Source organism: Heterocephalus glaber, unplaced genomic scaffold (genome assembly GCF_053883595.1).
Source record: "Heterocephalus glaber isolate CG9 unplaced genomic scaffold, H.glaber_assembly_v1.0 deba00001452, whole genome shotgun sequence".
Lineage (NCBI taxonomy): Eukaryota > Metazoa > Chordata > Mammalia > Rodentia > Bathyergidae > Heterocephalus > Heterocephalus glaber.
Window position 1 is genome coordinate 11088278 of NW_028258302.1, and position 144179 is coordinate 11232456.

General features: G+C 41.6%; 3 protein-coding genes and 1 non-coding gene across 15 annotated transcripts; 1 reads left to right on the forward strand and 3 right to left on the reverse strand.

The window, feature by feature from the left end:
• Positions 1–3808: 3808 nt before the first annotated feature.
• On the reverse strand, positions 3809–61068 carry Kpna6 (karyopherin subunit alpha 6). Of its 3 annotated transcripts, none has more exons than XM_087215381.1 (14): positions 60917–61068; positions 26226–26359; positions 24918–25010; positions 24327–24426; positions 22798–22892; positions 19919–20050; positions 18104–18192; positions 17188–17287; positions 16631–16794; positions 16370–16448; positions 12736–12861; positions 12124–12251; positions 9553–9731; positions 3809–8823 (listed from the first exon to the last, which is right to left on the reverse strand). In XM_087215381.1, exons 1-14 carry the CDS (start codon positions 60918–60920, stop codon positions 8636–8638), a joined length of 1611 nt encoding a protein of 536 aa, XP_087071507.1. In that variant the 5' UTR covers positions 60921–61068; the 3' UTR covers positions 3809–8635. The 3 variants fall into 3 exon arrangements, with proteins under 3 accessions (XP_087071507.1, XP_087071508.1, XP_087071509.1); XM_087215382.1 differs by lacking the exon at positions 60917–61068 and adding an exon at positions 48535–48641; XM_087215383.1 differs by lacking the exon at positions 60917–61068 and adding an exon at positions 34058–34133.
• A 3210-nt stretch (positions 61069–64278) lies between these two features.
• Tmem39b (transmembrane protein 39B) lies at positions 64279–87334 on the reverse strand. Of its 9 annotated transcripts, none has more exons than XM_087215377.1 (10): positions 87186–87251; positions 84989–85115; positions 84157–84376; positions 83676–83758; positions 83473–83556; positions 82994–83148; positions 71223–71559; positions 70212–70399; positions 66729–66849; positions 64279–64711 (listed from the first exon to the last, which is right to left on the reverse strand). In XM_087215377.1, exons 4-10 carry the CDS (start codon positions 83679–83681, stop codon positions 64469–64471), a joined length of 1134 nt encoding a protein of 377 aa, XP_087071503.1. In that variant the 5' UTR covers positions 83682–83758; positions 84157–84376; positions 84989–85115; positions 87186–87251; the 3' UTR covers positions 64279–64468. The 9 variants fall into 9 exon arrangements, with proteins under 9 accessions (XP_087071503.1, XP_087071504.1, XP_004850891.1 ...); XM_087215378.1 differs by having other exon boundaries at positions 87021–87210; XM_004850834.3 differs by lacking the exon at positions 83676–83758 and having other exon boundaries at positions 87186–87334.
• An 8008-nt stretch (positions 87335–95342) lies between these two features.
• On the reverse strand, positions 95343–143485 carry Khdrbs1 (KH RNA binding domain containing, signal transduction associated 1). 2 transcript variants are annotated; one of them, XM_004850831.4, is made up of 11 exons: positions 142743–143485; positions 133066–133190; positions 131554–131670; positions 129682–129828; positions 126132–126265; positions 118099–118300; positions 117383–117450; positions 116372–116430; positions 110823–113045; positions 110256–110315; positions 95343–96021 (listed from the first exon to the last, which is right to left on the reverse strand). In XM_004850831.4, exons 1-9 carry the CDS (start codon positions 143122–143124, stop codon positions 112948–112950), a joined length of 1332 nt encoding a protein of 443 aa, XP_004850888.1. In that variant the 5' UTR covers positions 143125–143485; the 3' UTR covers positions 95343–96021; positions 110256–110315; positions 110823–112947. The 2 variants fall into 2 exon arrangements, with proteins under 2 accessions (XP_004850888.1, XP_087071511.1); XM_087215385.1 differs by having other exon boundaries at positions 112853–113045; positions 142743–143390.
• On the forward strand, positions 118851–119144 carry LOC147827213 (signal recognition particle RNA). Its single transcript, XR_015452852.1, has one exon.
• Positions 143486–144179: the final 694 nt, after the last annotated feature.

A 144179-nucleotide genomic window follows, 5' to 3' on the forward strand; every position in this document is an offset into this window, starting at 1 on the left:
TGCTATGAACATCTAGAAACTGAAGAAGAAATAGCCCTAGGTTGGGAATCAGGGGAGGTGTATATTCAAGTCTTAATTGAATCACTAAATTGCTGTGTGATTGGGTATTCTTTTTTCACTCCCTTATTCCACTGGACGTTTTATAATAATTACTTGAGCACTTATTGTGTGTTTTCCTGGTATCTAGTAGATTTATCCCAGTTACTTGACATGCATACTATTTGTACATAAATGGTTCCTGCTTTAGGGAAGAGGGCATTAAGGGAAAGATTAGATAACTTGTGCAAAGTCACATCGACACTGAGTAGTCAAAAGCAGGTAGTAAAATCAGGACATCTGACAGCACACATCCTACTTGCTAACCTGCCTTTTACCCAGAAAAAATATTTACTCTGGTAGTTAACTGGTAGTTAACACAGTAATAACTATCATGGTCTTTGCTTAAGGCAGAGACTGTGAAAATACATTATTAATGTCAGACCCCAGAGCAGGCAAAAGAGAAAAACTTTCCAGGCAATGCAGTTGCAAGGCACAAAGGATAACAGGAAGCTAAGGCCTGGGTTTGAGATAAGCAGCCTGCCCCACACAGCAACATCTGCAGGTCCAGATACCCCTGGAGACCACCAGACTTCCTCAGGGCCAGAACAGATCACTTCCTACACTCCAGGACAAAATTTTCTACCCTCTTGACAAGTGCCCCCTCCCCTACCTAAACTCTCCTATAACAACTGTGCACACCCTCCTCTCAGTGCCAATTGTCATTTCGCCCTTGCCCCCAGACGGCAATAAACTCTTTGCCAGTTGCTTGAACTTTGCCAGCCTCAGTCGTCTCAATCATGCCTCAGTCTGACCTTAAAACTGTTGTTGCTGTCATTATTTTTGCCTTCTTCATCACCAGCTGGCAGTCAGTTCCTCAGGATTTCTTGGAGGAGGAGCTTGGCCTGAGGCAGATTCATGAAACATTATTTGACCCACTTTACAAAAGATCCAATTACACCTGAGCTAAAGTTGAAAAAAGGCCCAAATTTTTACAAGATCACAATTCTTCATCCTTGTTGCCTATAGATAATGCTAAAATAAACCCCAAAGATAGCACACCTAGAATTTGAACTTAGTTTTGGCTTTTGCCTGTTCCCAGCCTCTCCATTCCCTTTGCCTTTTTTGTTCCAAATATACTTTCACTGTTTCCAAGATTTCTCAGGTTTTTGTGGATGTTGTTTTTTTCCAAAATGCCTTTGTGGCACAAGACAAAATCTCAAAGCTGACTTCAGAGTGTTATGGGAGTTCAGCATCAGTCTGGGTTGTGGGATGGTCTGTATTGTGTCAGTCTTGCCTCCTTAGGTATCAAAAGCCTTCCCAGGACTCTGCTATCTGTCCTAGCTCCTTAGATCTGTAAAGTATCATAGCACTAGCAACAAGATGCTAAGATTACTGTCTGCTTACAAGTCAGCAACTCTGCAAGAATACTTGCTCTAGTCTTAGAGCCTCAGCATCAAGTTGGGGGTAGCGTATAAACTGTTGTGCTAATTGGGCATTGTTTAGGGCTAAAATGTTATGTCTTTACCCCAAAGACTCAGTTAAAAAGACTTCAGTGCAGTGTTTAGTCTTCAATATCTAGGCAGCACCAAGATTTACACTTACCAGGTAATCTTGAGAAGCAATGTGGCATAATAGTATGATGAAATTTGAGGCTCAGAAAGGTTTGGAATGTAGTTCTCTTCAAATCAAGTCTCTGATTACAACCAGAAATGCATATTGAAAAGCTCTCAAAAAGGCAACATATAAATTAGGCCTTGATGGATTTCCATAGGAAGAGGACATTTTAGATAAAGAATCTAATAAGAAAAAGCTATGCATGGAGTGGAGGGTGTGGCAGGAAGGGTCAACAGCAGCCTAGAGGGGCCAGCAAGCAATATGAAAGTTTGACAGAAGCATAGGCACTTTGGGAGGTTAAGCAGGAGGATCACCAGTTGGAGCTCAGCCTGGGGCAATTTAGAAACTTAGTGAAATGGTGTCCAAAGGGGGGAGGAGGCTGGGGATGTAGCTAAGTATGAAGATTGAAGATCCTGAATTCAATTCCTAGCACTTAAATTTCTTTTGCAATAATACAATATATAGCACTATACTAGCACCTGCTAGATGGAGAGAAACAGTGGCCATGGGAGGTGTTCCTTACAGAACACAGGTAGAACAGCTCTTACAGGCTGCTGCTGAGCAGAATTCAGGCCCAATACTGCCAGGTAGTACTTTTTTTTTGGTACCGGGGATCGAAGAACTCGGGAAGTTGGGCTTGTGTGGCAGGCGCTGGAACCACTGAGCTAAATCTCGGGCCCCAGATAGTACTTTTGAAGATTTATTTTTTGATTTTTAAAAATGGGCTAAAAACAACAATCAAAGATATTTGGGCTAGGAGTATAGCAGATAACAGTAGTAGAGCACTTGCCTAGCAAGAGCCCTGGGTTTAATCCCCAGCAGTTACCAAAACAAACATTTCAACACAAGCCAGGCAGGGTGGCACATGCCTGTAATTCCAATACTTGGAGGCTGAGGCAGGAGGACTGCTTCGAGTTCAAGGCCAGCCTGGGATACATAGTGAATTCAAGGCCACCCTGAACTACATAGTGAAACCCTGTCTCAAAACAAAACTCCAGGGCCAGGGATTTAGCTCAGTGGTTCTGTCGCCTGCCTTGCAAGTGCAAGGACCCGAGTTCGATCCCCAGTACCAAAACCCAAAAACAAAACAAAACAAAAAAAACTCCAACACACCATCTAGTAACCAAAACTTTCCTGTGGACTCCACCAGTTTTTCTGTTGGTTGACTGTAATCTCTGCTGTAAACTGAAGGGGAAGAATTTGTGAACAATTTGACTTCAGCAGCCTCAAAGCGCTGTGGAGTGACACTGAATCTGGAGTGGTCAAATCCTTTAGAGAAACTCTAAAAAGTGCAAACTAAACTATTATGACAGAACACAGATCAGTATGTAGTTGCTGTGAGTGGGGCAGGAAGGAGGGGATCCCCAAGAGGGTACGGAGAGACTTAGGGAGGTGATGGGAGATATATGCGCTCATAGATGCATATGTTTCAACCTGTCAAATTGTACACTTTGTACAATTTATTGTACTTTGTACAATTTATTGTACTGTCAACTGAATTTCAATAAAGCCAATTTAAAAACCCTTTACAGCAAGAACAATTGGTGTCTTTTTATCTTGTAGTAATGGGGGATTGAACCCAAGGGTTTTACACTGAGCTACATCTCTAGCCCCTTGTTTTTGGTATTGGGGATCAAAGTTAGGACCTTGCACTTTCGAGGCAGGTGGCAGCACTGCTAAGCTAAATCCCAGCTCTCTCCAGCCGTTTTTTGGTACCTGGGATGGAACTCGGGACATTGCGCTTGTGAGGCAGGCGGCAGAACCACTGAGCTAAATCCCTGGCCCCAACTCCAGCCCTGTTTTGAGTCAGGTTCTTGCTAAGATGCCCAGAGTGAGTTGAAACTTGTGGCCCTCCTGCCTCAGCCTCCTGAGGCACTACTGACACATACCACTATACCCTGGTTGGTAAAATTCTCATCTTCACTTTTCAAGTTTTGTTTTGTTTTAATAGGGCCTCATTATGTACTTCAGGCTACTCTTGAGCTCACTGTGTAGCCCAGTCTGGCCTCAATCTTGTGGCAATCTTCCTCCCTCTGTCTCCAAGTGCTGGGATTACAGGGATGTGCAATCTATACCCTGCTAAGATTAAATGCCCTCTCCTTTTTGCTTCTAAAAAAAAATCTAGTCTGGGAGCACTCCAAACCAAAGAAGGCAATTTAGAACTTTGTAACAGGTTTTTATTTTTGCTTTTTATCTATTACAGTGTTTGAAACCTAAAGAAATACATTTTCTCTTCAAATTTGGATGTGTATATAAATATTGTCTGGACTCAGCACACTCAATGCCATATTTTCTTGGCCTATGTCTGCTCTGAAATCATCAAGTTTTGTCTACCCAGGGGCCCTGAGATCATGAAAAATGGCCAGAGTTTACAGTTCTTAGAAAAATAAAAGCAAAAGAATTTGGAAAGAAAAACTAGTGAAGAGGATTTGATTCACCTCCCTAGGATCTTCAGGAGAAAGCCAAGCTATTTTTGGAGGACATCTTGTCTATTGGGTGCCTAGGACCCCATAACCCCTTCCCTTGTTTAACAGGCCAGTAAAAGGCAATTCCTACAAAAGTTGGCTAAAAAAGCCAATATCCAACTCCAGGGTCCAAGTGTCACATAATGTGGACTTCTTTTAAAGGACAGGTCAGAGGTTCTCAGCCAGTCTCAGCTCTGACTTCCTTCACAGCCCTCTGGATGTAGTAGTTTTCTTCCCTAATCCAGGGCCTGAAATCAGACTTACCCAGGAGAGCAGGACTAATGTATAGTAGAAGATTTAGGCTAATATGGGTATTAGGAGTTAGGCTGGCCCTCCAGAAGTAGGCCTAAGCTCTTGAAGACAAATCAAACACATCTTTCTCCTAGGCTGTTGTGGGCCCCAAATTAACACTGCTATTTCTCTCAAAGACAGCTTTGGTCCCGCAGAGTCCAGGCCTCAAGCAAAATGCCCTCTTCGAGGAAAATTCATAGTTGGCCTTGACAATTTCTTGCTAAGATCTTATATTCTATGAGGCTAGAGGGCAGTGGTTTGACTGAATAATTTTTGAAGGCTTTGGCCCAAAAGCAGCTGGTCCCCACCACATGGATCCACTGGATGGGGTTGGTCTAAAATGTGCAAGCCTAAATGGCTAGGGAAAACCCATTCTGACCAGTCTGTCAGTCTCACCTCCACTACCTTCTAGGGGAGTACTTCCTGTAAGATGCTGCTACTAGTCATAAGCATTTCCTAGGGTTCAGTGCATTAAGCCTTGTATTCTTCCCCAGCCTACCAGAAAGGCCCCTAGCCAGCCTGTCCTCCCTACTGGGTCACTGGAATGCTTGCAAGGACCTGGAGGAGCTAGCTCTCTGCCTTTAACTGAGAATCCAGAATCTGAGCCTATAACATAAATCTACTGAGGAACACATAAGACACTGGATACCAAACTGAGTAAAGGGGAGGAGAGGAAGCCTGAACAAGAGACGGGGCCTTTCAAAGGGAACCTGTGGGATGAGGAGTTAGTATTGCTTGGTTTTCCTCTGCCTCCCAGGCAGGCACGCTAAGAATATAGACATGCATTTCATTTTGTTAGAGTTTTCCTTTTGAACTCCTTTGGGTTGAGAAAGACTGTATCCAGGAGTCTTCTTTTTTTCCGCAATTAACCACAACAGCAGCTATGATCTGTGTGCTTTAGCTTAAGAAAAAGAGAGAGAAAGAGAGAGAAGTTCCTGGGAGAAAAATGGCTTACCAGGGCAAAGAGGGTTGAACAAGTAGACCTACGGGTTCTAGGTAAAGGGGATCACTGGGGTTATCAACAGCTGTTCCTCAGTGGGTCATCTGTATCCACAGACCCAACTAACCAGGTTGGCAAAGTGAGCGTGGAACCCATGTGGTTCTACCAGAAAATTACAGCCAACATCAAGGCCAGGTGGTCACTGGGGATTGCCTGAAACTGAAAGCAGGCTTCAAAGACTAGACACCCTGTAAGTATTAGAGAAGATCTGGGGGAAGAATGCCTAGAGGGGCTGGTAAAAGAGAACAGCTGGCAGTACTTGAAGATGTGAGCAAAGAAAAAGCCCCCTGTCCTCTTAATCCACACCTAGATATCCCCACCCCCATCAGAGATCTTAAAATGGATATATGACCCTGTTCCACCATACAAGGGTTCAAAAAACATAGCTTATCAAGTTATTTTGTATGGCAGGCAGGGGGGTCCTTTCATGCTGGCAATAACCATCCAGAAACCTGCCAAAAAGGCTTTGAGCTTACTTAGGCCAGGGTCTTTCATAGATTGGCTCTTCACAAAGTGGCCAAAGAGAAGAAGATACAAGAAAAGGTTACTGCCTCTGTAGGCTGGAAGAACTTTACCTGTGGACTGAAAGGGGATTTGAGGAAGATAAAGAGGAAAGAGTCTGGGGCAGACACAAGGGAAAGCTTGTAGAAATTATTTTTCTCTTAAATCTCATATTGTGCCCCCAGTAGAATTTGAAGTCTTTAGAGAAAACTGGGCTTAAGCAGCAGCTAGATGACCAAAAATGAGTCATCCATCTGGTACAGGATCCAGATCTGAAGCCAAAATAGATTTTGGAGGAGGAGTTGGAAAAGGAGGACATTTGTCTCTTACACTAAGAATATGGCTCCAGTGTTAGGGAGTTAACTGTTGCTTGAGATGTACAAAGTATATTCTACTAAACTGCTCTGCCCTTTGGACAAGGACAATGGTGGTGAGGGAGAAGGTGGGAAGTAACTTTTCTTTCAACTGTAGGAGAATTTTTAATTTTTTTTTAAAGCAACACAAGGTCTTGTTGTGTAGTTCAGGCTGGCCTTGAACTTGTGGCGATCTTCCTGCCTCAGCCTCCTGAGTGCTGGAACTATAGGCGTGCATCACCACACCCAACAAGGAGAATAGTTTTCTAATGGAGATAGCAGGTTCAGTGAAAAGGATCCTGTCCTTTGCCTTCGTAGGAAATTAGGGGTTCACAGTCATCATTCCTAAGTGCTTGAGTGGCATCTGACAGTAGTGTGATTCTTATTAACTTTTAGCCCTAAGCCATCTTCCTCAGAAAATGTCTCTGGAGGGGGACTTCAACACTAGAAGGAGGGGGCAAATTTAAGACAAAAGGCCAACAAAAAGAGCTTGAAGTTTGGATCTGTAAGTAAAGGGGTACAGGTTTCACTTGAGCCAAGAGGGAATACTTAAGAATGGGAGCAAGAGTGATATTGTTTCTTGGGAAGAAAAGCCATAGCTTAAGAGTGGGACACCTCTGACTAATTACTGTGGGGATGCAGGGGCAGGGCACCTTTGGCCAACTCTATTTCCCTTTACTATCATGGGTAATCCACTTAGAAGCATAGGTGAGACACTGGGCATTGCACTAGCTTTAGTCAGGAGAAAAGGCATCCGGATTATAATTGTCATAAGGAAGGGAAAACCCAAAACAGGGCCAAGGATCCCAAATAGGGAAGATACCAACAGCTCTCACAAGAGCTGCTAGGTTTCTTTGTAATAGAAGAGGCAGGTGTGTGTGATAACGTATGTGGATAACAGCCTTTGAAACTGAATTTGGGAATGCAGACTACTTTCTGGGTTTCCTGATATAAGGAGGATGCTGAGTAGGAAGGACTAGAGAGGCAGATTTCACCAGGCTCTGAGGCCATCCTTACCGGCTCCATTTATAGGAACAACAGACCCTGCCGGCTGATCTGCTTAAAGGATGCAGAGCTGAGGGTTGGGCCCAGGTCATGGCCTAGAATCCAAGCAGAGATAAAGAGCCAAGCTCAGGCCTTCTAAGTGGGGAAGGTTCCGTGTATCTTTTTAGTCTTCCTCACAGTATTCTACTCACAAAAATTACAGACAGTTCCTCCTCTTAAGATCAATTAAGATTACCCTACTTAATATATAGAATATAAAAAAATACAGAACGTTTTGACATTCTCTCCTTTGGAAGTAAAATATACACAATCCAACTATGGAAGAGGAAGAAGAAAAGCCAAAGGCAGGGATCCCTGACTATCCCAACACTGGGGAGTCTCACTTCAACTTCCTCTACAACTTATGGGTCATCAGAGCAAGGACTTTCTCCTCAGAAGGAGGGACCACAGCCCCGTCTTGAGCTTAGGAGAAAATACAGCTACCTCAGAGGTTCATTAACTCTGAGGGAAATTTTCAAGTAAAAAATGAAGTTGGGTTGCACCATTTGGAAGGTGGGTAGGAAACATGGGGTCAGTAGCTACACATGAGAAGCCCTATCTGAAAGCCTGTGCTCCTCCCCTGCCCTCTTACTGGGTGTGCTTGGCCCAGGAGAGTGAGGGTGTGTTCCAAATTAAAGAGGTCTGGGGAAAAGGTGAGAGAGAGTAAGGGGCCTTTGTCTCATAGTGGCCTCCCCATCACCCCTAGTCCCAGACAGTGCTGGCAGCTGGGATTCCTAAAACCAGGAACTCACAGCTCTTGGGAAGAGCAACATTAATTTACAAGAAAAATGTGCAAAAGAAAAAATTAAATAACTCAATCAAAGCATACAAGATTAATATTCCATCAAAGCAAGAACACTTTGTTTTGGATTTCTCCTCTCCCCTCCCACCTCTGGAATATTCCATCTGCTCATGTACCCAAAATAAGAGTTACATTGATCAGGGCAGAGGACTGGGAAGGATGAAAGAAGATAAAAGAAAAGAAGTCACCATTAAAGAAAAACAAAACAAAACAAAACAAAACAAAGAAAGGTGCAAAATGATTACCTCAGTCCTCCTTTGTCTACCCCCGGGCTCCTGGGTTAAAGACATGTGTGCAGCCAAAATAGAGTGTAAGGAAGAAAACCCCAAAACCCAAAGGTGAGCCTCAGATGGTTCTGTCTGTCCAGAGGGCACTCCCTCCAGGGAAGGGGGTGGAGCAGGTCCTGAGCACAGTCTGCAGGGCAGCAGGTGATGGTGGGGGCTGGCTTTCTGCCCACCAGAAGGCTGCTCTACCAGTGGCTGGTGGTGCTTCCCATCCCCTCCCCTCCCCTCCCCGGAGGCAGACATTATAGCTGGAAGCCCTCCATGGGGGCCTCAGGCTGCTGGAAGATGAACTGCTGTTGCGTTTCATCTACTTGAGGAGCCAGGGTGTTATCATCATCTTCTACACCAAAGTAGTGCTCAATGAGGTCAAAGGCCTTCTGGTAGATCTCCTGGTTCTCATGGCTCTGGAGAAACTCGATTTTATCCAAACCTAGGAGGTAGAATGAAGTGTGTGTGAGTACTTTTCTGTGGGTCTATGAAACATTTATGTACTTTTCCTACCCTAAGATAGGTTTGTGTTTACAAGCATAAGTAGTAAGATCAGATCACTCTTTGACGTGAAAGAGAAGAGTCATGATGTCTTCCCCAAAATACAAAATCCCCAAAGAAAAAGACCAAAATGTCAGTTAGAAATGAGAAGATCTACTCCTGATTCTGTTTTAAACTTCATCTGAGAAAATCATCATTCACCTCTTGGAGATGGGTGATGAGTCAATCCATCTCTCTTCTGGGAACTTGCTAGAAACTCTGCTAGAAATGTGCCTTCTAGCTCCTGGTACTATTATCAGTTTGGGGTTTTGTGTTTGCTTTTGCATCATCCTTACTAGGTACAGCCTATTAGAAAGAGAACTGACCTACTGGTCCTAAGAGGGAGAACTGGTGGTATAAAACTGGATTTGAAAGATGACCCAAATCATCCAAATCATATATATATGTGCCTGTTATTCTTATGGGGTGGAAGAACTTGGCTAGTGTAGGAGTTCTTTACTGGTTTTGGAGACAGATTTATGTCTCATGGAAGCTATGGATGTTCTTTAGCACACATACGCACAACCTAACACAAACATATATGTGCTGTTCTGGAGGCAGACAGCTGCCAGATTCTAACCTATAATCTCTCCACTAAAGGCAGAGGTGAGGTCATGGAGAAAGAACATACCATAGGCTTCCTCAATGAGGCCACAGTAGGGATTGACCCCTGAGCCACTGCGCTTGCCCTCTTGCTCTCCAAGCCGCAGGATGTTCTCTAGTCCATTGAGGGCCACTTGTACAATCTTTGAATCCATTACAGTCAGCAAGTCGCACAGGGGTTTGATGCAGCCCAGTGACACCAGGTACCTGGGGGACAGAGACAAGGCAAATTCGAACTTAATGCAGAGCAAGTTAAGTGGTGGGCAGATATTTTGGTTAGGGGTCTTCCTCATATGCCACCACTTTCAGCAATCTACTTTTACCGAGTCTTTTGAGACAGAGTCACACTATTCAGGGTTGGCCTTGAACTTACTATGTAGCCCAGGCTGAGCCCAAACTTGCAGTGATCCTCCTGCCTCATTCCTTGAGCTCTGGAGTGACAGGTGTGTGCTACCAGGCCAGGGTTTACTGGGTCTTGATAACCACCCATTCTTTCCCTCAATCTCTCCACCCTTCCTTTGCTATCTAGTTTATTTCACATGTTTCTAGTTTATTTCACCACAGACTCTTTCTTCTAGCCCCTGAAGTTGCACTGGCTACATTACCACTCTGAACACTTTCCTGTTTAAAATTTTTCACAGGTTCCCTATTTCACTAAGTCTAAGCTCTAAGGGATGATAATACAATGGGTCAAGTTACTACCGGCCTGATTTATGAACAACTTGGGTTACGACCAGAATTTTAATTTTAACTTATGACCAAAATCTTGAGTTACAACCCAAATGCCAGCTGCTTGTGCTCCCAGATGGTCTCAGACACAGATCTAACTCTTAAAGAGTTCTGAAAGAAACATTACAGTACCCTTTCCTGTGTGAGGTTGAGAAATCCTGGGCCAATGTCTTTCTAAGGACACTGAAATTTGCCTATATACAGGAAAGAGACTTTGAAGGATATGCAGAGGAGCCTGAGGCTTCAATTGACCAATTTCAGTTCAAACCAGTCCTCGGGGATGAACAATTCATAGATCAAGGATTCATTGCATGGATTCTCTACAACTCCAGCTCCCAGGTCTTTTTCTACCTCTGCCTTCTACTCCCTTCTAAGGATATTACATTCCAATCTGTAAAGGTCTGAAGATTTCTTCTGACCTGCCCAGCTCTGTCTTTCTTTGCAGTATTAGGGATTGAATCCAAGGACTCATCCTTACTAGTTAAGTGTTCCATCACCGAGGTACATCCCCAATCTTTTTTTTTTTTTAATTTTGAGACAGGGTCTAAGTTGCTCAAGCTGGGATCAAACTTGGAATTAACCTACTTCAATCTTCTGAGTAGCTGAGATTATAGAAATTTATAACTTCCCCAGCAGGTCTCCAGATTTCTTATTATTGTACCTTTACTTATACTTTGCTCTGTCTAAAAGGTTTTTTTACAGGGCCGGGTATTTAGCTCAGTGGTTCTGCTGCCTGCCCTTGCAAGCACAAGTTCCCGAGTTCAATCGCTGGTACCAAAAAAAAAAAAAAAAAAAGGTTTTTTACAATCTTATATTTATTCTTTAATGCTTAACTCAATGGCTATCCATTTTGTTTTTAGGTTTTATATCTACTGAGTATACTTCCCTGAGTAGGCCACAGGAGAGGGCAAGACATCCAAATCCCAATACTCCAATTAAGATTCAGAAAACGGAAATTAAAATTTAAAAAAGTATCATGTGCACACAGACACAAACACAATAACTTTCTTTTTTTTTTTGGTAACGGGGATCAAACTCGGGTCCTTGGCTTGCGAGGCAGGTGGCGGAAGCACTGAGCTAAATCCCTGGCCCCATAATAACTTTCTATTTGCTTCTCTTAAGACTCATCTTCTGGGCCAGGGATTTGCCTGCCTGCAAGCGTGAGGTCCTGAGTTTAATTCTCAGTACCAAAAAAGAAAACAAAAACAAGACTCATCTTCAAAAATTATTTCTCAGGGCCAGGGATTTAGCTCAGTGGTTTTGCCACCTGCCCTACAAGTGCAAGGACCTGAGTTCGATCCCCGGTACCAAAAAAAAAAAACAAAAAATTATTTCTCAGCTGGGCATGGTGGTGCATGCCTATAGTTTCAGCTCTTGGGAGGCTAAGGCAGGAGAATCACTGCAAGTCTGAGGCCAGCCTAGGCTACATAGTGAGTTCAAGATCAGTCTGGACAACTTAGTAAGACCCTGTCTCAAAAAATAAACAAAAAACCCAAAACCCAAAACACTGATAAACAAATAAAACCTCAAAGAAGCTGCTTTGATGGATCCAGAGCATGGGTCTTCATTTGTTTGAATAACTGAGAATTACATAGATTTCAGTTCTTTGGGGGCTAGGAAGAAGAACAGGTAGAGGAGGGATGGATACCAGTGCCACAGGTTTTTATTCTTTGGCAGAGAAGAGAGGTATCACACATTATGGTCTTTAGGAATCTATTCCAGATTCTCCTATCACTGTAACAGCTTACCAATTAAGTCCTATTGCAGCTGGACCAGGGGGCAGACCTATCCAAGTAAAAGCAGTTTATGTAAACCACAAAGAAAGGAGAGCACACATATCATTCCAGTCAACAGGAAAGGAATGTGATACCTGATCTGCTCAGGGGTTCCTCCTGATGTGGCATTGGTGATGGCCCAGGCTGCTTCTTTCCTTGTACGAAACTCTGCTTTCTGAAGGATTTCAATCAACACAGGGAAAATATTTGCATCTATGACAGCCTGAGATAGGATTGAGGAGAGGGGAAGGAGAATCAATCATTTCAAGAAGTGAAAGCAAATTCAACTAAAAAATCAGCTAATATTTAGACATCTTCCCCGACCTGGGAGTTCTCCTTTGTTCTTCCTGTATAGGTTAACAGGCTATAGAGGAATGCAGCTTCCACTGAACAGAATCTCTGAACAATAGCACATATATATATATTTATTTTTTGGTGATGGTGTTGGGGATTGAAGCCAGGACCTTGTGCATGTTAGGTGAGCACTCTACCACTGAGCTACACCCCAGCCCTCTGGCCCCAATTTCTTTTTTTTTTCTTTCTGGTAACAGTGATCAAACTCAGGACCTTGTGCTTGCCAGGCAGGCACTGAGCCACTGAGCTAAATCCCCAGCCCTTGGTCCCAATTTCTAAAAGGAAACTAATTCTTTCTGTGGAAGCAAATATCCAACAACCCCTCATGTTCTGATGCCTCCTTGCTGTTCTACCTGTATTTGAGCCCTGTTTCCAGCAGTGATGTTTGAAATGGTCCAGCAAGCTTCCTTTCGAATTGATTCCTTCGAGCTGCTCAACAAGTGGAGGAGGCAAGGGAGGGCTGAACAGTTAAGAATGACCTACAACAACAAAAGCACAGGAAACAAAAGAAAAATTAGATATTGGAACTTAATCAAAATAAAATGTTTGTGTATCAAGCTACCATAAATAGTGAAAAAGTAAAAGAGACAGGAAGTAAAACAGAAAGACAGGAAGTATGTGCAAAACACTGGGAAAGACAGGAAGTATTTGCAAAAATCTAGGATTTGGGATGTAGCTCACTGGTAGAGTGCTTGCCTAGCACACTTGAGGCCCTGGGTTCAATCCTTCATATTGACAAAAAAGAAAAAAAAAATCTAATAAGGGATTAATATCTAGACTATATAAAGAAATCCTACAACTAAACAATAAACACGCTCCTAAAAAACCCATATAAAAAATGAGCATGTGCTTGCTTTGGCAGCACATATACTAAAAATGAGTGAAAGGGTTGGAATTTAGCTCAGTAGAGTACTTGTGCAGCATGTGTGAGGTCCTGGGGTCAATTCCCAGTACCACACAAAAAAAGAAAAAAGGACCCAAGTTCGATCCTCGGTTCCAAAAGAAAAAAAAGACAGTTAATAAACATATAAAAAGATGCTTAATATCACTAATCATTAGGGAAATAAAAATATACAACGTGATATCACTTCATACCCATTAAGATGGCTGTTATTGTTATTATTTAGTAATTCCACTTCTGGTTATATACCCAGAGGAAGTAAAAGTACGGACTTAAAGAAATAACTGTATAACAATGTTAGTAGTAGCATTACTTAAAATAATTAAAAGGCAGAAACAACCCAAATGTCCGCAGGCAATGAATGAATGAATTTAAAAATTTAGTCTATATCGACATGAATTTTTCAGCCTTGAAAAGGAAGGATATTCTGATACATGCTACTGTACCTCCCCCAAAATAATACCTAACTGGAAAATAAGCTCTAGCATGATTTTTTCAGGATGCTCATAACATAAGCCCTATCTCCAAAATAAGCCCCAGTTAAGATAGTCATACAACGCATTTAGTACATCTGTTGCAACAACAATGGACGTACTGGATTATAATTTTAATATATAATTACACATGAATAAGTAATATTATTGACATTAACATTTAAAATAAATGATAACATATATTAAGTATTTGTAAATAGTCAAGCAGATGCCTCTGGATAAGAGGTAAACATCTATGTAAAAAGGTAAATTGGAGACTTATTGCCAAATGACCAATTGAAGCACAGACACAATGCATGAATAATGTGTGCACTTGATAACAGATGTGGTTGTGTCTAATATGAATCTTCATAATTCAATACATCATGTACTGTAACAAAGGTACTTAATGCACTTGTGTGAAATAAACGTTTTCTGAATTTTGATGCCTGCAATTTTTTTGTCACTTGTGTGCAGACCATCATTCTTTTTTTTGGTACTGGGAATCAACCTCGGGGCCTTGCACTTGCCAGGGAGGTGCTGTGCTACTGGGCTACATTCCTGGCCATGGACCATCATTCTTTTTTATCTCTTTAAAAAAAATTTTTTAGTGCCGGGGATCAAACTCGGGACCTTGCGCTTGTGAAGCAGGCGGCAGAACCACTGAGCTAAATCCCCGGGCCCTATCATTCTTAACTCATCATTTTTGTTGTGTTAGTCTTCAACTAACACTTGATTTAATGGAAACTTTGTGAAGCCTAGCCTGCAAAGAGATCGTGACTTGGGTGAAGAATTCATGGCATAAAATCACTGGCAGCTATGTTGTCAATGCACTATGAGCAGACTTCATGGACAAGAAGTGCTCACTTAAGGACAGCTCTATTGCTGGGCATGAGAGATTGGGGACAATGGTTCTATAGGAAATGGAGTTGGAAGAAATTCAGGCCAGAATTCGCAGTTTAGAGAGTTATGATGATGTTCCAGAAGATGACATGACTGTATTCGAATAAATGTAATTTTTATACATGAATAAATGTAAATTGTTATATGTGAAAAAATAAGACATCCTCTGAAAATAAGCCCTATTACATCTTTTGGAGCAAAAATTAATTTAAGAGCTGGTCTTATTTTGGGGGAAATATGGTAGAACATGAACTTTTGAAGGTATTATGCTCAGTGAAGTAAATCAGATGCAAAAGGACAAATACTGTATGACTCCACTTATATGAGGTGGCCACAATACTCAAACTCAGAAAATACAAGGGTGATCACTAGGGCTTGGGGCAAAAGGGAATAAGGGGTTTTCTTAATGGGTATAGTTTCAGTCTGAGATAATGAAGTCCTGTAGATGGATGGTGGTGATGGCTGAATACTTATATCATTGAATTTTACACTTTGAAATGGTTAAAAATGGTAAATTTTATGTTATTTACTTATTTATTTTGAGACAGGGCCTCACCATGGAGTTCAGGCTGATCTTGAACTCATTATATAGTCCAGCCTGGCTTCAAACTTGTGGCAATCCTCCTACCTCAGCTTCCTGAGTGCTGGGATTATAGATGTGTGCCACCACGTCCAGCAAACTTATGTTACATTTTAATGTACATGTGTGCATACATATGCACATACTCACATAAAATGTTCTAGAAAATGAGGGTGTGGATTTTAGTGAGAGACTGCTTACTTGTAAGAAATTTGTGAAGAATCCCATAGAATTATGCCAACTATTCAAGATCTGAAGATTACTCAGATCTTTATAGCTTTTATTTTTTTATTTTATTTTTTGGTACTGGGGATCAAACTCGGGTCCTTGCGCTTGCAGGGCAGGCGGCGGAACCACTGAGCTAAATCCCCGGCCCAAGCAAATGATTTGGTAACTTTTTTTTATTGGTACCGGGGATCAAACTCAAGTCCTTCTGCTTGTGAGGCAGGCGGTAGAACCACTGAGCTAAATCCCTGGCCCAACTTTTTTTTGGTACCAGGGATCGAACTCGGGACCTTGTGCTTGCGAGGCGGGCGCCTAAACCACTGAGCTAAATCCCCAGCCCCTCTATAGCTTTTAAACAGAAGAACCCTATTTACTTCACTGGACAGAGATTTTTATTTTTAGTCTTAATTTTGAAATTGGCTCTCACTATGTTTCCCAGGCTGATTTCAAACTTCTAGGCTCAAGAGAGCCTCAGTCTCAGTCTCCACAGTTTATGCCACTGTGTCTGTCTGGGAGGACATGAGATCAGCATGAAGCAATGTCCATGGGATCCTAAAGGTCTAGGTTACTAGTCTAGGATATAGTGTGGGGTTCCATAGCTTTCAGTATTTCAAAAGAATCATGACTCAGATTTAACAACTACCTTATGATGTCTCAGTAACTCCAGTTATTCTACTTAGTTTTCTTTCATAAGCACCAACTGGATGATGATTTGTTTCCAGTTTGTAGCAAGAACCAAGTTGCCCATGATCATACAGAGAGGTAAAGCTGGAATTTTTTATGAAAGCCCATGCTTTCTGCTAGACTATTGCACTTCCTATCAGGCAGGGTTTTTGTCCATTGGCAGCCTTCTACAATGCTCTCCCATAGCTGGTCTGAATTAAGATACTTCACCCCTTCCTTACCTGTGTCTGGATGTCATCCCCAGTGACAATGTTACCCACAGCTCTCAGAGCAGGAGAAGCCACTTTGTAATCGTTGTGCCTACAGAGGAGGAAGATCTGATCAATGGAAGGGCAGTATACCAACCATGTTAAGCCCTGTTGAACAGTGAGGCTGACAAGATTCTCACGGCTCCAAACCTTGGGAAAGTCAGCAAACTGCTGGCTGCAGCTCTTTGGCAAGAGCATGGAGAAGCTTAGGGAACATTTATCCTCTGTACTCACATGAGAAGTTCTACCAATCTCCGGCAGACTCCAGAGTCTATAACTGCCTGGATCTTCTCGTTGGGGCCATCAGACAGGTAAGAGAGGGCCCAGCAAGCATCTGCCAGCAAGTCTGAATCACTGCTGAAGAGTAGGCGAGATAATACAGGCAAACAAGGAGAGACCTGTTGGAAGCAGAGTGAGAAGGACTCATAGTGGGACATGGGTACATCAACTCTACCACTAAGCCTAACACTGCTACTACCTCTCCAAAAAATAATTCTTGATCCTGGGGATCTCTACTACATTAAATCTTCAAATGTTCACTTTATCAATGGATATACAAGATCATCTTCGGGCCGGGGCTTTAGCTCAGTGGTTCCACCTCCTGCCTCAAAAGCACAAGGTCCTGAGTTCGATCCCTGGCACCAAAAAAAAAAAAAAAATCATCTTCTCATTGACAACTGCCTCTCTTTCAGGTTCGTATGACTTGAGGCTCTAAGGAGAATCCAACTTAAAAATTCTATATGATGGATGGAATCTGCTATCAAGCAGGGGCTGGGTGGGAGCTTTCTTACCTTTGCAAACTCTGGGGGTGGGTTCTTCCCTCGGCAAAGGTTTGACAGGGCCCAAACTGCATTCCGTGTCATTGTCAGTCTTGTGGACTTGGTAAGGAGTCTGAAGGAAAAAAGCAAAGCCAGATCCTGTGCACTGATGCCCTAGCATAGGGCTGTTGCCACCAAATTCCAGGAAACAAATTCAGTAAGACCCATAAGACTCTAGAAGCCCGTTTTTCCTACCCATACACCTAAATCAATACAGCAGTTTGGCTGACCTCTGCACACGAGATTAGGACCAACTGTGGCTAGTTAACACCATAGCTAATAGAGACAAAACAGAAGGCTAGCTCTCGAGTAAGCATGCAAAGCTTCCAAGTACAAGTTGGGGACACGGAGTAGTGTTCTCTTTAGAAATAAAAGCTGAAGTCTAGTGAGAGGGTGTTAGCCATGCAATATGGAATAATTTTCATCTCTTTTGCTTTAGATTTAGCTTATTCTAAGGTTATGGGGTAGGGGAAGGATGGGAGGAGTCTAGATGACCTCTCATGAGGTCTTTGATTCATGATTTACAATAGAATGTAGCTATGGATAATCTCATAGCATATCAATGCTTTTTAAAGAGAAGGCTGGATTTTTTTCAGACTTGTCCTGCTTTTCTCCTTAGCTCAGTAAGACAGATATGACCAACATGAAGTTCCATAGTACTATGGGGTAAGGAATAAGATCCTCCTTGACACAGACCAGGGGAACAATATTCTTACTCTCAAAAGCTATCTTTTACTTTGGTGATTGGAATGCATTTCTGCAGTTTTTATATTTACCTTTTTTTTTTTTTTAACCTATCATCTTAACAAATCAAGTAAGCTGCCCCCAAATGACTTATCATATGGCCATCCTATAGATGCCCCAGGTGCCAGTGATTGTAATTACTCACGTTAACAAAGGATTAAGGATGGAACAGTTCAAGACGTAATCTCGGCAAACGGAACTGTCTCCAGCTATGTTTCCCAGAGCCCAGACTGCCTGAAAAGGGGACGATGAAACTGTCATCCTTAAGGCCTGGTAGCTTCTGTGACTATTCTGTAGTCCAGTACTACAGAGTACCCACCAGGCTGAGAGCAATGTCAAGACCCAAAACACACACTAAACAAGCTCAGGTAACATCCCTGTGGAAATTCTTATAAGAGCACTTGCTCTATAAGAACTTTCCCCTGAGAGATCCTGGTTCAGTGGGGAAGACAGGCTGCCTGCCATTTGTATTACAGCCAGAGAAATCAAATCAGATCTTGCCATCCCTCCCCTCCCCCAGGAAAGGAGAAAGCAATCACCAAGTTACATTCTTGTAACCATTTTGGACCAATTCTATACATAGAAATGGAGGAATGATCCCACTACCACTCTGCGTTTCTGTAAAACCAGCAATAATTCAATGGGGTAAAGAGAAATTATAACTTCATCTCTATGATCTGTGAGTACTGAAAAATGAGTATTGTGCTGTCTTTTCCCTTTTTTAAAAACTTTTTGAGACAGGCTTTTGCTATGTAATTCAGGCTGGGCTTAAACTCACGGCGATCCTCCTGCCTCAGCCTTCCCCATGCTGGAATTAGAGGCATATGCCACCACGCTCAGCAGTGTTTCTTTTCTAACACCACTTCTCATACTAAATGTATGGAATTCAATCTACCCACACTAACAACTAATTCTGACACAAACTGCACATCCAATAATTCAATTCAATTTTTTTTTTTCCGGTACCAGGGATTGAACTCAGGACCTGGAGCTTTCGAGGGAGGTGCACCGCCACTGAGCTCAATCCCCAGCCCCTCAATTTTGATACTAAAGCACAGATGCCACAGGTCAGTCTCACAGACTGTCCCTACTTGGTACACTAATACCAAGTCCCAACAACCACTGTAAATCTAACCAGATGTAAATTTGGAGATTCCTACAATTCTCTCAGATTTGATAACTGGAATGACCCAGAAAACTCAAGAAAACACTCAATGCATGTTTACCCAGTTTATTATAAAGGCTACAACTCAGGAACAGCCAAATAGAAAAGAGACACAGGGGAAGGTATAGACTATGGAGGGATGGTAGTGTACAAATTCCACACCTTCCTCTACCTTCCCAGCAAATAGATGTGCTCACGAACCCAAAAGTTCTATTTTTTATTTTTAGTACTGGGGATTGAACTTGGGTCCTTGTGCTTGTGCAGCAGGCGGTGAAATCACTGAGCTAAATCCCCGGTCCCCAAAAGTTCTATTTAAAAAAAAATTTTTTTTTTTTGGTACTGGAGATTGAACTCGGGTCCTTGCGCTTGCAAGGCAGGTGGCAGAACCACTGAGCTAAATCCCTGGCCCTTAAAAATAATTTTTATAACCCTTCTCCTACTGGCTGAGAATTCCTACCCTCTAATGCTGTATTTGGTCTTTCTGATGACCAAACCCTTCTGAAAACTACTGAGAGGATCTCTTTGGGTCATCTCATTACACAGACTCAAGGAGCTCTATAAATAATAAACGACAGTCTTACCACTCAGAAGACTCCAAGGGCTTTCAGAGCACCATGCCAAGAAACTGGGACAGAGACCAAATATATATATATTTTTTGGTACTGGGGATTGAACTCGGGGTCCATGTGCTTACAAGGCAGGCGGCGGAACCACTGAGCTAAATCCCTGGCCCCCAAATATATTTTTTGTTATACCATTGGTACCATCAAGAATTAAGCCAAATCTGAGCATTACCTGTTCCTGTACATCCTCAAAGTCTGAGTTAAGCAGCTCTATAAAAATTGGGACAGCTCCTGCTTCAATAACAATTCTTGTCTGTTGAGAGGTTCCAGAGGCAATGTTTGTTAGAGCCCACGCAGCTTCAAACTGAAAGTGAGATTAAATCATGATTGAGAGGGCATCCAGTCTAAGCAGCCACATCTATTAGTGGCTCAAGCAATAAACCTGCCAGATGTGGTGGCACATGCCAGTGACCTAGCACTCAAGCGGCTAAGGCAAGAGGATTGAAAGTTCAAGGCCAGCCTAGACTACGCAGTCAGACCCTGTCTCCAAAACACAAAACAAACCAGAATAAAAAGCAAAATAGTAAACTTTCTGTCCATAAATAAAAACAAAACCAGCTAGGCATGGTGATGTATGCCTACAACCTCAGTTACTTGGGAGGCTGAGGCAGGAGGACCACAAGTTTGAGGCCAGTTAGGAAAATTTAATGAGTCTGCCTGCAAAAAAAAAGTATGGGGAAAGGCCAGGGATGTAGCTCCATGGTAAGGGTCCTTGCCTGGATATACAAGTCCCTGGGTTCAATCCCTAATACTGAAATCAGTTAATCAAAAGAAACATAAGTCTTTCCCCTCCCTGTAGAAAATGGTGAGAAGAGTAGTGATGTGACACAATGGGAAGATGGAATTAGACTTCAACACTCCAGGTGTAGTCCCACACTATCAAAGAAAGCATGGGACACTTTTTTATTTCCTAGCTTCACTTTCTTCATTTCTAAAGCAAGTAAAGAATGAAATGGGCCTCTTAAAGTCCCTGTCAGCTGAGTTTCTAGCAAGTTCAAATAGATTTACTTTAACATCCATCTCCGAGAAGAGAGACTGAGAGAAGCTAACAATTTCCCTCAGTAAAAACAGATAGTAAGAAGTGGAACAGACTCTATAATGAAATGGTCAGCCTGTTATATTCTGGTATCTTTCCTTCGACATTACAAAAAATTTTTTTGTAGTGCTGGGGATTGAACTATAGCCTGTGGATGCTAGCCAAGTGCTCTACCACTGAGCTACACACACAAAAAAGTTTAGACAGATAACATTGAACGATATCATGTACAATATATATACACAGCATGGAACAGTTAAAACTACCTAATTAACAAAAGCAATACTTCAGTTATTGCTGAGATTTTTTTTTTTATTAAGTTTATTGGTACATTTTAGGTATACAATACAGTGACATTCATCATTGGGATCTTGTACCTTTACATGATGTATCTTGGTTCTTATTTTTCCCCTATTCCCCTGCCCTCCCTTCAACCCCTCCACGCTTCCCTATTTATAAAGATTTTGTTTCCATGTTTTCCTTTTCTCATATTTTTTATTTTCCCTTCTTTCCTTTCCCCTACCCCTCCCACTTCCCCTACTCCTTTAGACCTTTTCTTCCTATTTCACATTATCAATTATACATTTTGATACTTATTTACACTTTTAGTTTTTCACACCAGAGAAACTATTCGGTATTTACACGTGTGTTCTATTTATTTCACTTAAGAGTATGACCTCAGTGCGCATCCATTTATCCAAAAATGTCTCTAGTTTCTGGCTCTTTATGGCTGAGTAGTACTCCATTTTATTAAAAAACACATCTTCTTTATCCAGTCTCCAGTTGATGGGTAACTGGCTATTTCCAAGTTTTAGCTATTACAAACTGTGCTGCTATAAACATGGGTATGCATATATCACTGTGGTATGATTCTTTTGGGAAGATACCCAGCAGGGAGGATAGCTGGGTCAAATAGCACCTCTAATCCTAGTTGTTTGAGGTATCTCCATATTGATTTCCACAGTGGTTGCACCAGCCTGCATTGCCACCAATAATGGAGAAGGGTTCCTTTCTCCCCACAATTCCGCTAGCATTTGTTATTGATTTTCTGATAGCAGCCATTCTTTCTGGGGTGAGGTGGAATCTCATTGTTTTCATCTGTATCTCTCGACTGACCAGTGATGTTGAACATTTTTTCATATATTTGCTGGTTTTACTTCTTTGTCTAAGAAATATCTGTTCATTTCAGATGCCTTTTTGAATTGTGTCTTTATATTTGAAGGGGTCTGATTTTTTGAGTTCTTTATTCTAGATAATACATTTTTCTTTCCTTCTTTTTTGGTACTGGGGATTGAACTCAGAACCTTGTGCTTGTAAGGCAGGCAGCAGAACCCCTGAGCTAAATCCCTGGCCCTATTCTAGATAGTAGACCTTTGTCTGAGGAACAGCTGGTAAAAATTTTTTCCCACACTGTAGGTTGTTTCTTAACTCTGATGGTGGTTTTTCTTGCAGTGCAGTAGCTTTTTAATAAGATGAGATCCCCATTGTTGATTCTTTGTGCTAGTTCCCATGGTACTGAGGATTTGTTCATAAAGTCTTTTCCTATGCCAATGTCTTCGAGAGTTCTAAATTATCTTCCAGCAAGTTTAGTGTTTCTGTCTTAATTTAGATCTTTAATCCACTTGGATTTTAGTTTAGTGCATGGTTAAAGATAGGGGTCTAGTTTTAATCTTTGGCAAGCTGAAATCCAGTTTTTCAGATAGGCCCATCTCTTTAATGAACATGGATGTCAAAATCTTCAACAAGATATGGCCACCAACTGTCTGCAGCCCGCAAGAATTCACAGGTGCTGGGAAGTAGGCCAAGTCCGCAGAGTGCATGGGGACGCCATGATGCACGAGGCATCTGGGTTAAGGAAGAGATTTTGGCTCTCTCTTTTTTTTTCTTGGTACTGGGGATCGAACTCATAAGCTCAAGGTCCCGAGTTCGATCCCTGGTACCAAAAACAAACAAACAAACAAAAATTTCTTGGACGAAGTACTTCCATTTGGTCACTACATACTCTTGGGGTTTACCTGTAAAGTACAATTCTCATTCCTCTTCAGAAATTCCACAAACCGATCAACTACTCCTGGAGTGTTGATAACTTCATCTATTGGAGGACTAGGCTCTGAAAGAGGAAGATAAAACAGATAAAAAATCAGGAGGCTTTGGTTGATTTATTTTACAGAGGTGAGTTCACAATCTTTCCTATTTTGCTTTTGCTCATTTTTTTTTTTTTTTGAGACAGGGTCACACCATGTGCTTCCGTCTGGCCTTGAATTCACTACATGGTCCAGGCTGGCCTTGAACTTGCAGCAATCCTCCTGCCTCAGCCTCCTGAGTGCTGAGATTACAGGTGTGTGCCACCATTCCTGGCCTCCCTGGATACTTCTGATCACCCTTAAAAACATTCCCAAATGAGAGGAGGTGGCTTGATGGGGGGGAATGGGATAAAATAAAATTTATTTAAAAAAAAATTCCTCAGTGGTTTTAGCAATGTCTGCTCACCTTTGAATTGCATAATATGGTTGACATGCTAAAGTATAAAGGCAATCCTAATTTAGCATGATCACCTGTGGCTTACTTAATGTATGGACAGAATAGTAAGGAAGAGGAAAATGCAAGAGGTAAGTAGCCCTAATTTATACATTTCCCTTCTAAGAAAGACCAGTAGTGTTCTGTTCTACTGGATTTTTTTTTTTTTTTTGTACTGGGCACCGAACTCGGGACCTTGTGCTTGTGAATCAGGCAGCGAAACCACTGAGCTAAATCCCCAGGCCCCTAATGGATTTTTTTTTGAGACAGGGTCTTGCTATGTAGTCCAGGCTGGCCTTGAACTAGTGACAATCCTGATTCAGCCTCCTGAGAGCTGGGATTACAAGCATTTGCCACAACATCCAGCTTTTTTGGTTTTTTTGAGACAAAGTCTCACTCTGTAGTTCAGGTTGGCCTTGAAATTCACTATGTAGCCCAGGCTGGCCTCCAACTTCAGGTAATGCTCCTGCCTCAGACTTCTGAGTGCTAGGATCCCAAGTGCGCACCACCATTCCCCAGCAAAAAGATCAGTAGTTTTTTCTTGGGAGCAGTGTTTAACCACTGAAGCAAGAGGTATTTTTCCTATCATATACCAAATTTCTCTTTTTCATTCTTTCTTTCTTTTTTAGACAGGGTCTTGCTATGTAGTTCCAGCTGGCCCTGAACTCACTATGTAGTCCAGGCTGGCTTTGGACTTGCAACAATCCTCCTGTCTCAGCTGCCCCAGAGCTGGGATTACAGGTGTTTGTCACCATGCCCAACTTCCAATTTCTATAATTACTATCTGCCACACAGTTCAAGGTACTGAAGATACAGTACTGAACAAAATCCAAGTCTCTGCCCTCGTTAAGTTTACAACCAAGTGGGGAGACACATTCTATTGTTAGAAGGTAATAAGTACAGTTTGGCCTTCTATATTCAGGATTCTGCATCTGTGCACTCAACGCAGAGAGAAGGCGATAAGGTCAGAGATGAGAAACAAGACACTAAATCACATGGAGCCTCTCTGAGAGGGACCAAACTTTACCTTTGGAGAGCAGTTTCCGAAATTTCTGTGTGGTTGCTAACTGCAAGTCAGAATCATCAGAAAAGAGCATCTCCACCATCTCTCTTGTGATCACACTCTCCTAGAATATAAGACAGGTTTAGAACTTTGCAAACCAACATTATAGCCAGATGTGAGCACATTATCTTGCTTTCTAAGACTTTAGGGTAAGAGGAGGGGATAAGAAACAGGCTCAGAATGGGCTGGGGATTTAGCTCACTGGTTCGGGCGCCTGCCTTGCAAGTGCAAGGTCCCGAGTTTGATCCCTAGTACAAAAAAAACCCCCAACAAAACCCCCCCAAAAAACAGGCTCAGAAGGATTTACCATACTTGTTTCAAGTTCAGACATTCAACAGTGATTCCTAATCTCTGACACAACTGCTGCTTCCCTTAAATGCTTCCTCAAGTATTTCTATCAAGAGAGGATCTTTAAGCTGACCATTTACAAAAGGACCCATGGAAGAAAGAACTTAGTATTATTGGCAAAGGTACTAGATGACACAAACTATCCAATTTATGTTCTGTAGAAGCAGGTATGCTCCAGCCTGCCTCAGGCACATGCAAGGGCCTTACCCCAGTAGTAGAGCTCACATAAGAGTCCATGAGGAGACTATCAAACATGGCAGCTTCTTCATTAATGAGTTCCACATTTCTTCTCTTAAAAAGCTGAAAGTAAAGTGAAGAGACAATCATAGGACTACTCACTGAACCAAAGAAAATAAAGAACCCAGTGCTAATTATGGCCTAACCGACAAGGATAAGTGAGGCAGTGGTGGTTGAACCTATGGCATGCGTGCCGTGGTGGGCTGTTTTTATCACTGAAAGCTCTAAAAGTTTCACCATCACTGTGCTAGGATAATTGAGAAAAGAAGGCTAAGCTTCATAACACTGACATGGAAAGTCATTCAATGGTTTTACTATGTTATCCAATTTTTCTAATCTTTTTTTTTTTTGGTACCGGGGATCGAACTCAGGTCCTTGAGCTTGCACAGCAGGTGGTGAAACCAATGAGCTAAATCCCTGGCCCTAATTTTTCTAATCTTTTAAGAGAACATTTTTATAAGGAAAAAACTTTAAAAAAACGTCTTTGCCCTTTGTATAAAAAATTAGGGGTAGCTGGGGATTTAGTTCAGTGGTTCCAGCGCCTACCTTGAAAACGCAAGGTCCCAAGTTCAATCCCCAGGACCAAAAAAAAAAAAAAAAAAAAAAATTAGGGGTAAGAAGGCTCTGAAATACTGATGGTAAGGGCCAGGGATTTAGTTCAATGGCACGGTGTCTGTCTCACAAGTGCAAGGTCCTGAGTTCGATCCCTGATACCAAAAAAAAAAAAGACTGATGGTATATCAAGAGGACAGGCAAAACTAGAATGGGTGATTGAGTCTAGGCATGAGCAGTGTCAATCTGGGAAAGGGCAAGTGGTGGGAGTGCAGGTGGTGTCACACTAGTATAGTCTCAGTCCTAGGAACACCTGCAAAGCACAGATTCCGGGGCGGGGCGGGAAGCAGCCCAGAATAGTGAATAAGCCTCCTAAGGGACCAGGTCTGGAGCTGGACCTTGAAAGCCAGATCTAATACTGACTGCAATATGATGAAAGGAAAGACAAAAAGAGCTAGAACTACTGTATAAATTTTTTTGTATAATGTTATATTAAAGATAAAAATGATGTCTGAGTTGGTCTAATTTATGGAAAGGGGAGAAAGCACTAGCTCTCCCTTTCTTAAAGCTTCCAACATTTCTTTACAAAAGGAAACTAGATAATTGGCCCACAAAGTAGCTAAGCTAAATTTTCCTAAGTGGAAGGTCAGTGAGCAAGGTGAAGGCCAACAATGGAGGCTGGATTGTTGCCCCTAATGTACGTTTTGAGAATACTCATCAACTCACTTGTTGCTCCCGTTTCTGCTTTCGGAGCTGAATGCCCTCTTCCTCTCTTCTTCGCCTCATTTCTTCAGGGTTTAAGGCATTGTTCTTATAGCTCTTCATTCGATAATTATCTTTCCCTGGGCTCGCCATGGTCTCTAGAAGGCAAGATAAAAATAAACTGTCAAAGACTCTCCAGAAGGCAGCACTTTCTTTTCACTGTGCTTCTATTCCTACCCATACCCTATCCTGCCCCTATACTAGGCAGACCACAGGTTCTCTAGGAGGCCTAGTAATCCCATAACTGCACCTGATGTTTCCTGTTGTAACTTCATACCAATACACATGAATTGGTGAGTTGTTAATAATGAAGCTTTTAAAAAATGAAAAAAAAAAATAAAGCTGTTGAACACTATCTAATTCTCTTCTGGAACTCTTTTTTTTTTCTTTTGGTACCGGGGATCTCTTCTGGAACCCTTGATATTTAGTTTTTCTGCTTAAATGCATAATGAATGATTATATCTGAAGATTTTATAATAGAAAATCATTCCTGGAGTCCTAGGATAAGCCAAATTTAGGATGAATTCTATATTTTTGTATATTGCTGGATACATCTCTTAATATTATGATTAGAATAGCTGGGGATTTAGCTCAGTGGTTCCACCGCCTGCCTCGAAAGCACAAGGACCAGAGTTCGATCCCCCATACCAAAAAAAAAGGTACATAAAAAAAATACTATGATTAGAACTTCTGCATTCTTGTTCAATAAGTAGAATAGGAAAAGTAAAGGATTTTCTCATATTATCTTTCTTTGATTAGGAAAAGTTTTCCTTTTTTCCCCCTCGTTTTCTGGAAGCACAAGTAAAATCATGTACTTATTAAAAATGTGATTGGGCCGGGGGTTTAGCTCAGCGGCATAGCACCTGCCTGGCAAACCTGAGGTCCTGAGTCGATCCTCAGTACCAAAAAAGAAAAAAGTGATAGCCAGGTGTGGTGGTATACACCTGTAATCCCAGCACTTGGTAGGCTGAGGCAGGCAGATTGCCATGAGTTTGAGGCCAGCCTGCACTACATAGTGATTCAAGTTCAGCTTGAACTACATAATGAGACCCTGTCTCAAAAAAGAAAAAAAAAAAAGGTTAAAATGTGAAGCTCATGGTAGTACAGACCTGTAATCTCAAGCACTTTTGGAGGCTGAGGCCAGTAGATTGCAAGTTCAAGCCCAGCCTGGGCAACTTAGCAACTCAGTAAGATACTGTCTCAAAAAGACTGGGGATGTAGCTCAGTTTAATCCTCAGTATGGGGGTGTGGTGGTGGTAGAATTCATCTGTTAAACCATTTAGGACTGGTATTTTCTTTCTTTGCTTTTTCTATTTGGTGGAGGGGGGCATGGGGGAGCAGGGGCATGGGGACTTGGGATTGAACCCAGGTTAATTAGTACAACCCAGCCTATTTTATTTTTAAATTTTGAGATAAGTTCGCATTAAATTGCCCATGTTGGCCTCAAAATTGTGAACCTTGTGTCTCAGCCTCCCAAGGATTACAGGCATATGTCACCATGTCTGGCAGGGCAGGTATTTCCTTTATGGGAATATTCTTTACTACTGATTCAATATATATAATGGTTATAAAGCTAGCCAGTCTTCCTACTTGAGTATTAGTAAATTATGTTATCCTAGGAATTTGTCTCTTGTTTTCAAATGTATTGGCATAAATTGTTCATATTCTTTTTCCAGACAGCATCTCACTACGCTGCCCAGACTGGCCCTGAACCCCTGGACTCAAGTGATCCTCTGGCCTCAGACTCTCCAGCCTATAGTTCTCAGTAGCTGGAACTACAGGTGAGTATCACTGCACTTGGACTGTCCATGTTCTTCTTCTTTTTGGCGGTACTGTGGATTGAACCCAGGATCTTGGCACTGAGCTACATCCTCAGGCCTTTTAATTTTGAGATAAGTCTCACTGAGTTGCCCAGGCTGGACTTGAACTTGCAATCGTTTGGCCTCAGCCTCCCAGAGTACTGGGATTAAAGATATGTTCCACCACATCTAGCTTTGTTCATGTTGTTTAAAAAATCAGTTTAGTTGCCTGTGTTTATGTTCATTTTTCATTCCTAGTTTTTAATTTGTGTCCTATTTTGTTAAGAATTTTCAGAAATTTGTCAATTATTATTTTAATATTTTCCTAACTTTTGGCTTTGTTAGTACTCTCTACTGTATGATTTCTATGTACTTTGTACTAGTCTCTAACTAAAATCATGTATGTAATGCATTAATGCTTATATTGTACTTCTGTAATACCTAAGGCTTTATAAGTTTCCTTCAAATTAAAATCACTATAATTCAATTCTGAATATCTAATTTTTATATATTTTATTTATTTTGGGCTTTTTTTTGAGACAGTGTCTCACTATGTAGTTCAGACTAGCTTTATATGTACCATGGACTAGGTAGCCCATGCTGGCCTTGAAATTGTGGTGATACCCTTCCTCAGCCTCCTCAGTGGTAGGATCACAGGCATTTGCCATCGTGCTTGGCTTAATTTTCATATATTTTAAAGAAATCAGGAGTAGTTTAAAAAATTAGTAATGTCTAAGGACTTTGTTATTTATTTCTAATAAAATACACCATAGTCAAGAGTCCTAGATGTGTGGTGGCACATGCCTGTAATCCCAGCATTTGGGAGGCGGAGGCAGGAGGACTACTGTGAGTTCAAGATTAGCCTGAGCTCCATAGTGAGTTCAAGACCAGCCTGGGCTCCATAGCAAGACCCTATCTCAAAGAAAAAAAAAAGAGTCCTGTACATGTTTGTTTGTGTTCTGCCCCCCTCCTGTTGGTTTTCTGACATAGGGTCTTCCTATATAGTCCAAGACAGCCTTGAGTATGCTATGAAGCCAAGACTGGCCTGGACCTCCTTCCCTTCCTGCCTCAATCTCTGGAGTGCTATGATTACAAGTAACTGCCATTATGCCCAACCCTGGATAGTCTTTTCAATTTTTTTAGAGTTGCTTGCTTGCTTTATTTATTTATTACTTATTTGGTACCAGGGATCAAACTTGGGACCTTGAGCTTCTGAGGCAGGTGGCGTAACCACTGAGCTAAATCCTTAGCCCTAGAGTTGCTTTTTTTGTTTAATTATTGGTTCAATGTGTGCCTGAGGAGAATCTGTATTATAATGCACAGAGTGCTGAATATCATAGGTTCATTAAATCAAGTTGTTCATGCCACTGTTCAATTCTTCTGCTTTACTTTTTCTTAATTTATCAACACTGAATATATCAACTTCACCTTTAAGTTTTATTTTGATATATTTAGTTTTTTTTGAGACAGTCTCACTATGTAGCCGACACTGGCCTTGAACTCACAGTGATCCTTCTGCTTCAGCCTCTGGAGTGCTGGGATTACAGGCATTGGCCACCACGGCTAGATATTTTATTTTTAACACTTTCATTAGGGGTATACACATTTAGAACTGTAGTATCTTGCCAGTAAATCGAACAGTTCATTAATATAAAGTGTGTTTGGGCCGAGGATTTAGCTCAGTGGTTTTGCTGCCTGCTGCGCAAGCGCAAGGACCCGAGTTCGATCCCCAGTACCGAAAAAAACCCCAAACAAATATAAAGTGTGTTAGCCAGTTATGGTAGCACAGCCTGGGGTACATAGTGAGCTCAAGGCTCGCCTGAAACGCATAGCAATGCCCTGTTTTATTTTTTAAAGTGAGTCAAGTTATTCTTTGTTTTTTTGGTACCAGGGATTGAACTCTGGACCACCGGAACCACTGAGCTAAATCCCCGGCCCTTTATTCTTTAACAATGCTTTGTCTCATTTTGTTGGATATTAACATAGCTATCACTTATGTTTCTAGCCATGATGGAATAACGGATCAAATTTACTCTGCTATTGTAAACTGTCTCAGACACTGGACAAAAACTAAAGCAGACCTGTGATCCCAGGAGAAACAACTGAAGTGAGGCCTACTTATCTCATTGGCTTTCTGCCTGCAGGCACACTCTAGCACACGGAATGGGGTACTGAGGCACATTCTAGTGCAGGCAATGTGGTGCTACAAGAAGCATAGAAATCTTACAGGTATGGGCTGGGGATTTAGCTCAGTGGTTCCACCTCCTGCCTCGCAAGCGCAAGGACCCGAGGTTTGATCTGCGGTACCAAAAAAAAAAAAAAGAAATCTTACAGGTTGAAGACAGAGAGCAGAGAGTTCAAGGAGATTAAGGCAGCTATAAATTGTGAGGAAGAATTCGAGAGAGGGAGATACACAGAAAAAGAGCAGCTCAAGGCCCTGGGTTGAGCACTACCAACAATAAAAAAGCCGTAACTTAGCAGTGGGACTGAACTAAGAAAAGGTTACTAACAAAGCTTTAAAACAAGCCTTAAACTGGTAAAACTGACCAAAGGAGCAGCACATAACTTCCTATAAACTGTGCCCCCCCACCAGTATTTGAGATTGAACACAAGGCTTTCCCACTGAGCTACATCCCCAGCATTTTTATTTTTTATTTTGAGACAAGATTTCACTAAGTTGACCAGGCTAAGGCTGAACTTGCTGCAATCCTGCCCCAGTCTCCCAGAGTGCAAGGATTACAGGCATGCACCAACATACCTTGCTAAGAGTGAGTTCTTACAAAAGCCTGAGCCTGACCACTGAACTACTCTCTGGTTTCCCATCTAGCCATGTGATCTTTCCCTTTCACACGTGTTCCACCTCTGTAATACCATCTGAGGTGAGGTCCTCACCAGAGCTGAGCAGATGCAGGGACCATGCCCTTGAACTTTCCAAACTGTGAGCTAAATAAACATACTTTATTTATAAAGTTATCTCACCTCAAGTGTTTCACTGTAGTAGTGAAAAACTGACTAATACACCAATGAAAATACTTTCAAAAATGAAAGAAACAGCTGGGGATTTAGCTTAGTGGTTCCACTGCCTGCCTCGAAAGCACAAGGTCCCTATTCGATCCCCAGTACAAAAAAATAAAGAAAAATAAAGAATTTTAAAAAACTTCATATGATGGCATATGCCTCTAATTCCAGCAGTCTGGGAGGCTGAAACAGGAGGATGGCAAATTCAAGCCCAGCCTGGGCAACTTTAGCAACTTAGTGAGACCCTATCTCAAAAGAAAAAAAAAAGAAAAAGAAAAAGGGCTGAGGATATACTTTAGTGGATAGGCCCTGGATTCAATCTTCAGTACCACAAGGGGGTGGGGGTGGGGGACATAAATCACAAAGCAAACAAAGAACTTACAGAATGAGAGAACATATTTCTAATTTCTATACCTGACAATGGGTTAATATCCAGAATATATTAAAGAACTTTTACAGCTGAACAACAAAAAGACAACCCAATTTAAAAACAAAGAATTTGAATAAATATTTCTCAAAAAAGATATACAAATGGCCATCAACCTCATTAGACATTCGGGAAATGTAAATCAAAACCATAAGATATCACTTTACACCTCCTAGGAGGGAATAAGAGCAATAAAACAAAAGCAAGCGCTGGTGAGGATGTGGAGGAATTGGTATCTAGTGCATTGGTAGTAAGAATATAAAATGGTACAGGCTCAGTCTGGTGTGATGGTACACACCTGTAATCCCAGCACTCAGGAGGCCAAGCAAGGAGGATTGTTGAGTACAAGAGCAGCCTTGGGAAATATGGCAAGTTCAAGGCCAGTCTATTACATAGTGAGACACTGTCTTAAAAAACAAAACAAAACCAGAAAAGAAAAGAAAAGAAAAGAAAAAAAGGTGCTGCTGTGGAAAATAATATGGCAGTTCCTAAAAAAAACTAAACAAAAAAATGAAAGCAGAGACTCAAAAAAAGATACTTACTTGGGGCCGGGGATTTAGCTCAGTGGTTTTGCTGCCTGCTGCGCAAGCGCAAGGACCGGAGGTTCGATCCCCAGTACCAAAAAAAAAAAAAAAAAAAAAAAAGATACTTACTTGTATCCAATGTTCAATGCAGCTTTATTCACAACAGCCAGATGAATAAACAAAGCCAGAAACACCAGATGAATAAACAAAATGTGCTATATGTATATCATGTACTATTACTCAGCCATAACGTCTGACATGTGATACAACATGGATGAAACCTGAACATAGTATACCAAGTGAAATAAGCAAGAAAAAAGGGGGTAAATTATATAATTTCACTTATATGAGGTAGTTAGAGTAGTCAAAGTCATCGAGACAGATAATAGATTAGTGGTTACTAGGTCCTGGGAGTAGAGGAAAATGAGAAGTTATTACAGTGGTACGTTGGTTCACAAACATAATTCTTTCCATGATTCTGGTCGCAAACTGAATTGGACAAGAACCAAATCAAATTTCCCTAGAAGGTCCTTTATTTATTTATAAAGTTATCTCACCTCAATTATTTCATTGTAGTAGTGAAAAACTAATACACCAATGAAAACCTAACTAATCAACCTAACCAATGAACTTGATTTGGTTCTAATTTTTGTTTGGGGGTATGTGGAAATGGTGGTTATATAACACTGTAAATGTAATCAATGCCATTAAATCATACACTTAAAAATGGTAGGGCTGGGGATTTAGCTCAGTGGTTTCACCGCCTGCTGCCCAAGTGCAAGGACCCGAGTTCGATCCCCGGTACCAAAAAAAAAAAAAAGTTAAAATGGGGCTGGGGATGTAGCTCAGTGATGCCGCACCTGCTTGGCAAGCACAAGGTCCTGAGTTCAATCCCCCGTACCAAATAACAACAAAAGGTTAAAATGGCAAATTTAGTTACATATATATATATATATATATATATATATATATATATATATATTTTTTTTTTTTTTTTTTTTTTTTAGTTACATATATTTTAACCTAACCTTTTTTTTGGCAGTGCTTGGGATGGAGCCTAGGATCTTGTACATGTTAGGCAAGTGCCCTGCCAATGAGCCATACCCCCACCCTCCCAAAAATGTATTTTTTTGGCACTAGGGATTGAACTCAGGACCTCGGGCTTGCCAGGCAGGCACTGTGCCACTTAGCTACATCCCTGGCCCCCAAAAAATGTATTTTAAAAATTGTGTGTACTTCCCCTGACTGAATCTGACATAGAATCCCAATATTTAAAAAGTGAAGCTGATTATGTTAAAGTGATAGAAAGGCCTGAAGCTTTATCATCCTGTTTTTCCCTCATAGGCATTTCCCACTGTCTCAACTGTAATCTGAAAGTGACTAACAGTATTGTAAAAGAGATGAAAATTTAAATTTTGTAGACACACAGAAGAGGACCATTAAATCTATTAGTGCTCCTTTCCTGAAGGGACAAGAGTAACTGATGAGAGAGTTTAAAAGAAGTCTTCCAAACATAAGATTTGAGGTGGTTCTTCAAGCAGGAGTTCACCTTGGAGAGTGGGAATGGAATAAAGTAGTCCATAAATAGGGGGAGTAGTCTATGAGGGAATCTGAATGAAAGAGAAGTGAAACTGGAGGCTGAGAAAAGAGCTGATTCTAGAGCTACAGACACTGAGAAAATGAGACTTCAGAGAAGGTACCCTTGGTCATTCCATGAAGTAGTAGGGAACCTATAGTAGTAGTAAGGTCTTAGAAGTGCAAGTTCAAGTGTTTACATCCACTTGGCAAAGCCAGTAAGAAGAAGAAGAAGGAAAAAGGAAGAAGAAAGAAGAAGAGAATGAAAAAAGAAGGAGGACAAAGAGGAGAAAGAAAAGGAGGAAGAGAAGGAGAACCACCACTAACACCACGATCGATCTAAGAAACTGTAGTGGCCTCCCTATGGGTTCTCTGCTTACACCAGTGCCTGAAAACTACAGGTAGAGGGCAGACTCCTAAAGGCAGGTCTCTGGAATGTTGTTCTCTTATTACCTGACATACTGTTTTTCATTACTTTGAGCCTGGGCTCTCCCAGCAGCTGTAGTAGTGAAGCTGGAAGGGAAATTAGACTTTGGCTCTTGAGTAACCATGGTGATAAGAAACTATCACAAACATTTGCTTATGACTTCACTGGAGAAGTAGGCAGGGAAATTAGACTGGAAGGATGAACATCTGCAGAAACATATCTGCAATCAGTAACCAAAAGATTGGGTTGCTACTTAAGGATCCTCCAGCAGGTTAGAGGGCTTTTTCCATCATGCATACCCTTGCCTGATGGAACTGGATCAGGAAAATTTGTAATACAATAAATCTTTTGTAGAGTCTGTTTCAGGACAGCTGTTGAATATTCTTAATTACACCTTCTATTTCTGAGGAATAAATGTCTAATGTTGCCATGTCTAGAATTCAGCCCTCTCTTCATTTTCTAAGGTTTTAGAACCAGGGGACTAGCAATAATAATACAAAAGTGGTACAGGCCCTGTAATGGCTGTTGTCCCTCAAAATTTATATGATGAAGGGCTGGGGAATTAGCTTAGTGGTTCTGCAGCCTGCCTTGCAAGCGCAAGGACCTGAGTTCAATCCCCAGTACCAAAAAAAAAAAAATTATATGATGAAGTCCTAATCCCTAGTACCTCAGAATATGACTGTATTTGGAGACAAAAAGAGGTAATTAAAACCTTAAAAAGGTAATTAAGGATAAAAGAGGTTATTGCTATTCCAAAAATAATGTCCTTTTAAGAAGAAAGGGAGGGCCGGGATGTGCCTCAGTGGCACCACGCCTGCCTGGCAAGCATAAGGTCCTGAGTTTGATTCCTAGTACTGGAAAAAAATTTAAAAAAAAAAAGAAGAAGAAGAAGAAGAAGGGGCCAGGGATTTAGCTCAGTGGTTCCGTCACCTGCCTCCCAAGTGCAAGGTCTGGAGTTCAATCCCTGGTACCAAACAAAAAGAAGAAAGGGAGACAAGTGTGGTGGCGCACACCTGTAATCCCAGAACTCAGGAGGCTAAGGCAAGAGGATCACCATGAGTTCGAGGCCAGCCTAGGTAGATGGTGTGTTCAAAGCCAGCATGAACTACACAGTGAGACCCTTGTCTCCAAACAAAACAACAACAAAAAAACAAGTAGTAGAGAGAACACCATGTGAACATAAAGATAACTATCTAGAAGCTAAAGACAGAGGCCTTAGAAGATGCCAACCCTGCTGATACCTTGATTTCGGACTTCTAAGCTCTAGAATTGTGAAAAAATAAGTTTCACTTATTTAAGTCTATGGGTCTTTGTTATGGTAGTCCTAGCAAACTAATATATCTCCTAATAAATAGATGAAACAACTGAGACTCAGGTCACATGCTAGTGAGTAGCAAGACTGCAGTGGTGCTCCATTAAAATATTGGTACATTTAAAATGTTGAGATTTTTGTTTCTGGTTTCTTACTTTTTTCCCCCAATGCTGGGGATTAAACCCAGGGCCTTGTGCATGCAAGGCAAGCACTCTACCATTAAGCCATACTCTCTCAGCCCAAAAGTTTTTTGCATTACTGGGGGATCAAGCCCAGGGGTGCCCTACCACTGAGTTACATTACTAGCCTTTTTTTATTTTGAGAAAGGGTCTTGCTAAGTTGCCTAGGCTGGCCCTGAATTTGCCATCCTCTTGCCTCACTCTCCCAAGTAGCTGGAATTATGGACATGTGCCACCATGCTTGGCCCAACATTTCTCTTTTTTTTTTTACGAGGGTAGGTGTAACTGGGGTTGATCCCATGGCCTTTGTACTGAACCACATTATCAGCTTTTTAAAATTAAAAAAAAATTATTATTATTATTATTTTATTTTGGAACCAGGGATCGAACTCAGGACCTTGAGCTTGCAAGGCAGGTGTGGTGCCACTGAGCTAAATCCCCAGCCCCCATATTTTAAAAAAAAAATTTTATTTTGAGACAGGGTCTTGCTAATTTGCTAAATTGCCCAGGCTGGTCTCTAACTTCCAATCATCCTTTCTCAGCTTTCTAGAGTGCTTGCTGGGAATTACAGGTGTGCACCACCATGCCTAGCTCACTCATACTCAATTTTTTACAACACTGTACCAGCCAAACTGAACAAGGCTTAGGGTGAAATCAGCTATTCTAAGTCCCTAGTTTGAGGACAATCATTAAAATATTTTCACACATAGGATCTAAGTCTTGTAACAATCAATGAAAATGATAAATCAGTTAGTAGCAATACCCACATCCTAACAGCAAGAAAACAGATTCAGAGGTGCTGTGGCCTGAACAAAATCATTCAAATCTTAAAACTGTGACGCTAGGACTAGGATCCAGGTTGTCTAATTCCACAGTCCTCTTTTCACTCAACCTCTAATTCTCTAATACCTAGTTTGCATCCCCCAAATAGAAGTACAGTATAATTCTATTCAGTCTGTCTTCTGCCTATCTAGCCCTAATTACTAACTGATTTTAACTTGAGAACTACTGGATTTTCTAACAGTGATAAGAACAGCATCAACTGAAAATTTGTTATTAAAGAGGCACTTTGAATCAAAGAGGACTTTGCATTTGCGCCCTCTTGCTTAAGAGGGTCCCACTTCAACCCACTGCATCTGATTTTCGGGAACCTATCTTCACACCGAGAGTCTTTCTTTCCTTTTTTTGTTACCGGGGATCAAATTCGGGACCTTGTGCTTGCGAGGAAGGCAGCAGAACCACTGAGCTAAATCCCCGGCCTCGCAAGTCTTTCTCTTACAGTGAGTTCTCTCCCTGGGCCACATATCCAACAAACCACAAAAATGAAGTTCATGTGTGGACCAATGCCTACATCATTAGAATTAATTAAATCAAAATTCTCCCACAGTATAAAGACAGATCAAGGTCAGGATCTGAAGGGTGGGAAGGAAAATAATATATAATACTTAAGAAATAGAGAGATTAGCCAGGTATGTGGTGGACACGTGCAATCCCAGCACTCAGGAGACTGAGGCAGCAGGATAGTGAATTCAAGGCCAGCCTGGACTCCATAGTTAGACCCTGTCTCAAAAGAAAAAAAAGAGAGAGTAACAAATTTAAACGTTTCAGCTAGATGTGGTGGCACATTCCTGTAATCCTAGCTACTCAAGATGCTGAGGTAGGAGAATCCCGAGTTCTAGACCAGCCTGGGCAACCTAGCACAACCCCGTCTCATAATTAAAAGGGCTGGGGATGTGGTTCAGTTTGAAGACCCTCAGGTTCAATCACCAATATGGAGAAGCGGCAACTAAGCATTTCAAAAATTCTTCCAAAACTTAGCTGACTCAAGTTTCTTTAATCAAAGATACCATAAGAAGACAAAACTGGTTAAATTGTGCTCATCTTTTCACTCATTTACTTAGTAGGAGAGAATCACTACAAATAAATACAAGGTTGATGGGAAAATTTTTATATTGCTGATTTACAATTTTGTTAGCTAAAAACAGCCAGGTAGAAACAGTTCCAGAAATCTCATCAATTCTAATTCATACTCAGAATAATCCAGATCTCTTTTTTTTTTTTTTTTTTTAGGCAGGATCTTACTTTGTAATGGACTGGCCTTGAGCACACTATGTAGCCCAGGCTGGTCTTGAACTCCCAGTGATCCTCCTGCCTCACCCTCCAGAGTGCTGGGATTACAGGTGTGCAGCACCATGTCTGGCTGACTAAACGAGACCTTGTGAGAACTGGTTTTCATTCATTCCCCACAGCTACTTTCTGGGTTTTTTTTTTTTGGTACTGGGGATCGAACTCGGGTCCTCGTGCTTGCAAGGCAGACAGTGAAACCACTGAGCTACATCACCGGCCCAACAGCTACTTTCCTATTTGTCAGTTCTCATGAATAGTGAAACAATATTTTTGCTTTGGGGGGGGGAGGGGTACTGGGGATTGGACTGAGTCTTCTCATTGAGCTATATCCCTAGTTCTTTTTTTTTTGGTACCGGGGATCCAACTCAGGTCCTTGTGCTTGCGCAGCAGGCGATGAAACCACTGAGCTAAATCCCCAGCCCTCCCCAGTTCTTTTTATATTTTATTTTGAGACAAAGTCTTGCTAAGTTGCTAAATTTCTCAGGCTGGACTGAACTTGCAATCTTCTTGCCTCAGCCTCCCATAGATCAGGGATTACAGGTGTGTGCCACCATGCCTGGCTTCTGTTCTCTCTTTATTATGAACTATCGTATTGAAACACTGAAAGTGTGATTTAGTACAATTAACATCTATTAATTCTTTGCTAAAATTCAACAATTTTAAGTAATAAAAAATGTTATTTTATCATATTTATAAAGCTGTCCCTCAGTATCCATAGGGAATTGGCTCTAGGACCTCTATAGATACCAAAATCCATACACACTTAAATCTCTTATGTAAAATGGTATAATATTTACATGTGAACTACATGCAGGTGGGCATGGTGGCACATACTTGTAGTCCTAGCACTCGGAAGGCTTAGGTAGGAGGTTCAAGGGCAGCCTGGGCTACATGGGTTCAAAGCCATCTTGAACTACGTAATGTGACCTGTCTCAAAACAAACAAACAAACAAACAACCTCTACCCCACACACAAAATCTACTTGCATCCTTCCCTCCTATATATTTTAATGCATCCTTAGATTACATGCAATACCTAATAAAATGTAAATACTGCTTGTTACACTTCATTGTTAGGGACAAGTCAGTACAGACAAAATTTTCGTTCCAAATATTTTCAATCTTGAGGGACAAATCTTGGGATAGTTTTATCTCCAAAATATATCCTAAATATATTTATGTCTTTTAATTCTGGACCCCTACATCCTATCCATGTCACTGGCATTTCTTTGCCTGACTACTAGAACAACTTCCCTCTTCTGCATCTTCCCCAAATCCATCACCACTCAATAAAGCTGGAGCAAACCACTCTCTCATTCAGAATAAAATCTTCTCCAAAACACAAAGCTTGAGCTATGCCTTCAGTTCATTTTGTCTCATGTACATATGAGTGTGAATGTGTGTGTATTTTTTTCCTTGTAGTACTGGGGATTGAACCCAGAACCTCAAACATACTAGGCAAGTGCTCTACTAGCAGTGACCTATATCCCCAGCTCCTGTTAAAAAAATGTTTTTAAAATTTTGAGACAGAGTCTAATTTGCCTAGGTGAGCCTTGAACTTGCAATCCTCTTGCCTCAGTCTCCCCTATAGTTGAGATTACAGGTGCACACTATCACTCTTAGCTTGTCTCATACATCCTTTTTCTTCCTCCCAGTACTGGGGATCGAACCCAGGGCTTTCCACTGACCTACACCATCCCCAGACGTTTTTTGTTTTAATTTTGAGACAGGGTCTTATTAAGTGGTTAAGTTGTGCAGTTTGGATTCAAACTTGTAATTCTCCTGTCCCAGCCTCCAAGAGTACTGCAATTACAATTATGAGACGTCATACCCAGATTCATGCAACTTATAAACCTCATGCATTGCAGTTTCCTATCATAATGATGTCAATATTTGGAAGCTATCAAGCTGTCTCCTGCTATAGTCTTTGCACTTTGTGTCTTCTTTTTGGCTACAATGCTCTTGTCTAGCTCTTTAAAATTACTAGGTCCGGGCTGGGGATTTAGCTCAGTGGTTCTGCCGCCTGCCTCGAAAGCGCAAGGTCTCAAGTTCAATCCCCGATATAAAACAAAAACAAACAAAACAATAAAATTACTAGGTCCTAGGTCCTTTCCTCATTTCAGTAACCCAAAGTTGCCCTATTTTAATTAAAACTTGTTTTCCTTCATTATACTGATTACAATCTCTATTTTCCATAGGGCAAGTTCCATAAAGCTAGCTTTTTGGGGAGGGGGAGACAAGGTCTCACTAGCTAGTTCAGGCTGGCCTTGAACTCACTATGTAGCCCATGGCCTCGAACTCATGGAGATACTCCTGCCTCAGCCTGCTGAGTGCTGGAATTGTAGGTATGTACCACCACGCCCAGCTAAGGCTAGCATTCTTTTGTTGTTTTTTTGGTACCAGGGATCGAACTTGGGACTTCGTGTTTGCGAGGCAGGCAGCGGAACCACTGAGCTAAATCCCGGCCCCAAGGCTAGCATTCTTAATGTCACAGTTACTCAAACATTTCCTGAATCACCGTTCAAATATTTATTACTCACCAAGCACTTAAAATGTACCACAGGAAAGGTCTAGCTATAACATTTACTTAATAAAGAAGTGTATTACAAGGCCTGGAGTGGTGGTGCATGCCTGTAATCTTAGCACTGGAAAGGCTAAGGCAGGAAGATCTCAGATTCAAAGCCAGGCTGGGCTACATAGTGAGTTTGAGGCCAACCTGAACTACATAGTGAGATGCTGTCTCAAAAAACAAAAGGGCTGGGGATTTAGCTCAGTGGTTCCACAGCCTGCCTCGAAAGAGCAAGGTCCCAATTTCGATCCATGGTACCAAAAAAAAAAAAAACCCACCAAAAACCCCCAACTTACATAAACTCCAAATTCCTATTGTCACAACCTCCTGCCTACTGGCTACTACCTCACTTTCTCACTTTCTTCTTGAACTACTTTTTTCCCTCCCCTCTTTCTTAGTCCAAGTTTAATGCCATAACTATTCAGCTAGTCTTGGAGTCAGCCATGACTTTCCCTTCCCCGAAGACAATAGAATAGGTCAGTCAATTAATTCTGAATCTACCCTTTAGGTTTTGATTCTAGAGCCAGCGAGGCTAGGCATAATAGAATATGCCATTCTTCACTCCAAATACAATGAATAGGGAATGAATAAAAGTCTACAGATAGTTTCATTGATTATTCTATAAAACTTGGAACTGTATCAAACAGAATCTATAGACTGAATCAGAACAGATTCAGATTACAAGTCTGGTCTCTGATAGGATCACTCTATTTCTCTGACATATACCTATCTGTGAACATTATTAGCATTAAGAAACATAATTTGGTCAGGCTGGGGATTTAGCTCAGTGGTTTCACCGCCTGCTGCACAGGCACAAGAACCTAAGTTCAATCCCCAGTATCAAAAAAGAAAAAGAAACATAATTTGGTCAGCCCTCTATATCCTAGGGTTTCCCTATTTCAAGATCCAAGATGGCAGAATAGAGATGCCCTGTACTTGCTACACTTCAAGAAGAGTAACTGAGGGCCGGAGATTTAGCTCAGTGGTGCTGCGCTTGCTTCGAAAGCTCAAGGTCCTGAGTTCAAACCATGGTATGAGAGAGAGAGAGAGAAGGAAAGAAAGAACAACTGAGGAAGAAAAATGGGATTCAGCAAGGGAGTGGTGAGAACCCTAAAGTGCACGGTGACTAGAGAGAGAGCAGCACAGAAAGAGGAACAAAGTCACTGCAACTACAGGTCAAGCTCCCCAGCTGGGGTGAGTGGGTGGGCAACATGTGGGAGAACAGAAAGGTGATGGTACAGCAGGGAAGTCCCACAGCAACCATCATCATCGGGGCAGTCCATCAGTTCTAACAAGAGAACTCCATATCCTCACAGGCTTCAAATCCAGTTGGTAGCTGCCTGGAATCAGAATGATTACTTTGCTCCAGAACAGCAACTAGCACTGTCCACCATCTCTTGAGCCCAACCTGGTACAGTATACCATCTTGAGAATGGAATCACTGTAGAGTCTATCTTGCCCAAAACTAGCTTCACAGATGCCACTCAGATAAACACCCTACCCACCCCAACACTGGTGCTTTCCTTGCAGGGGCTGAGGACAAGCCCCTCTGAAACTTGGGACTTCAGAATCTCAAAAGCCACAGCCAGAACCATAGGAACAGATGTGCTCAACTTGCAGGGCCTGAAGACAGACTCTTTAAAGCCTGAGGCTCTGGGATTGCTGATGCCATGTGCAGAAGCCCTAGTTCCATCAGTGCTCTCTGGAAGGGCCTCGATGACATGCACTCCTATGGCATATAGTCCTCCGTGGCACATACTCTAGGTTTTGTGGCTACTGCTGCTGCCATTACCACCTTCCTTACTGGGGTCTGTGGAAGTCCGTGTCCACTGCACTTTCATGGACACCTACAGCCTAGACCACTAAGGCATTCCTAGACACTGTTGATGTTGATTACACCTGAAGAAATCATATGGGAGGCTATGCTCGTGTGATTAATCAGAATCAATGTCAAAATACCTACCCAAATGATACCCTATATCCAATGTAAATAAAGTCTTATCTCTGAAAGTGACTGCATAGAACAGGAAGAGTGACTGCTGCACTAGATGTGTAGACATCAACATAGAGACACAAGAAGCATGAAAAAGCAAGAAACCAAGAAACTCCAATGGAATGATTCTCCAGAAACAGAACCTAATATAAAACTCCATGAAACATCTGAAAAGGAATTCAAAATAATGATTTTAAGGAAATTCAGGAGATGCAAGAGAATACAGATAGACAATTCAAAAAAATGAGAAAACAAATTCATAATCTCAATGAGAAATTTAACAAAAAGATAGTAAATTGTAGAATACAATCAATGAAATAAAAAAACACATTTGAGGGCCAGGGATGTAGCTCAGTGGTGCTGCACCTGCCTGGCAATCAAAAGGTCCTGAGTTTGATTCCCAGTACCAGAAAACAAAACAAAACAAAACACACATTTGAGAACTTTAACAACAAACGCGACCAAGGATTTCTAAACTTGAAAACAAGTCTTTTGAAATAACTTTGTTGGACAAAAACAGTAACAACAACAACAACAACAACAACTCCAACTCCAAAAACAAAAAGAATGAAAAAGCCTATTAGACTTATGGGCTAACATGGAGTATGCAGGTTGTAACAAGGCACTGTAAACCTATTTAATAAAGTAATAGCTGAAAAGTTCCCAAGTCTTGAAACAGACACGGACATTCTTATATCTTGTGTGACCAAAATAGAATAAAACTAGAAATCAACAATAGAAAATATACAAATACATGGAAATATAGAATAAATGCTCCTGATCCAATAGGTACTTGAAGAAATTTATTATTATTATTATTATTTTTTGGTACTGGAGATCAAACTGAGGACCTTGTGCTTGCAAGGCAGGTGCTGGAACCACTGAGGTAAATCCCTGGTCCACTTGAAGAAATTTAAAGGGAAAAAATTTCTTAGAATAGGCAGGCAGCATTGTGGCACAGGCCTATAATCTCAGCTTCTCAGGAGGCTGAGGTAGAACCACAAGTTTGAGGTCAGCTTGGGCAACTTGGCAAGATGTTGTCATACAATAAAATAAAAGTCTTGAAACAAATGAAAATGAAAATGCAACATATTGGAACCCACAGGACAAAGCAATAAATGCATAAATCAAAAAGTAGAAGGTGTGGTAGTACACACATGTAAGCCCAGGACTGGGGAAGCTGAGACAGGAAAATCACTGTGAGTTCGAGGGCAACTTGGGCTACATAGAGAGTTCAAGGCCAGCCTGAACTGCATAGTGAGACAATTAAAAGAAATAACAAAGATCAGAGCAAAAGTAAATGAAATATAGACCCCCCCCAAAAGACTGAGGAAATAGAATTTTGTTTTTTGAAAAAAATAAGGAAAATAGACATACCTTTAGCTAGACTAAGAGAAAAGAGAGAAAATTCAAAATAAGAGATGAAAAAGAGACATTACAATTGATATAACAGAATACAAAAAATCATTAAGGACTAGTATGAATGACCATATGCCACCAACCTGGAAAACCTAGAAGTGATAAATTTCTAGACACATATAACCTGCCAAAACCAACTGATGAGGAGAAAGAAAATCTGAACAGATGAATAATAAGAAACAAGATTGAATCAGAAAAAAAAAATCTTTCAATATTGAAAAGTCCAGGACTTTTCACTGCTGAATTTTAGCAGACCTTTAAAGAACTAGCACCAATTCCTCTCAAACTACACTTCTGAAGAATTGAAAAGGAAAAAAACCTTTCCAATTCCTTTTACAAGGTTAACACTACCCTGACATCAAAACCAAATAAGAAAAAAAAAAAACCAAATAAGGACACATTAAAAAAAAACTACAGGGCTGGGGATTTAGCTCAGTGGTTTCGCCACCGGATGCGCAAGTGCAAGGACCCGAATTCTTTGATCTCCGGCACCAAAAAAAAAAAAAAGGAAAACTACAGACCAGTATTCCTGATGAACACAGAAGTAAAAATTCTCCAAATACCAGCAAATCAAATTCAACAGCACATGAAAAGTATACACCATGATCAAGTGGAACTTAACCCAGGGAACCAAGGATGGTTCAACACATGCAAACCAATGTAATATATCACATCAACAGAATAAACAACAAAAGCTTTATGATTGTCTTAATAGAAGGAGAAAAGGCATTTGATAAGCTTCAACATACCTTCGTGATAAATTAGGTATAGAAGGGATATAGTTTAACAAAATAAGGCTATATATGACAAACCCATGCCCAAAATTATGTTGAATGAGGAAAAACTGAAGTGTTTCCTCTAACATATGAAATAAGTACACAGGTCCACTTTCACCAGTTTTATTCAACATAATGCTGGAAGTTTAGTAAGAGCAATACTGTTAGAACTGATAAATGAGTTCCACAAATTTGCAGGACATAGAAAACAGTAGCTCCCTGCTTTCCAAGTACTGGGAATTGAACTCAGGGCCTCCACGCCAAGGAGCTACATCTCTAGGACTTTTTTATTTTCAGACAGGGTTTTGCAAAATTGCTAAATTGCTTAGGCTGGGCTCAAACTTGTGATCCTCCTGTCTCACCTCCCAGAGTGCTGGGATTGCAGGTGTACGTCACAATGCTCACCTAACAGTAGTGTTTTTATATACCCATAATGAACTTGCTGATGAAAAAATCAAGATGGTAATCTCATTCACAATAATCACACACACACAAGAGTCTAGGAATAAATTTAACCAAGGAAGTGAAAGACTTCTACAATGATAATTAAAAATACTAGCCAGCCATGGTGGTGCATGCCACACCACACCTGTAATCCCAACATTTGGGAGGTTGAAGTAGAAGAATCATCATGAGTTTGAGGCCAGCCTGGGCTACATATTGAGTTCAAGCCCAGCCTAAACTATGTAGTGAGACCTTGTCTCAAAAAACCAAAAACCAAAAAAAAAAAAGAAAGAAAGAAAGAAAATAAATTAAAAACACGGAAGAAAGCTATTGAAGATGGCGCGCACACACACACACACACACAAAGTAGGAAAAGAGCATGGTGTGGTAGCTGAGGCAAGAGTTCAAGGCTAGCTTGGACTACACAGCGAAAAACCTGTCTGAAAAAACAAAACAAAACAAAAAAAAGTAAGGAGAAAAAAACAAACAACTGTGATATTCTTCACAGAAATTTTTTTTAAAAAAGTTCTAAAACTCAAATGGAATCACAAAAGATCCAAAATAGCCAAAGCAACCATGAGCAAAAAGAACAAAGCTAGAGGCAAGACAGCAACTGATTTTTCCCCCCAAGCACTAGGGACTAAACCCAGTCTGGGTATGATGTTGCTGGGAAGCATCTGACTTGAAAACATACTATATGCTGGTTGTAGTGATAGATATCTGTAATCTCAGGCAGGAGGATCACCTGGAGTTCGGGGCCAGCTTGGGCTATATAATGAGTTGAAGGCCAGCCTGAGCTCCATACTGAGACCCTGTCTCCAACAAAACAAAACAAAAACTAACCAAACAAAAAAACATACCACAACCAGGGATGGTGGCAAATGCTCATAATCTCAGCACTCCAGAGGATGAGGCAGGAGTGCAAATCCAAGGCCAGCCTGGACTACATAGTGAAACCTTGTCTCAAAAAACTCCCAAAACTTGGGCCAGGGATTTAGCCCAGCGGCACAGCGCCTGCCTCGCAAGTGCAAGGTCTCACAAGTGCAAGGTCTTGAGTTTGATACTGGCACCAAAAACAAACAAACAAACCTCCTCAAACCAGACATGTTTGCACACATCTGTAACTCCAGCACTTTGGGAGGCTCAGGAAGGAGGAAAGCATGCTTGAACACAGCCTGGGCATTGCAGCAATTTAGTGAGACCCTGTCTCAAAACAAGACAAAACCCAAAAAATGTGAATGAGGATGCAGCTCAGTAGTACAGCCCCTAGGCTAGATCCCTAGTACTGCAAAGAGAAAACAAAATAAAACAAAAAACCTACCTCTATAATCCAAGCATTTAAGGAGAATGAAATAGGAGATCACAAATTCAAGTCCATATTGTGTAACTTACCCTTGCCTCAAGGTTAAAAAATACACAAAAGAGCTGGGGATTTAGCTCAGTGGCGCTGCGCCTACCTTGCAAGCACAAGGTCCTGAGTTCGATCCCTGGTCTAAAAAAATTTAATAATAAATAAATAAATAAAATTTAAAAAAGAGATGTGGATGTACCTCAGTGTGGAGGCACTGGTTCCGTTCCAAGTATAGCACAAAGGAAAAGAAGGAAGGAAAGAAAGAGGAAGGGAGGGAGGGAGGGAGGGGGAGGGGGAGAGAGAGAGAGAGAGAAACAGCTGGTCATGGTGGTGCACGCCTGTATGTAATTCCAGCACTCTGAGAGGCTGAGGCAAGAGGAGTACAAGTTTGAGCCCAGCCTGGGCAATTTAACAACCTAGCAAGACTATGTCTCAAAAATAAAAAGTAAAAAAAACGGCTGGGGGGCCGGGGATTTAGCTCAGTGGTTTCATCACCTGCTGTGCAAGTGCAAGGACCCAAGTTCCTTCCCAGATACAAAAAAACAACAACAACAAAAAACGGCTGGGAAAATAGCTCAATGTGAAAGCCCTGGGTTAAATCCTTACTACTGTGGGTGTGTGCACATGCATATATACACACACACAAAATTGAATGCAATATAAATTGGGCATGGTGGTGCACACCTGTAATCCCAGCATTTGGGAAGCTGAGGAAAGAGAAATGCCATGACTTTGAGGCCAACCTTGGCTACATAGTGAGTTCAAGGCCAGCCTGAACTACACGGTGAGACCCTGTCTCAATAATAATAATAATAATAATAATAATAATAATGATGATGCTAGTAACAAATGCTGATCAGAATACAGAAAAGGGAAACTTGCTATATGATTATTATGGTTTGTGTCTAGATGTCCCCCCAAAGCCTCATGTGGTCATAGGCTGTTTTGGAGGTGGCTGAATCCAGTGTGTGATTGATTCATGGTGAGGCTAGCTACGACGGGACAGGGATTAAGGGTGTGAGGGCTACCCACCCTAAGTAGTCTGAATAAGATAAAAGGGGCAGAAAGATGCTGCTAAGGTCCCTTGTTGCCTTTGCTATCTTGTGCATGCCATGTTGTCTCTCTTCTGCAATGCCTATCTTCTATCCACCATGCCTTGGAGCCAGCTGATTATGGAATAAAACCTCTACAAACTGTAAGTCAAATAAACTATTCCCCCTTTAACTTTAGGTGTTGGGTATTTTGTCTCAGCAACAAGAGAAAAATAACTAAGACAATGATCCAGCAATTCCAATACTGGGTATACATCCAAAGGAAATTAAGTCATTATGTCAAAGAGATCTCCACACTTCATTTATAGACAGCAAGGTGTCCACCAACTGATGAATGGATAAAGAAAATGAGATATAGCCAGGATTTGATTTAGCTCAGTGGCACTGCGACTGCCTCGAAAGCACAAGGTCCTGAGTTTGATCCACGGTACCAAAAAAAAAGAAAAAAGAAAAAAAAAAGTGAGATTATATAGGTAATAGAATATTATTCGGCCATTAAAAAAGACTGAAATTAAAAAAAAAAAGACTGAAATCCCATCAATTGTGGAAAGTGGATATTAGAGGAATATCTTAAGTAAAATAAGCCATGCACAGAAAGGTGAATACTGTATGTTCTCACTCATTTGTAGAAGCTTTAAAAAAAACAAAAAACAAAAAACTGACCTCATAAAAGAGAATGTAACAGCAATCACTAGAGACTGCAAAGGTAGGGTATGGGGGGATTAGACATCAGGTACCAAAATGCAAATAGAAAAGAGGAATTCTTTCTGGTGTTCTATAGTATAGTAGAGTAATTACAGTCTACAACAATTTATGCTATAGTTTAATATCAATAGAAAAGTATGAAGCTTTGTTTCTGACACACAGGATAAACTGGAGAAAAGTTGTTGAAAAAAACAGAAATGACAGGGCCAGGGATTTAGCTCAGTGGTTCTGGCTCCTGTCTCACAAGCACAAGGTCCCAGAGTTTGATCCCTGGTACCAAAAAAAACCCCAAAAAACAAAAAACCAACCAGAAATGCTAACTACCCTGATTTCATCATTACACATTACATACATATACTGAATTACATATTTATCTTTCTATACCCCAGAAATAAGTACATTATATACCAATTTAAAAGATTAAAATATAAAAGAAAAAGAAAGTATTAAGAAATATGAAGGGCCAGGGATTTAGCTCAGTGGTTTCGCCGCCTGCTGTGCAAGTGCAAGGACCCGAGTTTGATCCCCAGTACCAAAAAAAAAAAAAAGAAAAGAAATATGAAGATATATGACTTACCATATTTTCCCCAAAATAAGACCTAGCCAGAAAATAAGTCCTACCATTTTTCAGGATGCTGTGGGGTAAGCCTTACCCCAGAAATAAGCCCCAGTTAAGATCATCAGCCAGATGGATACATTTAGCATGTCTGTTGCAACACACAATGGACATAATGAATTATAAAATATTAATATACAATTAAATATAAACATTAACATCAATACTTAAAATAAGTGATAATATATAGTTAATATTTATAAATACCCAAGTGGGTACCTTTGGACAAGAAGTAAACACCTATGTAAACAGATGTACTCCAGACTTATTGCCAAATGACCAATCAAACTACAGACACAACGCATGAATAACGTGCGCACTTGATAATGAACAGATGTGGTTGGGTCTAATATGGATCCCCGTATTTCAATACATTGTGTTGTAACAAATGTACTTAATAATGTACTGGTGTGAAATAAATGTTTTCTGAATTTTGATGCCTGCAATTTTTCATTGCTTTTGTGTGGGCCATCATTTTTAACTGTCATCATTTTTGTTGCCACTTCTGTCTCATAGGTCTTCAATTAACCTTTGATTTAATGGAAACTGAAGTCTAGCCCACAAAAAGATTGTGACTTGGGTGAAGAATTCATGGGGTAAAATCACTGACAGCTGTGCTGGCTTCAGCAGCACATATACTAAAATTACTGACAGCTATGTTGCCAATGCACTGTGAGCAGGCTACATGGACAAGAAGTGCTCACTTAAGGACAGCACTATTGCTGGACATGAGAGATTGGGGACAATGGTTCAACAGGAAATGAAGTTGTAAGAAATTCAGGCTCAAATTTGGGGTTTGGAGAGCTATGATGATGAATGGGGATGATAACATGACTGTATTTGAATAAATGTAGATTTTTCTGCAGGAATAAATGTAGATTGTTGTTCATGAAAAAAAATAAAACATTCTCTGAAAAGAAGTCCTATTGCATCTTTTGGAGCAAAAATTAATATAAGACCTGGTCTTATTTTCAGGGAAATGTGGTATTTCCCTACCATATAATAGGCCTTGCCTGGGTTTTATCTGAACACACAAACCAAAAAGTGGAGAGACACTGTTATAATAATGGATTACAGATATATAACAACATATCTCAGCTTTTTTTTTTTTGGTACTGGGGATTGAACTTGGGTCCTTGCGCTTTGCGGGGCAGGTGATAAAACCACTGAGTTAAATCCCCGGCCATATTTCAGCTTTTAAAGCCAAAAACTGGATGGGCGTAGTGGTGCATACCTGTAATCCCAGCACTCCAGACGCTGAGGCAGGAGGATTGCCCCAAGTTGGAGGCCAGCTGGGGTTACATAATGAGTTCAAGGCCAGCCTGAACTACATAGCAAGACCCTGTCTCAAAAAAAAAAAAAAAAGTGCTGAGGTATTTAGCTCAGTGGTGCCACAGCCTGCCTCACAAGTGCAAGGTCTGGAGTTGGATCCCCAGCACAAAAATAAATAAATTTTAAAAAAGGGCACCCTAGGGAACATAGTGAGTTCAAGGCCAGCCTGAATTACAGAACAAGACCCTGTCTGAAAAAACAAACAAAATTTTTTAAAAAGCAGGCCTGGAAGCTGAAACAGGAGGACTACCACAAGTTCAAGGGCAACCTGAACTACACAGCAATACTCTGTCACAGAATATTAAAAAAAAAAAAAAAAAAAAGGAAAGGGAAAAAAAATCCCCCAGAAACTGGAGAATAACAATCCTTGACAAATCCATTTCACTTATGCCTGTTCTTACATCCAAACACCTAGAGTGGGTGGCTTTATTTCCTAATTATTTTTGGACTCTGTCTCTTTCTCTTCATTCCTGCCACCAGTGTCTAATTCAGGTCTTCATAATTTTCTCGCCCGGACATTACAAGAGCCTCATAATTTGCTTCTTCTATCCTTATACCCACTTCTTAAAACAGTTTGCCTCTCTTCTCTCATCCCCCTCCCCCAGTACCAGGGAGTAAACCCAAGGCTTTCACACTGAACATCCTCAGCCTTTTAAAATTTTTTCAGCCTTTTTTATTTTGAGGCAGGATCTGGTTAAACTGTCCAGGTTGGGTTGCAGGTTTGGCTATTATAATAGCACTGCTATGTACATTTTTGTACAAATCTTTCTTTCTTTTTTTTTTTTTTTTTGTACAAATCTTTTTAGGCACCTACATTTTCACTTTCCCTGAGTAAACACCTAGGAGTGGAATTATTGGTAGGTAGTTGTGTAGTTTCCTAGTTCTTTTGTTTTTGTTTTTTTCTTCCAGTACTGGGGACTGAACCCAGGGCCTTCACACTGAGGTACATCCCCATCCCTTCTTTTATTTTAAGATAAGGTCTCACTAAGTTGCTAAATTTCCCAGGTTGGGTTCAAACTTGTGATCCTCCTGCTTCAGCCTCCCAAGTCCTGGCATCACAGGCGGGGGCCACCATGCCTGGCCACCTTTTCAGTTTTGTTTTGTTTTTTGGCTTGTCTTCTTGGCAGCATTCAACCCTGACAACCTTCTTGAAATACTCTCTGTCCCTTGGTTTTTGAGATATTACTGGTATCACTCTGTTTTCTTCCTCCAATTTAGCATTCTGTTTCCCTCCTTTCTACACATTATAGCTGATGCATCTTGAGGTTCTGCCTTTATTTTATTTATTTATTTATTTTTGCCTTTATTTTTATTTTTTGGTTTTGGGGATTGATCCCAGGGCCTCACACATGGCAAGCACATGGTCTAACCCTGAACTACATCTCCAAGCCCATTCTCTCTCTTTAGCCGGTCCCTCTAGACACACATTTTTCCTAAGTGCTATCATTGACTATGGTTTTAATTACCATATTGAGATAAATAAATATAGAGATGCTCAAATCTCTATTTCCACTTCCAGGCCTCAGTCTCCCCCCCCCCTTTTTATTATCAGTGCCTATTAATTTTATAAAACATTGGATTTCAAAGCATATATTTTGATATATCCACCTCTCATTACTCACCCTTATTCCCTCCTCCCTCTCCCTCTTATTCCCTTCCAGGCCTCACTCTTGAGTTCCAGACTTCTATATTCAACTGCTTTTTGGACACATTCCCTTGGAGTTTTGAGACATACCAAAATATCCAAATTTAAACTCATCTCAGTTAACAGCATCACTATCCATTCTGCTGCTCAAAGCAAGGAGGCCCATGGGTTATGCCAGATTCCTGACCCTACTCAGCTTCAACCACCAGATGACATTAATAATCAAGTCCTTTTGATTCACATTCTTCTTATTCTGTACTATTTACCACCTCAGTTGCGGCCAACATCATGTCTTGCTAGGACTACACACTATTTAAAGAGAATTTCCTACTTGGAGCTGGGAATGGTGATACATACTTGTAACCCCAGCACTCAGGAGGTCGAGGTAGGAGGATTAAGAGTTCAAGGGCCGCCTGGGCAGCATAGTGAGTTTAAGGCCTGCCTGGACTACATAGCAGGGGAAAAAATGTCATGTGACTTGTGAGATTAAAGCCCTTCAATGGTATTTCACTATCTTCAGGATAAAGCCCAAACATGAATTCATACATTACTAATCTAACAGGTCCATCAATCTTGCTTCTGAACTACTCTTTCTCTTTCCCTCCCCTACTAAGAACTGGGTCTCAATTTAAAGACTTTCCCTGATTCCTCTAGGCTGGGTTGGATCCCCTTACCATATGCATGTATAGCACTCTGGACTGCCCCTTTTGAGAAAGGGAGACACATACAAGCCTTACTAATGTTTGATATACTTATTACCCTATTACTACTGTTGGCCAGATGGCAAAGTTTTCTTGAAGACTGGAAGTTATTTCAAGCAGATGATGATACTAGTTCATTTATATTTAACATACTACAGCATTCTATAGACTATGTAACTAATTAAGTGGGTTTACAAATTATCAAGGTTTAATTTAACATTCACAAAATGAATGAGTACTTACAGTCCTATGAAGAAAATGACTGAAAAAATGTTAGTAATTCAAGCACAAGTGGAACAAGAAAATCACAGTGCTGATACCTCTGAATTTTAAGCTCCTCAAGAACAAGAACTCAGTACTTGACATAATAAAAGAACGTACTGACCAGCTAAGAACTGTATCAACCAAAATTTAGATTATCTACATTATTGGGCCGGAGATTTAGCTCAGTGGTGCTGCTGCCTGCCTCACAAGCTCAAGGTCCCAAGTTTGATCCCCAGTACCACCCCCAAAAGATTATCTACATTATTTAATAAATGAATTTAGAATTTCTGTGAATCTTTCTCCAAATGTGTATGACTTAATACCTACTAAATCTCTAAAGCTCTTATCATCTAGACATTTAATAATGTTTGTCTTTATCCCATAAAAATGTTATTTCAAATACACAGAAATCTGTATAATATAGACTAAGAAGTATTCATAGCTGGGTGTGGTAGCACATGTCTGAAATTCCAGCACTCTGAGGCTGAGGCAGGAAGAGCTACAGTTCAAGGCCAGCCTAGGTAACATAGTGAGACCCTGTCTCAAAATAAAATACAAAGGGGTGAGCATGGCAGTGGAGGCTGAAGCAGGAGGATCACCTGAGTTTGAGGCTAGCCTAGACTATAGTGAGTTCAAGACTAACCTGGACCCTGTCTCAAAAACCCAAATCAACAGTGGTTCCGGTGCCTGCCTTGAAAGCGCAAGATCCTGAGTTCAATCTCCGGTACCAAGGAAAAAAAAAAAAAAAAACCAAATCCAAACAAAACAAAGGGTTGAGGATGTAGCTCAGTGATGGAGTGCTTGTTGAGAATGAACAAGGCTCTGGTTCAATCCCCCTTATGTTCAATCCCCAGTAGAGCAAGCAAAGGAAAAAAAGTTCAACTTGTAACACAAAGCTCAGTTAATATCCACATTTTGTTAAAATCCAGAGACTCTCTTCCCTTCAAGTCCAGGTCCTTGCACGTGCTAGGCAAATACTCTACCACTGAGCTACAAACCCAGCCTAAACTCCAGACTTCTATTTTTTTCTGCCCTTTTTTTAAGGTAACAGGGATCGAACTTGGGACCCTGCGCTTGCGAGGCAGGCAGCAGAACCACTGAGCTAAATCCCCAGCCCCTAGACTTCTACTTTTTGAGAGAGGGTCTCGCTATATAGTTTAGGCTATCCTCGAACTTACTATGTTGCCCAGGCTGGCCTCAAACTTACAGAGAACCTCCTGCCTCAGCCTCCTCATTGCTGGGATATAGGTGTGGACCACCACATCCAGCTTTAGATTTCTAGCTTCAAAACAGAAAAAAAAAAAAAAAAAAGACGGAGAGGGATTGTAGAAAGGAATAAGAAATTATGTGGTAAAGCAACACTAGACCCATGTTCTCCCATGGTAACAATTGGCTGGAACTTAGTAAATAGGAAATGGAGCTCTACAGTTCACCTGCCAGTTTCAATTTGGTTTATTTCACTCAATTATCTACTAGAATACAAACTCGGGGATTTCACCAAAAAGACAGCTTTTTGTCTGTTTTGTTCACCACTATATTTTTAGGTCCTAGGACAAACCCTGCCACATATTGAACACTCAAAAATTTGCTGAAAATTAATGAGTAACTGTGGTACACCTAACTCTTAAAAATAGGAGTCTCAGATATTCATAATGTGCTTCTTTCCAGGCATGGTGGTGCATGCCTGTAATCCTAGCACTCAAGAGACTGAGGCAGGAGGATGGCCATGAGTTCAAGGCCAGGCTAGGATACATAGTGAGTTCAAGGCCACCCTGGACTGGATAGTGAGATCATGTCTCAAAAAAAAAAAAAATCCCCAAAACCCATAATATGCTTCTAGTGGGCCAGGGATATAGCTCACTGGCTGAGCTTGTAGCTAAGTGGTAAAGCATTTACCTAGCATGTGCAAGGCTCTGAGTTAAATTCCCAGTGCCACACAAAAAAATTACACACATACATAGATGTATTTCCCCGTCATAATGTTTCTACTGTTCCTTCAAAGACAAAGACCAATTGATTTATCTTTATAGTTACTAAGGGGCCTGACAAACAGAAAATACTTTGTTTACTAAATGACTAACAGCTATTAGTTATCAGGAGTCCCTTTATTTGCTTACAAAGTGAAAACAACTACTAGTTATCAGCCATCACTTTGTTTACTAAGTGTCTAACAGAAAATAGTTCAGTATTTACCATGTGCCATGTACCAAGCAGAACTGTTTTACAAGTTGGGCATGGTGTACTCCTGTAATCCTAGCACTTGGGAGGCTGAGGCAGGAGTATCACTGGAGTTTGAGCCCAGGCTGGCCTACATAGTGAGTTCAAGGCCAGCCTGAACTGTATAGTAAGGTTCTGTCTCAAAAAAAGAAAAAGGAGGGCCAGGGATTTGGCTCAGTGTTGCTGCCTGCCTTGCAAGCTTAAGGACGCAAGTTCGATCCCTGGTACCAAGAAAAAAAAAAAGGAAAAAAAAAAAAAGAAAAAACGAAATGTTTTACAGACATACCTCAATCAATTATTTTTTTTTGGTACCCGGTACTTTGAACTTGGGACTTTGCGGTTTCAAGGCAGGCAGTGGAACCACTGAGCTAAATCCCCAGCTCCCCCAATCAATTCTTATAACCACCTTATTTTAGAAATAAGGTTCTGGAGATTAACTGGTCAAAGAATAAATTATTCAGAATGAAATAACTGTCATACAAGAAAGGAAGTGAAAAGGGCTATATGAAAAGGTAAGAACAGCCAGATGTGTTGGTTCATGCCTGTAATACCAGGAGTCGGCAGGCTGAAGTAGGAGGATCGCTGCGAGTTTGAGACCAGCTGGAGCCAGATAGTGAGTTCAAGGCTAGCCTGAACTACACAAGATCCTGTCTCAGAAAGAAAGGTAGGAACAAAGTGCTATAGAATTCAGGACAGTTTACTTCCAACTGAAAAGACATAAAGTATATGGGAAAAGTCCATGAAGCTGGCATTTATATCTTGAAAAACATTCTGGAAATATCTATAGTGAAAAATGAGTAGGAAAGAAAGGGTTATTGTCACTTTCTCCACCAGGAATGGGTATGTACAAAGGAGAAAATCTAGGAATAAATGTTAAAAAGAGCTGGGGATTTAGCTCAGTGGTTCCACTGCCTGCCTCGAAAGCGCAAGGTCCTGAGTTTGATCCCCGGTAGCAAAAATAAATAAATAAATAAATAAATTTTTAAGAAATGTTAAACAGAGTAAGACTAGAAAGGTTATAGAAAGCTTTAAATGCCACATCCTGTGAATATGGAATGATTTTAGAATTTGAGCTGGGGATGTAGCTCGGTAGTAAAGTGCTGGCCTAGCATGCGTGAGGCCCTGGGTTTGATTTCCAACACTGAGAAAAGAAAAAAAAAATGTTTTTTCTTTTTTCTTTTATTTTTTGTGGTACCAGGGATTGAACTCAGGACCTTGAGTTTGTGAGGGAGGCGGCAGCACCACTGAGCTAAATCCCCAGCCCCAAAAAAAATTTTTTTAGGAGTCTGGGAAGGTTCCCAAGCTAAGTAGTAAAGTGACAAGATCATGTTTGTGTTCTAGCAACTGCTGCAGTAGCCAGGTGAAGTAAGTAGCACATGCCTATAATCCCAGCGCTTGGGAGCTGAGGCAGGAGGATCATCATAAATTCAAGGCCATGGGCCAGGGATTTAGCTCAGTGGCACGCGCCTGACTTGCAAGTACAAGGTCCTGAGTTCGATCTCTGGTACCAAAAAAAAAAAAAAAAAAAAAGGGCCGGGGATTTAGCTCAGTGGTTCCACTACCTGCCTTGCTAACGCAAGGTCCGGAGTTTGATCCCTGGTACCAAAAAAACCACAAAACAAAACAACAAAAAAAAATTTTGGCTCTTTTATAGTAGTAAAACATAAACACATTTTATAGCTGTATAAAAATATTTTCTTTCTTTACCTCGTATCTCCTTTTTCACTTTTTAACTTTTTGTTAAAAACTAAGACATATCCACTGCCTACCAGGCAAGCACAAGGTCCTGAGTTCCATCCCCGGTACCAGAAAAAAAAACCAACTAAGACATAAACACATTAGGGATGGGTATGTAGCACAATGGTAGAGCACTTGCCTGCCATGCACAAGGCCCTGTGTTCAATTCCCTTTACTTCAAATAGAAAACAAATCGAAGCCAATACAGGTCAGGATCATCAACATCACTATCTTCTGCCTCCACAGCTTATCCCATTGGAAGTAACATGCATGGCCCTGTCATCTATGATAATGCTTTCTTTTGGAATAACTCTTGAAGGACGTGCCTGAGGCTCTTGAGGAGGGTGTCATTCTTTTCATAAGTATGTAAGTATGACCGTGGTGGTTTGCTTGGTTTCTTTTTTCCCTTATAGACTGACATAAGCAAATAACATACTGTGAATATTCCTATAAGTGAAAACTTTTGTTGATTCCCAGTACCAAAAAACCCCACAAACTTTTGGTGTTTTGATCCACATTTTCAAGCTGTTTTTGAGAATCAAACCTGAGGGTGCTCTAGCTCTTAGCTACATCCCTACACCTTCCTCTTTTTTTAATTTTTGAGACAAAGTCTCACTAAGTTGCCCAGGCTTGCTTTGAGCTTGCAACCCTCCTGCCTCAGCCTCCCAAGTAGCTAGGATTATAAACATGCTCCACAATACCTGTTTTCAAATTTTTAAAGGAGTTTGTTATGGTCTGCAAAAGTTTCTTCAGCTATTTGTTCATTAGGCAACCAGAATTTTTCAACTCCATTATAATCTTTTTTTTTGTTTTGTTCTGTATTCTTGAGACAGCTCTCGATATGCATTTCAGGCTGGCTTTGAATTCCCAGGGATCCTCTTGCCTCAGCCTCCCTAGTGCTGGGATTACAGGCAGGTGCCACCACACCTAGCTCAACTCCATTATAATCTTACGGGACTAACATCATAATGACAGTCTGTTGTTGACAGAAAAGCTGTAATGTGTTACATGACCTTGCCTGAGTTACTGAATCTTTCTATGTTTCAGTTTCCTGAACTAAAACATGAGAAACAGAGAATTAAATGAGTAATGTACATGTAAGAATGCCTAGCATTTAGTAGGTTCCACATAAGCATTGACTATTATTATTATTATAGCTTTCCTGTCTTTTTTTGAAGGTCTCAGTTCGGGGAAGCATGGGTTAAAATACAAACTGGCAACAACAAGAAGAACAAAAAAATAATTTAAAAAACTAGCAAATTACTTTTTTTTTTTTTCTCGGTACTGGGGATCAAACTCAGGACTTTGCGCTTGCCAGGCAGGCACCACACCAGTAAGCCGCACCCCTGGCCCTAGCAAATTACTTTTAAGGAAGGCTACTCCAGAAACTCTCCAGGCTTCACTTCACACCTAATTAGCCAGAACTGCATCATATGTCTATGCCTAAATCAACCACCTTCCTGGGAGATAGAATTACAATGACTGCTTTAGGGTTTGTATTAAACAAGATCTAACCCCTGGGATTATGGAGGGGCTGCCTGATACAATACCTAGCTAGCAAAAGAACGTGGGAAGGGTGATAAAACAAGCAGTATCTCTGTCAAGACCCATGAGGTTTAAGTCTTTGCTAGGGAGAGTAGATAAAGCAACTTCCAGGGGTACAAGCATCACCCATATAGTACTATTAATGGAAAAGAAATCACTACAAAGGTCTGTTAAGGGTTGTGAAGTCTGGCACTATAGTATGGGACAGTGATGGCAAATCTATGGCATGTGTGCTGGAGTGGGCTATTTGTTATCACTGAAAGCTCTGAAAGGTTCACCATCACTGGTATAGGACATAAGGCCAGAGCTGAAGGAGAATACACTTAAAAGGCAGTGAAATGAGGTGAGGGTAGTATCCCCAGCACCCAAAAGGGTGCTAGTTACTTAATCTCAAAACCTCAGTTCGTCACTGTAAATGGGACAACCAAAACTACCTTGGATAAAGAAGGTGAGAGAAGTTACCTGGCTTTAGACTACTGGTTCCAGCACCTGCCTTGAAAGCACTAGGTCCTGAGTTCGATCCCCAGTACCAAAAGAAAAAAAAGTATTTACTTAAAAAAAAAAAAAAAAGATTGCAGGGGCTGGGGATTTAGCTGCCTGCTTTGCAAGCACAAGGTCCACAGTTCGATCCCCAGCACCAAAAAAAAAAAAAAAAGATTGCAAATGTGAGCCTAACCCAATGCAGGTTAGTCCTGAGTTCAAAACGCAGTAACGGGGGGTGGGGGGTAGGGGGCATAGCAAGAAAATAAAACAAAACTAGTGTTTTTGGTGTTTATTAGCTATGTTATCTTCTCTGATGTCGTCTCAATCTGTAAAAATTTATTTCACTAAGCTTAACAAAAATCAGCTCTTTCCCTCTTCCTTTTGAGGGAACTCAGATTCCTGAAACTAAGAGTACAAAGTCTTGCTATAACATAAAACCTAGGGCCAGGGGTTTAGCTCAGTGGTACTGCCGGTGCCTCGAAAGTACAAGGTCCTGAGTTTGATCCCCAGTACCAACCCACCCCCCACCAAAACAAAGAAAGCCTAGGGTGGGGGATGTAGCTCAGTGGTGCCTGGGAAGCACAAGTTCCTGAGTTCCAGTCCTGATACTGAAAAAAACAAAACAAAACATAAAAGCTAAAGTTTTTTCTTTTTTTCCTCACTGTTTTTTTGCTATGCTGGAGACTGAACCCAGGGCCTCAGACATAATAGGCAAGGACTCTATCACTGAGCTACACACTCACAGCCCACTAAAAATTTCAATGATACATAAAGCTGTAGGTATTAAAAAGAGGGCTTATCATTTCCAGAGGCTTCTGGAAGCCAGAGTGCTTATGGGTAAGGGACTAACATTATTGGAGGTGGAAATGATTTTGTTTTGAAATTTACAGAACCCTTACTAAGCTCCAAACAATGTGTCATCTTAGTCTCCAAATATCTTGATAATACTCTCCCTCTTTTCAGAGATGAGGAAAGGAAAGTAAGAAATGAAGGAAAGTAACATTTATTGTGGACTGTGCTAGATGGTTTCTTTCTTTTTTTGTACGGGGGATTGAATTCAGAATGGTACACTTGTGAGTCAGGAGGCACGGCTCCACTGAGCTAAATCCCTGGCCCTAGATGCTTTCTATATGCAGTTTCATCTGTTAAGTGACTGCTCTCCATGAGAGGTAGGAAGTGGCAGGTCAGATTATAATACCAGATCTGATTGTAATGCAGCTCGAGGGAATGATTTATGTTTCATCAGGATCAGAAATCAAATAAAATTCTAGAATACCATTAGAATATCATTACACAACAGTAGGGAAAAAAATAGTTGGGATTTTTTGGGTTTCATCCAGACTAAAGATTTCAATGTGTGCCCACAAGCAAAAACACCTTTACAACTTTGTTGTAGGGTTAAAAGCTTTCTTTCTCCTTCTTCTGGCCCACCCACTAGAGGTCCAGGCCATAAACAGCAGCAGTCATTATCTACCAGCTCTGGAGTATTCACCCTGGTTTAACCACTAACTGTGTGACCTTGGGTAAGTTACTTTACCTAAGCTTCATTTTTCCCATCTGCAAAACGGCAGTACCTATGTCTTTAGGTTGAACAAATTAGGCAAAACAGACATGTAAGGCAGCCAAAACAATGCCTGCACATAAAACTTAGCAAATTTAAGCCTTTAAGGCGGCAGAGGATCTACCACTCCAGGTTTTGTTTCTAAATCCAAAATCTTCACAATCATATTCTCTGGGCAGAGCCCCTGCCAGATACAAAATGATCAACAGGTCTCTCTTTTTCTCAGAAACATGAAGTCCCCTACGTATATGCGGCCAAGAGGGCTTGACAGTTGGTTTTCTAATACTACGAAGGCTGAGCCCAACCGAACCACCCTGTTTCCGCCTCGACTGGGGAAGTTCTGGCCTTCAGCGGGCGAAGTTGCCGCCAGCCTGGCTACCCCTGATTACCGGTCCGAAGCTGGATTGCCTGGCGTTCCCTGACAAAAGGACTCTACTCTGAGACATAGGTAGGACTACCTGAGTTCAGAGGAGCCATTAAATCTAGTCACGAAGCGCGACCGCCAAACACGCCGGGAAAGGCTCCCTCAGCGGCGCCCAGGCCTGCAGCCAGAGCAGCCAGTCCCCCAGCCCCGGTCTTGGCGCAGGGCGGAGGTTAGGTCCATTCCTACACCTCCGAACGCGTGGGCTCTGGCCCGAGGTTTTCCAAGGTGTCTCCGGACCCAGCCTCCGACTGCTTCGGGAGAGGCCCTAGTCCAGCCCCAAACTGGCCTGAGGGGCACTCCGGCCTGGTTTCTCTCCTTAGGTCTTCCTGAAGCGGCTTCAAACATTTTCCTCACACCAGAAACAGGCTCTTGCCAGACCCCATGCCCAAGACTTTCTCAGCCCGACTACCCAATCGCCTGGTTTCCCTACTCACCCATCGCCGCTCCGCTCGCTCAGACTTGGCCGCGGTAGCGGCGGTAGCGGCGGTAGCGGCGGCAGCGGAGGCAGCTTCAGCAGTAGCTGCTTCAGCGGTAGCTTCAGCAAACAATATGGCGGATCTGCAGGACGGCAGCCCGAAACGGACATTCCACCCCGGGTTAAAACGCGTTCTTCCTCCCCACCCCCTCTTACCTAGATTATACCAAAGACACGCATTAAAAAGAATGCAACCACTAATGGTCGACAATAGAGATGGAATAGGAAAGAAGCTACTGGAGTAATACGTACTAAAAAAAGTTAAGCATACCAAGTTCTCAGCTGTTTCTGTTACTATTTCTATTATGAGAACCTTTTTTATTCCCCCAAGTATCTAGGATTGAACTCAGGACCTTGCGCTTGCGAGGCAGGCACGGTGCCACTGAACTAAATCCCCAACCCTCTGCTACTATTTCTTCTTTAAAGTGTGGCCTCCGTCTCCCAAAACTTTTTTTATAATTAAGGCCAATTATACACCTTGAGCTAATTATGAATAAGGAATCATCTGGAGAGGGGACGTGCTCAAGGCTATAAGAGATAAGGAAAGGAAGAAGTCAAGACTAAATCCAGGTTTTCTGTCTACCACCCAAAACCCTAGTTAAAACTGCAGTCTCGGGCCACGGATTTAGCTCAGTGGCGCTGTTGCCTGCCTTGCAAGCACAAGGTCCTGAGCTTAATGCCCGGTACCCACAAAACAAAAAACAAACAAAAACCCCCCTGCAATCTCATTGGAAGCTCAGAAATAGAGAAAATAGAGGCTGGCGTTTATAGCTCACTGGTAAGGCTCATATTTACCATATGCAAGGCCCTGGACTTGAGAGAACAAGGTGTTGTGGAACATGCCTATAATTCAAGCTACTTTGGAGGCTGAGGCAGGAAGATTGCAGGTTTGGGTATTTTGACACTTGGGTGTTGAATAAACAAACAAACAACAAACGGGACAGGTGAGTTACAGAGCAAGGGATATAATCCCTTTTTAATGATAAGGAAATTGAGACTCCCAGCATTCCTGTGCCTCTTGAATCAATTAATTTATGGCTGGTACCTATTAGGTCTTCTTTTTTGCACAATGACATGCCAACCCTCCTGTCCTCCACCTAAATACACAGAGCCAGGCAATGTTTTCTTTTTTTTGTACCAGGGATCGAAGTCGGGTCCTCATCATTCTCTTTTGTGTGCCTCCTCACAGGTCTCCCCACTACCACTCCCACCTATCTCCTTAAAAGCAGAGATCTGACAGGGTCACTCCTTTGCTTAGCAACTTCCCACTTCCTCTTTTTGGGTAATGTCCAAACATTTCAATCAGACACATAGGCTGGTCCTTATCAGAACCACGTTTTCCTAGTTTTTTTTTTTTTTTTTTTTTTGGTACCAGGGATCAAACTAGGGACCTTGTGCTTGTGAGGCAGGTGCCAGAACCACTGAGCTAAATCCCCGGCCCAAAACTTTTTTTTTTTTTTTTGGTACCAGGGATCGAACTCGGAACCTTGCACTTATGCAGCAGGCAGTGAAACCACTAAGTTAAATCCCCGGCCCTTTTTCCTAGTTTTTTAATCTTCTTTTGTGCTTTTATTTTGTTCCCTGTTCTAATGCAATGGTCTCTCTTCCTCTCCGTGACCATGTACGGCTATTCATTTTCACGACCCACTTTAGCTATCAGTTCTTCAAAGAAGGCTATCTTTCTAATCAGGGTACCTGTCCTCTCTGCTTCCCCAGTGCCCTGGACACTTGTTTTCCTTAGCACTTCACACCCTAATTTGTTCACAAGGTATGTCCATCTCTCCCTATTGTCTAAGAAAGGGACAAATCTTTGTCTTTATAACTATCCCAGTGTTTAACACAGTGGGAGGGACTAAAAAAAGTGTTACCTGTCTCCCATCCAACACTGAGCTCATCTGTGTATGCTGTGGCCAGTAAGAACTCAGGGAATGTGGGCTACTGTCTGCATCTCTCTTTCCAGTTGCTAAACGCTTCATCAGCTGACCTTCTAAGCATCTTTTTTTTGTGGTGCTGGAATAAAACTCAGGACATGGCACATGCTGGGCAAGCACTACACCATGAAGCTACACTCCCAGAGCTTTTTATTTTGACACAGGGTCTCATTAATACCCAAGCTGGTCTCCAACTTGTGGTCCTCCTGCCTCAGCTGCCTGAATAGGGAAAATTATAGGTATGCGTCACCAAACTGGGGTCTACAAGCAGCTTTGTTTCCACTCTAGCATTTGGTCCTGCATATACACTGTCCCGAGCCTAGGGTCATTGTTCTTCACTGATCTAGCCTCTGCTGACCTTTCCAGCCACACCCTTACTCTTTCCTTATCCTTTCTGCTCCAGGAACCACAATCTTCTTACCTTCCCCAAACACACAAGGATAGCCAGGTACAATGGCACATACCTACAATCCTAGCTACTTGGGAGGCTAAGGAGGGTGGATTTCATATTTGAGGCCAGTTTGATCAACACAGTAAGACTCTGTCCCACAAGAAAAATTAAAAAGGAATGGAGATGTAGCTCAGTGTTCTCAGTGTTCAATCTCCAGTACTGGAAAAAAAATCCAAACACACCAGACTATTGCATGTGCCCTTTTTCTCTCCTTGCAATGCCTTTCCTCCTCTTGTCCACCTATGAGCTGACTAATACAATTCAGACTAGCCCCTTCTCCCAGAAGGCCAGAGAGCCTTGGCCATTCTCTCCTCTGTACTACTCCGTACCTTACTCTGCTCAGCATAGTATTGCTTGTGTCTTAGCATCCTCATCATCTAAATAGTATCTGGGGTAAATAGTAACAGGGCTGCAGTGACTGTATTTTGAGAGCATCAAGACATCACATTTGTGGGCTGGGGATTTAGCTCAGTGACACCATGCCTGCCTCGAAAGCACAAGGTCCTGAGTTTGATCCCTGGTACCGGGAAAAAAAAAATAGCAAAAAGACATCACATTTGCTAGGACAATATATCAGCTTTCAGGTTTTTTTTTTTAATGCCCAGCTCTATCACTTCCTAGCCGTGTCACCAAGCGCAAATCATATTATAGCTCTCTGGGCTCTAGTTCAGCTATAGTAGTGACAGCACATACTTGCTAGGGTTGTCATAAGTTAGACAAGGTATGAAAATACACACAGAGGAGCCTCTGGTACACAGCGAGCATTCAGTCAGTAGCACCAATTACTACAATGGCCACTGGTGCTGCCCCACCCCGAGTCCAGTGGAGAAGGCAGTCTACAGAAACCCAGGAGCCACATATGGAGCTTCTCAGCCCCAAATCCCACCCGTTTGAGCTTTACCTGACAGTTAAGAAGGGAAAGAACCACAGCACACAGGATTGTTGGGAGTATAAAAATAGGACATTTTTTTTTTATCACATCAATTATCAAAGAAACAGTACGTAACAAAAATACAAAGCTCTGGTGGATTTTTTGTTTTTGTTTTTCCCCTATTCAATCCTCCCCAACAGCCCCTTGCCAGGGAGCCCTGGCTGAAGCCTGGATGTTGTCCCTGAGGTCACTAGGGGCTCAGGAGAACCGATGGTCCAGGTCTCTCTGGGGGCTGGCTGAGTATGAGTAGGCCTTGCCCAATACCAGGCGGTCCCGCAGCAGCTTGAAGAAGGCATAGTAGTTGCTGAAGAGGATGAGGGCCAGTGAGATGGTCTGGTGCCACTTTTCAGAGGACATTAAGGAGTACAGCTGGTAGACAATGACGGCGCCCTCTAGCAGCAGAAGGATGTTGAGGATCCGAAGGGGTTTGCTGAAAAAGAACTGCCCAGGGAAGGATAGGCATGGGCTAGAAGATGTGCTCCCCCTGGGATGGGGGGATTCTTCATGGGCCAGTGAAAGGGACTAGCTCTTGGGACCCCATGCACACTTGGTTGGGAGGAAGACTTTGTAGAATTAGGCACAGACTTTGCCATCTCATCTGTCTTTGCTTGTGGTATGCCTTCTGACAGGGCTGCTGCTTCTATTTAAATTATTTAAAATACCGTTCATCTTGTACCTCCAAGGATCCTTTCTTCCGAAGTCTTATTTACTTTTTCTGGTCTAAAATCAGTATCTTTTATTTATTTATATATTTATTTTTCTTTCTTTTTTTTGGTACTGGGGATCAAACTCGGGACCTTGCACTTGTGAGGCAGGCGGCAGAACCACTGAGCTAAATCCCCAGCTCCATATATTTATTTTTCTAGATTTTTTTGTTTTGTTTTTTTGAGTCTCATTCCATAGCTCAGGCTGGCTGTGAACTCACTATGTAGCTCTGGCTTGCCTTGACTCATGGCAATCCTCCTGCCTCAGCCTCTCAAGTGCTGGGACTACAGGTATGTGGTAGCATGCCCAGCTTTATTAATATATTTTTATTAGCACCTATTAATTTTATAAAATATTTGGTTTCATGGGCCGGGGATTTAGCTCAGTGGTTTCACCGCCTGCTGCGCAAGCCCAAGGACCCAAGTTCAATCTCCGGTACCAAAAAAAAAAAAAAAAAATTATGGGTTTCAATCTGGTATCTTCATACATGCCAATATCTTTTTTGTTGTTGTTGTTACCAAGGATCAAACTCAGGACCTTGTGCTTGCGAGGAAGGCAATGGAACCACTGAGCTAACTCCCCGGCCCACCATCTTTTTCTATGTCATCCTCTTGGGTATTATTGGGGTCTGAACAAATTAGAATTTTATTTTATTTGTGTAGAAAGTTATTGCAGACTATATACCCTCAGTATCTATTACTTCCTGTGTAGCATCCTTAGCTAGGCTGGAAGCTTCTAGGGGACATAATAACACCTTATTCATACCTAGTATTTCAGAGCAAGGTGGAGTGTAGGGCTCAAGAAACATTTTCTGTAAGTTCAAAAGTACGTTTAATGTTTAGGATCTTGATTCTGCAGGGCCAAGATAGCTAAACCTGCAGGTATGCTTACAAGATGGGAAGAGGGGTGGCATGAAACAGAGTTCAAGACACCAAGGTGCTAGGCTCAGTTCTGCACCTGACAGGCTGCAAGACTCTGGGCAAATCCCTTCCCTCCCTGGGCCTCAGGTTTCTCAACTGTGAAATGCCAGTAATAGCTCAGGTAAGTAGTATCTCAAACTGTAATCTTCAGAGCCCCAGTTTCTATGTAATACCTGGGGAGCTTTTAGCAGAGGTGAGTGGGAAGTGAAGGGGGTTCCAATCTCTTCAAATAGAACAATGCTGTGAAGTCCTTAAATTGAACTTCAGTCTATGACTGTGTTGGAAAAAAGGAGTTTAAAAGAAAAATAAATAGAGAACACTAACCTATCCGATTCTGAGCAGCCCTGTCCCACGGTGCTGAGTTATGTGTCATTACTATCAGTTCCCAAGTTTCCCAATAAGGAGCTCTTGAAGCTGGACTCCTTAAGCCAATTTCAGTATCTAAAAACAGGGTTAGCTCTGGCAGTTCTCTTACACACAAGTTTCTGGGAAAGACTGAATAGTACGGTACGTGGGAGGTGCTTAGCATAGTGCCTAGCACGTAGCAAGGAGTAATCATTGTTATTTTAACTGCCAAGAACACATTCTTTTATTGTACGATCTTCTCCATCCAATGGTATGAAAGATCTGTTACCAAGTGACCAATAGTTATGAAGTGATAATCTTTGTAGTAGCTTTACTTATGCTGCATGTGTGTACTGTCTTCCTTTGGATTTGGGAAATACTGAAAATAGCTTTCTCTTGCTTTGCCCACCTTCCTCCCTGGTGATTCCCATCCATCCCCTCCCCTCTACATCATGCCCCAACCCTCTTTCCCAGAGGAGGAGACTCACATGGAACCGGAAGTGGGAGACGTCAGAGGGGATGGCCACATTATAGTGACCTACTGCTTTGTAGACATTCTTGCTGTGTTTCACCAGCACACCCTGTGGCCACATGCATTCTTCAGTCCACCTGGAGGCATAGTTCAAGAGTGCCTCTTATCCCAGGCTCAACCAAGAAAGAAGGTACCACAAGATTAGGCACAGAGCAATCACCAGGGCTCTACTTCCATTTCTGTCATTTAGACACACTAACTTCCTTTTTCGGGTCTCAGTTGCCCCCTCCATAAAATGAGGCATGAACCCTGAGAAATTCATTGCATTGGGAGTCTGGCAGTCTAGGGCTAAGAGATTGTAACAAAAACCCTTTTTCCTCTATGGATGTTTTTGCTTCATCTGGTCTTACTTCTAGCTTCCAATCAGTCCACCACACAGCTATCTGAATGGTCTCTGTAAAAATCAGGCTGAGCATGACCATGCTCTCCTTAAAATATGCTAACGGCTTCCCATGACTCCCGTCACACAGCTCATAAACTCTCAGAACTGTTCCACTTCCTCCCAGCACATCATTCTGTTCATGTCTCTGTACTCCCCCTCCAACAGGACTGACCTTCTGGTTTGTTTTTGAGGGGTGGGGGGTGAGACAGGGTCTCGCTATATAGTCCAGGCTGGCCTTGGACTCATGGTGATCCTCCTGCCTCAGCCTCCCGAGTGCTGGGATTACAGGCATGCACCACCATGCCCAGCTCAAAGCCTTACCCTTCTGGAAAGTTCTTCATCATCTTTCAAAACCTGGCTTTTCCAGAAAGTCTCTCTCAAATGCCCCAGAGTTGAGTATCCTATTACTGACCCCTGAATCTAGTGCTATTGACCCACTTTTCCCAACGTTCGTCATTTATTTATTTTCCTGTCTGTATCCCTCATGAGGCTAGGAGCCCTCTAGGAAGAGGAGATGGTGTCCAATCCATCCTTGTGTCCTTAAAGAATGCCACAAAGCCTGACACTGAGAGGGCCCATGTGCATGTGAATGAGACTGCACCTAGTGAAAACTTTCTTCCAGTGTTTCTGTGTTTTCCCAGGAACTTCAAAGGTCCTGGGCTAGAGACTGAGAACTACAATCTCTCTTCTAATGTACACTCCTGCCTCATTATTTCATTCATTTAAAAAGTAGTTACTGGGCCGGGGATTTAGCTCAGTGGTTCTGCCACCTGGCTCACAAGCGCAAGGTCCTGAGTTCGATCCCCGGTACCAAAAAAAAAAAAGTAGTTATTGTGTTATATACAACCACAAAGATGAACCTCACAGACAATAAACATGCAAATGAACGCTGGACATAAAGAGTATCTACTTATAATTTCATTCATATGAAATTCTAGAACAGGCAAAACTAACCTATGGTAAAATAATACAGGAAGGCCTTGGGGGCAGGAAGTCACAAGGGCCATGAGAAAATTTCCTGGCAGGGCTGGAACTGTTCTATACCTTGATGGGGTAAGTTATATGGGTGTATATGACTTTATCAAAACTCAAAGAATTGTACCCTTTGCAATTTGTACATTTCATTCTATGTAAATTTTACCTTAAAAAATAAAAGACTATACACAGAAAAATAAAACAAACAAAAAAATTTCAGTGTACTCATCATAAGTCAGGCACTCTAGCCGTAGGGAAGAGACAGCTGAGTGCTAGACCAGCAAGAGACCTGGCCTCCAGAAGCTTTTAGTACTGGAAGGGCAGACAGGAAACTAAGCAAACTCAGCAGAAAGCATGAAGTGCAATGAGTATGGTACCATGGGGGAATGAAGGGAGGGGAGGACATGGGGGACTGAAGGGAGTGCTAAAGATAGTTAACCAGCAAAAGAAGGACAGAAAGAGCATTCCAAAAGGAAAAAGCCTAGATCCCAAAAAGCATACAAGGACTGGAAGAGGTTTGCATGGCTAGAGCAAAGCATGAACTAGAGCAGGGTAAGAGATCAGCAGAAAAGGCTGGCTGGCAGGACTCAGTTCATCAGCTGGGAAGCCCTGTGAAGAAGCCTGGATCTTATTTCAGAGTCTTAGAGAGCCCCAAACAGGTAGATCCTCATATTCAGCTACCTTCTATCTTTCTACTCCTCCCTCCCCTCAGAGCCTGAGGATAAGATAAGCCCACTTTTGGCTCATTTGTCAGTCTAGTAACTTTTCTGGATCACCTGGACAGAGCACAAAAGGGACCCTGATTGGCATGGAGGGCCAACACCACGAGGCTTGGCTTTGTGGCCTTCCTTGCATTTTTGCTCCTTGGTGGATCTATCTCTACAAACACGTTCCAGGGGTCTCCTCTCTGCCAGCCCTTGTCCTGGGCCTAAGACTCAGATATAATTCAGAGGTGGTCCTGTCCTTGAGGAGCTTCCAGTCTCATAGGGGAATATAGGCAGAAAAATTAGCATAACCTGGGTTGAAAAATACTTTGATAAAGGGCTATAGAAATAGGTACATGAGTAATTCGTATAAGTGAGGCAAAAGAGGCCTAGATGTAGGATAACACTGCACCCAGATTAGAGGGAGATGTCCCCCTGCTCAGGAGCTCTGAGGTATTGGGCTATCCTCCCCTTAACTTGGCTCATTCTTCACTAGTGTCTAAGGATTAGCCCAGGCTGGCCTCCCAAGAGTTGGGATTACTGGTGTGTACCACCACATTTGACTTGTTAAAAAATCTTCTATGTCTCTCTTCAGCCTATAGGTACAACCTCCCCTGCCTGATACACCAGCACCAGGCCTGATATGGAATGGGTAGAAGTAAGTATTTCCTCAAAGAACAGGTGACCTAACAGTTGAGTGGATGAGTGAGCAGATGAGACAGGAAGTAAGCAATGAATGATTGCATCTTTGAGCAATTTAGTCAATTAGTGAACTAATAAATGAATCAACAAATGAGGCAGTGCATGAGTCTGAATTTGCCACCTGCTCACCTTCCATCTCCAGCACACTGCAAGCTATAAGAGATGAACAGAAAACGGCTGACAGGACTCAGTTCATGAGCTGGGAAGCCGTGTGAAGAACGCTGGATCATCTCAGAGGCCTTTAGGGAGCCACAGACACATTGATCCTCATATTCAGCTATGTTCTTTCTTTCTATTCCTCCCTCCTCTTTTTTTTTTTTTTTTTTGGTACAGGGGATTGAACTCAGGTCCTTGTGCTTGCGTACCAGGCGGCGAAACCACTGAGCTAAATCCCCGGCTCTCCCTCCTCTTGGGCTCCACCACACTCTATTCTGGTTTTGTTTTGTTTTTTGTACCAGGGATCGAACTTGGGTTGTTGCGCTTTTGAGGCAGGCGGCAGAACCACTGAGCTAAATCCCCAGCCCACCACACCCTATTCTGGACACAGGCCTAAAATACAAGTCAGGCTCAATAGCTGTTTGCTGGCTGGCTGAAGAGCTAATAAGCAAGTAGGCAAGTGACTCCAGACACGGACCAGGAGGGTTGGGGTTGAGCAGAGCAGAGAAGGACAACTCACGGATGCTGTAGCACATTGGAGCACAGTGCTGGGTCCACCTTCTGCCAGCAGCCCAGATGGGCAGCAGCCTTGTGCAGCAGGTCACAGTAGCTGGCAGGCAGTAGGTGCTGCATGAGGATCACTGAGGTACTGATAGACACCAGCAGGAAGAGCTCACAGGACCAACGCTTGTCATAGTAATGTGTGTTCTGGGGATAGCAAGAAGTGGGTAAGGCTTGGGATGCCCATAATGGCCATCACTCCTTCTCCCTTCCCTGATTCTACCTCCCTTAGAAGTTGGGACAGTGCTGGGGAGACTCAGGATGGCCTGAAATCAAGAGTCAAAAACCTAACAAAGGAAGCTGGGCATGGTGGCACACACCTGTAATCCCAGCACTTGGGAGGTTGAGGTAGGATAATCACCAGTTCAAGGCCAGCCTGAACTACATAGCAAGACCCTGTCCACTCTCCCTCCAAAAGAGTAACCACAATCACCTCTGAAAGGCATTAGGAAGATTACAACACACATGAAAGTTCCTTAGGTGTTATAGGTGTTCGACAGACATTAAATTCCCTCAACCTCCAATCTTTAGGTACAGTACATCCTGTAGGAATGTTTCAAGACTACTATAGCTGAGGAGGTACCTTCCAGGACAGTATACACAGACTTTTTGGGTCAGATCTGGATGAATCCTGGCTTCCCTACTTAAGGGTAAGGAAGGATATTGCTACACCTGTATCAAAACAGCCACCAAAATACTGTATAAAGTCAATGCTCTTTGTTATCAATTATTATGAATAACACTATGTCTCTCATTGGCTGAGTGACCTTAGGCAGGTCACTTCCTTTTTTGGGAGTCTTGTTCTCTGCACTCTAAAATGCAGACAGTAATCATTCTAGTTTTCTAGAGAACAGATGGGAAATCCCATAAAAAAGAGTAGTTATTTATGCAATCAGGAGGGCTCACAGGGGGTAGGCAGCAAGGTAAGGTCCCAGCTGGGCCCTGTCCCTCCCTGCATTAAGCTGTGTACCTTCACAAACCAGACAGGTACAAAGGCCACGTAATAGGCACTCAGCATGGAGCTAACAAGCACTTCCTTCATACGCCAATTGAAATCCATCTTGAGGAACTCCACTTCACTGCGGATGAGGCTGGGTGACAGGCAGCAGGCATGGGTGGGCATGGCTTCTGGGCCATACAGCTGTCGAGTGTGTTGCTTCCACGTCTCCCGCAATGTCAGCAGGTAGTCCCGACTCCGTGCCAGGCCACTCACTGCCTCCCGGGGCCCCATGGAGGCCATGTGGCTGAAGAGGTTTGTCTTGCGGAGATCACAGTTCAGCTGTAGGAATGGAATGTACATCCCAAACCTGCTGGGGAAGACAGAAGTGAGGGCAGGCCTGGCCATGGGCTCAGACCCCAACCTTTAGCCTGAGAGTGGGCTGTGCTTTCCTTTCTGAGCCTCAGCTTTCCTGAATGCTCTGAGGGGAATTTACCCATCCTTCATCCATCAATGCTTCCATCCAATGTTTTTTTTTTTTCTGGTACCAGGAATCGAACTCTGGACCTTGTGCTTGCCAGACAGGTGCAGCACTGCTGAGCTGCATCCCCGGCATCCAATGATTTTTTTTTTTTTGGTACCAGGGATTGAACTCAGGTCCTTGTGCTTGCAAGGCAGACGGCGTAACCACTGAGCCAAATCCCCAGCCCCATCCAATGATTTTTGAACATATATCTTAGCACTGAGTATGTGCTGAGCACTGGGCATATAGTAAGAAGCAAGAGACAAGTCCCTACCCCCACCATCTAGTAGTGACAGCTAATAATAATAACAGTCCCCACACACTGGCCCAGCCTATGTTCCAAGCATTGTACTAAATGCTTTACCTGTACCTTCTTTTTTTTCTTGTAACATGCATTAGAAACTGCTATTCTATCCCCTTTTCAGCTGAGGAAGCTGTGGCTCAGAGAAGTGAAGTAAATTCCTAAATGGTTACGCAATTAACAAGAAAGAAATACAGCTAGGGCTCAGACCCAGCTCTGTCTGGTACCAAAGATCAAGATAGATATTTTAAAAAACCAATTTAATGAATTAAAAATGTACAAGGTGCAACAAAAATAAGTATAAATTATATGATTTGGTGCATGTATGGGAGGTAACTCTTTAGTTTGCATTGCACAGTTCACAAGTATTTAGTTTGTGCCTATTATGTGCCAGTGGTGAAATGGACTTTTCTTAAATGTATAACTTTATTATCATTCACTAAACACACATATATACAAAAATTAAAATTATTCAAAGAAAAGCAATGCAAGGGAAAAAACTATAATAATATTCAAATATAACAGAACTCAGCCAAAGCAAAATTGAAAAGTACTTAAACATTTTTCCATATAATTTAAAAAGACATCTCAAGCATTAACAGGACATCAAAGGATGTGATTTGTTTTAGAAAGATTTTCAAAACTAATATTGAACAAATAGTGGTCTGGAAAAAAAATTCTAGCACTTTTTTTTTTTTTTTTGGTACCGGGGATCAAACTCAGGTCCTTGAGCTTGTGGGGCAGGTGTTGGAACCACTGAGCTAAATCCCCGGCCCTGGAAAAAAAAATCTAATTAGCTAGTAGACTCCATGTAGCCCAAATTTTTAAAATTTAAATTTCAATACAGTCATGTGACATGTGATAGAAATATAATCTGACAAATACATTATTAGACAATTTCATCCGTGTGTATCGCAAAGTACCATACAGAGTGTCAACTATGGACCCTTAAAACAGTACAAATCCTTTCCCCTGAACAGCACCCTTCAGGTAGAGCTAAAGTTAATTAGGGTTGTTTTGCTTTGTTTTTTGTGGTACTAAGAATTGAACCCTTGGCCCTGTGCATGCTATACCACTTAGCTACCACTTAGCTGCATCCTAGCCTTTGTTTTTGAGATGGGGCTCACAAAGTTGCCCAGGCTGGCCTCAAACTTGTGATCCTCCTGCCTCAGCCTCCCAAGTCACTGGGATTACAAGTATGTACCAATGTGCTCAGCTCTCAAGGTATATTTTTGAGTATATGGCTGGTACTGTTCGAGAAGAAAACTAGGTAAGCCTGTAGACTGGAAGAATACAGTGAGCCCTCCCTATCTGTGGATCTTCCATCTGCAGATTCAAGCAACCTGGGATTGAAAATATCCTATCTGAAAAAGAAATGTTACATGGCTGCTGATTTGTAATTAGGTCTATGGTGTTGGCATGTTTGCATCTGTCCTGAACATGTACAGATTTTTATTCATTGTCAACTTCTAAACCAGACATGTATGGTACAACTTGTGGCTTGCTCTCTACTCCCTTTTTTGTTTGTTTTGACACAGGGTCTCACATGTAGCTCAGGGTGCCTTGAACTCACAGTGATCCTCCTGCCTTAGCTTCCACAGTTCTGGGATTGCAAGCCCGTGCCACCACCCCCAGCCCCTCTTTTATTTTGTTAATGTTATAATACAAATATTTAAAGAAGTTTTTTGTTTTTTTCTCGTTAAATTTTTATATTTTTAAAAAAGTTTTGTTACTTATATACATTATATTATATATCTTATACGCAGCCTAAGACAATTCTTCATGAAAAAAAGAGGGGAAAAAAAGTGGACTGCAGGTTGAACACACCTGCTCTAAAAGAGAATTAACCTTTTGCATAGCATTTACTTTGCATTGGGTATTGTAAGTAATGTAGAAATGATTACTTACTAAAGTTTTTTTTTTTTTCTGGTACCAGAGATTGAACTCAGGACCTTGCACTTGCCAGCCAGGTGCAATGCCACTGAGCTACATCCCTGGCATACTTACTAAAGTATACAGGGAAGATGTGTGTACGTTATACGCACACACATGCTATAAGAGACCTGAGTATCCTCTAATTTTGGTATCTGGGATGTCCTGAAGTGAGTCTTCCAGAGTACCAAGGGAGGACTATAATTATAAAAAGTGGTAAGTGCTTGCGTTTTTTTTTGAACTCATGGTAATCCTCTTGCCTCAGCCTCCTGAGTGCTGAGATTACAGGCATCTGCTACCACGTCAGGGTATAGTTATTTCTGTTTTTTTCCACCTTGAGGCCTCTCAATTTCTCTAGGTCTAGGTTCCCAGAATTACAAAGCCCCAAGAGGGGCTCTGGGCTGTCCCCCAGAAGTTAGGGTCAATGACAGTGCTTTTTTTTTTTTTTTTTTGGCAATACTAGACATTGAACCCAGGACTATCATAGTGAGCTACATCCCCAGCCCCTTGAGACAAGGTCTCACTAAGTTATTAAATTGCCCAGTTGGGCTTAAACTTGTATCTTTCTGCCTCAGCCTTCCAGAGTCCTGAGATTACAGGCATGTACCACCACACTTAACTCTGTGCTACATTTCTTCTCTTTCTTTTTTTTTTGTACCGGAGATCGAACTCGGGTCCTTCTACTTGCGAGGCAGGTGGTGAAACCACTGAGCTAAATCTCCGGCTCTCTTCTCTTTCTTTTTAGACTAGGTCTCACTATGTAATTCAGGCTGGGCTTGAACTTATGTAGCCCAGGCTGGCCTCAAATTCATGGTGATCCTCCTGCCTCAGCCTCCTGAGTGCTGGGATTACAGGCATGTGTCACCACACCTAGCTAGTGCTACATTTCTTTTTCTTTTTTTTTTTGAGTTAGGGTCTCCATTTGTAGTTCAGGTTGGCCCTGAACTCACTATAGAGCCCAGGCTGGCCTTGAACTTTCAGTGATCCTCCTGCCTCAGCCTCCCAAGTACTGGGATTATAGGCCATGTGTCACCACACCTAGCTAGTGCTACATTTCTTTTTTTTTTTTAGTATCGGGGATCGAACTCAGATCCTTGTGCTTGTGCAGCAGGCGGTGAAACCACTGAGCTAAATCCCCGGCCCTAGTGCTACATTTCTTAACTACAATTTTTTCTTTTATTTTTTTCTGGGGTCCCAGGAAGGAATAGCTGTCCCTAGGCAAATAACTAAGCCTCTTTGGGCTTTTGTTTTCCTGTCTATAAAACAGGGATGTTACCATTCTTCCTGTGATAATATATGTATATATATTTTTTGGGTTTTTTGAGATAGGATCTCACTATGTAGTTCAGGATGGCCTCAAACTCATGGTGATCCTCCCACCTCAGCCTCCCGAGTGCTGGGATGATAGGCATACACCACCACACCCAGCCTCCTGTGGTAATATTAAGTAAGATACTTAAAGAATTGTGGTTAAGAGTATAACACATTAGCTGGGTGCAGTGGCACATGCCAGCTTCTTAGCAGGTTGAGGCAGAATTGAGTTCAGGGTCAACAGCAAGATCTTGTCTCCTTTAAAAAAAAAAGCAGGATATGGTGGCACACACCTGTAATTCCAGAACTCCAAAGGCTGAGGCAGGAGTATCTCTGCAAGCTTGTGGCCAACCTGGGCTGCACAGTGAGTTCAAGGACAGCCAGAACTACATAGTGAGACCCTGTCTCAAAAAACCCAAATAAATAATTAATAAAATAAAATAAAAATTTTAAAAAGCATAACTTTTGGGGCCAAAGAGACCTAAATTAAAATCTTACTCTGCCAGTTACGAGATCTGTGATTTAGGACATGTTATTTAACCTCTGTGCTTCAGCTTCCTTAACTTGCCCTATGTTATATAGTTACACAACGTATATTGATCCTTTTCTCCCAGCCAGGCATTAAACTAGTGTTTTCATAAATACTCTCATTCAGTCCTTGTTGCAGCCCTCCAGCATGATGCGTGGCTCTGAATAGAAGATCAATACAATTCTGTTTAGAAAATAAAGAGGCCAGTGATTCTGTGGGAACAGGAAAGAAGATTGCAATGGAATTCCCAAAACATTCTTCAGGATGTCCTGTGTGAACTGGTGGTGGGGAGGGTGTTATGCAAAAATATAAAGGACTCAGACTCTATCTTATAGGCAAGTACTTAAGAATTTCCTTGGTTTTGCCTCTAAGAACTGCAGATAGGTCCTGTAAGCAACTAAACTATTTGTTGCCAGTAAGTGACTGCTCTGAAAGATTAGAAATTAGAAGCATTGGGCTGGGGATTTAGCTCAGTGATTCTGCTGCCTGCCTCGCAAGTCCAAGGACCTGAGTTCGATCCCCAGTACCAAAAAAAAAAGAAAGAAATTAGAAGCACCTTTACATGCAAGATGGCAAATTCTTTCATACCCTCCACTCACTCATTCAAGACAGTGTAAAAGTAGAAAATAAATACCCATTAGCGAAAAGAAAAAAATGGGAAGGAGGTCATCAGTACACAAATGACTGACAAAACTGAGAAAACAAATGGAGATATGTTGACAGATGAGGAAAAAGCCATTACCTACAGTGAGAGCTTTCCAAAAGAAATATGAGAGTCACATGGGCAACTGAAAATTTTCTAGTAGCCATATTAAAAGATGAAATTAATTTCCAAAAAAACAAACAAAAAAAAGAAATTAATTTTAATACTTTATTTTACTTAACCCAATCCACGGACAAATATTACATATAGTGAATATTTATTAATGAGATGTTTTACTTTCTTTTTTTGTACAAAGTCTTTAGAATCTGGTGTGTATCTCACACTCATAGCATATCTCAATTGAAAGTGGCCACTTTAAGTGCTCAATAACTACAGGCAGCTAGTGACTACCAAACTAGCTAGACAGCACAGATCTAGAATACGATATGAGATGATGCACTGGTATGGGAACTCACATGGCCAGAGTGACCTGAGGGAGACTCTGGCTTGAAATGGGCACATTTCACAGAGGGTAGCCTTGCTGTACAAACAGCCTTAATAAAGAAAGGTCTGTATTTATTCATATGAATCAGTCCTTTTATTCCCTAATCACCTCACACAACCCACCCTGAAGGATTCTTCTCAAAAGAAATTGAATAAACTATGTGAGACAATTGAAGTTTCTAATGGGAGCATCTTAAGAGTAATATTCGCCCCCCCGCAAAAAGAGTAATATTCCCATCCCTTTCTGGTCTATAGGGGCCCACAGCTTGACACCTGCACCTCACTCACACCTCCTAAAGCAAAGGCTACCAGTGTCCTACCCATGTGCTTAGAAATCTAGTCAAACCTCCCACCCACTGAAAAAATTGTAGAAGGAAAGAAAATGCACTCCTGCTACTCAGTGCTTCATTCTTAAATACAGACAACTGAGGAAATCAACTCTATTTGGAAAACTAACAGTATTAAACAGAAAAATTGGCCCCGGTGTAAAGACAAAATTGAGAGAACATAGAGGTTTTAAAAACAAGAACAGGATGCTATGAGAAAAGTACAATCAGAAAACAAAAGGTCTTAGAGATGAAAAATATGATTGATGAAAAAAATCTCAATAAAAAAGCTGGAAGAGGGGTGGGGATTTAGCTCAGTGGTTCTGGTGCCTGCCGTGCAAGTGCAAGGTCCCCAGTTCAATCCCCGGTACCAAAAACCAAAACAAAAAAGCTGGAAGATAAAGTTGAGGAAGTCTCTCTGAAGGCAAAGCAAAGAGACAAAGGAGAGGGAGGGAGGAAGGGAGGGAGGGAGAGAGAGAGAGAGAGACAGAGGGAGAGGGAGAGTGAGAGAGAGACAGAGACAGAGAAAAATGGAAAATATAAGGAAAAATGTAAGAGAAACAAATGATCAACCTACGAGATCTACCATTTGATGAACAGAAGTCCAGACAGAACAGAAAAAATGGAAAAGATATTATAAAGGAAATAATAGAAGAAAATCTTCCTAAGCTAAAGAAGTAACCAAATCTCCAGGTTAAGAAGTCATAGGTGGCGCATGCCTGTAATCTTAGCACTTAGGGAGGTTGAGGTAGGAGGATCACAAGTTTGAGTTGTGACAGAATAACTGACAAAAGTTATGCACCAGATACATCCTTGTGAAATCTTTAATAATTGAGACATAAACAGAAAATGCCTAAAAGCTTCCAGAAAAGAAATAAAGAAGTTATCTACAAAGGAATTGGCGTCAAAATGACACTGGACTTGTCACTAACAACACTGGATGCTAGAGACAATGGAACAATATCTTCAAAACCTTGAGAAAATATGAATTTGAGCTTAGAAATATATATTCAGTAAAGTCTGAGGGCAGAATAAAGATATTTGTAGATATTCAAGGACTCAGAATGTATATACCTCCCAAATACCCACTGTTAAGGAAATTACCTGATAGGCACTCCAGAAAAATAAGGGAGAAAACCAAGAGAGAGTAAGACATGGGAACCAGGAAACAGTGGATCCAACCCAGGAGGGCAGCAAAGGGAAGTCCCAGGGTGAGAGCTGTACAGCAGGGCTAAAAAGCAACCACTCCAGACTGGAGCAGGAGGATGGAGGCTTCCAGGAAGAATGTCTTAGGGTAGGGGAAATGGACTCTAGGGAACTGGTAGCATGACTGAGAAGCTGGATAAACTTAAAGATATGCTGAAGGCTCATCATTCTTTTGTCAGTAAGAAAAAAGGCAATTAGAAACTCCAAGATAAGTAAAATGTTATATAAGAAAGTTACAATCTTGGGGCCAGGGATTTAGCCCAGTAGTACCTCACCTGCCTCACAAGCGCAAGGTCCTAAGTTGAATCCCCAGTATCAAAATAAATAAATAAGTAAATAAATAAAGTTATAATCTAAATATGAAGCAAATAAAAATGTGACATGATTTAAGCAACTGATAGAATGTAAGAAAAGAGAAACCATCTGTTGTTTTTTTTTTTTTTTTGCGGTACCAGGGATCAAACTTAGGACCTTGTGCTTGCAAGGCAGGCCTGGTGCCACTGAGCTAAATCCCGGCCTGAGAAACCATTTGATTTTCACACTGGGAACATTCTTTAAGATAGTAACTCAGCAACTATAAAGAAGGAATATCATTTATGTACATTACCAGGCCTGGCAGTGAGAATTTTCATACACATAACTATATTAAGGCTATTTATTGCAGTTTAATGTTTAGAATTAACCTTAGACAATGAATCAAAGACTTAAACATAGTCATATAGGAGCATATGAATGTCAAGCTTGCCAATATAAAAGATTACAGCTGCCAGGAATTAAGGAGAAAGAGAGGAGGAAAGGTAGATGGGTAGGGTTCCTAATATTCTTCTCTTACATAAAAGGAATTCAAAATACTATTATGCTGGTGCAGTGGTGTACACCTGTAATCCTAGCTACTCAGAAAACTAAGGCAAGAGGGTTACAAGTTCAAAGCCAGCCTGGGCAATTTTGCAAGACCTTGTCTGAAAATAAAATTTAAAACGGTTGGGGATCTACATCAGTCCTCCCGGGTTCAATCCCCTGTACTGCAAAAACAAAACAAAACACATGTAACTACTGTTGATGGAATAAAAAAAATACTTTTTTTCTTTTTTGGTACCAGGGATCAAACTTGAGACCTTCCAATTTCGAGGCAGGTGGCGGAACCACTGAGCTAAATCCCTGGCCTAATACTTTTTTCTTGACAGCACTAGAAATGGAACCTTGGCCTTGCACATGTTAGGCAAGCCCCCTACCACTAAGCAATACCCCCAGCTCCTAGCATACTATTGTTACTGACAAAAATAAGAGAAAACTAAATATAACAATAATTATCAAATTCTGAAGATAGTAGGGATGAAGTAATGAACTAAATCTTTATTTGAAGCCAGGTGTGGTGGCACACGCCTATAATCCCAGCACTTGGGAGACGAGGCAGGAAGATTGCTGTGGGTTGGAGGCCAGCCAGGGCTGCATAATGAGTTCAAGGGCAGCCTGAATTACCTAGCAAGACTCTGTTTCAAAAAAAAATCTTTGGGGTGGGGATTTAGCTCAGTAGTTCTGCTACCTGCCTCAAAAGCACAAGGTCCCGAGTTCGATCCCCAGTACCAAAAAACCAAAAAAAAACCTTTGTCATTACTGGAAAATAATGTGTGTATGCATGTGTGTTGTACGTAGTATGCTTGTATGTGCATAGAATGTTTATTTACAAAACATACAAGGAACCAGAAACATTGGTGATTACCTCTTGAAATGTTACCCAACTAGGCAGCTGGAGGCAACAGTCAAGGGCAGACTTTCACTCTTACATCTTTGGAATTTTAACTATGTGAACTTATTATCCAATTATAAAAACAATAAATAAATTTAAAAGTAAAACCAAAGGTATAAGGATACAAGAACTATGGAGATAACTCAAAAACCACTCAAAACCAGAAACTGAAAGAGACTGCTTTTGTTTGTTTTTGTTTTGTTTTTCTAGTACCAGGACTTGAACTCAGGACCTTGTGCTTTCAAGGCAGGCATGGTGCCACTGAGATAAATTCCAGGCCCAAAAGAGACTGCTTTTGAAGAGTTGCACTAAAAATCTGGAGGTGGGGTTGGAGGCTACTGCTTCTCATTATAAGCTTTTTAGCACTAGATTTAAATTTTTTATGAAGTATTATGTCAAAAAAATAAAAAATATGGACATGGGTGATGCCTGTATCTAAGGAGAACAATTCATCAGAACTAATCATACTTTTTTGTGTATGAGCTACTGAAGATTGAAACCAGGGTTTGCACAGCAAGCTACATTCCTAGCCCTTTTAAAAAATTTTTTTACCTCCCCACCCCTACTGGGGATCAAACTTAGGATGTTCCACTTGTGAAGCAGGCGTGGTGCCACTGAGCTAAATTCCTGGCCCCCAAATACTTTTACTTTGAGACAAGGTCTTGCCAAGTTGCTAAATTGCCCAGGCTTCAACCTGTGATCTTCTTGCTTCAGCCTCCCAAAGAACTGGGATTACAGGTGTGTGCCATCATACGTGGTTCAGGTAGCAACTATAGTGTTAAATCAACTACTGACAGTTTTAAACAGTAAACCCTGTTGAAAGGCAATTTGTTAATATCTATAATAAATGTAAATGGACATACCGTACCTTTTGTATAGTGGTTTTACTTCTGGAAATCTGTGGTACAACAATACTAGATAAGTGTACAAAAATGTATTGCCAGGGCCAGGGATTTAGCTTAGTGGTTTCGTCACCTGCTGTGCAAGCGCAAGGACCCGAGTTCAATCCCCGGTACCAAAAAAAAAAAAAGAGTAACGAAAATATTTGGGCCGGGGATTTAGCTCAGTGGTTTCGCTGCCTGCTGTGCAAGCACAAGGACCCGAGTTCGATCCCCAGTACGAAGAAAAAAAAAAAAAATGTATTGCCTCATTGTTTGTTTTTTTTTGGTACCAGGGACCAAATTCAGGACCTTGCGCTTGCAAGGCAGGCGCCGGAACCACTAAGCTAAATCCCCGACCCTGTCTCCTTGTTAAGAATAAGGAAAAGCTAGGAACAACTCAAAAGGTCACAGAAAACAAATAAATTGTGAAAATTCTATACAATGGAATAGTACAAGGCCATTCTCATATGTATTTCCGTGGAAAAATATCCAAGTAATATGATTGTGTGAAAAGTGTAGTAAATTGTATAACATCATATATAGCATAAACCTATTTTTGTTTTTCTTAAAAAAAACATGTAAGAACTCTGGGAGGCTAAGGCAAGGAGGATCACAATGTCTAGCCAAGCCTGAGGAACTTAGTAATTTAGCAACTCCCTGTCTCAAAATAAAATAATAAATAAATAAGGGCTGAGGATGTAGTTCAGCATATTCCCAGTACTGAAAAAAAAGGGAAGTATGGATGGACAGCAGGAAGGAAGGGAGTGTGCGTGTGTTGGAGTTTGAGTGTTTGAGTGTGTGTGTGTGTGTGTGTGTGTGTGTATTTGCTCAGAGAAAATCTGGAAGAATATGTTACAAATGATTAATGGTTTCTGAGATTATGTGAGTCTTTTCATTTTCTATGTTAAAAGCTTGTACAGAGCACTGGGGATGTAACTAAGTGGCAGAGTGCTTTCCAAGCATGGATTTGATCCCAGCTTCAGCAAAAACAACAACAAAATCTTTTGTAGAGTTTAATGTTTTTAGAAGACATGTGTCATTCTAATAATTAAAAACTAGATATAATTAAAACAAGTGTGATGAGACTCCAATCAGTGCCATCTTAGTCATGCAAGACAGAAAGGGAGAAGTGTCCAGCTCTGAAGCTTCCCAGGAACCAGGGCTGGCTCAGCTTCAGGAAGTTCATGAACCAGGGTTGAGAAATAACTGAAAATACCTGGCTGGTCAGAAACCTGCCCCAGGTAGTCAAATCAGACACTTTGCCAAACTTCAATTTTAGGCCAGAAAGGAGTAGTCCTAGGCTCTCCCTAGAAACTCTTTCTCCATCCTTGCCAATCTGGGTTTTGATGAGACAGAAGGAGTGAGCTAACCAGACACAAGAATAGACATACACAGGCACATGCAGACACACATACGTACAGGTTTGCTTCATGCATAGACACTCATTCAGGGACATGCCAACATGCAGGTACTTGCCAGCATACAGACTTGGAAGGCATAAGCTAATACACAAACCCTGAGATACACAGAGAAAGACAGAAAGAGAAACAGGGAGACAAAGCATTCCTTGCATGTTCCTTTGGGATATACACTTAAGATCTGAGTCCAGGGCTGGGGATTTAGCTCAGTGGTTCTGCCGCCTGCCTCACAAGCGCAAGGACCCAAGTTCGATCCCCAGTACCAAAAAAAAAAAAAAGAGTAGATCTAAGTCCCATTCTGACTCCCCATCAGTGGGAGATTGGGCAAATTATGCCACCACAGTTCTGCATAGGGGGTGTGTCATTATACAATGTGAGAGGATACTTTCACTGCCTGCCTAAGAGTCTTTCCAGATATGGAGGCCAGACAACCCAGCCACACTAAAGGCAGAGGCAGTGAGGGGTGAAGTGAGGGGTACTCACGGATAGCAGAGGAACAGGATGTTCAGGAAGGAGTAGGTCCTGAAGAGGTGGATTAGGGATCGGCACAGACTCCAGCCTGTTGCCGTGAGAACGGTGAAGCGGGTGAGGAACAGCAGGATGGAGCGAAAGAGGGAGACTTTCCCCCTCTGAGAAGCCTAGGTCAGGGTGAGATAGGATGGGATGGGGCTATGGATGGAGGCCACAGGGACTGTGCCCAAATTCCACCCATCCATCATAGCCTGTGATCCCACCCGGGGAAAGGTATGCAGCACCCTGGGCTGAACCTGGCAAGGTGAACCTCTCTCTTTGATGCCCAGTAAACTGTGAGAGCCAATGGGATGTGATTAATGTTTTTCAAACAAGTCCAAAGGGAGCCCCAAGGATATACCTCAGGGTTGAAGGGCTGGGTGTGTCTCCTTGGCACCCCCAGGGGAAAAAGAAGTCCCAAAATCCCTGGCCAGCCTCTAGGACCCAATCACCTCCTTCACGATGGATCCAATGAAGCGGCGGCCCAGAACAATGGTGGTCACCATCAGCAAGTTGAAGTCGATCAGATGGAAATTCTGTCAAGGGGCAGAGGCCTGGGGGTCACATGGGCCTTTTGCCCATACATAGGCTTTTCTTATACCCGCCACCTCCCTCTGCCCAGTCCTTTCTATAGAGACTGTCCCCATTCTCTGACCTTCATTGGCCTCCAGGTGAGTCAGGCCAGGAAATTACTTAGAGGAGTAGAACAGGACCCAGAGAAGAGAAGTGGGACAGTCCCTGGGGATAAGAGAGTGGTGTATGAGCCCTCTGGCTCTCAACACCCATATCCCTGTTCTTGTATCTCTTCTGCACAAGGCTGTTTCTACCCCTAAAACATTCATATTTGTCTATGGCTTATCTCTCCCACATACTTTGACTCTGAGCGTCTTTAGCAAAATTGTCAGATTCATCTCTATTAGCCTTACAATGCCCAGTGTAGTCTGAAGCACACTAGGAATATACAAGATTCATCAGTTTAATGTTCCTTCTACACCCTCATCCTCCACATGGGGCCAAGTGTACAGTGATGCTCGATGACAGACTATGCTAAAGTAAAACAAAATGTCACACACACACACACACACACACACACACACACACACACACACACACACTGGCCCTGGCTGTGCACCTACCAGGGAAGTGTGGGAGGGCGGGTGGGAGGGCGGATACCACCACACTGTCTTGTAGATGTTGATGTAGTGGACGAAGAGGGCTATGAGCTGGCAGAAGAAGAGCTGCAACTCAAACAGAATGCTGGCCTGGACGGGCAGTTCGGGGATCTTGCAGTGCTGCAGAGGCACGACTGTCTGGGTAGCCAGTGGAGGACTGGCAAGGCCTGTCCCAGAACTGCTCCTGGGGATGGGAAAGCAATAACATGGGGGCTCAGCTGAGAACCTTACCAGGAAGAGCTTCTGGGGCACAGGATTTCAGGGTAAGATCAAAAAAGCAGTTCATGACAAGCACAAAGTCCTACTAATCTTGTCTGGCAGAAAAGCCAATAGTCTTTCTCGTACACTTTTTTTTGGTACTGGGGATTGAACTCTGGACCTTGTGCTTTCGAGGCAGGCGGCAGAACTACTGAGCTAAATCTCCAGCCCCATAATAGTCTTTCTTATCCCCAAATTTTATCCCCAAACCTAAAAAATATTCCTCAGAAGAGAATTATTAGGTCCAGTTTATAGATGAGGAAAGGAGGTCCCGGGAGAAAGAGCAATGTGTCCAAGCCACCAGCAAATCAGGAGCAAAACCGAGGAGCAAAAATCAAGGACTTTAGGCTTATTCTATCATGTCCCACTGCAGCTGTCCAAGTGATCATCTCAACTGAGCTCCTTCTGTATTTTTTATGCTATTTACTCCCCTGTATCCCCCCACCAGGCATCTAGGATATCACATCTCAAAACCCAGTCAAGGACAGCCTTGTCCACAATGCCACAGTGAGGGATGAGAGATAGAAAGGTAGTTTACCTGGTGCGGGAACGGACACTGGTCACTGATGCACTGGAAGTGTGGCCCCCACCAGAGCCCCCTGAGGATCCTGGCTCACAGAGTGGATTTCGACAGTAAGATGTCCTATTGGGACCTCTTCGTCCTCCTGTGGGACTCAATACAAAGCAACAGTGCATATATCAAGGAAAAAAGCAAGCTAGGCATGGTGACACACGCCTGTACTTCCAGCACCCAGAAGGCTGAGGCAGGAGGAGTTTGAGGCCAGCCTGGCAAATTGGAGTTTGAGGCCACACAGCAAGTTCAAGGCTGGGGCTGGACTACATACCAAGACCCTTCACCCCCCCGCCCCCCCCCAAAAGCGAAACAAAACAAAAAAGGATATCAGCAATGATATTAGCTAACAGTTGCCTAAATATCTCATTTATCATTTAATGCTAACAAGGGCCTTTGATCTAGACCTGCCTACCTCACCTCTTCAACCTCATTCCCATGCTGTAGCCATCATGGCTTTTCTCTTCTTAGCATCCAAGATTCCTGTTATGTCTTGCACTTGCTGTATACTCTGTCTGGAGAGCCTTTCCCTGATTGTCTTTTCTGAAGCAGCTCCTTCATTACTTTCCATCCTATTCCCCACCCTCTTCACACCCTGAAATTCTCTAATTTGTTTGTTAAAATGTTTATGGTCTCTCTCATGAAAATGAAAGGTCAGTAACCTTATATATTTTTCACTGTTTCCCCTAAGCCTATCACAACGCACAACAAGTATATGCTGATGAGTGAATGAAAGATAATTTTTTTCAGATTAGGAAGCTGAGCTACACTGTGTCAGAGACAGTATCTGAGTGTGAGCGATGAGCTCTCAACTCTGGTATGCACTGGGCCCTATCTGAACAAGTTCCCAGTGGCTTAAAATTTTGGGCACCTTTGAGACCACTTTTTTCTCAAGACTCTGAAGCTCAATCCTGGTGTCTCATGGGCAGGACCCAAGGCCTGATTTAGAATCAAAGATGTGGGCTCAGGCCAGGGATTTAGCTCAGAGGTTCTGGTGCCTGCCTTGCAAGCTCAAGGTCCCGAGTTCAATCCCTGGTACCAAAACCAAACAAACAAACAAGGATGTGGGCTCTGGAGAATTCTGTGGTTGTGGACCTAAAACTTGTATTCACAATTTATTTTCCTAGGCTTAGCAGCCTAGCCCAAGACCCTAAACACTATCCTGCACTAAGAACCTGAACAAACTTATAACCTGTTTACACTCCAAATGGCAACATAGCGGCCTCTATTCACAAATACACAATAGAAACCAGGGAGATAGATCTTTTGCAAATGGGAAGGGGACCAAAAGACAGAGGGAAGGGGAATGGCAGAGTGAGGAAAGGTAGATAATTACAAAGAATTAAGACTGCCATGTACATGTCCCAACTCCCACGAAGAATGTAATCATCACGTTCTACAAACATGTACTAATAAAAATAAACACACCAGGTCCTAGCCCCTCAATTCAGGTGGCTATACCACAAGTCTCCAAGAAAAAAAGATTGTTCAGAAGCTCTGCTCGCAATAAGCTCCCCAGACCAGAAGTTCTGTTCACACACTGTTACATTTGGCTTAGAAAACCCCACACAAACACCTTCAGCCCCGAAGCTTTGCCCACACCCACTCTCCCATCTTTAGATCTCTGCCTCCACATAAAGCCTCTCAAACCATAAGCCCCGCCTACACAACTGTCAGCCTGAAACCCCGCCTACAAGCTAGTAAACGCTTCCCCAGACTACAAGCCCCACTCCAGAAGTCTCTCTTGGTTTGAAAGGACTCCTTCGCGCCCCACGACCTGCATAATAAGCCCTCACAACCCAAGAAGTTCGCCTCCGCACGTGAGCCTACAGCCCAGAAGCTCCGCCGTAGGCGCGGAGACACGCCCACTCTCGAGCTCGCCCCCATTTTTAGCCCGGACGAGATAGTCCTCCTCAAAGGCCAAGCCCCCACAAGGCCTCTCCATTGAGGAAGCCCCGCCCACCACTCCAATGTCCCGCCCCCACAACAGAGGCCCCACCTCGCAAAACGACAGGAGGGGGCGGTGTCCCGCCTGCACCCGCATGCCTCCCCTCCCCCGCTCCTCGCCGGGACCCAGTCCGCCTGGGGCGGCAATTAGTAGCTCGGCCAGCCAGACCCTCGCGCCCGCTCGTTACCGGGACAAGGTCTGACCCGCTCTGCTCACCCATCTCCTCCCCCCGACGCTCTCCGTTTCGCCACCGCAACTCCTGCGGGCAATATGTCCGAGGCGACGGTGGCCGAGAAAGGACTAACCGCCCCAACCCAGTCCTCGGGTATCAGCCGCGCGCTCCCGCCTCGTCGCTAAATTTGCATACAAGGCGGGCTGGGAGCCGGGAGCGCGCTTCTTAAAGGGGCCGCTGGGCCAAGGCAGACCAGAAGCGCTCTTTGTCTCGCGGTACCCCACTCCCTTCTTGGAGCTGGTACTGAGTAGACCTAAAAGGGAAGGGAACCCATCTCCTGTTCTTTCCCTGTGTGCCTTTTCAGGCTCGAGGGAGGGGCCGGAACCGCCTCTTTGCTTCTGCTGGAGATAGTCTGTATCTAACAGCAGCCCACAGGCACCTCAAACTCATTGCATCCAGAATCGGGCTTTCATCTTTCTCTTGGGCTTTGTTGCACTTTGGACCACCCCCAAATCTTGGTGTCACTTCCCTCTTTCCCTCGGATACCACACACTCAATCTGTGACCTAGTCTTGCTGACCCCAACTTCTAAATATTTCTCCCATCTTACCTCATTTTATTTGTACATTCTCGCTGCCCTTACCTTATTTCAGATGCTGACTCTGCCAATTTTGAGCTTTAAATCCTGTTTCTTGGTCTTTTTAATAAAGTTAGTAATATTCACCCTATAGGTTTTGGTTGAGGATTAAATGAAATAACGCACGTTGAACAGTCTGGGTTTTGTTGTTTTTCGATACTAGGGATTCAACCCAGGGCCTCATGCACGCTAGGCAAGTGCTGTACCACTGAGCTACGTTAGTCACCCTGTTTGTTTATTTATTTACTTATTTGACAGGGTCTTGCTTATTTGCTCAGGGTGGCCTCCAAATTGAGATCTTCCTGCCGAAGCCTCCCAAGTGGCTAAGATTTACAGGTGTGCACATCACCACGCCTAGCTGCAGACTATTTTAATTAATGTTAGCCATTGTTATTATTTTTGGCAAGCACTTAATGCAGAGGAAGCATTTGATAAATGATGTACTACTACTGCTAGTATTACTTCCCTCACTAGATTATAAGCAGTCTTAATCACCATGTAGCTCCATTGCTTAGCACAGTGCTTGACACATAATAAATATCAATATTAATTGAATGAATTAGTAAATATTTAATAGATATCTACAGAGCTTACAGTTAAATGGGAGGAGATAGACATAAATATAGTAAGTTTCGTAGTATGTTAGAAGGGAATAATTGGTGTAAAGGAAAAACAAGAAAGGGGGATAAGTGCTACAAATTTTTAGTGTATGTGCTGCCGAAGCAAGCACAAGTGCTACAGATTTAAACAGGGCTTCACTGAAGGACTAGAATGAGCACCTCATGCAGTTATCTGGAGAAGGGAAATTCCAGACAGAAGGAACAGTCAATGCAAAGACCTTCAGGTAAATGGGCGTGTTATATTTAAGAGATAACAAAGCACCTTGTGTAGTTTAGATGGAATACACAGGAGAGCGGGTTGGGAGAAGTGATGAGTCATATAGGGTTGTATGGTTTTTTACTATGTATGAGACAGGAAGCCACTGGAGGATTTGAGCCTTCCTCTGTTTTGGGGATGAAACCCAGAGCCTCATGTATGCTAGGCAAGTGCTGTACCATTCAGCTACAACCCCAGCCCCCGAACTTCCTTTTTTTGAACCAGTGATTGAACCTAGGGTCTTTGCACTGAGCTATATCCCCAGCCCTTTAATTAATTAATTAGTTTTCCATACCAGGGATTGAACTCAGGACCTTGTGCTTGCAAGGGGCACGCCACCACTGAGATAAATTCCTGGCTCTATTTATTTGAGACACCATATAAGTTGCCCAGAACTCACCGTATTCTTGCCTCAGCTTCCCAGAGTGCAGAATGACAGGTGTGTGCCACTATGCCTTGCTTCCAGCCCATCTTGTTCAGGTTGACTATTGATTTTGTCTGCCAATCATCCATTCCTCCTTCTTCTGATAAGAACACTGGATTTCCTTTAGGGAAAACTCTCTATCTCATTCCATTTGTAGTTTGGTGGCACTCTCACACCCTGTAGTTCTGGTGGGCAGATGATACCGGCTTGGCAAATCAAAGCATTCCAACATCCTGCCACCTCAGGCTAGTGACTAGCTGGGATTGGGGGAGGTCGTTTTAGCAATCCCAGTCAGGTCAAATGAGATGTACTTGTAGGGTCTGTTGGGAAAGAAACATTTGTCTCTCCCCACCCTCAGGGATGGCTAAGCAAGTAGGATATAAACTCAGAGCTCTTAGTGGCTGTCATGACACTTTTTTGGGAGAGAACTTAACTGACAATTAAAGCAACTTGTTTGACAATGAAAACATCAGGAAATAATTTTCTGAGGCTTGGGGTGTAGCTCAGTGGTAGAGTACTTGCCCAGTATGTGTGAAGGCCTTGGTTTGACTGCCAGCATTGAGGGAGGGAGGGAGTGCAATTTCTGTGGCATCATTTGAACTCCTGGATCCAGCCAAACCTGAAGCCTTTATGTGGAACCCTCCCCCCGCAATACTGGAGAGTGATTGAATCTAGGGAACACTGAGCAGCATCCCCAGCCCTTTTTAACTTTTGAGACAAGGTCTTGCAAAATTGCTTAGGCTGGCCTGGAACTTGCAATCCTGCCTCAGCCTCCTAAGTAGCTAAGATTACAGGCATATACTATCCTCAGCCTTTATGGACTTTTCTGTTACGAAAAGTCAGTTTAAGTTTGGTGTCTGGCAACTGCAACTGAAATCATCTAGAACAATATACACTTCCACCCTGGTATTTACCAGAAATATCTAGGGATTTGGTCCTTTCCCATCCGTCTCCTATAGGCTCCCTAAAGGACATGATCATGATAGCAGGATGTTGGCTAAGCTTATCCTCCAAATCTGTGAGCACATCTCAGCTGCTTTGTGACCTTGAAGTTCTCACTTCCCCTCTCTGAACCTTCATTTCCTGACTAACTGGGCTCTGCATTGGCTCTTCCAGGAGTCTTAAATTTTTGAGGAAATGCCATTGGCTCTGTGCCAGTCCAGTGTTGCTGGGGCCTAGGAGTTGAGAACTTTTCTTTGGTCATGATATTGTGGGTCAAAGGCTCAATGTTTACAAATTTGTCCTCTAGATCAACAGTTTTCAACATAGATTGTGCAGACCTATGGTGGTAGACAGAGGTGCTGAAACCACAGGGTAAGACACAATGCAGCCTTCTGAAGTGTCAGTTTAATTTAACTGAAATGAAAGGCAGTATTTTCACTTTAAAATGTAGTTATTGTGGGGCATGGTGACACATGCCTGTTACCCAGCATTTAGGGGATGAGGCAGGAGGATTGAAGTGAGTTTGAGGCCAGCATGGGCTATATAGGGAATTCAAGGCCAGCCTGAACTACATAGAGACCCTTCCTGTCAATCAACCAATGTAGTTACTAAGAGTATCTTTAGAGCAAGACTTACATGGAATCAAATCCCAGCTCTACCATTACTGGCTGCATGAGCTTAGGCAGTTACCCAACCTCTTGGTACCTCAGTTTCCTCAAGTGAGGACAGTATAAGGTGTGATCAAAATAGTGTTTAAATGTTACAGAAAAGACACTCTGCCATTAATCCCCCTCAAAAAACTCTCATCACTTTGAACACACTTATCCTTATTGCTCTTGCCACATCCATTGCTCTTGCAGTTCTAGAAGTTCTCTTTTGAGAGTATCTTTACTTGGTGTGACTATCATCCAATGGAAAGGCAGGTTTGTAAAAACATTATGGTGTGTTCTCATCCATTTTATTCACCACACCTGGAATGTGGCTGCTGATCACTTCTCGACCTTTTGGCTAAGATAAAGTGTGGAATGTAACTTCTGGCTCTGTTCCAAAGTCAAAATGACTATGAGACAGTAAATATTGTGAATTGATTTAGGACACTGAGTCAGTCATGAAAGCACAACCGAAGACAATCATAAAAGAGGTCTCCCTGAACTGCTTCAGAAAGTAGCAAGGACAATGAGATAAATGTGTTCAAAGCAGGTGCAGGGGCTTTGAGGGGGATTAATGACAATGTGTTGTTTTATTTTGTTGAGACAGTGACTATGTAGTTTAGGCTGGCTTTGAACTTTGTAGCCTAGGCTGGCCTCAAACTTGCAACAATCCTCCTGCCTCAGCCTCCTGAGTTCTGGGATTACAGGAGTGTGCCACCATGCCCAGCTGCAATGTTTTTTTTAATTGTAGTAATTATAAAAAATTTAAACATTCATCATATTTTTGATCATATCACATACCTTTTGGGATTATGGTGAGGACAATCTGTGTAAAGTGCATAGACTAGTGCCTGGTGCATTGTAAGTGCTTCTTAAATATTAGTCCCCGTTCACAACTTTCCACCTCAGAGCCACCAACCCACCTGTTCTCATCCAGACGTTTGTCTACATCTTATAACATTTAATTATTACAAAGGTAATACATATGAAACCTGGGAATTACTTTTTCAGTTGAAAATAGAGTTTTGATAGGTAATGTTGTCTGGGGTGGGGAGGTAATGAGTATAGAGGGAACATAATGATCAAAGGTCTGGAGGTAAGCTATGCTCCAGAACAGCATGTCCACTTCACTTGAGAATGACTGAAGATAAGGTTGGAAAAATAGGTTCAGTTGAAGGTGGGTGTGATGGTGCACACCTGTAATCCTGGCACTCTGGGAAGCTGAGTCAGGAGGACCATGAGTTTGAGGCCAGCCTAAGCAATTTGTTGAGACCCTATCTAAGAAAAAAAGGGCTGCGGATGTAGCTCAGTGGGGAGGCTCTGTGTTCACTCTTCAGTAGCCCCCCCCCTTCAGATTATGTAAGGTTTCTGAAGCCTATCCATAGTAAGGAATTTGGACTTGATTCTGCCTCTGTAAACTAATTTCATCTGTAAAACTTGGCTAATTCCCATTTATTGTTGTAAGGATTGATGAAGATCAGATGGAAGAGATATCCCATTTGAGAAATGGAGTGATTATGATCAGGAGGTGCAGAGGATTCTTTTCCTTGGTGTAGAGCAAATCATCCTTCTTCAGGGTGATCTGAAGTTCAGTCAGTTGTCTTATTACCCTGCAATGCACATCACAACCACCAGAGAGAGCCGGATACAAAGAAATCAGAGCTCCCTGAGCACTGAGCCTGGCACCCCTGGGTGGAGGTGCTGAATCCTGGACCTGATCCAGCGCTCAATAGTAGAGGTGAGGCATGGCTCTAAGTATCCCTTTTGGTCTCTTTTCCTTCTCAGATGTATACTGAATAAAGAGGATTGGGCATAATGTACAATCTGGAGCGCCACGGCCAACCAGACACAAGGTCTCTAGGAAGAAGTGTATGGAAGATTATTTGGGAGCCTAGGTTTCTGTATTTAAGCCAAAGACTTAGCTCTGCTCCTAAAACACGAGGGAAAGTTCCTTTGGATACTCTGTGCCAGGACAGATAGTCTACCTTGACCTGGGATCCTTAGGAAAAAGGAGCTGGGGCTACAGTGTAAGGAAGGTTACAGTAAGGAAATGAAGAGGGCTGTATGTGAGAATAAGTCTTTAGGGTGGTACATGGCATCTGGACCTCAGCCTCTAGGTCTATCAGAAAGGGCAGTGTACAGTAGCCTGGTGGCTGCAAATTGTGAAAGTCTGAGGAGGGGTCCTCAACTTCTCCTCTTTAAGTTTGCCAAGGTTGAGGGTTCAGCTGGCTCAGGACTAACCTCCTCAGTGCTTAGAATCTGAGAAAAATGGCAAGTGTGCATGATAGGCATCACATCTCTGAAGTAGATCATGAAGTAAATCCTGGACCAGTGAATATCCAGTTTGATTGATCAGACCCAAGATCCAAAAAGACTGGATTAAAAAAAAATGTTTTTGCTTTTTTGAGAGTCTCAAAAAGCCAGGCTGGTCTTGAACTCACTATGGAGTTCAGGCTGGTCTTGAATTTGTGGCAGTCCTCCTGCCTCAGCCTCCCCAGTGCTGGGATTACAGGGGTGCACCACTACACCCAGCAGGATTGGATAAATTATGGCATTCATAAAATGGGGTGGGGGGGCAGTTGGGCATGGTGGTGCAGTCTGTAATCTCAGCACTCAGGAAGCTGAGGCAGGAGGATCTTGAGTTTAAGGCCAGCCTGGACTACACAGCAAGACCCTGTCTCAACAAAAAACAGAAGCTGGGTGCAGTGGCACAGGGCTGCAATTCCAGAACCGAGGTAGAATTTTGAGTTCAAGTCCTGCCAGGGCAATTTAACAAGACTGTCTCAAAAAATTAAAAGGGCTGGGGATATAGTTTAGTAGTACCCTGGGTTCAATGCCCAGCACCAAAAACCCAACAACAAAAATAGGTTAACGAGGCCTAACTTCTCCATTTGTGGTTTATGTCTAGCATTTCACAGAATTTTTACAAACTTTTTGTACCTTGTCTTCTCCATTTACCTACACTGAGGCACCCCACCCCCCAGTTCTATTTGAAATGTTAAAATGAAGGATCAATGACATCTAACAGTTTACCTAAGACAAAAGTGAACAAGGGCAGAGCATGGCCCTGGAAATAGCAGGAGCAGCTCTGAGGTACCCAAGAAAGGACTGGCAGGCAGGCAGAGCCATAGCTTTCAGAGCTGTGAACATGGGCTCTTGGCCAACTCTCATACCCGCCCTTCCAGGGCCAGCTCTGCTGCTAGGCTCTGGGCTGCCAGCCTTGCCTCCACACTCCCTCCCTAGTCCCCTGAGAGTCCATCACCCTGGCAACAGCCAGAGAAAGGCCCTTCTGAAATATTTATGGCTCAAAACAGTCCACAGGGTTGGAGAGGCTGATGTCATCCTCCTCAGCTTGCAGAGGAGGTGACTGACATGCAGGGCAGCTGGGTGGGTGGGTCAAACCCACTGGGTTAGAACTCTCAAAGGAAGATCCTTTGGGCCTAACTGGTAATGGGGACAGGAGGAAGCTGTGTGATGGTGACAAGACAACAGGACTGGTAAGACTCAGAAATGTGAAATAAAAGGAAACTGAAGTGTTGAACAGTATCATGTTGGGATTCATGCTAGGCATTTAAAACACATTTCATTTGCTTCTCAGATTCCGTTCAGTAGAGGGGTTATTATCCTACTTTTATGGGATAAACAAACTTAAAAATACAAGCCAAGAACTGGCGTTTGAGTCCAGATCTATTTGGCTTCAGTCTTATGAGCTTTCTTGCAAATGTGTGTGGCTCTCAAGTAGATAACATGTACCTGGGGGTTGAGGGATCCTAACGGAACACTGGCTCCTCAGTGATGCAGGTTCTGTGCCTCCATTTATCTACAACCAGAACATCATCTACTTCCCTCACTCTTCACTGCATCTCCTCCCTTGTTTAGTGAACTGAAAGAAATCTGGAACAAATCAGGAAACCCAAGCAGCAGCCAAGGAAAAATACAGCCTTAGGGGCTAGCCATGCATTCAGAGCCTCCCATGCATACAGAGTGACAAACTCATCTAGGTTTGCCTGGGATGCACCGTTTTATCCCTGAAAGTCTCACATCCCAGTAACATTACTGTTTCAAATCACCTGTGTACCTTTTTCTAAACAGCCAAATTATTTGTTTCCTCATTTGTAAAATAAATATACTGGGTGGAGGATTAAATGAAACAGTCCATGTAAAGTGCATGACAATGTGCCAGGTATGTGGTCATTATTATTAATCAAATTATTAGCTACTATTTATAGTCATCAACAATGAAGACTAGCAGGCTCAGAGGTTAAAAAGCTTGTCCAACAAAAATCAACTGATTTCAAGGTCCCATTCCACTATACTTCTGTTCCTGCTAAGAATGAATCCAAGCTCATGAGAATGCCCTAGGCAGTTAAAATACAGAAAGCCTCCCACCCTAAACTGAGTCTTTTCCCGTAAATCATTTGTATAAATAACCCAAAGGCATTAGGGAAGAGCACAGTATTGGAAGTCCCTAACCTCTCAGAAAATAGTGTAAATCAGCTAGGCACAGGCTGTAGAAATCCAGAATCTATCAAACATGGACTTGCCAATCAATCCTTCAGGAGAAAATGTGAGGACAAACAGCTGGCCTAGTATAGCTAGAGGGAAAGAAAGCTAGATAGAGGGCTTTGGTTCTTTCCCAAAGTTGATAGAAGCTACCAGAGGGAGACCACTCATCACTTGACCAAACCTTTATTGAGCTCCTTGGGGTCAGATACTTGTTGGGAAGGAACATGGTACAGAAATGAAGTAGAAAAAACCCCTGTCTTATAGGAGCTTTTTGGACAAGTAATGAACAATGAAAAGAAAAATAGGCTCAGAGGTTAAATTGCTTACCCAAAGTAAATGAACCTTCTCACTTAGTTTTCCTTAGCTTGTTACAAGAGGAAGTGACTATTCTCTCTCTGGAAGAGACCAAGGGCGGCCAGGCTAACACCCACAACACAGGTGTAGCAGGGAGGAAAAGGAGGTGGTGGTAGAGTGTTCAGCAAATTTTGCAGGAGGCTGAAGGGAAAGACAGCATGGGAATGTCATGTATAAAAGTTGCCAGTCTATTCTGATCTAGAAGGTCATGCTAGGGATACTGTTAATCCCTTTCAACTCTAAAGTCTTGAGCAAGTTTAAATGTTAAGCATCACAGTCCTCTGACCCTTAAGGTCTCTGTTCTGGGCCCAAAGATTCTTAGAAGATGATTCTGGCTGGCTCTCTGTAGGTAAATCGGATAGATCAAGGGGTGGGTGTGTGTGTGTGAAACAGAACTGTTGATCTCTCCCGGGTTTCTCCGTGCTCAGCAAATGCCTCCAGGATGGCTGTTTATAGCAGGTAGCTCTCCTGGTTTCTAGACTCTTCGGACAGCTGCAAAGACAAAAGTGGTAAATTAAGAAACATGAAGGTTCTCCATCAGAGGGCTTCCCACCCTCCCATCTGGCTAAGGTGGCCTCCTTCCAATTTCTCTATCCCACAGAACAATGCCAGTTGTTTCATTCAGTACACAGGATTTCAGGTACACAGACTGTCAGGAGTCCATAGCCTATGAGTTCTCTCTTTTGCTGTCAGATAATGAAAATGGAGTCTCATAATCCAAACCTCCCATTCCTGGCCATACATGAGCTGAGTGATCCAGGGAAGAAGGAACTGAATGTAGGGCCTAATGTGTGGGCCCTCAGATTCACAAACAAAATGCTATGTGCTCTCCAAGAGATACGAAAAAGATCAAAAAGCTTTAATCAAAGCCTTTGGAAGGGAATGGTAAACAGGCATCTTCTTATTGCTATTACTAATTCAATTCTAGGTTCAGGGGACTATCTTTTCTGGCCTTATAAGTAGTTCATCCCAGCCCCAAATTCTAAGGGTTGCTCATAGGAGAGACACACATAAATCCTAGGGCACAAGCCAAAGACTTGATCAGATGCTTATAGCGCTGCTTTTCTCTAAGTGATACTACCATTTCTCTTGTTCTAGTCAGTGACTCAATACATATCTACCTTAATAAATACTTCTCCCATGTCTAATCAATCACCAAATTATGTTCAGTCTGTCACTTAAAAGCTTTTGAATCCATTTAGTTCTCTTCATTTTCATTTTCTTTCTTTTTTTTTTTTGGTACCAGGGATCAAACTCAGGACCTTGTGCTTGCAAGGCAAGTGGTGGAACCACTGAGCTAAATCCCGGCTAGTTCTCATTTTCAATGGTATTATTCTACAATAGTCCTTTTTCTTATGCTGGGGATCCAACTCCTGGGCCTCTCACATGGTAGGCAAGTGCTGTACTACTGTGCTACGTTCCCAGCCCCACCTTTTTAAATAATGTTGAGAATGAACCCAGGGTACCACTGAGTTATATCATAGGTCTACCACAGGCCTTTCTTACTTCCTGTCTAGACTAACAAGACTTCCTAACATTAGGTCCCCATAACTATTCTCCACTTATCAGCAACTGAAGTTTTAAAATCAGAAATCTGAGCTGGAAATGGGACTCAGTAGTAAAGCACCTTGCCTAGCATGCATGAGATCCTGGGTTCAATCCCCAGCACTGCAAATAAAGTAAAACTAGAAATCTAATAATGTTGAGCTGGCACTGTGTTGCATGCCTGTAAACCAAGCTACTTGAAAGGCTGAGGCAGGAGAATCCTAAGTTTGAGGCCAGCCTGGGAAGCTCAGCAAGACTCCATCTCGAAAGTAAAAAAGCAATGGGGATTATCTCAGTGGTAGGGCAAAAATTAGGACCTGAATTTAATCCCCAGTATCTTCACCACCACAACCACATGGGTTGGCAGTGGGGTGGGGTGGAGCATCATTCTCCAGCACTTCCTAACTTAACAGTCTTTAGTATGCCCTCAGACTAAGTTCTAGGTTCCTAAATCACCTTGAACCCACCTAAATCTTACTCCCTGCCTACAATACGCTTCATGTTCTTTCATCAAACGATCTCCCAAGCCCTCTGCCAAGCCATTTTCCTTTAGATGTCAGCTTAAATGTAGTTTCCTCTAGGGAAATCCAAGTTGGATGCCCTCAAAGGGCCCCCTTTCTTTTATTGAACTTACCAAAATTTTATTTATGCAATTAATATGTTTGTCTCTTCACATATTCTGTAAGCTCCATGAATCCAGGAAACACCCCCCCCCTTTTTTTTCTGTAGTTCAGGTTGGCCTTGAAGTCACTATGTAGCTTAGGCCAGCCTTGAACTTACGGAGACCCTTCTGTCTCAGTTTTCTGAGTCCTGGCATTACCATCATGCCAGGGCAAGGACCATTTTATGAATATCCAGTTCTAGGCACATAGTAGTCATTCCAATTTGTAACAGTAAATATAAAAAAAGAATGAAGCCTGGTGTGGTGACACATACCTGCAAACCCAGCACTTGGCTGGCTGAGGCAGGAGGACTGCTACAAGTTCTAGGCCAGCCTGAACTACATGGTGAGACCCTGTCTTAAACAAAAACAAACAAACAACCCAAAGGGGCCATTTGTATTGATTTCTGGAGAGTAATTTTTATTTATTTATTTGGTACCGGGGATCGAACTCGGGTCCTTGTGCTTGCACAGCAGGCAGCGAAACCACTGAGCTACATCCCGGCCCTAGGAGAGTAATTTATAAAGAATCACATCAAAGCACAAGGTATTTTTTTCCCTCTTTTTGTACAATCAATGCTGGGGACTGAACACAGGACCTCAAGAATACTGTGCAAGTCCCCGACCATTGAGCTACATTCCCAGTTTTGTTTTGTTTTTTTGGTATCAGGGATCGAACTTGGGACCTTGGGCTTGCAAGGCAGACGCCGGAACCACTGAGCTAAATCCCCGGCCCTCCCAGCTGTTTTTTTTTTTGGTCTCAAAGGCAAATGTAGACTTTGTTTCCAAAATTACAACCCCAAAGGACTGAGAGATGGGTAGCACACACCATACATCTGCTGGAGTCAAAAGACCCCAGAGAAGAATTGACCCTGGCATTCTAAACTACTCTATCCCAAGTCCTCACATATACTGTGGGGAAAGAGACTAGATGTCCTAAAGTAGGCTGGGCTGCAGAGGCTGACAATGGAACAGCTAATTTTAGTATCTTAATGTAGTACTAAGATCAGAAAAAAATGGCTGGGCATGATGGCACATGCCTGTAATCCCAGCTCTTGGGAGGCTGAGGCAGGAGGATTGCCATGAGTTTGAAGCCATCCTGGGAAACTATATAGCAAGATCCTGTCTAAACAAAACAAAACAAAACACAAAACAAAAACCTAAGAAACAGAAAAAGTACCTGAATTTCTGGCCAGGTACCCTACTTAGCTGACTACTCCAGGGGTAGTGATCTGGCTGTGCTTCACACTGTCTAGCAACATCTCAAATAAGCCATCTTTTTTTTAGGAATACCAAAACATTTCCAAAGCTTTCCTGAAGCAGGAAGCTCCCTAGATCCAAGTGAAGGAAAGCACAAGGCCAGCAGTGTATCTGTCTAAGAACTTTACTTGCCCATTTTCTGCCTGAGATGGAGCTGAAGACGACAAATGCCACAGCACAGGTTGGGAATGAGGAAGGCAATCATTACTGAGCAGCCATGGCATCTATAGTCAAGGGGTATCAAGCAGCGAAGGTGTAAATTGGGCATGGTGGCGCTTGCCTGTAACACCAGCACTTGGGAGGCTGAGGCAGGATTACTGTGAGTTTGAGGCCAGCTTGAATTACATAGCAAGACCCTGTCCAGGAAAAAAAAAAAAAAAACTAAAACCTGAGCATTGTGGTGCACACCTGTAATACCAGCACATGGGAGGCTGAGGCAGGAGAATTTCCAAGTTTGAGGCCAGCCTAGGCTACACAGTGAATTCAAGGCAAGCCTGAACTACATAGCAAGACGCTGTCTCAAAAACAAAAAGCACACAGACACACACACATAAAAGCTAAGAAGCAGCCACATGGCTCTAAGTCCCTTCCAGATATAAATCATTTTGCACAAGAAATAGGTGAGAACATACACTCAGATCTAGTCTTAGCAAAGACAAGAGAATAGAAAACTCCAGCCATAGGTGTTAGAAAATTGATTCTAGATGTCAATGAACATGTCTGCTACTTTCCCCACCAAGTGTTTAGTCTGGTGTTTGAGTGTTAACGTCTTTGTCCTCAGGACAAGGACTACAGTACATTACCTACCATAGGTCTTTGCTCCTAAGGGGCCTAGAAGGGACAGGCCTATTTTTTTCTAGGCTAGGAAACAAAAGAATGGCAGTCAGTCAGTGTAGTGGACTTCTTTCCCTCCCCCCAACAGCTGCTATCTCAGACAGCTGTTTCCAGCCTGTCTGCTCAATGCCATTAAATATTCATCAGATGTGTGCTAGCTCAAACATGTAATGATTATTAATCTGGAGAACGGGAGGTACATGTGAGTCAAGAAAAGAGTGGGGGAGGCTCAATCTGGAAACCAAGCCAGGGACACCTGTCCGATACATCAAGGTTATGAACTACTTTCAGCGCAAGCTCATTTTGTGGCTACTCTAGCTAAAAAGGAGATCAGGAAGCAGCAAAGTAGAAGCAGAAAGACTTGGGTCAGAACTCTAGCTCTCTGTCCGTGTGACTGTCTTAACCTCTACATATCAGGTTCACACTTTATATACCAGGGTTAATACACACTTCACAAGGTTGTGAGAATTAAAGTGATAACATGCTGTATGATACTCCCAGCAATATTAACACTGAATTAGGAGCTTAGAGTGGAGGCACTGACTTCAACCATTCAGGATCTGAATAGAGTAACAAAGCAGTCTTATTTAAGAGCAAAGTTTCTATCACTAGAGACTCAAAAAGCTTTGGTCTCTAATTCAACAGGGCAAGTAAAAGGCACAGTATTGGAGGAGATTCCATCAATATATGACAAAGTTCTAATATCTTTTTTTGAGACAAGGTCTTGCTATGTAGTTCAGACTGGCCTTGACCTCACTATGTAGCCCAGGCTGGCCTTGAACTCATGGCAATCCTCCTGCCTCAGTCTCCTGAGTGCTGGGATTACAGGGATGTGGACCATGCTTTTTTTTTAAACTGTAGCAAAGTTTCATTAAAGGCAGGAAAATAGGCAGGCTCTGCAGAGCAAGTTTGAGCCAAATAAAAGTAGGAAAAGAAGTACATCCCACAGCGTGAGAGAGAACACAGTGGCCCTAACAAACAGGCCTAATAGCTAGCAAGAGAGAATTTTTGTTTTTGTAAAAAGGTAGGAACCGAAAATCCTTCAGGTAAGAGAGTGAGCTGGAGGAAGACAAGATGAGGGAGGAAGATGATCCCCTTTACCTTCTTGAAGTGGTGCCACTTCATGGAATGCTTTTCTCTTTTGTTTTCCCTTTTTACCATCTTGCCAGCACAGTGGCTAACAGATGTGGGTCAAGTCACTCTCATACTAAAGTCTTTAACTACTGTTTAGACACTAAAGTTTAGTGTGTGTGGGGGTGGTGGTGGTGGTGGTGGTGGTGGTAGTGATACTGAGTATTGAATCTAGGGTCTTTGTACTGAGCTGCATCCTCGGCCCTTGAGTTTTTGATAGTCTCTTGCTAGGTTGCCCAGGCTGACCTGGAACTTGCTATACTGCCTCAGCTTCCCAAGTAGATGGGATTACAGTTACACACCACCATGCCTGGCTAATTTTACCTTTTCAAAATCAGCACTAGCAGGGCTGGGGATTTAGTTCAGTGGTTTCACCACCTGCTGCGCAAACGCAAAGATCCCAGTTTGATACCCGGTAGCAAAAAAAAAAAAAAAAAAAAAAAAAATCAGCACTAGCCTACACTTGTAGCAGCCTCTATCTATAGCTAATACTTCTCAAATGCTTACTACATGTCATGTTTAATGTTTTACATGAAATAGCTCACTCAATCTTCAAAACAATATTGTGAAGTAAATAGTTATCTCCATTTATACAAGATAAAAGTGAGATGTGAAAAGGATATTCCAAAACCTAGCTTTGGAGGAAGAATTTGAAATTCATCTATTCAAAGCTATAATAAAGTGTTATGTTACACTATCTGTCCCAGCATGGAAGATTCTTATCCTTTAAGATTTGAATTTTAGGGTTAGGGCGTAGCTTCAGTGGTATAGTGCTTGTCTAGCACGTGTTAGGCCCCCCCACCCCACAGGAAAACGAATGACCTTAAATATTATTCTTTCTCTCATACTCCGCAAGCTTCTCAGCTAATCCAGGCTCCTGGTATTCAGTGCAGCAGCAGAACAACACTACTGTTAACTAACACTGATTGTAACTATTACAATAGTTAATTGAGAGTTTCTTGAGAGAAGGAAGTATAAGCTGGTAAGAGTCCTGTGACCTGGCACAGCCAGCACAAGGGCCTATACAGCTTTGGCAAATGTTCACTGTAATAATATTCCTAAAGAGAAAGTATCCTTCCAGGAGAGAAAATGATTATGCCGTACAAGTTCTCTGAGATGGATTTGAATGGCAGGTAAAACTTTTAAATTCCAGTGTATAGTTGAGATTGATCAAAATCTTAGCTCTGCTGCCTAACAGCTGTGTGACCCTGGGTAATTTTATTTTTCCAGGCCTCAGTTCCACTGTGTATAAAAATGGGGTAATAATATCTACTTCATTAGTGGAGAAAAGAGTATATGGCACAGAATAAATATTCAAATGTTAGAATTGACAAACTGCAGTTTTCTTCAGAATGGATCTTATGTTTGATGTGAAGAAAAAAAAAAAACTCACCATGTCAATTTGACAGCATTTTTTCTTTATTTGCAATACTTAATAATCCACTTTACAGTAAATGTCCTCTTAAGAGTCACTGAAATATGGTATTATCCTATTGAAGCAACATGCTTTTAGCAGACATTGGACTTTGGTATATAACAACGTTGATAGGCAACTCTCAATTTGCTATGCAACCAAAGTTACCTCACCTCTCCTAGAATCATTTGCTTCGTTTATAAGAGGGACAAAAGTCAAAGTAACTACTGATGCATCTCTAACTCATAGTCTGGAACAAGGGGTTGCAACTGGGAAAAAGAAAAGCAAAAGTGAATAAACTCTTAAGGCTATTTGGAATACTGCTATATCCCTAGGTAAGGTAAGTCAAGGTCAAAGTATTCCTTCAGCAGCAGTAACTGTATCTGCCATCAGTTCCCTGAAGGTTCCATGGAAACAGGTGGAGCAGGAAGAGAGGAAAGGAGATGATGGTGGAAGACACGCTTGTAGAGCTCACCCTGAGTTTTTAAAGAACTACAAAAATGGCCAGGCATGGCAGTTAGAAAAGCTACATTTCTACTTTAGCAGTCTTTAGAAAAATGTACAAGATAAAGATATGCTTTATAGCCACTCATAATGGAATCAAATCTCTGCCTCACCATCTACAAACTTCCAGTGATGTCAGAATAATCCAATCAAATAATGTTTATTATCGAGCAGCTACTATATATCAGAAATTCTATTAACCAAAGGAGCATTATGGAGGATAGATATTGGGAAGTAGGGAGAACATGTTCAAATGGGAAGAACGGGGGTTGGAGTGGGAGAAAAAAGGAGAATGGAAAATTAATGAAAACAAAGTTTTTGTAAATGGGGAAGGGAAGAAGGGTTGAAGGAGGAGAGGGGAATGGGGGAAAAAAAAGAATTGTATTATGTACAGGTACAAACTCCCTATGATGAATGGTATGTATGACAAATATGTACTAATTAAAAAAGATAAAAATGAAAAAGAAATATTAACCAGAAGGAAGCAGACTTACATATGACTATGGTCAACTGATTTTTTTTTTTTTGGTACCGGGGATCGAACTCGGGTCCTTGCGCTTGCGAGGCAGGCAGCGGAACCACTGAGCTAAATCCGCGGCAGTCAACTGATTTTTGACAAGGGAGCCAAGACAGTTTAATGGAGAAAAGAATAGTTTTTTCAACAAATGGTGCTGGCATAACTAGGTATCCACATGCAAAAGAATGAACCTGCTTTTTTTTTTTTTTTAGGCAGAGTCTTGCTATGTAGTCCAGGTTGGCCTTGAACTCACTGTGTAGCCCAAACTCTGGCAATCCTCCTGCTTAAGCCTCCTGAGTGCAAGTACTGCAATTACAGGCATATGCCACCATGTCCAGTGCAAAAGAATAAATTTGAAGCCAGGTGTAATAAGACATATCTAGCATTTGGGACACTGAGGCAGGAGAATCCCAAGCTCAATTCTTACCAAGTTCAAGACAAGACAGGGGAATTTGGAGAAACTCTGTCTCAAAATTCAAAAAAAGGCCTGGGGATGTAGCTTAGTGGTAAGAATGCCCTTTGGTTCAATACCCAGCAAGCACTTAAGGGAGGGATAAATTTGAACCCCTTGTACCATATACAAAAGTTAATGTAAAATGAAGACCTATGAAAAAATTAAAACTACAGGTCAGTGGTAGATCATATGTTTAGCATGCATGAGGCCCTAGGTTCAATTCCCAGCACCAAATAAATAAGGGAAAACATAGATGTAAATTTTGCTGAGATGATGGTTTCTTATGACACCAAAAGCACAAGCAACAAAAGAAACAAGTTGGAGCTTGTTAAAATGAAAAAAAATTTTTTTGCTTGAAATAAAGTAAAATGACAACTCGTGTAGAATGAAATATGACTCCAGCATTCACAACAGGTAAAAAAAACCCTTACAACTCAATAATAAGACAATTGAGCCAGGCATAGTGGTGCATTTCTATAATCCCAGTATTTGGGAGGCTGAGGCAAGAGGATCCCTGTGAGTTCAAGGCCAGCCTGGACTATATAGTAAGACCAAAAACAAAAACAAATAAATAAAAAGACAATCCAATTTAAATGTGGGTCAAGAAGCCAAGCCTGGTGACACATGGCTGTAATCTCAACACTAGAAAGGCTGAGGCAGGAGGATCACTGTGATTTCAAGGTCAGCCATGACTTCAAGGTCAGCCTGGGGTACATAGTGAGCCAGCCTGAATTACATAACAAGACCCAGTCCCCAAAAAAGATAATCCATCAATCAATCAATTGGGCAAAGGATTTAAATAGACATTTCTACAAAGAGTTAAACAGCTGAGTTCGATCCCCGATACCAAAAAAAAAAAGTTAAAACAGCCAACAAGCACATGAAAAGTTGCTTGACAACAGTAATCAGGGAAATGCAAACTATAATGAGATAATACTTCACGCCCACTAGGATGGCTATAATGGAAATTAACAAATGTTGGTGAAGACAAAAAGAAACTGAAGCCCTTATACACTGCTAATGAGAATGAAGGAGCCACTGTAGGTAACAGTTTGGCAATTCCTCAAAGCTTAACATAGCTACCACATGATCCAGCAATTTCTCTCCTAGGTATATAGACAAAAAAATTGAAAGAAACTGAATGTACATATGTACAAAAACTTGTACATTTTGGGCATGGTAGCATATTCCTGTAATCCTAGCTGCTCAGAAGTTGAGATAAGAGGATCACAAGTTTGAGGCCAGCCTAGGCAACTTAGCAAGGCCTTGTCCAAAATAAAAAGAGGACTGGGGCTGGGAATTTAGTTCAGTGGCACTGTGCCTGCCTCACAAGCACAAGGTCCTGAGTTCAATCCTCCGTACCAAAAAAATAAATTAATTAATTTTTAAAAAGAGGACTGAGGGGCAGGGATTTAGCTCAGTGGTTTTGTCACCTGCTGCGCAAGCGCAAGGACCTGAGTTAGAACCCTGGTACAAAAAAAAAAGAAAAAGAAAAGAGGACTGAGGCTATAGCTCAGAGGCAGAGCCCTACCCTGGCATGTGTGATGTGAGGCCTTATGTTAATTCCCAGTACTATGAATATGAACACAACAAAAAACAACATGTACATGAACATTCAAAGGAGTATCATTCATAATAGCCAAAAAGTGGAAACAACCCCAATGTCTATTAATGGATAAATAAAACATGCTAAATACATACAATAACATTTCACATTTGTTTAAAAAGAAACAAAGTACTGAAAATGTAGATGAACCTTGAAAACATGTTAAATCAAAGAAGTCACAAAAGATCACATATTGTATGATTCCATGTATATGAAATATCCAGAAGAAGTCAGTCTACATAGACAGTTAATTAGAGTTTGCCTAGGGCTGAAGAGGGTGAGTGTATTTAAGGGAGATAGGTAAAGGACATAAGGTTTCTTTCTTGAGTGACAATCCTATCTTAAAATTGATTGTGATGATGACTGTACAACTTGGTATGTACATTAAAAGTCATAGGGCTACATACTTTGTGGTACTGGGAAATGAATCCAAGGACTTCACACTGACCTGCATCCCCAGTCCTTTTTTTTTTTTTTTGGTACTGGGGATCGAACTCGGGTCCTTGTGCTTGCACAGCAGGCAGTGAAACCACTGAGCTAAATCCCTGGCCGCCCCCAGTCCTTTTTATTGAGAAAGTATTGCTAAGTCACCAAGTTGCCCACGCTGGACTCTGACTTGTGATGCTCCTACCTTGTCCTCTTGGGAGTGTGTCACCAAGCCTGGCTTGGAGTATACACTTTAAATTGGTGAAGAGTATGGTAAATGAATTATATCTCAATGAAGTTATTACCAAATAAAGCCCCCAAACCAGAGCTTTTTTTTTTTTTTGGTACTGGGGATCGAACTCGGTCCTCAGCTTTCGAGGCAGGTGCCAGAACCACTGAGCTAAATCCCCAGCCCAAGAGCTTCTTTTTTGCCACCAGGACACTTAAGGTTTTCCCAAAGAGATAGGGTGTGGCTGGAGGTGTAGCTCAGAGGTAGAGCATGTGTTTGGTATGTGTGAGACTCCGGGTTCAATCTCCAGCCCACTCCTCCCGACCCCTCTGCAAAATCTAGGCAAAAATTAAAACAGGTGCATATAAAACCCGAATTTCTAGTCTCTCTTGTAAGTCTAACAAGAAATTTTTACTAAGAGAGAAACATAAATGAAAATTATTTTCAAATAGTTGAGAGGATATTCCTTTCAGGGGTACAAAGTAGAATCAGTTAAGTTACTAGGATATACCATCATTCAATATGAGAAAATTTCTTTTTTTTTTTTGGTACCGGGGATTGAACTCGGGTCCTTGCACTTGCGTAGCAGGCGGTGAAATCACTGGGCTAAAACCCCACCCCTGTTATATAAATTTTAACTCAATTAGAGAAGAATATCTTTAGTAAACTGCTTACAATAAGTATTAACTATTATTATCAACTTCATTTGATGATAAAGAAATGAAGCATAAAAAAAGGTTAAGGATTTGTTTTGTCTAAGATGACAAATGCGCAGGGTATGATTTAGCTCAGTAGTTCCGCCACCTGCCTCACAAGCACAAAGTCCCAAGTTCGATCCCCAGTACCAAAAAAAAAAAAAATCCAAATTAAGATGACAAAGGTAAGATGAGGCACAGCCAAGGCAAGACTCATTTTATCTGACTCTAGCTTATAGAACTGAAACAAAAGGTCATAGGTATTGAGTGATAGAAAGCTACAGAAAACACTTCAACATAGACTACAACACAGACCCAGAACAGAGAGTCAAACCACTTGCAAGTCTGAGTCTACAAATAACTGGAACCTACCTTTTCAAGCACAAATCACAGTGCAAAGGACAGAAGGAACTTCTCTACACTTAAAATTCCATTTCCTTTTTTTTTGGGTGATGCCGAGGGTCAAACCCGGGTCTTATGCATGCTAGGCAAACACACTATTACCGAGCTACACTTCAACCCTATTTCTGCTCTTATGACTACCCCAGGGATAGAGCAAAAGGGAAAAAATGGGGAGATGATGAAGATGTACAAAGCAGCAGGTATGAACGAACAAGTCTACAGATCTAATGGACAACACAAAGGCTTACAGGAATTAAAATTATTCTGTATATGGAATTCATGCTAAATTAGATTCTAGCATTCCATCTCACCCCAGAAAGAATGGTTATTATCAAGAAATCAGGGGCCGGGGATTTAGCTCAGTGGTTCCGGTGCCTGCCTTGAAAGTGCAAGGTCCTGAGTTCAATCCCAGGTAACAAAAAAAAAAAAAAAAGCAAGGAAGAAAAGAAATCAGCCAATTACAAATGCTGGTGGGGTTGTACGGAAAAAGAAACCTTTTTCCATTGTTGGTGGGAGTAGAGTATAGACAGTGCAATCACTGAGGAAATCAGTATGGAGATTCCTCAAAAAGCTACAACTAGAGGTTCCACTTGACCCAGCTATTCTCCTTCTTGATATCTTCCCAACAGAATTAAATGCATCATACCACAGCAATATATGCACTACCATATTTATAACAGCACAGTTTGTAATGGCTAAATCTTGCAAACAGCCCAAATGCCCATTGACCAATGAATGGATAAAGAAGATGTGGGTTTTTTTATACAATAGAGTACTACTCTGCCATAAAGAAGGATAAATGTGAGACATTTTTCGGTAAATGAATGCATCTTGAGACCACATGTTCAAATATTGCATGGTTTCTCTGGTGTGAGAAACTGTAAGTATAAATAAGTACCAAAATGTGTAATAGATATTGTGAAATAGGAAGAAATGGGAAGGGAAAGGGGAATTGGGGGGGCAGAAGGAAGAGAAAAGAGAAAGAAAAGAAGGGAAAAATGGAAACAAAGCTTTTGTAAATAAGGAGAAGAGGGGTTGAAAGGAGAGAAGGGGAATGGAAAACAAAGAATCAAGATATATCATGCACAGGTACAAATTCCCTGTGATGAAGGTGATCATTATGTGTATCTAAAATGTACCAATAAAATTAATTAAAAAAAATAAATTGGTTATATAAGATGATGGGTATGTTAATTTGCCCCACTACAGTAACCTCTTTATAATCTGTATTTTCATAACATGTTAAATAAATACATACGACAAAACTTATTCTTAAAATACCTACCTTAGGAAGAGCTGAGATTAAATCTTTTGAATTAAAGAATTTTTCCCCTAAACTTTCTAGCCATTCATGTGACTGTTAACAAAATTTTGGACTTCTCAGGTGCCCAGATCTATGCTCAGTATACATGGCTCTTCTTAGAGCCCTCATCTCAGAAGCTCCTGGCTGAGAGGCAGGTTTGAAAGAAATGAGCACCAAAGAGCCAAATTTCACTCTAAAGCCCTATGTGCCTTTGGCTCACTAACCAGTTAACAGTGTTTCTCCTCAGAGCTATCCTAACCGTAATAACTAAAAGGCGGAGGGAAAATCCGCCAGTTAGTTCCTTGATGGCTTCAAGCAACAGGAAGGCTCACTGATGTCAGAGCCTCCAAACATGCAAACCAGGGAGTTTTAGGTAAAGTGTTCTTCGGAAAAAATGCTAATATTTATTATGTATATGGCACTGACCTAGTTGGCCTTTTATATTTTAATTTTTCCTGCAGTGTTGGAAAGCAAACCCAGGACTGTGCACATGCTAGGCACCGGCTCCAAGGAGCTCCACCCTCAGCCTTAGGACCTCACTGTTTGGAACTATTTCAGTGTGCCAGTCACTATATAGTATGCATTATCACCATCTTCCTTCCCCACATATGAAAGACAAGTACTTATTTTGGGTCACTAAATAAAAGACAGCTCATAGATTCAACTAAAGGTTTGTCTGGCTTCATGTTCTTTCTACTATACAATATTCCTACAAATGCTCTTCTAAGCACAGAAAGCCCCTTCCCTAGACAAAGGGTGGTATGCTCTAAGGTTAAGGTGACACATTCTGGCTGGATGAGTTGTACATGCCTGTAATCTCAGCTACCCTTGAGACTGGGGCAGAAGGATCCCAAGTTTGAGGCTTGGGCAACTTAGCAAGGCCTTGTCTCAAAATAAAAAAGGGCCGGGGGGCACCCTTGGGTTCAATCCCCAGTAAACACACACCCACAAAGCATCAGCAGCATTCTGGGAATGGATCTATACTTGGGCTTGATTATTAGCTGTGCAAATTATGCAGCGTTGAGAAGTTACTTTATGTCTGTTACTTCCTTAAAATATGGATAACACTGTATAACTGCTTTTTGGCTGCCCAGTACTCATTTCTCTTTTCTAGTAACACCCCAACTTCCTCTGAAGAATTAGTTCTTTCTTACTGAGGACTGGTAATATTAGGGCACATGACTCAAGCTAACCGAGTATGACATTCCCTCCCTAGAACCTGAGTCTTGAATACAGGAAGCAACCAAATATATATAGGTTTTCTTTATTCCAGTAACAGTGCTCAAGGAGCCAGTCCCCGTTCTAAGACCATTCCTGTGGTCCACCACTGCTGTTCCAGTTCTGTACAGCTGCTGTGGTTCCCAAACCAGATTTTCTAGACTTCACACTAAATCTGAGGGCCTAACATCTGTCTAATAAATTTTCTTTTGTTCACATTAGCCACTTTGCTGCTTGCAACCAATGGACTGCTAATGAAACACTGCTTGAGTTACTGACAGAATGAGAGAAATCCAATACATTTAAGTTGACACTATCTGGTCTTATTACCATTAGAAGTAGTAAACTCATTATGGGCTATAAACTACCACATAAGCATGGCCATGTTATAAATTTGGTACAAATGACTATAAAAACACACACACACAATGGCCTATTCACTACCTTCTAGGCTACCTCCTAGCATAACTATCTTATAGTTATGATAAAAGCCCCACATCCTTAACAAGAAAGTCACCTTAACATACCTGACATGGGTCTTCACTACCCATTCTAGTCCAGGAAATGTCTTAGGAGTTTTCAGTCACCTGAAAATGGAGAAATAAGAGATCAGTCTTTTGAAAAGAAGTTTTAAAGACATACAAAATAAAGATAGAGATCCTGCATGCAGTTTATACATTACAGGAAAGAAACATGCAACTTTTAAATTTTAAGTAACATTTCACTGTGAATATCAATATGGGGTCCTATGGGGCTCATCCTTGTACATTTTAAAATAGCTAAACAGAAAGATTTACTTTGGGGTGCAGCAGGAGTTCTAATCTACAGTCATTGAAATTTTACAATGTGTCATTTAAGATGTCAGACTTTGTGCCCAGGTTACATTACAGTTCACTTGTGATGGGCAGGATTATTGAGTTATGGCTAATTTATGCGGCAGCATATGTTTTTTTCTTTTTACAGCTATTTTTATTAAACAAGTTTTGCAAAGTTTTTACATTAAAATTAATAGCTAAAGAATTGTTTATGCAAGTTGCTGTCACAGTTTATATAAAAGAGAAATATGTGCTATTAAAATCAGACATTTAGGTTACCTTTGGTTTTTTGCGATGCATGTTAGCTTTACACATCCTGATTCTCTTGCGATAATTTTCCTTTAAAAAGGGGGGTATAGAGTGATCTCTTTTCATCAAAACAAGACATAATGCCCTGAAAGCTGACTTCAAACCATGGTTGAAAATTCAGTTATTTACACTTTATCACAATCTACAAATACATTTTTTTTGTTGTTGGTGTGTTTTAAAAAGAAAAAAAAATGTCCATCATGCACTGCTGCAGGCAGCTTGGCACTTCATACAAGAGGATTTTTCACCCCCCAGTAGTTTGGATGGCTCTCTTAGGGAAGACATGAGAACCCTGAGAAGTAACACAGAGCAGTGGAACTGGGGCCAATCGATTCCATGATTCTCTCTTGGTCTTGTAGAATGGAGCTTAGAGCCAGCCTATTGTGTCAGAAACTGCCCCAGGCCAGCTGAGTTAACAGGCTCTGGGATTGGAAGGGAAACCCTTAAGGGCACCCAGGATTTGCTGAATTGTTAAAGACAGGTGCTAATCCTTTCAGAGCTCAGAGATATGGTATCACTCTTTACGGTCACTTGAGGGCTCTACAGAAGGTTGAGACCTATGTATGAAAACCAATCCAAGTGTTGGTCTCTTGCTTTTTCTTTACAGTAATCATGATGTTTGATAGGATAAAACTGCTTTCAACAACTTCCAGGGGGTGAAAAAGCTTTGGTTATTTTTAAACTAAAACTTAACAACTCAATAAACTTTTTTTGTAAACTTAAAATAAAATCCCCACCACCACTTTTAAAAATGTTTCCAACTTTTAACAAGCCCATTAACTTTAGAATTAATTTAAGTTTATTTGAAAGAGAAAATTATTTTATTGTCCACCCCCAAAAATGACAATTCATCACATTTACTTTGATTAAAAAAGGACTAAACTTTATTGACAAACTGCTGCAGACATTTTGACATAAGTTTAAGCTACCTATTTAGGCAGACTTACACATGAGCATTTAATCTTCCGAGAACAAAATGGGAGGACGGTACAAATCCAATTAGGACTTTAACTTATGTACAAAGTGGATTTTGATTCCTTTTTCATTCAGCTGCAGTGTCCCTTTTTATATCATGCTAGTGTTGAGACATACTTGATTAACTACCTTGGATTCAATTTTGACAGCCGTCAACTTAATGAAAACCATCAACTTTTGGCTCCAGTGTCCAAGAGAGCTTTTCACGGAGTGCAGAATCTCAGGTGGACAAAATACTTTGTCACTTTAAATACTGACATTTTAATTATTAGTACTATTACGGAAAGAATGTGGCTAAGAAGCTCTGCATCAAATTCAAATGAGGTGGCCAGTCCCTCTCCCCCATCAACCTCTTCAAAATCTATTCTTCCCCTAAGTATCTCTCAACACTGTATGTCTGGGGCTAGATTTCAAAACCCACATAACGAAAAAGTCAGTTTTACAAACCTAATTTTGTTGTTGTATTTTAAGTCAATTAATGTTAAAAATTGAATCAACTATTTAATTCATGAGGATTTTCATATTAAAATTTAACCTTATGATTCAACCGCCATGTGCTTTTAAAGGAAACGTTTTTAGAGACGTCTGAGCTCACTTTTACATGGTGGTGCCTACTGTCGTTAACATTTGTGATTTTAGATCTTAAACAGCCCTGAATTTTGAAATGTAGCCTAGTTTGGGATTCTGCAACTACAACTTTATGGGATGCCTCAAATCAAAACTAAGAGAAAGTTAACAAGCCTTTACTTCAGAACCTTTAAGCAAGCAATGTCACTTTAGAAACTAACAGGTTTGTGGTTTTTTTTTTTTTACTCAACTTTTTTTAATTATAAAAGGTACACTTCTGTTTATATTTAAACAACAAAGAAAAAAGCATCTACACACTTAAAAAAATTAATTCAATATTCCTAAATCTATTTTAACTCATTTTAAAATACTACATACAGAAGCCAGAATGCAGAGTTAAGAATGGAGGAAGGTGGGGAGAAGAAGGGGACCACGAAGAAAAACACTTAGACAATTACTTGTCTGTTGTGGGTAAAGCAACAGGAATCCTGGGAGATACAAGAAATCAGTAACAACTTTGCTCATAATTGATATTTTCCCCTCCTGTTTGTTTTTAATAACGTCCATATGGGTGTTCTCTGTATGCTCCCTTTACTGGCCTAGCTGGAGGGGCCTTCAGTGATGGCCTGGTCCCATTCCAGTCATCTTGGCCTGTGGGAAAAGCAAAGACAGTTTATAAACTATGTACCAATGACATTTTGGGGTAAGTCACCTGGTAATTACCATCCAACACTGGTTTTGCTTTTTTGTGGTAGTAGGGATTAAACCTAGGGTCTTGCACATGCTAGGCAAATGTTCTACCACTGAGCTACTGAGCTACCGTATATCTCCTGCCCTTTATTTCCTTCTCCAAGTAATGGGGACTGAAACTAGGGCCTTCACACTGAACTGTATTCCTTATCTTTTTTTTTTTTTTTTTTGAGACAGGGTCTTGCTCTGTAATTCAGGCTAGACTTAAACTATGTAGCCCAAGCTGGGCTTGAACTCATGGCAATCCTGTCTCAGCCTCCCAAGTGCTGGGATTGCAGGTGTGAGCCACCATGCCCGAATCTATTTTTTATTATTTTTAGCAGAGCTTCACTGTGCAGTTCAGGCTGGCCTTGAACTCACAGTGATCCTCTTGCCTTAGTTTCCCAAATCCTGGGATTATAGGTATGTACTATCATACCCAGACTTTTTTTTTGGTACCTCAGGGATCGAACTTGGGACCTTGTACTTATGAGGCAGGAGGCAGCACCACTGAGCTAAATCCCTCACCCACCTAGCCTCATTTTTTATTTTGAGGCAGGGTCCCATTAAATTGCCCATGCTGGGCTCAAACTTGCAATCCCCCTGCCCCAGACTCCCAGAGTGCTAGGATTACCTGTGTACACTACAATTCCACTAAATTTTGAGACAAGTTCTTATTAAATTGCTGAGGCTGGCCTCAAACTTTGGATCCTTCTGCCTCAAGCTCCTGAGCAGCTGGGATTACTGGTGTATACCACCATGCCCAGCTATAAGACCCCTTTCTACCAGTGTCTTGATACCTCTTTTAGTGATTCTTGATCACCACTCTGCTTGGTCTCTTTGAGTATCTGGACTATTTACCAGTTTTGAGTGGAAAAAGAAAGGGGAACAACTCTGAAAAGGGTAGCATTTACTCTTCAGTAATCTCCAGCAACAAGGCAGCATGACTGATACCCCAGTCCTCAAACCTGCATAAATCCAACATCTTGCTTAAGACAGTGAGGCAGTCATTAATCTCAGTGTCTGAAATGGCCTTCCCTATTCCCAAAGCAATGTGGTAGGCAGCTTCAGACAATGTGACAAAAATTCTGGAAGTCTTTCAGATTGGAAGTATGTAATAGCAAGTCAGTTTTCCTTATGTAGAAGTGTCCTCTGGCTCTCGGAGGAGCAAGCAAGGGCTACATTAACTGATGCTGTCCACAGAGGTGGTACTCACTGCTTTACTATCTAAGTAGAATCAAATGTTGCATTTACAAAAATTGTTAGAACTCCTTAGTTCCTTTATGTCAACAGCTGAGAAAAGCCAGACAAACATGGATGACATCTTCAAATGGCTTTCCTTTGTGACAGAGAAAAGCCTGGAAGGAGACAACCACTTCTACAGATGACCTCTATGAAAATAGGTTGCGCTTAAGCTTATTTTATTCTTCCCACACTCACTCTCCCATCTTCCCTATGCTAGTTCATCCTGAAGTACTTATTTCTACAGCTGCTGGTATTTACAAACACCTGCTTCCATCACCACACGTCTTAAACTCCTATATAGACCTAAACTCACCTAGAACCCTATTTATACCCCTAATATAATTACATATGTCCATCACTTTCCAATAGGTTTTTAGGTATCCAGAAGACAATTTATTTTTCTAATTCTGTTTATAAAGGCAGAGATGAGGACAAATTAACCATGGCAACATCACAGCAAAAGCAAAAGGAACAGCCTCTTTTTATAGTTTGGTCTTCCTTCCAGTAAAACAGAAATGCAGTGTACTCAAACACATACAGAGGCCCCATTGTACTGTCTCACAGATGGAAGAAATACTTGGATACAATCATACTGCCCTTCTAAATACTAGTGTATGAGCAGAGAAGTACAGTGTTAACTGATGGCAACTGTTCAGTATTATTTACCTAAAACTGGTTTAACCACCATACCCCACCCACCCCTCAGCAAGCAGTTGATTGGCTATTTCATACCATGCTGAGGCTTAGCTTGTCTGTCTGAGGGAGGCCCTAAGAAGTTCTTCTTTTTAGCTAGGGTTAAGAGAGTATCAACTAGTGTTTTCAGATAAACATTCAGCTGCTGAGCCCCTTGCCAAGGATTCTCTGGAAGTCCCTTAGGTATGAGGAAAAGCCCTCACACTTAAAAGGCTGCTCTCTCTCTATCCACTGCAACATGGCATTCCCGCTGGACCCCATTTACATGAAGCCATACTTGGCTCTTCAGGACACACTTGAGCAATGTGTTTTCAACCAAATCTCAGGGAAAGCAGTTTGGTCCTGCTGCTGCTCCAGCCTCTCTTGCTTTCTTGGGAGGACTGAACTGAGATGTCTACAACCCAGTAAGGGACATGGTACCAGTACTGCCCTTATATGGTTCCAGAATTGCAGCTTCTGATCTGGTTCTACCAAGCACTATTCTTACAACCCTAACCTACTGTGACCATTTACTGGAATGTTAACATGACTAGATTAAGATTCTTGGTGTGTCTGAGTGGGTCATGAAAGTGTGACCTGTGATACTATGTATAGTTCCTGACCCCTTCCTCTATTATGGCACTGTCCCCCTGCTCTGCTTCCCCGTCACTATGAACTAATCATCTTTGCTCTGAAATATCCTTCCGCCATGTTTCTGCCTTATAGCCAGCTGACCATGGACTGAACCCCTGAAACCAAAAGCCAAATTAAACCTCTCCTCTTTAAGCTTGGGTATTGTGTTCCAGAGGCTGATTAATACACCTGCTCTGATGAGCTGGCCTGCTATCTGTGTTCCTTTCAGCTGGCATCTCCTCTACATTCAGATTCTTTTCAATGGGATCCAAAATTTTCTTTAAAAATGAGGTGGAGCAGAAGAGCAGAGCTAGAAATGATTAAGTTCTTGTCATCTATCAATGTAGCCTAAACATTAGCCAGGAAAAATAATGGAGGTCTAGGTGTCCCCTGCTGAAAGAAAAATTATCAACATCTGCTAAAAAATCTGTTGTTCTAGCCCAGCCAAGCTGCATCTGAGCCCTAGTTTAAGACATGTATTTAGCCTCCCATGAATACCAGTACCCCACTCTCATCCCACTTTATAGTCCCTTTTTCTACTGCACGTGATAGAATAGACTCCTAACATCACAGCTATCAACACCATCATCTTCTAAAGGTTTTTCCTAAGCACATAACTGACTTCCATGAATCTAGTCACCAGTATTCTCCCAGGCACTTACTTGTACATTCTGCCCATCACATAAATAAAGACATACCATAAGCTTCATAAGAATCTTGAACCTCCCCATGTCCATAGTCATAATATTCTGAATCCCTGAAAACCAAAGACAAGAGTATTAAAAAGCTATAAAGTAATTTATGTTTTAGTTCTAGTTTTTTCTCATATACCTCCACTCAGTCCTTGTACTGTGTGCTAAATACAAGAAAATGTTTATTCTATCCCATCTCTGAAACTCCAAAATATTTCTGAAACACATATACACTATATACCGACAAAAAAGGTTTAATTATAGCAAGGAAAAATAGGTAACACACAATTAAGGTGAAAAGCCGAATCCTACATTGATTCCCCTTAATCAGAGTGTAATAAATATTCACTGAGTTCACTATAAGAGAATAAACAAGAAAAGAGCTATTCTATCCTTACTGTAAAATTCTGAGACTTTTTCAATCCATCCCAGACAAGATACATATACACACAAAAATTTTTTAGAAGAGAAATGGAAAAAATAACCCAAGTTATTGCAGTGGGCTATTGGCTCCCTCTAAAAATTTTAGGCAACTTTAATGAAGCTAGGGTATTTCCTTTTTTTGGTACTGGGGATCGAACTCAGGACCTTGCGGTTGCGAGGCAGGCGGCGGAACCACTGAGCTAAATCCCCAGCCCAGGTATTTCTTAATAATAAATCAAAATTATTTAAAGGTATTTTAGTTTCCACAAAGTCACAGTTCAGAAATTTTTCATATGTTTTCCCAGATTCTAAATTCAAAATTCACAGTTATCCAAATTTCCATATACAAGTGTGTAACTCACAGATGTCAAAAGCAGAAGTACCTTCAAAATATGAGCCATACCGTTCCATAGGTATGTGCTGCCTATTTTTTTGTGTTTTGGTACTGGGGATCGAACTTGGGACCTTGCGCTTACGCAGCAGGCATCAGAACCACTGAGCTAAATCCCCGGCCCCTGTGCTGCCTATTTGAGTTCCTCCAACTTCATCCACTCATCCCTAGGACACCAAACACACTTGTATTGCCTCACTTACCCTTGGCTCTGGCTGTAATACCCTTCGTAGCCTTCATAGCTCTGTTCTGCATATGTATCATCATATCCCTTTAAAAAAAAAAAAAGGAAAAGAAAAGAAACACAAGGTCAGAGTTGCAGACAGTAGGGAAAAGTAATTACATCCCATACCAGACTCCTGGGTATAACAGCCTTCTGGATTAATAACAGGCCTCTGGATTAACAGGACATGAAATTTTCCTCCAAAATATTAGTACTATGAAACAGTCAAGAGAAAGAGTTACTAAACACACACACAAGTAAAACCCAAACAAATATGATATACCACAGGACAAGTGTGAATGAAGAAGTACAAAACTGAGCTTTTGGGCTGGGGATTTAGCTCAGTGGCGCCACACCTGCCTTGCAAGGGCAAGGTTCTGAGTTCAATCCCCGGTACTGCAAAAAACCAAAAAAGCAAAAACAGAAACCCCTGAGCTTTTGTATTATCAGTAGTAGGAGAAGATTCCTCAGTAAAACATTGTACATTAAACCACAGCTTACTTTCCATATATCTACATACAAGTAGTAAACCATGCCTAAAATGGAAAAATCTGAGTTCAACATTTACTGTACAGGAAGGTATATTCTAAATCTTAGTAGTCCCTCACCTACATAAAGGGTTAAACCCTGTTATTTAACTTCCTTGGGAAACCTTCCAGGTTTTGGGAAATGGTACACTGTTCAAAACATTCTTACATATTCTTCATATGTTTCTGGTGCAGGGGGTGGAGGCAAGGGTATTCTCTGGATGCCTGCTGTCCGTGCTCTTGGTGCTGGAGCACCCCTCACAGTAGGTGGAGGTGGCACTCCTCGAGTCACAGTGGCACCTCTGGTGATGGCACCTCTCACTGGGGTACCACGCACCAAAGCCCCTCGAGGTGGTCCAACACCACGGCCCCTACAAAAAGAAAATTTTAAATGAAACTTCCAATAGACCACTTTCATGTTTAGATTTGCTTGCAAACTCTGGAGCTAAATAAATTTTTACAGTGCCTCAATCAGACTATTATAAAAGCATATTGGAATGTGAAGCGTAAAGGAACTGTGCCGGGTCCCATACTGAATCCGTGGACTTTAGCCAGATTTAGACTGTCTAAACACTCCATAAATGTCAACCACAAATAGTAAAATCCTGAAGTCAGACTGCTAAAAAAGGTTAGGACAGTTTGAAATTTTATAAACCAGAAGTTTCAGTAAGACTACAGTGCTTGACTATGATCAAAGTTTGTGAGAACTGTGTGAATCCCCACCCTTGTACTTGAGATTAAACCCAGGGCTTTGTGCTTTTGTATTTTTAGGCAAGCGCTCTGCCACTGAACTACATATCCCCAGTCCTTTTTAAAATGTTTTGAGACAGAGTCTCTCGCTGAGTTGCCTGGGTTGGCCTCACACTTGTGCTCCTCCTGCCTCAGCATCCCAAGAAGCTGATATCATAGATAGTGTCCATCCCCAGGCTTGGTGGCACGAGTCTGTAGTCCCAGCTACTCGGGAGGCTGAGGTGAGAGGATCGCTTGAGTCCAGGAGTTCTGGGCTGCAGTGTGCTATGCCTACTGGGTGTCTGCACTAAGTTCAGCATCAATATGGTGACCTCCCAGGAGCAGGGGACCACCAGGTTGCCTAAGGAGGGGTGAACCGGTCCAGGTCAGAAACGGAGGTCAAAACTCCCATGCTGATTAGATGGTGCCCATCTGGACCCTGACGAGCTAGAATTCCTTTTTTTTGTGCTAGACATTTTCCCTCACATATTTTTACTCGTGTATATTAATTATTTATACAGATTAATGGGTTTCATTTTGGCAGATTTGTACATACACATAACATACTTTAATAACCCCTATTACCCTCTCCCCCATCTTCCCCCTTAGTTTCCACTTTGAGAGGGGGACTTCAATATGTATAATGTATTCTGATCATATTCACGTCCCCTATAACCTACCCTTAACATGTTCCCCCACTTCCCTTTCACTTGTCTAATAACAGTCTCCCTTCTTTTTGTTTTTTGAGACAGGGACTCTTTATGGAGAGTTCAGGCTGGCCCTGAACTCGCTATGTAGTCCAGGTTGGCCTCAAATTTGTGGCAATCCTCCTACCAAGCACTGGGATTACAGTCACCATGCCTGGTTGAAATTTTGATTTACTGAGCTGTCATTTTTGGCACTTTATTTGTTGTATATTTAGGATTTTTTCTTTTTTGCAATACTGGAGATTGACCCAAGGGACTCATGCATGATAGGCAAGTCATCTAGCACTGAGGTATATCCCCAGCTCTACTTTCTTGTCATCTTTTTTATATTCCACATATTACGGAGAACATGAGATATCTGTCTTTCTGAGTCTGGCTTATTCCACTCAATATGATTTCCAGGTCCCTCCATTTTTCTGCAAATGACAAAATTTCAGGTTTTTAAAAAAAATGCTAAATAATATTCTTCTGTGTATATATACCACATTATTTTTAATTTCTTTATCAATTTATCTGTTGATGAGTACTTAGGCTGGCTCCATATCTTGGTCATTGTATATTGTGCCACAATAAACATGGGTTTGCAGGTATCCCAGTGGCATGCTGAAATTAATTCCTTCAGGTATACACTAATGAGTGGTATAGCAAGATCAAATGGTAATTTTTACTTTTTTGAGGAACCTCCATATTGATTTCTATAGTGGTTGTACTAATTTATATTCTGTTAGTAGTATAGAAAGGTTCCTTTTCCCCTGGTCCTCAGTAGCATTTAATAGAATTCTATTGTTGGCACATGCCCTACGGAGGTCGCGAGTCGCATGGAACACACCGAATCAGCTTGCACCCCGGCAACAAGCCACTGGATCCCCCCACCCCCGCTCCTCTGTACAGCCACCTGGTTCCACACTACAAAAACGAAGAGGACACCGGACCACCAGACCACTGTACTGAATCCCACCGCTCCCGGCCCACAGGTAGGGGCTTCTGAGCCGCTGTCCCACTGCTCCTGGTCCAGAGGAAGGGGCTTCCCGGCCACCATCCCTCCCGCTGCTCCCAGCCCACAGGAAAGGGCTTTTGGGCCACCATCCCTACTGCTGCTCCCGACCCCTGTCCCACTTCTCCCAGCTCAGAGGAGGTAATCCGTGCAGGCGCCAACAGCAACCCCTCCAGTTGAAATGAGAAAACAAGTAAATAAGTCTCAAAACCAGACTTCCAGATCACCTACAGCAACCCCAAAGGAAAATGAGATGGAACATTGATACTCAACCACCTGGACCCACTGAACTGGCAACAAAAGGGGATCTGGAAAAAATGAAATCAGAAATAATTTCTCAGATAACAGGACAAACTGTGCTCCTAGTGCAAGACACGATTAATAAATCTAGAGAGGAGCTCAGGAACATGATGGAATCCCAACATACGAAACAAATGGAATCCATAAAAATGATGCAAACAGATATCCAGGACATGAAAAACTCCACTGAAAGTCTACACAGCAGAATGAGCCAATGTGAGGACAGAATTTCACATACAGAAGATAAGATTGCAATTAATGACCAGGAAAAGAAAAATTGCTTCAAAATTATAAGGGAACATGAGAAATCAATCCAGCAGCTGCTAGATGATGCAAAGAAGAATAACATAAGACTGATTGGAGTCAATGAAGAAAGAGGAGAGAGTGCAGATACCATAAAAAAACTCTTCACAGAAATAATGGCAGAAAACTTCCCAAGCAGGGGAAAAGAGCTTGACATACAGATAAGTGAGGCATATAGGACTCCAAATAGCCTTGATCAAAAAAAACTACACATAGGCATATAATTGTTAAGATTCCAGAAACTCAACAGAAGAACAAAGTTCTACAAGCAGTTACAGAAAAGAAGCGAATCACATACAAAGGAAAGCCAATCAGAATCACAGCAGACTTCTCAACACAAACCATCAAGGCAAGAAGAGCTTGGAGTGACATATTCCAAGCCCTAAAAGAAAACAGCCTCCAACCCAGATTGATGTACCCTGCAAAACTATCTTTCAAAATGGATGGAGAAATCAGATACTTTCATGACAAAGAGCACCTGAGGAACTTCATGAATACCAAACCAGCACTCCAAAGAATTTTACACAATATCCTAGGAACAGACATTGAGGATCACAACCCCAGGAAGCAAAGCAGAATGAACCCATCTGGCATGACAAGAAATTAAATGTAAAGGGGGAGAATCCAACAAAAAGAAAAAGTCATGACAATGATAACTCAATACGAATCAGTTATAACCATCAACGTTAATGGTCTCAACTCAACAATCAAAAGAAATAGACTGGCAGAATGGGTCCAGAAGCAAAATCCAACAATATGCTGCATATAAGAAACACACTTAATTCAAAAGGAAACTCATAGACTGAAAGTTAAAGGGTGGAAAACAATACTCCATGAGACGGGAACCCAAAAAAAAGCAGGAGTAGCTATCCTCTTTGCAGATCAAGTAGATTTCAAACCAACACTGATTAAGAGAGATGAACAAGGACACTACTTCCTTGTAAAAGGAACAATCCAAGAGGAAGAGATGACGATCATAAATATCTATGCACCAAACACTAGTGCGCCCAACTACATAAAACAAATACTAACGGACATGAAAAGTCATCATATATGCACTAATACAATTGTAGTGGGGGACCTCAACACCCCACTGTCACAAATAAATAGATCAACTAGACAAAAAATAAGTAATGAAATACTAGAACTCAATTGAACTCTTGAACAAATGAACAGATGTTTACAGAGTCTTCCACCCCGCAAAATCAGAATACACATTCTTCTCAGCTGCACATGGGTCATTCTCCAAAATAGACCACATACTCACACACAGAATATGTTTAAATAAGTGCAAAGGAATTGAAGTTATCCCCTGGATATTATCAGACCATAGTGCGATGAAATTGGAGATCCACAGCAAAAGAAACTCGAAAAATTTCATAAACATGTGGAAACTGAACAACACACTTCTGAATAACCAATGGGTCATAGAGGAAATTAAAGAAGAAATTGGACAGTTCCTTCAAATAAATGACAATGACAACAAAACATATCGGAATCTATGGGACACAATGAAAGCAATCTTATGAGGGAAATTCATAACAGTGAATAAGCATATTAGAAAAACAGAATGAGCCCAATTAAACAACCTGATGCTGAACCTCAAGCTTCTAGAAAAAGAAGAGCAGGACAAACCCAAAGCTCATACAAGGGAGGAAATTATAAAGCTCAGAGGAGAAATCAATGCAATGGAGACTAAGAGAACGATACAAAAAAATCAATGAAGCCAAGAGTTGGTTCTTCCAAAGAATCAACAAAACTGACAAACCCTTAGCCAACCTTATCAGAAAAAGGAAAGAAAAGGCCCAAATCCATGCAATTAGGAATGAAAAGGGTGAAATTACAACAGACCCAGCAGAAATCCAGAGGATCATCAATACCTACTTCCAGAACCTATATGCCAATAAGATGGACAAAATAGAAGAAATGGACAGATTCCTAGATACATATGAATTACCAAAATTGAACGAAGACGACCTAAAAATTCTGAACAACCCAGTATCAACCAGTGAAACTGAAAACGTAATTAAAAACTTATCAACTAAGAAAACTCCAGGCCCTGATGGCTTCACTGCTGAATTCTACAAGACATTTAGAGAGGAACTACTGCCACTACTGTTTAAACTCTTCAATGAAATTGAAAGGGAAGCAATACTCCCAAATTCATTCCTGGAAGCAAGCATCACCTTGATCCCCAAAGCAGAGAAAGACCCAACCGAAAAGGAGAACTATAGGCCAATCTCACTAATGAACATAGATGCAAAAATCCTTAATAAGATACTGGCAAACAGAATGCAGAAGATCATCAAGAAGATCATACACCCTGATCAAGTGGGATTCATCCCAGGGATGCAGGGATGGTTCAATATAAGCAAATCAATCAATGTAATACACTATATCAATAGAGCCAAGGACAAAAACCATATGATTATCTCCATAGATAATAGATAATCTCCACACAAAAAGCATTTGACAAAATCCAACATGCATTTATGATAAAACCCTACAAAAAATTGGAATAGATGGTCTTTACCTCAAATTGATAAAAGCCATCTATGAAAAACCAACAGCCAATATCATACTAAATGGTCAAAAACTGAAATCCTTCACACTAAAATCAGGAACAAGACAAGCGTGTCCACTATCACCACTCTTGTTCAATATAGTTCTGAAAACATTAGCCATGGCAATTAGACAAGAGAAAGAAATAAAAGGAATAAAGATAGGAAATGAAGAAGTCAAATTGTCATTATTTGCAGATGACGTGATACTCTATATAGGAGACCCCAAGAACTCCACCAAAAGTCTTCTAGACTTAATAACCAAATTCAGTCAAGTAGCTGGTTACAAGGGTCAATATACAAAAATCAATAGCTTTCCTCTGCACGAATGACAGACTCACTAAGAAATAGGGCAAATAATTCCTTTCACAATAGCATCCAAAAAACTGAAATACCTAGGAATCAACCTAACAAAGGAAATCAAAGACCTCTTCTCTGAAAACTATGGCACTCTGAAAAGAGAGATTGAAGATGATATCAGAAAATGGACAGACATCCCCTGCTCCTGGGTAGGAAGGATTAATATAGTGAAAATGGCCATACTTCCAAAACTGCTATATAGATTTAAATGCAATTCCAATTGAGATCCCAGCAGCATACTTCATGGACCTCAAGAAAACAATCCAAAAATTCATTTGCAGCAAGAAGAGACCCAGAATATCAAAAGCAATTCTAGGTAACAGAGACATGGCAGGGGGTATCACAATCCCCAACCTGCAAGTCTACTACAAAGCTACTGTGATAAAAACAGCATGGTACTGGCAAAGAAACAGACCTGAGGACCAGTGGAACAGATTAGAAGATGCAGAAACAATGTCAGACACACTCAGCCATCTCATCTTCGATAAAGGAGCCAAACACCCTCACTGGAGGAAAGATAGCCTCTTCAATAAATGGTGCTGGAAAAATTGGGCTTCAACTTGGCAAAGATTAAAACTAGACCTATATCTCTCGCCATGCACTAAACTAAAATCAAAATGGATTAAAGATCTAAATATTAAAATAGAAACTCTGAACCAGTTGGAACAGAGGTTAGGTAGAACTCTTGAAGACATCGGTGTAGGGAAAGATTTTATGAACAAAACCTCAGTTGCCTGTGAACTAGCACAAACAATCAACAAGTGGGATCTCTTCTTATTAAAAGGCTTCTGCACAGCAAGAGAAACCACCAGCAGTGTGAAGAGACAACCCACAATATGGGAAAAAATCTTTACCTGCTCTTCCTCAGACAAAGGTCTACTACCTTGACTCTATAAAGAACTTAAAAAGATCAGACCTCCCAAATTTAAAGACCCAATCCGAATATGGGCATCTGAAATGAACACACATTTCTCAGACAAAGAAGTAGAAATAGCAAATAAATATATGAAAAAATGTTCAACATCACTCATCATTCAAGAGATGCAGATGAAAACAACACTGAGATTCCACCTCACTCCAGAAAGAATGGCTGCTATTATGAAATCAACCAATAACAAATGCTGGCAGGGCTGTGGGGAAAGAGGAACCCTGCTCCACTGCTGGTGGGAGTGTAGACTGGTGCAACCACTGTGGAAATCAGTATGGAGATACCTCAAAGAACTAGGACTGGAAGTCCCATTTGACCCCGCTCTTCTACTGCTGGGGATCTTCCCCAAAGAATTAAAAGAATCATACCACAGTGATATATGTGCACTCATGTTCATAGCAGCACAGTTTGTGATAGCTAAAACTTGGAAACAGCCCAAATGCCCATCAACTGGAGAGTGGATAAAGAAAATGTGGTTTTTTTATAAAATGGAGTACTACTCAGCCATAAAAAATGAGAAATTAGAGACATTTATAGCTAAGTGGATGCACATTGAGGCGATACTCTTAAATAAAATAAATAGGACACACATGTATAAATACTGAAGTTTCTCTGGTGTGAGAAACTGAAAGTGTAAATAAGGACTAAAATGTATAATAGATAATGTGAAATAAAAGAAAAGGGGCAAAGGTGAAGGAAGTGGGAGGGCTAGGGGAAAGGATAGAAGGAATGGGATTAATATGAGAAAATGGAAAAATAGGAACAAAATCTTTGTAAATAGGGAGGAATGGAGGGGTTGAAGGGAGGGCTGGGCAAGGGTGAAAAATAAGAACCAAGAGAGACTATGTAAAGGTGCAAATTTCCAATGATGAATGTCATTATATTGTATACCTAAAATGTACCAGTGATTAGAATGAATAATCGATTATGCAAAATAGGAAGAAAAGGTCCAAAGGGGTAGGGGTAGTGGGAGGGGCAGGGGAAAGGAAAGAAGGGAAAGGAAAAATGGTGAGAAAACGGAAAAAATGTAAATAAAGTCTTTGTAAATAGGGAAGGGTGGGAGGGGGTGAAGGGAGGGCCAGGAACGGGGAAAAAATAAGAACCAAGATGCATTATGTAAAAGTACAATTCCCAATGAGAAATGTAATTGTGTTGTGTACCTAAAATGTACCAATAAAAGAAATTTAAAAAAAAAAAAAAGAATTCTATTTTTGATGTACATTCAAACCCCAAGACCTCTCTTAAGCTACAAAAGCACCACCAATAGATGACTAGCAGCTAAATTTGTATCCTATTTTCGGCTGTCTACTTTATCTTTACCTGGGAACAGGTGGAGGGGGAGGTGCAGCTCCCCGGCCTCTTACTGGCACGCCACGTCCACGAGAGGGCTCAGGTACTCCATTCAAGTACGATAGCTCTAGAAATTGTTCCTGGCAGATATCATCCATCATATCCTAGGAATGAAAGACAAGAAATATCATGCAACATCTATTCTGTCTGCAAGAAAGTCATCTGGCTCACCTGAGTCTCGGACGCTAAGAACAGGTATGAAAGCCCAGATCAAGTCTCAGGTCATTCATTCTCTGAAGCTGAATGACATCCTATGGGTCACTCCTTTGAGGAAAGTCTTGATGATAAACCCTTCATTTTTTTTTTTTTAAGAGTACGAAAAATTCATTGGGAGAAAGAAAGCTTCTGCCTAAGAGAGACAGAAGGGGAACCAGAAAGTGGGTTGCCCCAACCCATCATTATTCTAATGGAGCTCTTTAGGAAGTGTTCCCTGCTTAGCTTTCCATATATAATCTCCTTTCAAGCCATGCTGAACAACCTGTAGTTCAGAGCCTGGCATACTCTCACACATCCATTCTCTGCAAATAGTTTTCTTTTCCTAGAATAATAAAAGCCAGTACCATTAATGGAGTTCTATGAACTGGGTAATATATAAGCTTTTTACAGATTTTTCAGTTTAATCTTCAAAATGATCCTAGACAGATCTTCCTATTTTTAAGGTTAAGAAACAAGATTCAGGAAGTACAAATCAATCAGCCTAAGAACATGGGGCTAATAAATGGCAGACAAGATGTGAATTTAGAACAGCCTGTTACCAAAATCCAGGTTTTTGAAACAACAGATCATACTGCATTTTTTTTACCCCCACTCAAGGGACTCTAACTTGCCCATACAAGACTTACCTAAGATAGTATCTTTTTCCCTCCCTGGTACTGAAATTAAACCCAGGGACTTCATGCTGAGTCACATCTCTAGACTTTTAAAATCATTTCTGAGACAGAATCTTACCAAGTCATTAAGTTGCCCAGGCTGCACTTAAATTTGTGGTAATAACTTTTGAAAAAGCTTCCTGTTTGTGCCCTCAATATTTCCCTCTTTTCCAAAGCACCATGTAGTTCTCTCTACTCAGGTACTTACCACATTTTAGAATGGTTTATTTATCTGTCTTATTGATTATGAGCTCTTCGGGAAGCATTTTTGTAACTTCAGACACAAACACAGTAACTAGGCTCAACCAGCTATTTAACAAATGTTTGGGGTAAACAAGGATCGTGTGGCTCAGGTGAAATGACAAAGAGCACTCCTAATCCAATGCTCTTATTGTACCACAAAGACACCCTGGTATAATTAATGATCCTAGGGGAAAACAGAGGGCTCTGGTCATGGACGTAAAAATAAGCTTGGTTTTTTCCTTCACAAGGAAGAAGGGCTGGGGATGTCGATCAGTGGTACTGTGCCTGGCCGGCAAACAAGCACAAGGTCCTCAGTTTAATTTCTGGTACCAGACAAAAAAAAAGGATATACAAAAAAGAAGAACTAAAGGCCGGGGATTTAGCTCAGTGGTTCCGCCACCTGCCTTGCAAGCAGGAGGACCCGAGTTTGATCCCTGGTACCAAAAAAATAAAAATAAAAGGAAGAACTGAATTAAATGGCATTTGAAAATCTTTCCACACACTTCCTGTTGAGAGGCATTCAATCTTAATATTTCATGTATTTTTATTTAGGTGGATACATCTTCAGGAATAGAAGATTCTCACCTCTACAGAGATGCCTCCCTCAACTATCCTCTTATCTTACACATCATCGCTCCTTGAGATTCACATTTGAGAATCAAGCACCAATGCCAACTCATTGCTTAGATTCCTCCAAATGACACATCACCACTGAGGAAAGCCAGATCTCCTTGGCAGGCATCTTTTTCAAAGATTTATTTACCAGAAGCCTTGTAAAGCTATCCCACTGGAAAAATAGGCCAGAGATTAATACTAAACTAAAGAGGAAATGGGCATTCCTTTTATAGTCCTTCAGAAACTGGCAGGTCAGGATGTTCCAAGAGAACACCTCAAAAAGAGTAAAAAAGAAAAACATTCCCCCAAGGAAAAATTAACCAGCTCTGAGTTTTTCTCCAGGATACGTTTGTGTTTTTGCGGTACCGGGGATAGAACTCAGGACCTTGTGCCTGCAAGGCAGGCGCAGTGCCACTGAGCTAAATCCCCGGCCATCCAGGATATGGTAAATTGGCTGTTCATATTGAACATTCTAATAAAGATGAGTTACTTGGAAGCAAAGATGCTGCTGAGGCATCTGAGAGAGTATCAGAATACATATTTGTATTATAGGTACAGACTTGCCTAAGAATTTTTGCTCTACCAATATTCATCATCCTCTGATACAATCAGTTCTAACTCCCTCATTTTACATTCAAGAAATCCAAGGACTATATACCTCACCTCCTCTTAGTCTTAGTAATGAAAATACTACATTTATCCAATTTTACTTGAACAGTATTCCAAATCCACCTGCAAAGTCCCAGATTCATCCTTGATAGTAAATAGTCAACAGTACTGTGTTAACTCTGACAACCACTAGTCCTTTATGAAAGGCAAAAACAGACCCATTTTCTACTTATTCAACAGTAACGCGGTTGAGCATCTCTAGTCAGAAAATCTGAAATTCTTAAAAATCTGAAACTTTTTGAGTGCTGATAAAATGCCCTAAGTGGAAAATTGCACATCTGCCCTCATGTCATGGGGTTGCAGTCATAACACAGGTATACTAAAAACACTGTATAAAATTACCTTCAAGATATGCATAAGGTGTGTATGAAGAAAATGAATTTTTTTAGGCTAGGGTTCCATCTCCAAGATATCTCATGTATATGCAAATTCCAATGAATGAATACATTCGTTATTCATTTATCATCATTCCTAAAGCTGGAATACTTCCGGTTCCGAGCATTTAAGGGATATACAACCTGTAACCTGACCAGGTGGTAATAAGTATGATAAACACCCTGGCCTGTCCCAAGTCTTCTTGGGCTTCAGTTATACTCCGAAAGGAGCTATACACCAACCTCTTTAATATCAAACCTGAAGCTTTTAACAGATGTTTCTTGCAAATCAAACTCCATTACAATAAATTTCTTCAGGAGAGGAATCCCTGAGTGCACCAGTAGATAAAGCATACAGTAAAAATCTTGCAGTGCAGGGACCCAGCTTAGTCATTTTCCTAATATAACTTCCTAGTTCCACACTTGTACCAAAACAGTGAGCTCAATGAGGATTCATCTTTGTTAACCAGATTATCAGAATGCAGTTATATTATGGACCCAAGATATTTATAACATTCCGGTGCATAATGAAAGCCACATTAGACAAGGAAGGGTATAGTGGCAATGAGACACAGTGCTTTGAGAACTAGGTATGAGTAATGGACCACCTCAGAAAAATGAACACAAATGTGGAATTTGGTATACAATTTCAGGTTAGGCAGAAACCTTGGTTAAGAAGCCCTGCCTTCACAATAGCCTGTGATCCTATTTCTCCCTTATCTGGAAGGAAAAGGATATGGATTTCCTTACTGGTACTAGAAACTTCTTGACTTCTTCCATGGCATGGGCCATAAGAGCATAAGCCTCACATGGGGGTCCAAAGACTTCAATGAAGACATGCAGATCCATATTCAAGTGGGCATATTTGGGGTCTCCACCCTTGCGGAGCTCTTCCTCCTGTGGAAAAACATCACAGAGACTAAGGAAAAAACAATACCCTTACCTCTAGATGAAAGAGAGCAAAAAAATAACAATTATTACTAAACAAACAAAAAATAGCCCAGTGTGGTGACATGCACCTGTAATCCCAGCACTTGGAAGGCTGAGGCAAGAAGATCACAGGTTTGAGCTAAGCCTGGACATCTTAGTGAGAATCTATCATGGGGTGAACATATGGCTTAATATAAAGGTTCTGGGTTCAATCCTGAGTACCACACACACAAAAGGTAGGGAGTAGGGGGTTAAAAGTGGGGCATGGTGGTGAACACCTGTAATCCCAGCACTCTGGAGGCTGTGGCAGTAGGATCTCAAGTTTGAAGGCAACTTGAGATACACAGCAAGACCCTGTCTCAAACCACAACCCCTCCAAAAATAAATTTAAAAAAAGAAAAAGAAAAATTAGCTCTGGAGAACAATAATTTACACAACCTGCTAAACCTGCATTTTGTAAAACTTTCTCTTAAATCACTTGGGTATTCACTGGAACTCTTATTAGAAGACACAAAATAGAAAAGGATTCTAGTCTATTTGGATAACAGCTGTTTGTCAAGCATTTGCATGCATGTATGTATGTACTCTATATACGTACATATTTATAGACAACCATTTGTTTTTAAATCCAAAATAGAGCTGTTAATTACTACCAGCTGTTTATCTGCTTACATGGTCTGGAGAGTTCCAAAGGAGAAAAGAAGGCAAGATAGAGAAAAGCTTATGTAAATTTCACTAGCTAAAATAACATATTTCAGCTTAACTGTAGGGATCTAATAAGAAATGTAACAGACAAAAGAAAAGGGTCTCAGAAAACATTTTTCAATTAAGATACATAAGAGGAGGCCTGATTTTAGGCTGTAGCAGGTAGACCTCATCCAAAAAGTCAACTGAACATGACTAAGACCATTCTCTTGTGGTGGGAAGTTTCTAGGCAGTCACAGAATACAGTGTATGGGGCCATGGCATAGAAAAGAAAGAAGCATTAGGTGGGTTTTGTTGCCAGGATTACTCATGGTTACTTCTTTTTTTGCGGGGGGGTGGGGGGTGTACAGGGGATTGAACTTGGGTCCTTGCAGTTGCACAGCAGACAGCAAAACCACTGAGCTAAATCCCCAGCCCTACTCATGGTTACTTCCGAATACTGTACATTCTTTTAGCAGGCCTCACATTCCAGCTGCCTAGAAAACAAACCATCTAAATCTCAAACTCACCTGCACTCACAACACTATTATTCTCACGTATTTATGTTACTGGAACAAGGTGTGCTGTTCACACTGTGGTGTCTTCATTCTCCCATATCAAGTTTTCACAAATAAATTTACCAGTGCCAAAGATGTGACTGCTATTTGTAATACTACACAGCCAAAAGTCAGAAAACAATCAACAGGATACACCTAGGTTCTTCTAAGATTGCTAAGCAAGTAAACTAACTTGGTCTATAATCTCTTGCATCCAGTGAAAATTTAAAGCAGCCACCTTTTGTACACATACAAAAGGCTAGCTACTTTTTGGAGGTGGGTACTGGCAATTGAACCCAGGGCACCACACATGCTAGGCAAGTACTGTACCACTGAGCTACATCCCCAGCCCTAAAATGCTAGCTTCTGTACATTAGTAAATCATCCATACTGGACACCAGGCAACTAGAAGGTATTAGGGTGTTCTCCTGCCTCATTAACATGAGCTTACCTTGGCTTTGTCTCTCATTGAACCCTTTCCCAACACAGAGATCTTTGCACCAGTCTCTTCCTGCAGTCTTTTGATTGTATTCCCCTGTGGTCCAAGAATCTTCCCCACAAAATTGAACTGGCAGAAACAAACAAACAAAACTTTATAAATACATATGCTTCTAAAAATATTTTGACATATATATCTCATTTGATCTTCAACAATACTGTAAAATAGGTAGAGTATTAACACTTCCATCTTACTGGATGGAATATATACAGATGATATACCATGATTAGCTATAAGATATCCAACTAGAAAGTGGCAGTTTCTAGACCAGAATCTGGGTTTCCTGCTGTAGTCTGGTGTTCTTCCCATAACACATTGCAACCCTTAATACTTTAACATAAATAAAACATTTTAACAAACATTTTTAAGGTGATGATCTCAGAACAGAGCAGAGATCTGGCACCCTTTAGTAACATGTTGGGCAAACTAAATATAAACAACCGCTTTTCTAGAAAAAGAAAACATTTCCTAAAAAAGTAAACTTTGAGTTGGGGCTGGGGATTTGGCTCAGTGGTTTCATCACCTGGTGCGCAAGGGCAAGGACCCAAGTTCGATCCCCAGTACCAAAAAAAAAAAGTAAACTTTGAGTAAGAAACAAAATTAACTTCAACCAGTCAAGGATCTGTGTTACATTTTCTTTTATTTAGATTTCAGGTCAGTCTCTTGACAGACAGCAATTCTGTAGAGTTAGTTTTTTCTTTGAACTTGTAGTCCAAACATTTTTTTTGTTTTGTTTTGGGCTTTGGTTTTTTACACTTGATCTTAGCCAAAAGGCCGAGAAGCGATTGGGCTTTGGTTTTTTGAGACAGGGTCTTACTATGTAGTTCGGGCTGCCCTGAACTTCCTATGTGTCCCAGGCTGGCCCAACTCATAGTGATTTTTCTACTTCAACCTCCTGAGTACTGGGATTACAGGCATGTGCCACGACACTCCGCCCAAACGTTCGAAAAAGAAATAATTTTTTTTTTTTTTTTTTTTAGTATGGCAGTGTTGGGGACTGAAGCCAGGGCCTCTGAACTGAGCTACATTTCAACTCTTGTTTTGAGACAGAGTTTCACTAGGTTGGTAAATAGCCCAAGCTGAGTTTGAATTTATGATTCTCTTGCTTTAGCCTCTCAAAATGCTGAGATTACTATGCCCAGACAAGAAATTATTATTATTACTACTATTATTTTGGTAACAGGGATCGAACTCGGGACCTTTCGCTTGCAAGGCAGGCGGCGGAACCACTGAGCTAAATCCCCAGCCAGGAAATTACTTTTGATGAAAAAAAAATTGTATTTCTTTCCTGACTATAGCTATGCTATTGTTACGGGTTTAGGTAACTGCCAGAGACAGGGACTATGGAAAAGAAGTTTCAGAGGATTCAGGTCCAAGGCACTGCAATTTCTAGAAGTCCTGATCATAGCCAATGATTCTCCTACCTGCAACGTTAAATCAAGGAAGAGGCACTTTTTGCCTTACCTTTGGGTACTGTTTGACAGGTATCAGTACCCGCTCTTTCAGCTTCATGTTCTTATGAGAAAATAAATCCAAGTAATTCTCTTCATCATCCTTTTTTGAATCGCCTTTCTGAATCTTCTCAATTTCTGAACAGGAGAAAAGAGAATTTATTTCTGATCCATAAATAAAGGCAAATTTCTATGACCGCTTAAAGCAATAATATAGGGTACTATGTAATAAGACCAAATCGTTCAGATGAATGTGCAAATTTTAGACTGACAATACCAAAGCTATATTAGGTTGACTAGGTCACTCACCTGAAGCCTTTATATCATTTAGATATTTTTTGACTAAGGAGTACTATAAATAGATTTAAGAGAACAAACAGGATAAGATGGAGGAAAAAGATATAAAATTTTTTTTTTTGGTACCGGGGATTGAACTCGGGTCCTTGTGCTTGTGCAGCAGGTGGCGAAACCGCTAAGCTAAATCCCCAGCCCAAGATAAAATTTTTTTAAGAATAACAAAATCTTATTAGCCAGGCACAGCTGCATATGCCTGTAATCCCAGCTTCCTGGGAGGCTGAAACAAGAGGACCACTTTTTTGAGCTCAGCCAGTACAGAGCCTGCCTCAAAATAAAAAATAAAAAGGGCTAGAATGTAGCTCAGTGATAGAACATCCCTGGGGTTAACCTTCAGTACCACACACACACACACACACACACACACAAATCAAAATCTTCATCAAGTAATGTCATAGCTTGATGAAGAAACAAAAAATAATTAAATGAATAATTTCATTAAAATTCCACTGTGGAAACAGTGCTTCTGGCTACAGTCCCTAGTTTCAAAGATCTGGTTCAAGCTAGGTGCAGTGGCACATCCCTGTAATCTCAGCACTCTGAAGGCTAAGGCAAGAGGATTGAGAGTTCAAGAACAGTCTGGGCTACACTAAAAAACCAAAACCAAAACCAAAACCCCGGTTGTTCTCTGCCACTCTCTGAAGTTTGGTTTCCTTATTTATTTATTTATTTATGTATTTAGGTACCCGGGATCAATGTCAGGTCCTTGCTCTTGCAGAGCAGATGGCAAAACCACTGAGCTAAAGCCCTGGCCTGGTTTCCTTATTTATAAAATAGACTTACTAGCTACCTAGTCAGCTTATAATAAAGACAATAAAATATGTACATATGCCCAATTAAAGCCCATTCCTTAGAAAGTGGTTAATATAGTCACCATTGTCTAATGCAAATACAGTCAATGTCCTAAACTACAGATCGCACCAAACTACTTTTTAAACCACCCTTCTAAAATATGATTGACATGTAAAAACTGTACATATTTAATGCGTACAATGAGGAGTCTGGAAATAAGTATATACTTGCAAAACTATCACCACTATCAAGGCCATGGACATATCCATCAGCACCAAGGTACTTTGAAATTTGCAGGTTGAAATAGTTTCATCAGACAGAACCTTTGCATCCAAAAGGATTTCCTATCCTTAAGGAACTTCATTCACTGCAAGTGTCTGAGTGCTTCCTATATATAACCAGATAACAGGAAAGATATGGCTAACATATTACCATGGGAGACTTACAAAGGGCCAGGCACCTGATCCAACAGAGCAAGTAGATATGGTCCCCATCTTCACTGTTTATACACTGTAATCCCCAGTTATGGGGGGAGTGACAATGAAGTATGTACAAATGACTGTTACGACAGGAATTCTAACAAAGATGGGTCTAGGTTGCCCAAAACATGAGCAGCAACTGAAAGGTTATACAGTCTATTGAGAGTAGGCAGAGAAGGAAATTTGTACTCTCTAAAATCAGTGGAACATTCTAAATAACAGAATATTCTCCTAATATAGTATTTCCATTCTATGTTTTTATCTACTATAATTTTGAGACAGCATTTCTCAAACTTCAACATACATCAGAATCATAAGAAACATGGGAAGCTTGTTCAACAGATTACTGAGAGCCAAACCCAGTCTGGGATTTGTGTTAGGAATTTGCATTTCTAACTTTAGTCACCGGGGATGCTAATATAGCTGGACTAGTGATGACTGGTTTATGGCATAAAGACACTAGCTCAGATTCTGCAAATCTATATCCCTAACAGTTTTTAAAGTACCCAGCTGTGAAATACACAAATGAAGGAAAGTTACTTGGGCAGATCTCAAAGAGTTCAGAATTTCAAACTAAAAGGCTTTTATTTATTTAAAAGCCTAATTTCAGGAACTATACTATGGTATGAACTGAGCATATACTCCCTTGCTTTCTGACATCTAAAACTGCTGATCAATTTTTTTCTAGGCAAGGTTGCCTGGCTGACCTCAAACAATCTTCTTGCCTCCATCTCTGGAGTAGCTGGGGCTACAGGCAGACAGAAGTATAAATGACAATGGTCTTCATATTCCTATGTTTCACTCCTTGGAACAGAAAATAATCTTACAATGAACAGACTGAATGTTATGCTCAATACTGTTTTATTGTCTCACTGATGGTAGATCCTGACCTCCACCCCTCCACGCTCACTTTTTTTTTTTTTTGTATTGGGGATCAAACTCGGGTCCTTGCGCTTGTCCACGCTTACTTCTAGTATTAACTTGTTCTGTCCCTTTCTTTCCTTTTTTTGGGGGGGAGGGGTGCTTTTTGAGATAGGGTCTTTATAGCCCAAGCTGGCCTCCAACTTGCAATTCTCCTGTCTCAGGCCCCTAAATTCTGGGATTACTACAGGCACGCAAATCACGTCCAGCTTACGTTTTCTGGCCACTCTTTTTGAGCTTAATGTATTGACTATACCTACTTTTGAGTTTACAGGTGTGGAAAACTAGTACTTGAAAGTCCTACAGGTGCCACAAATAGTGGTGTATGGTCATGATCCCAGCATTTGTGAGGGTGAGGGTAAGGCAAGAAGACAGAGTTTGAGGCCAGGTTGGTCTACATAGTAAGATCCTGTCTCAACAGCAAATGAAACAAAACAAAGCCCTACAGGAAAAAAGAATCCACAATTTTATCTGAAAACATCACTGAGAAGCTTTTGAGAAGGTGGAAAAATATTACATACTTTGTTTTATCTATTTCCCTATTTCCTAACTGCTACCATGTAATTAGGCCCTTCAGCTGCAGCTTAATCCACTTTCCAAAAACCTTACTCGGACACTGAGAGAAGGTAAGACTCAAAGTCTGGAAGCAGGGCTAAAAAATCGAATGCAGTAGAACGGTTTCTATGCAATGTACTGTATCCTGTATATTTAGGGCCTCTCTGTAACATGGATTCTTCTTTACTGTGATTTATTTTATTTTTTGAGACAGGGTCTCACAACATAATTCAGGCTGATCTTGAACTCAATATGTAACCTAGGCTGGCCTCAGACCTGTGGAGATTCTCCTGCTTCAGCCTCCGGAGTGCTGGGATTATAGGTGTCCACCACATCTGGCCTCTTCTGCTGTATTTTAAAATAGCTAGATTTTATTTAGACTACCTTTGTTAACTGTTTCAGTTTTTAGAAGAAAGTGAAAACCTTAGAGAATTCAGGTAACAGTGATCATTGAAATAAAACTGGGAGTTAAAATGATATAGTTGTTTAGCCTAGAAAGCAGAGGACTAAGAAGCAACAGCTTTAATAAGGGTTATTGTCCATATCTGGAGTAAACAGACTGAGTATTTTCAATGCCTACTATCTATTAAATGCTGTACAATTACCTCAACAAAGACTAAAACCAAGGCTTTACTGGTTGTGGTAGCTCATGCCTATAAACCCAGCATTCTGGAAGGCTGAGGTAGGAGGGTAGCAAAAGTTTGAGCCCAGGCTGGGGAAGTAAGTGAGACCCTGTCTCAAAAAAAAAAAGAAGTTCGATCCCTGGTACAAAAAAAAAAAAGGTGGGGAAGAGGATGACTGGGGATGTAGCTCAGTGGTTTTGCCAAAACCAAAATAAACATATAAACAGGCTTTTGCCTCTTAATAGAGGTACTTTATAGAGCTGATTTTATAAAATTTCAGAAAGTACAATTTATACTCTTTGATGTATCACATAGCCTAGCCTAAGGGTCTTCATTACGAGTACCTCAGATGTTCAGTTGCTTGATGAACCTTCTCTTTTTTGTTTTCAACTCTGTATTTCTCTCTTTGGCTTTACTTCCCTGACAGAGCTAAAGCAGCCTATAATACTAAGTGGAAAAAAAAAAAAGGTTCTTAAAAATGGCTTACCCTGGGCCAGGGATTTAGCTCAGTGGTTTGGCCACCTGCCTCGCAAGCACAAGGACCCGAGTTCGATCCTGATACCAAAAAAAAGGCTTACCCTCCAGCAAAAAAGTACTTTCAAGACAACATTTCTGAAACTGACTCCTTTAAGTCATCTTTGCCTAGGCCTCTGGAGACTGGATGTCTCAAGAGCCAAAGAAACAAAGGCTGAGGTGTAAACAACATAGAAATGCGACCCATTTGTTTCCTGGCCAAACACAATCATATATTATCCGGTGCCTTCAATACATTAGGACTTTTGAATTTATTATTTCATTTTGTCTTCATAACTAGTATTTCCCCCATTTAACAGGAAAAGAAACCTAGGCTCAGAAAAGTTATATAAATTGTGTTAAATCACAAAACTAATTAAAGTGACAGAAAAGACACGTTTTTAAACCCAACTTACTCTATACCAGCCAGTGAATTCAACTAACTTTAACAGGATTTCTTACTATAACATAAACTCCTTGCCAGGTGTGGTGGTGCACACCTGTAATTCCAGTGCTCCAGTAGGCTGATTCAGGAGGACCACAAATATAATACTGGGGATTGTATTTGGGCCCTGAGCATTGAGCTACATTCCAGCCCTTTTTAAAATTTTTTATTTTCAGACAGGATCTTGCTAAGTCAAAAAATTTCCCCAGTACCACCAAATAAAGGAAAAAAATTCATTTCCTTGCATTTGTATGAGTGTACCATGTTTTTGTTTTGGAGTAATGGGGATTAAAATCAGAGCCTTCACAAGATGTTGTGTCAGAGTCTCCCTAAATTGTTCAACTGCCCAAGCTGGGCTTGAACTTTCCATCCTCTTGCCTCAACCCCCCAGAGTACTGCGACTACAGACGTTCACTACCATGTCTGGCTTTCTCACCTAACCTTAGATTTCCAAGATCTCTCCATTATAGTTCATTCATTTTTCACTCACACATATTTTATAAACCTATCACATTATCCAATGAATGGTGAAAGAAACTGCATCATTTTTGGGAACAAGGTGCATCCTTTTATGAGTATGGTATTCACTTCCAAGTTTCTTTGGGAACATTCTTTTTTGTTTTTTTGAGGCAGTGTCTTGTCGCTATGTAGTTCAGGCTGGCCTTGAACTCACTGTGTAGCCCAGGCTGGCCTCGAACTCCTAGCAATACTCCTGTCTTAGCCTCCTGAGTGCTAGGATTACAGATGTGCGCCATCACATCTGATCTCTTTGGGAACATTCTTAAGAATGGTGCTTCCGATTTTAAGTAATTTGAACATTCAGCTCTCAGATGATGTGTCTAACTTATCCAAAAGGGTGTGTCAATCACATTTCCACCAGCCAAGTGTAAGAATTATCTCTAATTCACATCCTTTCAGGCCCTACTTCATATTTTATTTAATTTCTGCCAATGTACTATGTTTTCATTATTGCCCTGTCTCTAATAACATTTAGCACACTTATCTTCATTTACTTTTCTAGCTACTTTATATTCAACTTCTCCAATTGGAAAAATAAAATCCAGTGGAATCAGCTTGAAATATGCAAAAAAAAAAATCAACAGGTAAATTAAAAAGTACTGTCTTCTTTTTAGCTTTATTCTCCTCTCCCCTCCAAGGACATGACATATTTCTCTTTTGATTTAAATCAAGATCTTATGATTTTTTTTTTGGTACTGGGGATTGAACTCAGGACCTTGTGCTTATGAGGCAGGCATGGTGCCAATGAGCTAAATCCCTGGCCCTCTTACGATTTTTAATCTATTTAAAATGTTACTTGTAGAAAAAGAATGCTGACATACATTACAGCATTTTATGTATAAATTAACAAAAAATAAAAAAATCATTTTCCTTTCAGAAAATGAGGCTGGGTAGTTGAATGAATCCCTCTGTGTCTTCAAATGCATTTAATTGTCATCACAGTTGAGTATCAGTCTAACAGAGAAGTCAAAGTCTACATCCCTCAGAGTTGTGTCTGTATTTTTTCATCACACAATGAAAGTGAATATTCACTCATAAAATAATTTGTACACAAGGGCCAGGGATTTAGCTCAATGGCACCACTCTTGCCTGGCAAGCGCAAGGTCCTGAGTTTGATTCCTGGTATTGGAAAGAAAAAATTTGTGGACAGCTACTGTGGAGTGAGCTCTTCAAGGCACATGAGGTAACAGTGAAGTAGATTAAAAAAATAAGAAAATAAAAAAAAAATTCTTGTCCTGGTGGACAAGTCTAACCATGAAGGAGGAGTTATCAACACAAATATATATCATGCATCAGATGCTGGTAAGTGCAAAATAAACTAGAGAAAGAGTCTGGGAGAGCTATGTGAATGGTGCAGGTGGTCTAGGTCTTACAGTACCTTATGGGGACTGGGCAGAGGTGTCTGGAGGAGTCACAGTCCAAAGTGCTAAGCTCTGTTCTATAGGCTACCTCCTTCTGTTTTCTTGGCCTCATCTTCACTGCCCTGTTAGCACTCTTCTGTTTTTTGTTTTGGTACCAGGGATTGAACTCAGGTCCTTGCACTTGAGAGGCAGGCAGCGGAACCACTGAGCTAAATCCCTGGGCCTTTTTTGTTTTGAGACAGAGGCTTGCTACAAGTTGGTATTAAACTCACAATCCTCGTGCCTTGGCCTCCCAAGCACTAGGACTACAGGAGTGTATCACTACGCACAGCCTGTTAGCACTCTTGATACTTTCACATTTGTAACAGGCATTATAGTAAGGAAGGGGAGAAAGAGGTATTAGTTGTTGGAGAGAGAGGCATTACCGGTAGGTATGTAAATCCAGATGCAGAATGATTTTAAAAGCCTGGTTATGTTACTAATTTTGTTATTTTAGGTAAATTATTAATCTGTGTTCCTTGATTTCTTCATCTGTGATAAGTGATAGTAAGAGTAACTTCTCTGAGCTGACATGAAAATATTTCATGAAAAGTGTTCAGTCCAATGCCTAGGACAGTGTTAACCATATTTTTCTTACGTGTGTACTTACTGGAACTTAAATACTATTAAATACAGTACCGTTCAATTTTCTCAGACTTCCACTTTTTCAATTGGTTGTGACTTCATTGCAGTCCCTTTTTACAGATTTTTCAGAAATAGCTTAGAACATATATTAAGATTTATCCAATGCTAAGCAAGTCTCTGTACATCTAAATTCTGTTGTCTCAGTGAGCCAACATTACCTCAGTTTCATTTCTCTAATTAAAATTTCAGTTTGGCTAAAAAAAACCCAAAAAGCAACAACAACAACAAAAACCCACAGTCACCTGGCACAGTGTCATACCTGTAATCCCAGCTACTCCAAAGGCTGAGACAGGAAGAATGAAAGTTTGAGACTAACCTCAGCAACTTACCAAGGCTGTGTCTCAAAAAAATAAAAAATAAATAAAAAAAAAAAGGCTGAGGATATAGCTCAGCAGTTCCTGGGTTTGAGGCCCAGGACACCACTGCCCCCACAACTCACACAGACACACAAGTCATCAGCAAAAAGCCCAAGTTAAAAATTACCTTAGCAAAAAAAAAAAAAAAAAAAAAATTATGTACACGTACAAATTCTCTATGATGAACGTGATCACTGTGTATATCTAGAATGTACACATAAAAAAATTATCTTAGTAATAACAAAAGTAAAACTGAGGAGGGTGAAAATTCCACATAACATTTAAGGTTTAATAGTTACTGAGTTATCTATCCTAAGATGCTATCTTTTAAAGAAATGAACACCAAAGGCAAAAATTTATCTTGTTTTCATACTTTGTTCAGTAGCATGAATTTACAATTAGAAGAAAATTATGGAGACAAGTTTTTATTTACTAATTATAGGTCAAAGGAAACTACTCGTTATCTCTTACATCATTTAATCTTCAGGATTCACCATTCCACTTTACAGAAGAGGTTGGTGAAGTTCAGAAAGACTCAGGATCAGGTAACTAGTTAAGGGTCAGTCTCCAACCCAAGCCAACACATTAAAGCTGTGAAGTCATTCTCATGCATTTACTCTTGATTAAAAGATTTGAGAAAATCTTTAAAGACCAAGACCAAGTTAAACTACCATTTGATCGGACATTTGTGTCTGTGTGCACTCTTTTTTCAGATTCAAACATCTGGTGTTTACTATTTTCCAGTCAGTATGACAAATATAAAAACAATCCTTGCCCTTAAAGAGCTTGTCAGAAGACAACTGATGTGTTACAATCAAGAGATGTGTTGCAAGACAACAAAGCACTGAGTTGAAAATGTAAGCAGTTTATCTAAATGTTCTTGACCACGTGTTTCGATTACTGTGATTAAAAAGCAAAAACTCTCCCCTTACCAATGTTGAGAGATTAAGAACAAAGGGAGAGAAATTATAGTTCCATAGTAAGTCCACTTTATTAATCTTGCCAGAGTGCAGCCACTCATTCACAGTTAAGGGCCTAGAACTTTTACTTGCTTAATAAAATTTAGGCATAATAAGAAATGGCTATTAAAACAATGTTTAAACTAGAATTGAGGTTCAAAGAGACAGTTTGATCAAGAAATCAGAGTGTCTAAGCGACTGGCAGTGCAGATCTAGAAAGGAGCGGTAGTCTGCAGAGAACAAAGGCTACTACTCTTATCTATTACTACTGAAACAAAACTAAAACAAGAAAAAGACCGAGCCTTTCAGGTACAAGCATCCTGCACCTTCATCCATTTTTGGTTCACCTCATTGGGGAACATCAAGCAAACTACCCTGGAGCGTCTTACTTCCCTCTATACTCTTATTTCACTATCTCGGTTTATTTCCCTCCTTTTTGAACTACCGCGAAAACTTGTTGTAAAACAAGGGGGATCCTTCCGATTTTCTAGCAATTCTAGTTTGATCCGCTTAAGTCGAAAGTCGGATTCGGAAAACCTCAAGCTCTGATTCCCATAAGTCGCTCCTGCCTGTGAGGAGCAACTTAAGCTCCAGTTACCGCTAAGTCCGGCCAAGCCCCAGAGACCGCAGCGCGCTGGACAGGGAATTCCAGCCTCACCCAACCTCACCTCGACCCTCCCTACCATGGTCGCTCCCGGCTCGGGCTGTCTTCACCTCCTACACCTTCAACTGAGTCGCGCACGCCACTCGCGATCAAAAAGGCTTTCCGTTTGGGGAAAGCCAGAACATAAAGGTTCATTTCTGGAAGGATCTGAGAGCGCTCAGAGCACCGGGCAGCTGCAGGGAGAGGGCGGTGGCAGGGTCGGGAAGGAGGGGGGGGGCAACACTATCCATCAAGCTCCTAGCGCTAAGAGATCGCCGAGATGTGTTCGGGCCTCCACGGCGACCCAGAAATCCTCCCTTGCATCCTCGGCCCCGGTGGGAATGTAGGATCCAGAATCCCCAAGATGAGGATGAGTACAGTTTTGCTGCCCGGATCCGCAAGGTGCAGAACGCAAGAGTAACAAAGCTGCGACCACTCACCGCCCGAGGGGCCGGGCGACCCGGAGGGACCTGGAGCCCCGCTTACCTGCAGTCAACAGCTGCATGGCGTGAGTAAAGGACGGGTCGAGGGAGTCCTTCTCGGCCATGAGTTCTGGCAGGTACTTGTTCTCCGGTTCCATCTTGACTGAGGCTGTGGCCGAGGGGGGCAGTAGCGGGGTAGGCGCTGGACCGCCCACTGTCGCGTCGGGACCTGTGGCCGACGGAGGCAGCAATGGTGGCGGCTGCGTGGCTGGTGAGGCCCGGGCGCCCCCTCGGGGGCCCCCTCCGCCTCCTCGGGACCGGTGAGGCAGCGGCGGAGGCCGAGACGGCGTCTGACGCACCGAGGGGTGGGCACCTGAGGGGTCCATGGAGCCGCTGCGGCCTGAGGACCGGGTCATCCGCGCGGCAGGGTCGTCCCGGCGCTGCATCAGTGACGGTGTGCGAGCAAGCGAGCGAGGAAGCGACGCGGCAGCGGCAGAGGCCCGAGGGGCGGTTGGCGGGGGTGGGAGACAGGGAGCGACAGCGACCGAAGCAGACCCGAGCGACCCAGCGAGCGAGCACCGGAAATGAGGCGGCGCGCGTGCGCAGCCGTCCTCCGGCACCGCCCTTGGGTTTCTCCGCGGAGAACAAAGTCCCTAGTTGGGCCACGGCGCCTGCGCACCTTCGCGGCGCAAGAAGACGCTATCACGTCGCTTTTCTTTTTCCCTCCGAGTCCGGCGAAATAGAGTTTGGTGCGCGTGCGCGGACGGCCGCGGGCTCAGTTGGTTTTGTTTTCCACGTGACTCGGCGCTAGCGGGACACGTGTCTCCTCCCCCATTCTGGCCAAGTGCGCGGAGGGGGCGGGGCTGTGGAATGTCTTTGTCTCCGCTCCGGCCCGTGGGGTGTGGGGCGGGAGACCTGTTACTGGCGGGCCACGCCTCCAACGGCTGAACTGTAGAGGGGGGTGCCGCAGAGTGGGAATGGGAGCTCAGTGGAGGTCGCCACCCTAGCAAGGACAGGGGAGGGGAGCTGCGTGGGGAACGCGAGAAGAGAAGGAAGGAGAATTGAGGCCGTCTGAGGCAGGAGGAGAGGAGGTAGAGACAGGGCTCTGAGTAAGAAGAGGTGAAGTCGGACGCAGGGATGAGTGGTGGGGGCGGGGAAGGAAAGCCTGAAGGGAGAAATTGAGGAAAGATGGCTCAGTGGGAAGACAGAAGGCCATTTATTAGAAAACTCGGGAAGAAGGAAGGTCGATCAGAGACCTGAAGTCCTGACCCAACCATGGTATCCAAGTATCACCAGTAGAATAGATTCTAAAACGTTTGTCGTTCGTGAGAGACGTCTTTCTTTTAATTAAAACATTTTAGTTTGTTGACATAGTCTGCTACTTTTTGCTGATTTAAAATGTATCTTCTGCGAAAAGCTGGATTTTCTACTACTGGTGTGCTGGTCCTCCAGCCTCTGTTGGGCCCTTAGCCTTGGATCGTTGGAGAAAAGCACTGCCCTA

Coding starts and splice junctions, on each gene's coding strand:
- Kpna6 (XM_087215383.1), bottom strand. Junction 22,893..24,326: donor TCGGAAACTGCTCTCCAAAG/GTAAAGTTTGGT, acceptor TTCCTCTTTCAG/AGCCTAGTCCTCCAATAGAT. Junction 17,288..18,103: donor ATCCTTAATCCTTTGTTAAC/GTGAGTAATTAC, acceptor TTTTTCCTTCAG/ACTCCTTACCAAGTCCACAA.
- Tmem39b (XM_004850833.4), bottom strand. CDS start 87,189: ATGGGTGAGCAGAGCGGGTCAGACCTTGTCCCGGTAACGAGCGGGCGC. Junction 70,400..71,222: donor TACCTGTCTGGTTTGTGAAG/GTACACAGCTTA, acceptor TGCTATCCCCAG/AACACACATTACTATGACAA. Junction 64,712..66,728: donor TCTCCCACTTCCGGTTCCAT/GTGAGTCTCCTC, acceptor TTCCCTGGGCAG/TTCTTTTTCAGCAAACCCCT.
- Khdrbs1 (XM_004850831.4), bottom strand. CDS start 143,124: ATGCAGCGCCGGGACGACCCTGCCGCGCGGATGACCCGGTCCTCAGGC. Junction 126,266..129,681: donor TCAAGAAGTTTCTAGTACCA/GTAAGGAAATCC, acceptor TTTCATTCCTAG/GATATGATGGATGATATCTG. Junction 118,301..126,131: donor CCCCCTCCACCTGTTCCCAG/GTAAAGATAAAG, acceptor TTCTTTTTGTAG/GGGCCGTGGTGTTGGACCAC.